Raw genomic sequence first — 121,896 nt, forward strand, 5'->3', positions numbered from 1 at the left:
GTTTCTTTGCCCCCTAGAATTGATTTCTGTCCAAGGTTGGGGAGGGGCAATGCCCATTTCCCCCCTGTGGTTGCGCCACTGCACCCTCTTCCCCCATAGTGCTTTGAACTTTAATCGCTTGAAAATACTTGATTTTCTTTAAGAGTCTAATGTCGTCTAATATCGGTGATAAGATTCCTCTACACTAAATTTCTAAGTGAAAGTATAATAATGTAGGGACATGGAAGGGGGGGCAAGGCCACCCCTCCCCCTTAGAAATCGAATGTCAACCTAAAATAATATATTTAACACGTGTAATTTGAATTTTCATAGTAATTTACATTAATGATTTCAAATGCAAATGGTGTGTTTGAGGGGGCAAAAATGACAAGCAACATGGGTGTGTGATGTGATAAATGTATTTTATAAAGGAAAGGGTAAGTGTTGACTTCCTGTCGGCATGCTATCATTTCCATAGTATTCTATTGCTTTTAGAATATTTAGCGGCAGTAAAAATAAATGCCATTTGCAACCGTGAAGCTAATTGGGATTGCATACATTAAGAATGGCAGATGATGCAATTTTTCGATGGCTTGTATTGTAGCATCGAAACAAGAACTGGACGAACAAATATAAGAAAAGTTGTTCGCCTTGCGTCCTCTACACACTGTGAAAATTGCTCTGCGTATATAGGTTCAAGAAAATGACACTGCGTTGTGAGAGGTCCTGGGTTCGAATCCCGGTTTGGACATGGATGTTTGTGTTTGTCCAAAAATGTAAAAAATGACAACCTGAGAAAAAGTGAATAACGGGGCATACTACAGCTTAGGGGTATTCCTTTAAAAAATAAAAAAAGTCGGTACGGCGTTTGTATGCCACGCGGGAGTCCCGGATTCAGTTCCTGGGGTGGGTGATCTAAGATAGGAATTTTTTCGGTCTTGTCCCGCATAAAACAGCTCCGGGGCTCATCCAGCCTCAAATTAATGGGTACCTGCTGGCAACCGGGGAGCAACGGCAGCCGGAGCATGGTGCTGATCACATCACCTTCAATTTGGCCGAGGTCGATAATGTGTGGGGATTTATCCCCACATCCCCTAAATGTGTCTTCATGGCACGGAAATTTTCCCTTTTTTATAACCTAATTTTTACCAAAACATTCTGTCAACTCTTCTGCTGTGGAGTGGATTTTCATAATTTTACTCATCTTAAGCCATTCTGTTTTTCACAGAAACCAGTATCAGTATAAAAAAAACCCTGATATTTGGGGTTTGTACTCTTTGGTGGTGACAGGCATCCGTGAGATCTCATACATCGAGAATGGAGTAAGGTGAAGGAGGCCCCTTATACACTGTATAGTTGATTTCATATTTTAGTCATTAAGGAACATACTTTTCATAATGTAAAGAGGATACAAAATTCCCCTGTATGTAACTTAGTATGAAATGACACCGTAATCCAAGAAGTCATTGATCAATCAAGGGGTTGCCATTTGTTTATCGGGTGTCAAAGAAATGTGTTTCCAACAATAAAATAATACAATTGACACAATATTTTGCAAATTGGTTAACGTGACCAGTAAGCCAACATCTTCTGTAGTGATGTAAGAGTCTCCCCTTTGAAGCAAAGGATCCGTGGTAGTCCTAAGAGACCCATGTTTTAATGTACAAAAAACGTAACAGACGTTGTACGTTACAAATTTTTACAGTATTCATCAAAGTGTAGATAATATGTTACCATTATTATTCACTTTATTAGATTTTTATTGCTTAACACAACACATTGGTGTTATTGAATTCTTGTTAGATTCGTTTATGCGTAAAAATCTTGCATACTGGAAACTAGAGGAAAACATATGAAGCACGATTTATAAAATTGGTCCGTGTTAATTGACTATTAACATTATCGACCTGCAATCTAGTTGCCTCAGATTCGATTTTCGGTGGCAGCACATTTAAATTTCAAGTAGATACAGTCCGGATTAGCCTATATATCTTAAATTTTATTCATATTTGATGTTCGACTTTTTTTTCTTTTGTTCGTTGGAGTTTCACAATATCATCCCTTTCCGGTTAGTAATTGCTTTGTGTGTGTGGGGGGGGGGGGAAACGCGTCCTCCTGTGACCCCACTATATCTGCCAGTGCGACATAATATATTAAAAATTTGCCCCCTCAAGAATTGACTTTGCCCCCCCCCCCTACTAAGAAATCCTGGCTACGGGCCTGAGTTTGGGGCTCGATACCGATGGAGGTACCGTACGTAGCGGATCGCGGCCCAGTTTAAACTGTAGATCAGTAGATCAAATCACGATTAGCCCATCTGTGCATAAAGTGGACTTAAAACGAAACTCAACGAATGTCTGAACCTGTGTGACAACGATGTTTTACGTATTATTAATAGACTGTATAAAATATTTCTTGCTCTCCCAGTCAGCGTAACGACAGCGGAACGATCTTTCTCAGCTCTCAGTCGCTGAAAATATTGCACAAAGTCGGCGATGAGCCAGGAAAGATTGAGAGAATTGGTTCTTGCTTACTCATTGTGACGTTGCTCTTGATCCCTAGGAAGTAATGACAAAATAAACCACGCCACTTTGACTTCTTAATACCTTTTAAGAAGTCACCTTTTATCCTTCGATAAGTTACGTTGTGAGTGTGGTGTAGCTACTGAAGACACTACACTTCTGATTTCAGTTTTTTTTTAGTTCGTGCGTGCATTTATAAATAACTAGCTGATTGGCCGGCGTTGCCCGGATGGCAACAGTGGCACAAGTGGCACAAAAGCGAAGTAAAATAAAGCTAATGAATCAATTAATCAATCAAATTAATTATCAGTCATCGATTCCCAAGTAATTGGAATATTTCGGTGTTCAAAATGCAACATGTCAATGAAAATCTGTGCTTACTGCATTAATTTAATGATGCTAGCCTGAGGTAACTACAATATTTATATAAATCTAATTTTATATTGTCAAAAACCTTAGACATAATGGAACTACGTATCTATCTTCACGATTATGTCATAATTTATTTACTAATGTTTAATTTTAACAGCGATAATTAATACACATAAAGTTAAAAAAAAAATAGAAAGGTTTTGAGGACTAAAATTGTTGGGATAAGGGCATGGACTTTAAAAAGAAGGATTTACCGGGCCGTGGTCTAATGTAGGTTGAGAACCACTGAGTTACAGACAACACAGCAAATCTTCGAGCTTATTATCTGCCCCTAATTCATCATCAGGTACAGTACCAACATTTGATTGTTGTTCAAATAATTTTAAATCTAAATATGTATGTTTTGATATCCGCAGCATGGAGGAAGTGTGCTTGATATGTACAGTCACCGGCAATAGAAATAGGACACCTAGATCCTGAAATACACGCATATGCAAGGCGTTATGTGTGTTGCCTAACTCTACGGCGCTAAGTGGATTTTAATATCATATTCTCATTTATTTTGATAGCAAATATTTATATCGGTAGGTGTGTCGCGAAGTTGGAATTAATTACGATAATTATGAAAAAAACAAACATGCCTCTGGGATTCGAAATCTGAAACCCTTTTTTCGTAAAGATATACGCTGCCATCTAGACCTCAGAAGTCAACTCGGTTTCTGTTTGAAGCAGTATTGTTAACAAGATGCTATTTCCCCACACAGAATTAACATCTAAACATTATTACATGCATGTCCAGATATTATTAGAATAATTAAATCAAGAAGACTTAGATGGGCAGGCCATGTGGCACGAATGGGGGAGGAAAGATGAGTTTACAGGATTCTTGTTGGGAAACCTGATGGTAAGAGACCTGTAGGAAGGCCAAGACGAAGATGGAGGGATAATGTTGAGATGGACCTAAAGGAAATCCGTAATAATGGAAAAGATTGAATTGATCATAAACCTTCGGGTTTAAGAAAGTTCGAGAGTTAGTTAGTTAGTTTACATTTTTACGTATTTTCTTTAAAAAATACACTTTTTCTTTCTACTGACAAGAAGCCATGTTGAAAGTGGATGAGAAACGGAAATAAATAGCAGGCTGAAGTCTATGGTTGATTGCACATAAACTTGTGCTTTTTAAATATTTTTTTCAATTTATTGACCTCGATGCAAAATGGCAAAGGGAAGGAATAAATATTGGAACATTGCAAGTACAAGAATTCAGTTAAGTTATTGGGCAGTAAGCAATACAGAAAGCACACGTCTACAGTTATATGTTATCCTGAAACGACACACCGAATAGTTATAGTGAATTCTTCCCATGACAAGCTGTGGATTCGTTTGACCTTCAGCGGGATATTTTCCTGGACGTCACCGATGATTTTGTACTGGAACATCAAATGAACATTCATTTTCCTTGCTGAATCTAAACTAGCTTACTGGGCATATTCAGTATTAAAGGGCCGTGCGTCAAATGCATTAGACATTTTCATCTGGGCCAATTATCTTATCTGTTTGCTTGTTATTTCTGACGAAATCTTGTAAAACTAATTTACATGCATGCTATTGCGTGCAGGGAAACACAAACAACCTACACAATTAAGAGATGTGTGTATATATATATATATATATATATATATATATATATATATAAATGACTTCCGCACACAATACAATGGAAGTACAATTTTACATGAACTCTTTGGTCCCAAATGACTACTTCACAACAGCTGCAAGTCTAAATGAATATCCAGTTAAGCATAAAATGTGAAGAAGTTTTAGGTACGAGAAATAATAAGGTAATAATATTTAGTAGGCTGATAACATCAGTCAAATCTTACCAATATCATTTATGAAGAAGATGATGATGAGAGTTAGTACATACGTAGTTAAGTAATAAGACAAATTTTATATTGTCCCACGTGTCAATTCTATCCGTGAAGTAACGTTTTCATAGTATAGTTCGGATCATAATCTACAACCTGTCAGTCGAAATGATTTCATTGTTAGGCTAAATGCCTTCGTTTGGTTAGGCTTGTTAGGTTTAGTTTTGTTCAAGCCCCGAAATATTTCACTGTATCTAAGAGACCTTGAGAACAAAAGTAAAGTAAAGTGTTCCCCTGTGGTTTGCACCACGCCATGAAGACGTATAGGGGGTGTGGAGTTAGGGCCCCACACTTTCTTCATCACGGCCGAAGGTAGGTTTGGTTTGGTTTGATTTTGTGTTTTAAGTCCACTTTGTGCACAGTAAGGCTAATCGGGACTGGACCTACAGTTTAAAGTGGAATCCGAAGCACTATGTGCCTCCACCGGGTATCGAAAAAAAATTATGATCTTATTTTAGGAACATTCCTATTCGGTGGTATCCCTCGCCATTCACACTTTTCTCAACATTCGAACATATCAGTTTTTCTCGGTTTTATCATTTTACGGACAACACAAACATCCAAGTCCTAGCCGGGATTCGAACTTGGGATCCCTGGCTTCGTAGCGCGCTTTGCTAACCACTCCGCCACGGAGGCCTACAAACTGAGCTACCGCAGCTTTAGATCCCTAGAGAACAATATTTAAAAAACACGCGTCTAGAGCAGGGGTTTCCAACTGGCGGCCCGCGGGCCGCATGCGGCCCCCGTTGCCTTTTTCTGCGGCCCGCGAAGCCAGTTTGCAAAATACGTTAATTTTATTTATTTTTATTAAAATACGTTATATTTTTACTGAAGGAACGGAAGCTCTGTGAAGAAAGACCATATCACAGGTAGAATTAATTTTGCAGTCGATAATGATCATCAGAAGAATCTAAAGTGACGTAACTTTCTCTTCACACCATGCATTCCACCCCTTCGCTATGTGGAATGAACTCGCCCGCTTCCGCGAAGGCTTCACTCTTTGTGTTTAGAAACAAACTGCGGCGCTATAGAGATCTGTTTCACTACGCACGAAGTACGAAGAGATTTCCAGTGTTCCAACTCGGATTGTACTGTGACTGATTGTTAAAGCAAATATCGAAATCAGCAATATCTCCAAAAAACGTAAGATTGAAAATTAAAATAGCTTCTCTCGAACCTGAATTGTGTGATTTGCAAGGCGATGTGTTCCTTCAAACTAGGCAAGAAAAGGGGCCAGAGTTTTTCAAATACCTTATAAAGGAACGCTTTCCAAACCTTCGTAGTTTTGGGCAAAGAATGACATCAATGTTCGGTAGCACATACACGTGTGAAAGTGTTTTTTCTTCAATGAAGTTTATCAAGAACCGCTACAGAAGCAGATTGGCAGATTCTTCACTCCTTCACCTTCTGAGACTTTCAAATACAGAAATAATAAATAAAAGAAGCAGATCGGGCTCAATTTTCACATTGAACACTTACTATGAAGTATTCTTATTTGTATGGTGTGTCTTTAATTTCTTTCAATTCATCAATAAGTATTGGGTTTTTGTGAAATAAATTGTAATTATACAATTTTGATTTGTAATTCCATTGTTTTATTGCCTCATTTTCGAAATTTAGGTCATGCGAAAGTACTACATTTTCAGTTCAGTACTTCCAATTTTTGTAATTTTTAATCCCCCCCAAAAAAAAATGCGGCCCGCCTATCAATTGCTGGGTATAATTTTGGCCCTCGGACCTTTTGAAGTTGGAAACCACTGGTCTAGAGCATACAAGTTTTTCTAATAGGACTAGCGAACCCTTCCCCGTGGAACTTATGAGTTGGAGGTATACACTCCAAATTCGAGCACTGCTTTTAGAGCAAATTCGCCAAGAAATGGTAGATACTCTGAACATAGCGCACCTGTCTTGTACAGTCACGGACAATTCTGGGTTGTATTGACTCACTTGAAAGTCATTGAGCTTGGCAGTCCAGAACTGCCCTTGACTGTATCACATGTAAAATCGTAAGGCAATTAGGCCCGCGGTAAGAATAGTCCGTTTGTTTATTCGGGATAACGCCTATATCTATTTCTTTGCTAATAATGATAATAATAATTGTATAGGATGTCAATACTTTCATAAGGAACCGCGACTTTTTTTGTCGAACCTTCTTGTCTTTGTGCTCGTCCGATGTTCTATTTGTCTCAGCATCTGACACGACCCCCCTGCCCCCCTTCCTTTCCGTAGCTACGACCATGTTCTTTTGATATAAGTTTAAAATCTAATCGCTGTCTACAGTGCTACGTTTGATGCCATGCTGTTACTAAAATTAAAGAGAGAGAGAGAGAGAGAGAGAGAGAGAGAAAGAGAGAGAGAGAGAGAGAGAGAAAGAGAGAGAGAGAGAGAGAGAGAGAGAGAGGCACCGGCCTCCGTTGAGGAGTGGTTAGCACATCGCGCTACGACGGCAGGGGTCACGGGTTCGATTCTCGGCCTGGGCATGGGTGTTAGTGCCGTTCATCAATTTCATCATATGATGACTCATCCCCATCTTCGCAATTAGCCAAAAGTGGCAGAAAAGCGAAGTTAAATAAACCAAATCAATCTTCGTTGTTATAACAAGAACTCCCCACCTCCCGCGAAAATGTTATGTGAGAGTTTTTTATGACATTATGACAAGATCAGTGGTGGGAGGGAATCCCCCTTGCCACCCTGTGTTTGTTCCAGAGGGTGAAACTGTAATTGACTGTTACTAATCATCCTATAATTATTTCCTGTTGCTGAAAGTGAAGCTGCTGCTCAAATTAGCTATTTACCTTGATGATACAGGAACATCCTGTGACGTCGAATCTTCAAGTTATACCACATGAAGACTTGCAGAAGTTATTTTAATCGTTGACCAACCGTGCCAATTGCTGTGTCGATGCAGGAGCGAAGTATTTTGATTAATAAGCAGGTAATGTTCAACTATTTTGCTTCCTTTCGTCTCATTACTTAATTGTCGGACTCATTTTGTCACATGTATGTGGTTAGACTGCTGATATTATTATTAAAATGTATATAATAATGGAGACAACATGTATAGTATATACAGTGAAATCATAATTGCAATAAAAGTACAAACAAATCGTAGAGAAGCAATACTATGCATTATATCTTCTCTCTGGAAGTATATGGAAATTACGAGAGAGGTGGCTGTTTATGTCTGCCTACATAGAACTACTACTTCTCCGAAGATTTTTTTTCTTTTCTTGCGACAGCTTCATGACTCTGAACCATTGGAACGCTGGATCTCTAAAACTCGACATAAAATCGGTTGAAAAATATCTAAATAGAAAATTGTTCTGTATATGTGTGCGTGTATATACGTTTTGGAAATTTTCGATACTTTCTTGTGTGGGTGATTCGTGGATACGTGGTCATTACCAGGCAGCTGTTGACCATTGCCTCTCGGATTTTGAACATCTTTGAAGAGCGGGTATGCATCCTATATTTCGTGAACTGAATTTCTTCGCCAATCGACATTACAAATTTGACAGATTAGCTACCTCTCGGATAAAGTTGCCAATTATAGAGATGCACATAATTGAGACATACATTATTGCTTCAAAACGTTAAAGAAGTGCACAATCAGAATGGAACTGCTTAGCGACATTAATTCGATATGAAAATGTGCAAACGCAACTATTGAACTAATAGTTTTAGAACCAATAACTCCAAATCTTTTGTTACCAGCAGATGAAGAATAATTTAACATTATCTGTTGAATCTAATCTAGGATAGGAATAATCGTTAACCGTCTGAACAAATTTGCATATTCCATGAAATTTGCCTGACTCCCACAATCAATTACACAGTTTGTTGTTATTTTACAAATTTGATCTGGCAACACAATAACCCCTCTGTTCGAAACAAGAATTGTTCACCAAAGAGCGCTCTTTGATTGCTTACAACCCATTCTGGTTCGGCTTCAAACCAATCGTGTACGAAGTTTTTGAGTGGCTCGAGTGTTCGAATCCCGGCAGAAAATCGAAGTAAAATAATTCAAATCAAAATTTAATCCTTGGAGCTGCTAATATTTTAGATTAAATCTTCTTATGAGAATTGTATCACAACAACACCTTGTTGTCATAACACTCATAAAGTGCAAGTCAACTAATAGTCCTATCTTCTGATATTCCCACTAGACTAATAAATATTGACATTAACAGATCAATATCGTCTCTGTGATTTTTTTTCTCTATATTCCCCGAACTGTGGGAAAAGATTCAAATCGTTCACTTTTATTATGCGTTGGAACGTTGCGTATCCTCATTAATGCCAGTATCTAAAATGTCTTGTGAATATTTAATGATGACATTAAGGTCTGAAGACACCGCGTCACTGGGTCAAGTGAGTGTAGTTACTTCAGTGTTATCCTAATTGTGCATTAACTGTATCTCTATTTACTGTCACATTATTAGTTCTCGCGTTAGGTACCTTATGTTCATAGGCGTAGCTACGGGGTGTGCCGGGTGTGCCTAGGCACACCCTAATGGGCTGCTTTATCGAAGAGAATTAAAGACAGATATTTCAATAAGAGAGAAAATAAGCGGCAGTTTGTAAAAAGTTGAAAATGTCATTACTTGGTACAAGCGTGTGCATTATCGCTGATGAAACGAGTGTCTATAGTTTTTCGATTTTTTTATGTCATTGGAGAAAGGAGATATTTACTGCATTCTACTCTGTACTGCAGCGCTTTTCTTCTATATATGTCACAAGCTGCACGTGTGAGAGAGCTTTCTCCAATCTTACCCAAGTTAAAACTAAATTAAGAGCAACTCAGGAGGAGGGTAGATTGGAAGCCCCGTTCTTGCTATTTGTGGAACAGGAAAAAGCTTGGTCTATTATATTGATGTAAATGAAGTTATTGATGAGTTTAAGAACATTGTACCTTTTGACAGACGTCTCTTGTTATAGATGACGTGTATTTTGATGTATTTGTTTGTAACATTTATGAACATTTTGAGTGTATGTAATTTCTATGCAATTTGATTTTTTTCTACTACATATATTCAGAAATTTTCAACACTGTCATTTAGTGAATTTATATTTCTTTACAAACATCAGTGCAGTTAAAGAGCCAAGTGATTGTGTTGCAAAATATGCTATTAAAAATGTACAAGACCTCATTTTTTTTCTTTGTGCACATCCAAATATAAAGTTCTAGCTACGCCTATGCTTATGTTATATGTATTCACCATATTATATACTTAACGCATTGCAACATACGCAACGGTATTCTGTACAACCATCTGTGTTGAATCTTCCTCCATATTTGAGTGACTATATACCACGTATTAAGTTTCCGTACTCGAACATAGAACTTTTGGAATTCTCCATCGTTCTTTTACCCCTAAAATATTTCATCCTGGTTCTTAAGGCATTTAGTTGAACAGGACAATCTTCGCTTACGCTATGACCTTCATATTTAACAAACTGACCTACATTTATTATCATATACTCGCTTCATATTGAGGAATGTTGTTTGGACATTGCACAGAATCCAAATGCACTTAGAAATGCTTACTTGGTCAAATTACAACACGCTTGTGTATTTACTTTTCTTGCAGCTATGAGTAAGGAATGCTGACTCTCTTAATCAGGAACTTTACAGTACGAAGATCTAATTCAAAGTGAGACGGTGATGTGCGTTCTGGGTTAAACAAAGGCCCATATCCATTTTTGGGACAAAAAGGACTGCAGACTCACCAAACCAGGTAAACATTTTTGGTTGCATTGAACTATATATGAAGGATATTATTAATATGTTAACTTTTCGTAGAATGGGATGAATAAGATTTACCAAGCAAATTATCCACCACCATGTTTAATATATTAGTTTTACGCCAAGGTTTTGTCCAGAATTTTTCATCTTATGGGTGGTATAAGACCATATTTAGGGGGTGCAAGCCAACAGTAACATAAATTGGACCTTTGCGAAAAAAATTAGGGGGTGTTAAAAATATTTTGTGTATGTGTTGGGGTGTGTGTTTTACGCAATGAGAGCATCAAGAATTAAAATAAAACGCCAAACTAGCGGCTGATAACCTCTGCACCATCATAGTCAACAATCTAATCATTGAAAACACGCAGGATACAAGATAAAATTTAATGAAAATTGTCATGGGCAATTTACCCATCAATACTTGTGCATCCCACAGTACCACGGGCCCTCTTTAAATATATTTTGTCGTTTCGGGCATTAAGGATCTTTGATTGCAATTATAGAATAAAATGTATTACAATATTCATATTTTCATAATAATAATAATGCTAAACAATGGCTTAATATTACGTATGAATGAATATTACTGCCTTTCATTTACCAATCTCACTTTGAGTGTTTTCCCCGTCACATACCATATCTAAAATCAACATGCGTCCAAGGATGATCTATTATGCGTGTCTGAAGACTAAAATCTCTTTACCCAGGTTAAAAGCTGAGGCCGTAACAGCCATCAGAAACATTAAAAAAATTGAGCGATAATAAATAACAGATGCACACAAGTGAAATAGCACGTCTGTGTGTGTCTATGTACTTCTCATTTCACGTTTGTATTCGTCACTCGAGCTAGGTATTTCTTCTGTGGTTGAACAGGGTCATGAAAACTGTTCGATGTCACAATAAGGATAATATACAAATTGTAATTACGTGTGTGCTGCGGGTTCGACGTGCTAACCCCACGTCACCCCATTACCGGTTGAAGAACTCCACACCTCTAGGTAGGATTGTGGGAGGGAGACTGGCAGCCGGGAGATAGGCCCAGGCCGTTTCGAGGGCTGTCGAGCCATGGGTCAGCAACTATTACGCACAGAGTTCTTTGTTTTCGTCAATTTCTTCGCATGTTCTTTTACGAACTGAAACATGCCAACAGTGGCGCATGATTTCCTTGTAATATTGTACATATCCACAGTACATGTTTTTTCTTTCTTTTTTGTTGTTAATAGCTGTACGCTTTCTACCGTCCCTCCTTTCCGACGCCCGTGTGTGTGTACTTTCTTCCCTATTTATTGGTAGCACGTGAAGATTAAAACAAGGTGACTTCCATCTAGACTTGAGCTACAGGCGCTGTACTTGAGCCAAGGTCGAGAACGAGAGCGGAAGTTGCAATTTCCTTCAAAATATCCAAATTTACATGCACGCACATACACTTACTGCGTCAATCTGAACCGATATCTGAAATGACGATCCATATGTATGGCATTGCATAATATTTTAAAATTTAGCTTCCATAATGAGTTTCATTTTCTATTATACAAGCCCTTCCATTGGCAATTTTTATTTTTTCTCATCTTCTGGCCGTAGCTTCTTTTAAAGTACTTCCTCCTTTTCATCATTTGTTACAATTTTTATTTGAAAATGTTTAAAATAAAATTGCTTATACCACTGTACATTCGGAAGTATCAAGGATGTGTTTGATGTCGATTTACAGATGCTTCTTTGAATGTACAAAAACTTACGTTTTTAGTTTGTTTTTGTTTTTTATATTTATTACATTTTTGCACACATTTTGTGTTTTTAAATCTTAATAAACTGCCTTAGTCAGCAACTTAGTGTTTTAAACAAGGCTTAATTAGATATATTATCATTTTGATATGAAATCAAGCCAATAACGAGGCATACTTCGTAATTTACTACTTTTAACTTAACAGTCAACATACAGTACTTAGCAGATATCCCTTTTAGGCAGCCAATCGAAAACGGATATCTAATGGGCAATTAACAGATATAATATATCCACGGATATATTATCCGTGGATATATAGTATCCACGGATCTGCACTGAAAATTGTGGCTATCCAATTGATATATCTTGGAGATTTTTGTAGTACGGATTGAAATCAAGGGTTCCCGTGTTAGATTCCTGGTGGTGGGTTAGTGGTTTAGATTTCACTTTAAATCGTAGGTCCAGTTCCGATTTGCCTCTCTGTTCATGAAGGGAGTTTAAAACAAATCTTTGCTATTTCAACCAGATCTATACTTTCGAGTACAACCCATTCAGAACTTGTGCATATTGGTTAATTAATCTCTCTTTTATATTAGACTCCCAGGTCATGCTCAGCAAAGGAGAGTCAAGCAACTGGAAATGTTTGGAGAAAGTTGAAATATTCTTCAGAGGCATCACAGTAGAACCTGTTGTATTTCTTTTCTCTTTTGGGAGAGGACTATTATCGATCGTTCAAGATGACTTCTACCTAACAAGTGCCTGCTATGCTAACTTCAACTACAACTCAAGCGTCTGCGAGGATCTTTCACAGCACCAGGATGCAGAGGTGCAGGTTCAGAGGCTGGTGCTTCCATACATCGCGGCTCGGAAATACATCGTGGCTGTGACGTCGATAGTTCTGTTTATGTTCTTAGGATTTTGGTGCGACTATTGCGGAAGAAAGTTACCCCTGCTTGTCCCTCTAGCTGCGAATATGATGACTGCACTCGTGTACTTGCTTCTGACATTTTGGGATGGCGTTCCGGTTCAGATAACATTAGTCGCGATCGTACCGATGGCCCTTGGAGGTGGAAGCATAGCGCTGCTGACGATTGCAAGCAGTTACGTTACGGACATCACCTCGGAGCAATCAAGAACTCTCAGGCTGGTTGTTGTGGAGGTAGTATGGGCCGGCGGACCCATATTGGGCGTATTCCTAAGCGGGTACCTTGAAGTGTGCGTGGGCCATCTGGGAGTGTTTGCTATGAGTACAGGTTCCTATTTCTTTGCTTTGGTGTATGGAGTGTTGTTCGTGAAGGACGTTAAATCAAAACGCGACGATGGAGAGCAACCTGTGCATAGTTCCCTTTGTGATCAAATTATGGACTTGAAGAACACGTTTAGAACTATGTTTAGCCAAACGAAGAAAAGTGCTTCTATATTTATTACACTTACTGTCGTATTCACCTACCACCTTGCAGTAAATGGTAAGTCCAGTTAGTTATTTTAACTTGCATATAAAGTAAAACAATATTATTTTGCTACAATTATTGTACACATGTGTACAGTATTTAGAAATGTACTTGGCGAAAGTGTGTATTAAATATGCAACTGATGTTGAGTGTAAGGAATTTCTTGCAACTTACCTATTCCGATGACATCTACTCGACCAATACCTATCCTAGTTTTCATGAAAATATCAGATGTTCATGGCGTAAAAAAAGTGTTCTTTGTTCATATTTTAAATTCTGTTAATTTAAGTAACCAAATCATTACGTTATTTTATGTTACAGTGGAACCTTGGTAACTCGAACCTCAACATCTCGAATTCCTTGATAAGTCGAATTTTTTTGTAATCCCCTTGACTTGTCCATAACATTCAATACTAATTTTACCTCAACAACTCGAATAAAACCTTGATAAGACGAATTTTTGTACAGTTTATGGGATGCCGTTCGAGCTCAATAACTCGAAGGTATAGTATGAAAAACCTCTATGAGTCGAAGTTAAATTCTAATCACCTCTATACTCGAAGGTTTAGTCGCACGGACCTCAATAAGTCGAAGTGTAGGGTGCGTACGTACAATGTCAGGTGATCAACAATCATGTCGGAACTTGAACTCCCCCACCCTGCCGTGTATGTAACCATCATTGTTAATGTGTTTAGACCTCTATAACTCGAAGTCGGCGATTTTGGCCATGAATAACTCGAACCTTGGTAAGTCGAAGTCCTTGATACCTCGAATTTTTTCTTGTTCCCCTCAAGTTCGAGTTATCAAGGTTCCACTGTATTATGTACTACATTTGGTTTGTGTGATTTCGTTCTGAAAATCATCGTACGTACAGTAGGAATAGAAACTGGACTCGGGTATTCTGATCAGTTTTCCTTTTGTGATAGCCTATACATGTAATACATTTACTTAAATTTACAGTATTTTGGGCATTTAAAATATTCAACAATGAAAGAATAATTGAGGCAAACGTACCTGATGTTCTTATGGAGGTTATGACAATTCCAACTTGTGTTTGCTCTCACTGGCGTACGCAGGATTTTTTTCGGAAGGGCTGAAATTGTAAAGTTGGATAGGCCTATTACATAGCTGCGTTCTGGAGGAGAGCATACAGCAGTGGTCCCCAAAGTGTGCGCCGCTGCGCCACGGGGCGCTGTAACTGACTTACAGGGGCGCCGCGAAATGTTCCAATATTTTTACTGAAATGACACAATACTTGCTAGTCTATACGTAGTTTTAGATATGATTTTTCCAAATATGTGCTTATTTAGTACTTTTTACATATAAAATATTTCTGAATTTGAAACATGTTTAGTTTTTAACTTAAGGCAAGCAACCTAACCACACTAACTGAGGGTTGCAAGTGTTAGATAGGCCTACATTCTGACTTGGGCGTCGCGGAAAAATCTTGAAACACTAAGGGCGCCGTGGAACAAAAGGTTTGGGAACCCCTGGCATACAGAATAAAATATTTCGTGATTACCATTTATAACTTTTGTTTTAAAAGTTATTGAAAGACAAAAATGGTAATCGGGTGTCGTTTTAAGGGGGAATTTGCATTTACCACTTTGATTTTTCCTCAGTTCTCTACTGGTTTCATTTGATTTTTTTTATTTTCGCAACATTTCGGGAGGGGCTGAAGCCTCATCAGACGCCCCTGCGTACGCCAGTGGTTACTCTCACAAATTTCCTATTAATTACAGTTAATATTCTTTATATTACTTGTTCTTTTTACAGGTATAAAGGACATCAACTTCCTATATATAAGAAAGCAGCTTCATTGGAACACAAGAGAGTACACGAATTATTTTACATATCATTCGGTAATAACTACATTAGGTGAGATGCATGATTTAATATACTATTTAGTTCACATATTTACTAAATGAATGTAAGGTGTTTAGACTTGTTAAAATCTCCCTTATGTACACCCATGATAATATTGTGTTACAGAATTTGCTCTGGATTGCACATAAATATATTAAAAATACAGTTTTTTTTGTTACTCCCAGTCACTAATGACAATTTTCTTATTCCAGGATCCATGTGGATAACGTATATAACGAAGGGAAAGCTACACGATGCCATTCTATCACTAATTGCCATTGTTGGTTTCATTGTTTACACCTGCATTGTTGTAGTGGCATGGTCATCTTGGATGATTTACTTAGGTACTAAGCTACTGTTTCTTTTAGCATTTCAAACCATTTTGTAAATAGCTTTTGTTAAGAAACGAAAGAAATATAATATGTGTAGGTAAATTGTGTTTCTGAAAACAACACAAATTTTGATTATATCCTTTCGGTAAATTTCCCGTATCCGGAAAACGGATTTCTTAAAATTTACAGGAGGAATTACTTACCGAATGCAGTTTCTTTAGACTTGTGAAAGTTTTATCTCGCATCGTTCATTGAATTTTGCCGGTAAATCATGTATTTTTCGATATAAAAGTGTGACCGATACACGAAAGCTGTTGCATCCATTTCCTTCCAGCCGGATGTTGCCTGTGTGTGATGACTAGAGCCCGGAAGTTTGGCAAAATGCCTCTTTTTATCTACTGCATATACTGATAATTTTTTTCCGGATATACGTTTCTTATGTTGTTTCGAATGTTTTAGAAGCCTTTTCATTTTGCCTATTTTGCCTATTTGGGACCCCACTGCCTATTTTTAATTATAATGCCTTTTTTTTGCCTTTTTCAATGAAATTTGACCATTTTTTTTTTAAAAAAATGTGTATATCAATTATTTTTCTCCGAAAAAACGTTGTTGGCATTTATTTTTCTTCCGTTTAGTATGTGAGTAATTTTCGTCTTATTTAAGTAATATTGAACTCATACATGTTTCAACATTGCTGAGGGAGAAAAGTGTGAGAAAAATGTATTTCATGCTCAATTAGGATATTGCCTCTCGGTTAACATTTCCTTGTGCATGATTGACTGCTGAAGTGGACAGGTTGATTTCGAACACAAATAAGACATTTCTGAAATCTCCCTCTCGAACCCGAAAATTTAAGGAAGTTGCATCTGAGCTTAGTTTACCTCCGCAACCAGTCTTGACCACATGGGGAACCTGGATATCAGCAGCTATATATTATGCTAACAACCTTGAAAAAATCAGTGAGGTGATAGATGCTCTTCCAGAAAATGAAGCGGCTTCAATTCGTGAAGTGAAAAAACTCCTGTGCTATTCAAGTTTATTTTTGCACATTATGGTGCATTCCCAGAGACAATTACAATTATAGCATCCATGAAAATCTTCGAGGAATCTATGCAGCATATGATGGAAGTGCCAGGAGAAAAGGGGTCAGCTGTTGCGGAAAAGTGCAAACGGGTAGTGAGTGCAAATGAGGACTTGAAACAATTGAAAACAATTTGTGATATTCTAAAAGGTGAAAATGCTGTTACCAAAATGAGTCCAGCTACATTAGCTTGTTTTATGTATGCTCCAATAACTTCTGTCGAAGTAGAAAGATCATTTTCTATTATGAAAAACATTCTCTCTGACAGACGACTATCAATGAATGTTGAGAACTTAAAAAAAACACATTGTAGTTATGTGCAATCAAGACGGAGAAAATTGAAATGATCTTCCCAATGTAGATTTTAACATTTTGCCAGAAATTATAGATAAAAGTAAGTGACTTCCAAATGTGTCTTTTTTCGGTTTATTTTGCCTTTTTTTCATTTTTAGTGCCTATTTTCCACATTATAAATGCCTTTTTGCCTGCCTATTTTAACGAAAATAAATTCCTGAACTTCCGGGCTCTAGTGATGACGTAATCCCGGTCAATCCCGGTCAGTGTTTCCAAACACGTGTTTTGTAACTGAAGAAGGTACGTTTCCGCAAGTTGTTTGTGGGGCTATGTGTCAATGGTTCGTAGGGCTATGGGAGAATGGTGTGTGGGGCTACGCATTTTTCTAAACCAATTTTTAACTATTGTAACCTAAACGTGACCCAACCTAACCTAACCTTAACGGAAATGGTTCGTGGAGCTATGTGTGAATGGTTCGTGGGGCTATGCGTCAATGGTTTGTGAGGCTACGTAGGTATTTTTGGGTGGAGTGGGGTGGAAACACTGCATGCCGACTACGGTAGTGAAACTGTGACCGCCATTTAGCGTGTTACAGAAGGGAAAAAGAAACGAACAAAACTTACTTCATACGTCGAAAATATAGATTATTTCCGTTAAAAAAGCGAAATGCCACCTTCAGCAATGTTTCTCAATGCAGAATACGTAAGTAGGAATATGGAAAGTGACATAAATAGCGAGTTTCAGGTGTTTTCGGATACGGGAAATTTACCTATCCTTTCGAAGCTATTTTTTTTATTTATGAAAGAGGATTGTAAACAGAAATCGTACTTGTTAGCGTAGATTACCATCTAATTCAAGATATTTCCCTGTCTCTTGATTTAATTGTTTTATTTTGGTTATGAGGAAACAATTACTTATTGAACAAATATAAATCTTGCACTCAATATAAATTAACCAAAACCAATATAAACCAAATATTTTGCCAGTATACTTTTCTCAACATGTGCAAGAGTTTAAATTACATTAACAAATGATTCTGTTATAAACATTTTCCCATGAAAAGTGTGATATTTTAATAATAGAACATTGCCTATTATTGTATTATTACCATTGACATTGATTCTGATAAATGCGAATTGCTAACTAATACTTTTTCTGTTGAATGATACAGATTGACTCCTCTTCAAGTTAAAACTTACAGTATGAAGTATGCCTCTGGTAAGTTTTGAAGATACCGAAGATACAGTGTATGTCGTTAGCAGGCCAGGGGTTAACAGTATCGTACATACAATTTCAATTGGAATTTTTAGACCAAGTTATGTCAGATGGCTACTTATATTTTTTGTATTTTTATCACGTTACAAATATATCATTTTTTTGTGGCCCTGTACGAAGAAAATTTTCATCGGTGGAGGTCCGTTTTGCAGAGGGAGGCCTGTGGTTGAAACCCCCTCCAAATTCGGGTGTGGTTGTTAAATTTAGACATCTTGGAGGAGACAATCGCCTCCTCTACCCCATCACTCCTCCCATTGTAGTATATTAATTTGGAACCAGAGATGATATAATGACACTTTGTGTGTGTGTCTTTTCGGTACTTTTCATTTGGAAAACATATATGCATTGATGGATATTTCAATGTTGAAATCGAGTCATAAATACACAATGAAAGTAATTAATTCTTTTTCTTTCCAGCCAGCGCTTTTAGCCTGGTGTTGCACGTTCCTTGGGCTTGTTGCAGGTCAATCCTCTCGACTCAAGTTTCTTCATGTCATGTTGGTGAGTGTATCTAAGACATTTCAACTCCACTCTGATAATTGTGAAGCCATGCATAACTGGCATTGTGAATAGTAGAGTAATACACATGTACAATATGGACCTGACTACTTTATACATTCATTTTTGTGTACATAGTTATTGACTTTTCCAAGAAAGTGTATGTGAATTCACAAAAAAACACCTATTGCTTAATTACTATTATTTATTGAGTTTCATAAGTAAATTGTAGTAGTTCTCTCTTTCTACACTTCCTAACAGTGAATAAAGATGTTTTGAGTATTGTGTGATATACCTAAGTATAATAGTATTGCATGTTTGATACTAAATTATACTTACAAGTTCTATTTGTATTTTAAAGGAAAAATTCTGTTCATGGGGGCATTCGTTCAAGGAGTTGCCAACATTGCAGAACCAATGTTATACTCTTCTCTGTATCGCGAAACGCTTACCAATGCACCTGGCTGTGTTTATTATGTGACGATAGGCCTTTGTTCCCTAGCCGGATTGGGTTTCATGTAAGTACAAACAAAAGAATATTAAAGATTGTGTGTAGATAATGACATTCTCTTATTTTGCGATAGAGTTGTTACTTCATACTTGGACTTCTCCGATGACGTAGGGAATGTCGACCACCACCGGCACCACGGCGGAGTGGTTAGCACAGCGCGTTACGACGCCAGGGGGTTGACTTCCAAGTAAGAAATTGACATTTCTGTTTGTCCTCAATGAGAAAGTAGAGAATTGAGTAAAACAGATACAAGAAAGAAGAGAATAACTGGAAAGACAACAGCTCAGGAATTTCCTTATTCAAATATAAGAAAATAATGCCATGTAATTAAAGGATCCGGACTTGTTGCATGTGGAAGCACATACCGGCTTAAACTGTCTGTAGGCCCAGTCCCGAATAACATATCTGTGCATAACAATGGACTTAAAAACAAACAAATGTGGTACTTCTTTAATGCGATTAATAACAGAAACATATGCACACTTCAAGTTAAGACAACAACATTGATTTTTTTAAAAGGTATAAAAGTTTAAATATGGTATTTACGGATAAGTGTCTTCTTGTTGTCTTCAGTTGATTCTTACTTCAACTCTTACACCATTTTGCTGTGATAATTATATTTTTATTTCATCTTATTTTACGTATATTTTTCATATAATTTAAATTTGGTTTCCTTATGAATTAGGTCACTATGAATATAATTGAGAAGCTTAGGATCTGTCAGGAGACTGAAAATTGGTGTTAGAAGAGTAACCGATAATTTGATTGATACTTGTAACAATGATTCTCTTTCTTTTGCATATTTCTCACATTGAAAGAAAATACAGCTTATTTTGTAATGTTTCTCGACAAAAACACTCTGCAAACATTTTTTAAAGAGTTAAATGTATGAAAATGTGTTATGTCTGTCCTGGCCTTATTTTTAAAATATTTACTGTTTGTTTTCTGGAAATATTTACATTTCTTGTGATATTTAACCATTATACAGGGTGTCGCAAAACTCTTTCAACAACGCTTGGGTGCTGGTAGATATCATAAAAACAAGTAACTTTTCCCTATAAACTTTACCTCGAAAGCGCTTAGTTTCTGCGCTATAAGCGCTTAAAACCTATCATGTACGTATGCAACCCAACACAGCAAACGCTTGCTCGGACATATCTACCAGGGGCGCGTGGCAGGGTTGCCACTATCGTTCCTCGTTAAGAGAGACGACTTCAAAGCAACAACTTGGGAGTCTTGCCTGAGCAAAATCCAAAACATTAATGATACTTACGAGGTTGTAAGAAGCAGTGACAGTATTTATAAACTGACCAAGACAAATAATGGGCAGACTGAAATTCAAGATTACTCATTCCAAAATATCTCCATAATTGATTGATTGATTGATTTGGTTTATTTTAATTCACTTTTCTGCCACCTTTGGCTAATCGCGAAGATGAGGATAATATGATGAAATAACAAATGACACGAATGTCTAGGCCAGGATTCAAACCCGAGATACTGTGAGAGAGCTGTGCTAACCACATCACCACGGAGTGTTTCTTCGTGTATCATGCGATATCAACAATTGCAAGGGACATGTGAGATAGGAGAAATCCACGAACGAACAAATGTAAACATGATGTGTTTGCTGCCTCGTTTCGAACACGCAGACTGTAATGTTATTACAATTTATTTGAAAATTATTCCTATCTGTGCCAGTGTTATTGCTAATCATGTTCGTCTCATAAGGAAGTAATTGCAAGGTTCTTTTAATTTAATGTTTGATTGATTGATTTGATTTATCTTATTTCTCTTTTTGTTTCACTTTTGGCTAATTTGCGAATATGGGGATGGGTGATGATATGATGAAATTGATGAATGGACACTCACAAACATCCATGTCCAAGCCGGGATTCAAACCCAAGACCACTGGCATCGTAGTGCGATGTTCTAACCACTCCGCCACGTGGGTCTGCTTTTAATTTAATGAAACACGTCGTTTAGAAATTAATAAATTCACACATTAAAATTAGTGCTTATTAAAAGCCAAAGTCAAGAAATGCATACTTATATCAAGCGCTGCTTTGCAAAGGTCACTCGTATTGCACAAAAACAAAAAACAATTTTGCGAACAACAAAAGTCTATTTAGTCGCCTTGGTGATAGAGTACGTTTAGTGATCGACACATGATCTCTATCGAAGGATCCTGATAAGAGCTCCGGCCTTGAGAAATATGTCATCATTCGTCTTCGTAGTTCCGATTTTTCTGAAAAGGGAGCAGGTACTGCACCACTACACCTATTGGTGCATTGAACTTAACGTGAAAAGAACACTGTAAGAAAACTGAATTTAAAACGTCTGTTAGTTTTCTGCTCTTAACGAATTATTTTGAATCTTGGAATAATAGTAGAGTTAGAAAAATCAAGTACGAATATACTGACAAGGAAAGCTCATTTCTGCTGTAAAGGCATGTTTTGCTGCGAGTGTGATTGCAACCACGATGGTAGAGTCGCCCAACCCTGTGGCCGAGTGGTTAGCACATCGCGTTGCGACGCCAAGGGTCCCGGGTTCGAATCCCGGTCGGGCTTGGTTGTTTGTGAATGTCCATTCATCAATTTCATCATTTCATCACTCATCCCCATCTTCGCAAATTAGCCAAGAGGCACAAAACGCGAAGTAAAATAAACTAAATCAAATCAAAATCAAAATCAAAACGATGGTAGAGTCATATTGTAATGCACTAGCAGCCAGCAGCTTTTGTTCGAATGTCAAATGTTCGAAACCAGGCAGAAAGCACATCATGTTTACATTTGCTCCTTCGTGGATTTCTCCTATCTCACGTGTCCCTTGCAATTGTTGATATCGCATGATACACGAAGAAACACTCCGTGGTGATGTGGTTAGCACAGCTCTCTCACAGTATCTCGGGTTTGAATCCTGGCCAAGACATTGGTGTAATTTGTTATTTCATCATATCATCCTCATCTTCGCGATTAGCCAAAGGTGGCAGAAAAGTGAATTAAAATAAACCAAATCAATCAATCAATCAATTATGGAGATATTTTGGAATGAGTAATCTTGAATTTCAGTCTGCCCATTATTTGTCTTGGTCAGTTTATAAATACTGTCACTGCTTCTTACAACCTCGTAAGTATCATTAATGTTTTGGATTTTGCTCAGGCAAGACTCCCAAGTTGTTGCTTTGAAGTCGTCTCTCTTAACGAGGAACGATAGTGACAACCCTGCCACGCGCCCCTGATAGATATGGCCGAGAAAGCGTTTGCTGTGTTGGGTTGCATACATACATGATAGGTTTTAAGCGCTTATAGCGCAGAAACTAAGCGCTTTCGAGGTAAAGTTTATAGGGAAAAGTTACTTGTTTTTATGATATCTACCAGCACCCAAGCGTTGTTGAGAGAGTTTTGCGACACCCTGTGTACATTATTCATCTACTTATATATATTTTCTGCTTTTATCTTATTTTGGATTTTAGTTATTTCCATACCATATAATTGTAGGTTTTTAAACCATAATCTGATGGGAATAATTTACTATAATTTTCGGATAAGTTAACTTATTTTTTTTTCTAGTCAGGCTGAACAATCATTTTGTATATAAAGTAAAGGGTTCTCCCGGAGCATTCAATGAACACAAATGGTAAAAAACTGCAAAAGGCTGTATTTCGAATAAATAAAATCAACGAACATAAAGAAATGGCATCATGTGGATGCCCTTGACTTTCAGAAGAAACAGTATAATAATAATAATAATAATAATAATAATAATAATAATAATAATAATAATAATAATAATAATAATAATAATAACATCATCATCATCATCATCATGCAATTAATTTTGAAAATGTGCGTTAACCTAGTTGATTTATCATTGGAAAGTCTTTAGCGAAGAGACAATTTGTAAAATGTTTAGTTCCCCTCACGTAAGTTGGAAGAATATTCAGGAACACACAGAAAAATGTCGAACGCTCGCATCCGCGTGTATACACCTTGGCATTCTAATTTGCTGGCGACCAACAAAAACGATCATAATTTACGACTGAGGTTTAAGAAATCTTAGAAATATTCTTGTTAAAAAAATAAATCTCGAATATGCGTAGATGCGTATATTTCGAACCATATTCTACTTAAGAAACGTTCTTGTACATCCAGTACCACTGAAATAATTTCCAACAAGTATTTATATTAATCATAGTTTGACGTTCCGATATATTTCCAATTAAATTTCCATTTATCATATTACAGGGTCGTTTATCATCTGGACAAGAACTATCCTAAAGAACATGAGGAAACTTCAAAAGACCAAGGTCCTTATGTAGATGTCCAGACCAAACAACAACTGCAAGCACGGTGACGATATTCTATCAGTATGTTGAAATAAGCGTGCGTTAGTGTAGATAATGAATTTTTTTTACTTCCGTAAATCCAAAAGAAGCTTTAAATTGCATTATTATATGTCGTACCAACGAAACCAAGTGAAAATGGAACATGAATATAAATTTTTATAGCATAACTTATTTTCATTTTTATATTTTTCAAAAAAATATTAAGTATATAGTAAAGAGTATTAAGAGTTTGTGGAGGAAATGATAGAAAAATTCTCATAAGTAAATATTTTTAAAAAATTAGATACATTATCAATTTACTAACCGTTTTCGATAATAAGACATGCAAATAAAAATATCGACAATGGCCAGTGTAATCATAATCAAATTAGTTCTTTCGAAAAACAATATTGTCCAGAATCACTAATCAGTTTGTATTTGAAACGAAAATTTGGTACTTTTGTTATTGGGCTTGTTGAAAATTTTCGGTTGAAACTTGTCACAGAAATTATTTTGAAATTAATGCATTTTCAAAGCTTAAATTTTAATTTAAACACAACATTAGATGCTAAAATTATTTTCTGTTTCACCACAACAGAAACCTGCATTGCTCATAGTTCAGAAATAAGTGTACAGAATACAATTTTGCAATCAACTAAAATATATGCTATTTTTACTAATTATGCATCAATTTAACTTAGATGGCTTTAGTTGCTATTGACCATGTATCGTAATTAATACCTTAGAGGCGACACCTGCCAAATTTACAATTAGGCTACTGCTAATGCTGTAACCCTGCCGTCATATAAAATACTGTGACCATATTATTACTTACATACATATATTTAAAAAATCATACAAGAAGATCATGACTTCATGTTTTATTTACCTATTGGCACTTATCAATGAGTGAAGGAAACTCTTCGAAGTGACCTGTTGAGTTCCATTTCAGTTTCTTTGATTAGGTCTGACTTGGAGTGGGAGAGTTCATCAACATCAACATCAACATCAAAATCAACATCAACATCAACATCAACATCAACATTTCCATCATCATCGCCATCATCGTTTGTGTTGCTTCTCAAAGGGGAGATTTTTTCCAGATAGTAAACGACACTGAAACGTAAACATCACGTATTATTACAATGGTATTTATGCTTGTATACAGGATCATAAGTATTTAGAAAATCGTGTCCATATCAATGCATTTCAATGGTATACAAATCCGTAGAACATTGTGTTAATAGAGATATGTAGGTAAAATGAATCAAACGGTGATAAAACGAACTGAAATTTATAATTGAGACGTTAAATATTTTATAACAACGTCTATTATTATTATTATTTCGATACTGTTAATATTTTATTATATTAAAGAGTGTTATTAATTCAATTTTTATTTGAAAATATAAATTTAACAGAATTATTATTTTTAATTCTTTCTATTAATTTGGTACGGAAAAAATACATATTGGTCAATCCTCACCCAACCTATCCACCTACCTTGTATAACAAAGAAAATGGTTCTTTTCATGCGATTCAGCTTTCAGTGTTAATTAACCAAAATCAAACAAACTAACACTAAACCAAACTACTTCTACCCTTGCATTGATAAATTATATCCAATCCCTTTCATCGTCACATTGCCAACATCTGTAGCGGTGTGGTTAGAGTCTACTAAACCAAAGACTCTAGGTTCGAATCCTGGCTGAGGCAGGAGTTTGTTCCTTCACCTCTTCCATTAATCCAATATTCATCCTTATCGTCACTATTAAACTCGAATGCTATGAAAGTAACATAAAATAATTACTAACATAACTTCATCGTGAAATTGAAAAAAAAATACTCACCTGAAGAGTACCGCAGCAGACCCAAGCAATCCGATGGATACGAACAAGGGCGCTGAAGGAAGTACGTCCAGGGCCGCCCTGTACCCCAGCAGGTACATAGGAAATATCAAGTTGTTTGCGTTCTGCAACAAGCCTAGCGTGTAGATTATGGCGCCTGAAATGTGAGCGAACACGCTGGAAGTGAAATAGAGATGCATTTTGTGTGATTAGGACTGTTCTTGCATGTCACTCCTTAATACAAGTGCAGAAAAAAATACAGAGCATCAGTTTGTATTGTAAACCGGTATAGAATGTAGGCATGCTATGATAGTGTGATTGTAAGCCTAGACAAATAAAAATCACTAGCGTTTACTAGCATTTATTATAAATGAAGTAGAATTATTGTAACGTTACACACTTTTAGAAAAAGAAATATTTAAAAAAATTTAAAAAACCGTGTTTCTCGTTTATTTTCTGTTCGGTGGCATGATGAAAAATGGGGAGATTTTTACATATGTAGGGTACCCAAGACCGTCTGCATGATTTTTTCAACGAACGAGAAAACAAGTTTTTCCTTCCCCCAACAGTAGCTACCTGATTTTGAAAACCTAATGCAATTGGAAAGAACAGGTACCAGTCTTACTTTAAACCTAATTATTTGCAATTTTTCTGTAATATAATAATAATTAATTCAGAAATCTACACGAACTATCTCTCGCGTCACGTCATCTAGGACTCGTTTCATGTATGTAATACGTACAGTGGGATCCATGAGTATTACGCTGCAAATTGTCCATCACCATGTTCGTGCACTTTATTTGACCCAATAAGAGCTTCAAGAATTAAAAGAAAACTCAAAACAATCTGTTGACAACTTCTGCACAAGCATACATAAAATCCATGGCTTAAAAACACATAGGATGTAAGAGAAAGATTAATGAAAATAGTCATGGACAATTTGCCGAGCAATACTAGTGGATCCCAGTGTACAACATGAACATGGTATCGTGTAGCGTCAAGTTGATTTAATGTTCCATGTTGTGATTTTCAATGTGTTGTTTTGATGTGAGATTACATGCATAGAGTATGGACATTAGACAGACATTCAACTCAAAAGAACCATACCCCATTTCCGAATTCTTGTATTTGTAGTGCGCGGTAGGGATTTATTGAGAATTTTCAATCGGGGGTGTAAGTTCGTAATTAGAGGAATATAAGGATACATTTGGAGCCAAAGTGAGCATAAATTAGACCTTTGTAAAAAATTGCAGGTGTTGTTGAGGAAATCTGGGGAGGGGAATTAGGGATGGGGGGTGTGTGGATAAATCACTTGTGTGTGGCTTCCGAAAGTAATGGTATTGGTGCAACCAATCAATGAACATGAATACCTACTGGCCCTTTGATTGATTGATTTATTTGGGGTTTAAGTCCACTTATTGCACAGTAAGGCTAATCGGGACTGGACCTACAGTTTAAAGTGGAATCCGAACCACTATGTGGTATCGAACCCGGGACGCCTTGATTAGCTACAAGGTGACGACGCTGCTACTGCGCCATCGGGGAGGCCCTACTGGCTCTTTGATTCAAACCCAATGTTACCTCTACAGTCACAAGATAAGTTTTAGCACCATAGTATTTATTAGTTTTTCTTGTATGTACGCATTGCTTGCATTATAGAATTATTTTCCTGTAGTTATTACAAGCATAAGAAAACAGTTTTCTTTGTGACGTTTCAGGAGAACACAAGCTCCTTTCATCAGACATTATTTTCATTTTGACTAAAGATACAGTTATAACAATGGTTAGTAATTTTTAAACGAAAAGAATCTGTTATATAATGGATGTTGTCAATGTTACATTGTTGTAATATAGCAACTTAACTGTGAAAAAAGCAGTCTGTTTTATTTTTATTTCAGATTTTTTTAAAATTATGAATCCCAAATATCATCAGGTAATTCAAATTCATCATTGTTTTCACAAAGTCTCTTGATGTTTTCTGTTACATTAAATTTTAAAGATGGTGGCTTACTCCATTTGTGAAAAAGAAAACTCCATACTGGATCTATGTTACCATTTTCATTATTTAATTTATTCCAGTGTTCTTCTGCAATGAAATAGTATTTATTGACTTATTATTTCATTTCTACATAAAAATATGCAAAGAACATGATGCGATGCATGCCAATAATACCAGTTAAATCCAATACCGTAGGTCTGGTTGATCGGATGTCTTTTATGCTTTTAGTTACGTTACGTGAATGTGTTATAAAGGGGTATGACTTTGTAGGCACCCTGTACTTTAATGCATAAAAAAAGGGAACACATTAATGCGCTTACCTACTTCCTTCGGAGTAACGAGCTTCGAAAGAAGAGCTCGACCATTCACCCAAGGTACGTAGTAGAGAACAGCAAAGGTGACATCTAAAAAATGAACAAGAGTTACCTTAAAATTAATTTGGGTATACATGTATATTAATCATGAAGTCAATTCTTTTAACGTACTAAATTTTATCACGTTTTATCAAGTTTTACGGAGACCATGTAAACTACACTAAAAATTCATTTACAGCACTATTTCGAAAGAAAAGTGATATTGTAAAATCATGGCGGGTCATATCCAAATTAAAACAATCCCATTTGCAACACAACTTCCCGCGTTATTCTTCAAGGCATCGACAGCTGGGAAAAAGGAAAGGTAGACAAGAAAACACGTAGTAATCGTTAACCGAAAGTCTTACATTTTTCAATCACGAGAATCTTTCATATAGAGTCACTCGGGGGAATTCCCCCCAACTTTTTTTGGCGGTTTATAGCTTCGGGAAATGAAGGAGTGTCGCAATGAAAAGGATGTCAAATAAAAGCTGCATGTTTTGTTATTGTTACCAATAAGTTTTATTACTGTAAGTCTTATAGCAAAAGAACCATAGAAAAATAAACAGATGAACGTCAATTTGGGCAATGCCCACCCATTAGGGGTAAAATGCTCAATACAAGAAACAATTGTTGTAATACTTGACATGACATATTTAGAGGAAAATAATACACAGCATTAACTGGAAGATTATTAACGTTTGTTTCGTGAACAGAACATCATTTGTACAGACAAGCATAGCGTTTCTAACAACATTTATTTTGAATTTACCATAGCCTCTTTTACTGTTTACATTTGTGAGAAATTGCATTGCACTTTGGACACATGGACGTGAATTTGATACATATTTCATGCATCCACATACTACAACGAATACACTGGATCCAGTCACATTGTGGTCCTTTCTTATCATTATAATGCCCATGGGCATATTGTACTTAATTTCTGTGACATATCACCCCACAGCTACAAGCAGAAAATTGAATCATTGGGTTGGCAACTCTGAGCACCAAGGGGCAGTTCCAATCTGCAGATATGTTTCCTTGACTCTTGATCTTTACACCAAATATAATTCAGTTACTTTCTCTCTTGGAAATATTATTGCACACTGTCAATACAGCAACGTCCAAAAAATTATTACCTAAAAAATTGTCTTCTTACCTCATGAAATTAACCCTGTATGGCTTCAGATTCTTCTCACAATCTCCAAACCTGCTGCCTCGTCTCACCACGGACGGCGCTTTCACACAAGAGTCACAGAGTTGCCATAACATTAACGTTGCGCGAGATACGAGGGCACAAGCCACCTGTATTTGTTTACATTTCCCTTCGCTATTACAGTGGACAAAGAATAGTAGACAATTGTTTGAAATTGTGAATAAGAGTATACAAGGTACATCTCACACTTCTACAATTAAAACACAGGTTAATTCTAATTCATTCGTTGTTAAACCCACGCTTGTCGCCATGTTGTTTACATATGTATACATTGTTCACTATCACTAGTCTACACTGTCTCAGTGTCTAAACACACATCACGTGATGAAGTAATCCTGCTTGTTATTCTCGTTTTAGAACTACAGGAAGCTTTTTGTGTTCAGTAATCTAAATCGAAAAGCCCTCATTCGCCCCTGCTAATCTACTTACTTGCATACATCATCCATGTTTCCGTGACGAAGGATACCCAGAGGTAGTGGGCCATCATGAACAGAACGGCCACCACACACAACAGGCTGTCATGGACTCTCAAAACACTGTGAAAGATGTACGCAGCTATTGTGGAGCCTGGAACGAAATAAACTTGTATTAGTTTTAGACGCATTGGCGTCACCAAAGAAGGGGTGATGGGTGGGGTGGGAGGTGAAGTTTCAATTGTCATAGCATAGCCCATCCTTCTGCCATAAATATATGAGACTTTTTTCAAACATTAAGATTTTTTTAGTAGAGAGAGAGAGAGAGGGGGGGGGAGGGGGCACAGCTACAGAGAAAATGGGCGATAGGAATTGAAACAAAAAAGTATGAAGTGAGGGATACAAAGACAGAAGGGTAAAGGGAGAAATACAAAGAAAGCGAAGGAAGTGAGAGACAGGAAAAGAGAGGAATAGGAAGGGAAGAAAACTAGAAATAGAAAAAAAGAGAATGTAAAGAGAGAGAGAGAGAGAGAGAGAGAGAGAGAGAGAGAGAGAGAGAGAGAGAGAGAGAGAGAGAGAGAGAGTGTTAGAGATGCGTGTAGCGAAGGGAAAGAAATAGTGATAATGAGGCAGAGATAAATGTATAAGAGAGATAAAAAGAAAAAAGAAATAGTAAAAATAAGATTGAAATAAAAATGAAGAGAGAGAAAATGAGAGAGAGAGAGAGAGAGAGAGAGAGAGAGAGAGAGAGAGAGAGAGAGAGAGAGAGAGAGAGAGAGAGAGAGATGTGGCTACAGAAGCAGAGCCAATCTGAAAAGATTTCCTCTACCCGCGAACCCGCCAAAAGAAAATTCTCTGGACGAGCACTGGCTGGAAAAAGCCAGTTAATGAAAGGAGATTAATTAGTGAGCATTCCCCGAGACGTCTAAAATTAAATGACCACTCCTCGTCTTTGATGCCTGAAATAAGTGATCAACTTCTTGAAGCGTATAAAATTAAATGATCGTCTCCTGAAGTCCAAAATTAATCTATCTCCCACCCCGAAACATCTAAATAATAACAAGGGCTATACACCTCACCACCGAGATAGGTAGTAAATCCGTCATTGATTACTGCAGATATAACTTCTGAAATGACGCAATTAGTGGCATGTAGCACCAACCAATGCATTCTACTAAATATGAAAGTCATTGACTGGAACCTACTTGCCTGATGCTGCTACGAAGTTTTGCACCGTGCTGTAGATGGTGTTGTCGAACGTGTCCCAGTGGAGAACATTCCTTGTATAGAACAAGAGAACAGCATTGTAACCTTCGGTTTAGAAAAGAAAGAAAGAAAAAAACAATTAAAGACCAAAGAAGAACTTGACTAAACAATTTAACATTCCAACCTTGCGACCATGGTAGACAGTTTCGCGTATAACCAACCCAGTTAAGCTGTGGTAATAGTTTTAAACTGAGATTCAAGCTTCGGAAGCATATCGCTGTGTAACTATAAACCCTTAATTAGGTATATAACAAATAAAATGATTCGATTACTAATTCTATATAGCTGTAAATTATGCGATTTTTTTTCCTATGCTGTTTTTAAAGATCTCATCTACATAAAATAAAGACTAAATTAATTTATAATTTTAATATTTATTTTATATATAGCACACACACGAACATTAGGTTTTCAAGATCCACTCTATTGTAACTATTAGACAAGACACATGCAGAAACTTTACGTGTACAACTAAAATTATTAGTACGCCTTTTTCCGTTCTTGGCAATTCAAGGAAAGATGTTATTCAAGTGCATTCAAGTCACCTAAATGTGACAGTCAAGATTTTTGTGGTTTCTGATATATTGTAATATTCCGGTCTTTATCATTAGGGACACTTATTACAAAACCATTTAGTTTAGTTTATTTGCCTCCGAGGGCTCATATTTGCACACACACAATATTAATATTAATAGTTCTTCACTCTGTTTTAAAACAGATACAGCTTTGACGTCGTTGCCGAATTGGCTGCTCTAGTAATCGTCGCATTTTTTGACTGTCCACGCACGACCCGGATCGTCGATTAACGTATGATTATATGGCGAGTGTCCATCTTGATCTATATTTAAGCGTTCACTCTCTCTGCAATGTCTGAAGCTATAACAATCTCTCTTTAATAAACATAACAGTGCGCAATCTACAGTTTAAAAGGCATTCGCCCCCACAAAAAAAAGTCATTCATTGATTATGCACTCACCTCCTTCACCCAAGTCGCACAACGTAACCGCCATCAGAACAGTGACGATTTGTCCTCGCACGTAGCGTTCCCTCTGTCGAAAAGTTGTCCGGAACGTTGAGACTACGAGCCCACTGTTGAAGAAGCTCTTGCAGCACGTGGACGGCGAAAGGACACCGTCGCTGCTACTCTTCGTGTCTTTCACCACACACACCCCATACACGAGAGCCATGGAGTACGCCAGAGCAGAGACTGTGAACACTCCTGAATGACCGGTCGCTTTTAGGAGATAACCGCTACTGAACAACCCCAGAACTCTAGCAAGTATCCAGGCGAACTCGAGAACAGATAGACGAAACGTTCGGTTAGTTGTGGACGAAATGTCGCTGATGTAGCTGTGTGCTGCCGCCAAAGATATAGGCATCCCTCCTCCGACCGATGCCGGCAAACTAGCTATCAGGAGGTACTCGATGGGCACCTCCCAGAAGGTGAACATGATGTATATCGAAAAAGAGACGATCCCTGCAGCAATGGGGAACAACAGCGGCAACTTACGCCCGTGAATATCGCTCCACGGTCCGAAGAAGAGCGAGAAGAAGATGGCGATCATCGCCTGCATGTACTGCTTGGCTGTGACGATTGGTGTCACCACCGACTGCACCTCCATCTCTTGCTCATGATAATCGGGTAGATGCTGGCATATGGAGTCGTTGAAGTGAAGATTCACAAGGCATGCCCTGCTCAGGTACATGTCGCTCTCGATGAGGTAGAAGTTGCACAGCCCGAAGGAAGCCAGGAACAGTATAGGCTCGACTGTCGCGTTCTTTAAAACTTTTGTAATAAAGCCGAATGAACTGCCCCTAAGCTGTAAATGAACAAATATCGTGAGAGCGCTGACAGCATAGCTTGACAGGTTAATGTATGTATTATTATTTGGTTAGGAATAACCATGTTTGTACAATGCTGTGGTGAAGACTTCAAAATAGGTCATAATAATAATAATAATAATAATAATAATAATAATAATAATAATAATAATAATGTGTTTATAGCTGAGCTGATTTACATTAATTTATTTGGAACATAGTGTGCATTATTATAGTCTGTCCCGGGAATATCTTAAGCGAGCGACTTCAGAGGACTCGACTAATGAATGTGTGAGAGGAGACGGGATTGCTTGGAGGGGAAGAGCGACTGCAGTTACCAGCCTTTTCAGCAGCGTGTACTGCTTCGCTCATCCGACTCGCTTTCTCCTCTACTCTGCTTTTATGCTCCATAGATTGCCGGGATAGAGTATAAAATGATTGTCGATATAATTGGAATTGTGCAACTCTCCCTCAACCCCAAGGCTAAAAGACAATGAGAGAAATCACATACTAAAACAGATGTATACATCAGAAATGCAATATGTACTTCATTTTAAATCCTCCCCTTTTAAAGGAGTATTTCGTGTGCATGAATCCCACTCCCTGATAAAAGCTCTGTAATCCAATTACGGTCGTCAACCAATAAATATAAACACATTATCCTTCCTTAGGTTACACATACGAATTTTCAAGTTTCCACACTGTATTTATTTAAATGTTTTAAACCTTCAGAAAAGGAGGGAATAGCCCCTACAGACCTGTTTTGCCATATTGGGTTGCGGCAATTTAATATCACTTGCTGAGTTCAATAGTAGTTAATTGCTAACTTCCTTCTAAGTCACGCTCCACACCATTTTCATCGCAGGTAACATTTCTTTGTTCATTAAACTGTCCAGGCATCACAATTAAATTAGAATGTTGTTGACTCGCAAGAAACCGACCACACGTCTTTCCTACGAGGATGAAAGAAAACTATGGCGTCTTGTAAATTATCACAAGTTAAGGTATTTTCCAGGTTGATAACAAAGCTGGAATGTAGAGGCAATGGCGTGCAGTTCTAGACTTCTACCGAGAATAGGCAGATTCAATTACAATTTCTGAGGATTCTAACAATCACGAAACACTTTCTGGAGAAACCTAAATAGTGGTATTGTTGCTGCGACAACCGCTCTATGTGCAGAAATGTTGATTGGGTAAAAAAAAAAGTATTTGTTGCTGTTTGTTTGCAAGTAACCAATGTTACTGGTTTCAGATTCCTCGCTAACAACCTCGCATTAAAAAATATGAACCAGAAGCAAGCAAATTATATTTCAAAAAGTGTTTGAGAAGTATCGGAGAGTGCTGTACACTTTCCAAAGGAAGTGAACATAGAATTTAAGATAGTGAGAAGTGCACTCCCATCAAGGGGTCCCGGGTTCGATGCCCGGTGGGGTCACATAGTGGTTTGGATCCCACTTTAAACTCTAGGTCCAGCCCCAATTAGCCTTTCTGTGCATAAAATGGACTTGAAAGAAAACTCACAAACTGACATCACAAGTCGAATCCGAAAACTCCTTGCTTACAAGGCGACAGCGACTCAATAATACTAATAATTATGAAAACTTACAACGCACTAAACTTCTAAATATATCTTTCAAACGTAACTTCATGAACATGGATGTTTCGTTACGAGTGTCCCTTAATAAGTTTTCATCTATTCATCATTCATCCTCATCTTCGTGATTTGCCTAAAGAGGTAGATAAGCGAAGTATTTTTTTTTTTAAAAAAAATACAGAAATAAAAATTATTCCCGAAATCATCGCTTCGAAAACGATTCCATTTATAATTTACATTGGATTATTTATGCATTACTTGAGAAGAACATTTCTTAACAGAATCTGATATCACTGCTGTGTTTGGAGCGGCACGAAAAGAGAGGAAAATTTAATGTCCGCCAATCTTAAAATATTATTGACGTTTAATTATATTTTACGGTATGTAATTGCATCTATATATTTTCATGAAATGTGTATTACTATCCTAAGGTCAACGATAAAAAAATTAGTGACAAAGTGATGTGGAAATGTTATTGTTAAGAAGTAAAATGAATGCATGCACACATACGTAGAAACTCTGCCGTGAAAGAAACATTGCTTTACCAGCTAAACACAAAGATTTACAAATTGTGAGAATATTACAGTAGTAGTAATGTCAGTAATATACAGTATTGTTATTAGAAAGGCCAGTGTTTTCGAGGAATTAAAGTGGAATGAGTCCCAAAAATATGATTTGTGCATTCGCAATATATATGTGCTATATATATATATATTCAGCCTTTATAACGTTAGAACTTGTATGATTACTTGTATTCTGATAGATTTATAATTACAGGTAAGAACAAGGGTATGCATATATAATTTCTTAATCATGAATATGATGCACATTTACATATTTTATTTATCATTACTGGTATCCACGGAGTGTTGAGTCCCCTTAGCTACACGTCTTCGTTGCAGTTGACTCGGTTCGATTCGATTGTTTGTGTGTGTACTACAGTGTTCAAGAATTTGACACTAATGTACAATAGATATAAACACCACCTATGACAATATATCCACACACTAACCGTATACAACTGAAAAAGTCTACAAAAGTATTTTTTATTTTGGCAATAGAAGATTTTTATTGAAGTAATTTACATGTAGAAGGGTCATTACAAACAAAACAAAATATTGATATAATGTAAATGTTTATTAATGTATGCAGTTTAAAATGTAGTGCAATACGATTAAACTTTTTAGAAATACAAAAAACATATTTAGAAAGGGTATTTGCTATTAAAGAACTAACGTTGTGTTATCGAATATCTCTCCTTTGTACTTTTGTCTTCACATTGCATAGATTCAACTGTTTCATTTCCAATTGAACAGCGAGCATGGTAGAGTTGTCGTACGTACACCCACCTAATAATGATAAAAAAACAAATATTAGAAGGGATGCCGTTAAGTGAAATGGGAAGATATTAGCCTTTTATACGGTTATGTCCAGTGCATTGTAGGCTGCAATCTGGTTTACAGTTCAGAAAACCGATAATAGATGTCGTTTTACTGTACGTGCTCGCTAGAGTAGGCGTCAACATGTCCGTGCTTGTTCGTCGTTATTGCTGTACGGTGTCTATGTCTTGTTTTCTCTTCTTTTGCTCATTGTTATTTTCTGTATATGTGACATTATATATCGTAGTGCCAATGAAAATGAATGGATTTGAAATGATAAAAACGAGAAAGAATGAAGAAAATAATAAGGAATAAAGGTAAGATTCACGAAAAGGTGAAAAGAAGTCCAAATATTGAACCTACGTTACCGTCATATGCATGTGATGGCATAATTTGTAAAAATGCAACAAAACACAAACTTGAATTATTATTATTTTCATACCACACTTTTCGAAGTGAGATGTGTAGATATGCAAAAAAGCTAACCCCCGCATCTAGGAATATTCTTACAAATCATCCACTACCTGTTTCAATTAACATAAATCATACACTCACCCCTATCCACAGATATTCACCTAACAGTGTTCACTTCACACTGTATAGGACGTGGGAGATGTATTGTAGGCTATATTTAATGTTGTCTACAACTCATTAACTTAGATTAGAAATTTATTGGCATTGTCTTCCTCGTGTAACATGTTCATTGATAGTGTTCTTTTGCAGTCTGCCTTATGTCAGTTAACGGGGCAAGTTTGACTTTGCAAGATACTTTTATTACGAATGTAATTGATGAGACTCCGAGAATGCAGCGTAAATATCACATGGCAATAAAAATGTAAAATTAAGTACAATATTTACAGAACGAAACATTTAACTGTTCTTACTTGGGCTAGGGTGGAGGCATTGTGTGTAGCAAATGGTGTAATGAAACCTCCGAAATTTCACCTGCACTGTTACACTATACAGTTTAAAACAAATTATGAAGCTACAATGTTGTTGACAGTTTCAGATTTACTGAAAGCAACAACAGAGGCATTATACTTCACTATGTACAAAATTTACACACTTTTTATAATCTATCTAGGTAATCGAGTCGTCGACATTCATTGCCGAATTAATATTATGAATTTTGTAAAAACACATTTCTGTGTGCATGACCTGGAAAGTAAAAATTTGCAAGGAATGCACGAAATGTACGTACGTATGTACACCCGGCCGCAAATGTAATGGGGAAAAAAATTTGCACAGCCGAAAATAAGTTGGCAATGCTGCGCACACCGAGACATTCGTGATAAGACGCATGAGGAGCCTCAAGCAAAGTTTTCTCAACGCACAACTTCAGTACCGAAGGTCATGCCACACGTCGATTAACAACTTTCGGAAGCATGTTGTCTGTCTAACCAGTTCTCCCCAAATACCTGATTGAAAATGAATATTTTGTTCACGTTTTCTCTCTCCAAAGTAGATCTGACATTGCAGTAATCTTACAATATTGTTTTTGTTCTTATTTTGCTTTGCTTTTATCATGACACGTTTACAATTTATCCCAACTATGAGGATGGATGCTAATTAGATTAAATTGATAAAAAAACACTACAGAGATAGAACTCCATGCCGAGACCAGGACTCGAACTCGGAAGCTAACAGTAGCGTACACAGGATTTCATCAAGGGGGTTTGTTATTTCTAAAGCTTTCTCCAAATTCACGTTGTTTTATTAAACTGTAATTAAATAATAATAACTGTAATGAATTAATAATACTTATAATTAACTAATTAGTTGAATTATTTCAAATAATACTACTAATACCACTACTACTATTAAGTAGTAGAGGTCTATATATTAAATATAGTATTTATGAAAGCAATAGAACGAAATTACTTTCTAGTCATTCGATTTTTACAAATTCTAGGAGCACGTTTGTTTCTTTGATACGAAATAGTTGTCTAGTAAACGAGGTGTGACATTTTAAGTGTGAAGAAAATCCATAAAAACAAGAAAAAATATTAAAATAAATTGAAATAAACAAAGTATCATCCTAGGAGATGCGATGGTCTGGTTGCTAGGATATCTGACAACAACGCGGGCGATCAGGGTTCGATCCCCGGAATTGGTTTGAATTTTTCAGCTCTTGTCCGCGCATAATGTCTCCGATAATTGCTACCTTCATTTGGTACAAAGGTACATAAACCTTAATCTTGAAACTCAGCTATCTTATCTACAGGGTAGGGTTCTTTGTAGACAACGAAACCAGACAGGATGCCTTCCAATGGAGACGTTTAAACGAATATATTATTTAAACACAGGATACATGGAGTAAGAATTTTACATGATAAGCCTCATTCTTCTATAATTTTCTCGTTTACAGTCAATTTTCATCTCAATATTCTTTTATTTGTACTTCCTTCATAATGGGCAGATCTGGATTGTGACTTCCTTCTCAATGGACGGTCTGGATCGGAACTTCCTTCTCAATGGACGGTCTGTATCTGGACTTACTTCTCAATATGGAGGATCTGGACTTCCCTCTTAATGGACGTTCTGGATCTGGACTTCCTTCTTGTCTTCTTTGTGAACTTCCCTCTGTATTTCAATTTAGGTTTTGACTATTTAATGAATTCCTTTATCCTTTTCCAACTTTTTCCTTTAAGCTTTGGGAATAATACTAATATCCTCCCTCGGGGCTGCAATTGGAACGCGCCACCACTAACTAGGTACAACAGAGTGCATACTTGGTGCTAACGATTTACACGCGCATCCAAGTAGGTGCTACGGTTAAACCGCGCAACCAAAAAGTGCTGTGGGGCGTCGATCAGAACGCGCTCGCCACTGATGTAAACAAAATTTCCCCTATGGGAATGGTAAATCAATCAGACAGATGCAATATCTGTTCAAAGACACAAACTTGTATCAGTGCTTTGACTTCCTTAATTTTCATATTAACTTACATGTGATCACTGATTTGATTTATAAAATATATATATTAATTTACTTCTTTCATATTTATTTTTGTCTTCTTATAATATATTCTATTGTTTTTCATCTTTCCAATTTGCTTTGTTCTTATTTATAAAATTATTCACATATATTATGCCAATTCTTAACCTTGCACGCCTGGTGCTGCCATCTCTATTCGTCTTTGGCAAACTATTCACATTACTTGGTCCTATTGGGTACGTAACATAATTCACATCTGGATTGTCTCGCTGTTCTTACCAACAAAACATTTACAATAGTTAATGTTATTGTCGTTTGAAATCAGAAATTTAAACGTGCCAGTGTAAACAATGGGTAGGTGGACTGGTGGCTGTGTACTCTTGTTCGCCTAACTATACATTACCCACTTAAATGAACGAAGAACTTTTTTAGTTAATGCTCATTGTTCACACACAAACACACACACAAAAATACATGTGCATTGAACATTTGATGCAGTTGAGATACAAAACAACTTTTTTCTCATATAAATGAAAGGTGCCCTCCTCATATTCATTATCGGGAATTCGTGTTTTTTGTTTTTAAGGCATTCACTCTGAATAACGCGTGTGTTTGGAATGCTGTGCTTTTTCAATGCTGCATGGAAATAACAATTCAAATTATTTATTATTATTATTATTATTATTAGTAGTAGTAGTAGTAATAATATTGTCGCAGATCTTTGACTATGATAAATTGAATTGGAAAACCCGCATGCTCCAAGGAGCTTTGATAAGGCATGAATTGCCTCAAGTTGAACCAGGAAATGGGCGATCCTTAATCCTCAAGTCCAGTCTGCAATACGAATGCCGTAATAAGTTGGTGTGTAGATTTGGTCAGGTGAAATTGCTGGTTGATGATAGGTGAATGTTGTTGTTTTTCGTTATCTTCTGATGCTTTTCTACCTCTGGATATTGAATGCCGAATAGATTAATTTGGTGAACTGACAAGCATGAAATGGCCAACCCCGTGGCTAATTGGTTAGCGCACGCGCTTCGAAGTTGGGAGGTAGAACCTGGACCAGAAAATATGGATGTCATTGTCTTCATTCCACTTCCATCTATCACATCTTTAATCTTTATCATCGCAATTAACCGAGAGTGGTAGAACAGTGACTTGAAATGACAGACAAAGAACCTGCGGTGTCTGTTTCCGAGTTTAAAGCATTGTTGTTTCTTCAGTCAGTAGTGACAATGGATGTGACAGGGATATAAAGTGTTTCTTATTTTATAAGCAATAGCAACACGAAAAGGGCGACAGATATTCCTCGTATTTCCGATTTTCCCTGAAACTAATTTCCCGACTGTGGTGATAATTAATTCTATTTAATATGCGAAATATGTTTGAAATCAATTTGTGCTACGCGGGTCACTATTTATATTTTGAGCCTAACAATGAAAAAACAGGAATTTGGCATTGAAAACTGCTTTATTGTTTTTCGAAGTATTCTCCTTTATGGTCAATACACTTTTGCGTTGGTTCGAACCATTTGTCAAAGCAGTTTTTCCAATCTTCTTGAGACACCACCATAATATGATTTTTGAACACATCAACGGCGTCTTCCACCGATGAAAATCGTTGTCCACGCAATTTATTCTTGACATTCGGGAACAAGAAGTCATTGGGTGCCAAATCAGGACTGTACGGCGGATGACCCATCAATTCGATTTTTTGACTGTTCATAAAGTCGGTTGTTAGACGAGATGTGTGACAGCTGGCATTGTCTTGATGAAGAATGATCCGACGGCGTTTGTTTGTTTTCCGTATTTGACCGAAGACCTCTGGCAAACAAATTGTTGTGTACCATTTAGAGTTGACCGTTCTACGTTCCTCTAAAGGCACAGTTGCCACATGACCAGTTTTCCCGAAAAAACAGGCGACCATTTGTTTCGATGTGCTTCGAGCGCGAACAACTTTTGTTGGATTGGGTTCATCTTGAAACACCCATACAGTCGACTGCTGTTTACGTTCCGGCTCATATGCATATATCTATGATTCGTCACCTGTTACAATCTTATATACGTCTTTTGAAGCACCACGATTGTATTTATTGAGCATTTGTTTGCACCAATTGACGCGAGCGTCTTTTTGAGTTTTTGTCAAATTGTGTGGGATCCAACGAGAACATACCTTTCTCACAGCTAAATGATCATGTAATATTTTATATATGCTGGTGGAACTAATGCCTATGGTTGCCTCAATCTCACAGTATGTCACATGACGATCTTGCACAGCATCAATGTTTTCTTGAACAACAACTGATTTTGGACGACCTTCGCGAATCTCGTCGATGAGCGAATGGCGGCCACGATTAAATTCGTTATACCAGCGTTTCACAGTGGCAAAGGATGGGGCTTCATCGCCAAATGTGGAAGTAAGTTGATCGATGCACTCTTGTCTTGATAATCCCCGTCGAAAATCGTAAAAAATCATCGCACGAAAATGTTCACGAGTTAATTCCATTTTATTGTTGTCGCGCAATCTCCAAGGCAACATAAACAACACAAATCAAGCTATTGACAAAACATTTGAAGTACGTTAAGGTCAATAATGCCAGACGATTCAGTACAAACGTCAAATCGCGCCTAACTTCAATCAGTGTTGCCAAGGCTCAAAATATAAATAGTGACCCTCGTAATCTATGTAACTGATTAAAGAGAGCCTCCACGATGGCGCAGTCAGAACGTCGCCTCATTGCAATCAACGAGTTCTCGGTTCGATGCCCAGTGGAGGCACATAATGGTTCGGATTCCACTTTAAACTGTAGTTCTCGTCCCGATTTGCCTATGTATGCACAACATTTGTGGTAGTTAGTTACTGATCGTAAGTTGCATTACTGCAGGATCTCCGGATAATAGACGTGTTGAAAGGAGCTTCTAATTTTAAAATAGATTTTAATTTTTTGTATTTAGTGTAGTTTTTATCCCACTTTTGAGAAATCACGACGATGAAGATGAGTGATGATATGATAGATGGACAAACAAAAATCAATGCCCAGATCGGTATTCGAACCCGGAATATCTGTCGTCGGACTGCGCTGTGCTAAATATACCTCCACGGAGGTCGATAATTTTCACATACAGTAGAAACTTATACATTTTCCTTACATATTTGGTTTAACTACTGCACCTTCTACCACTCTCTCTTATCATGAATATGGATATTACCTCTTCATTTCAAGTTTAGCTTATTTACAACTACCGCTGGGTAGTGAATGAGTATTGTATGTATATTTTCGTTTCCTGTTGAGGCACAAAATCCATCACCCAGATTTAACATTTAAAAGATGTAGGTTTTGTTAGGTTTAATCATTACGAATTCGCGTAAACCAGGAAACATTTTGCGTTGTTTCGAGATTATCAATTAGGATACAATTTAGATATAATGAGAAAATGAAACTTGCATGTCACAATTGCCATATCCAACTGATCTCCGTACGTATAATAAAAATAGTGTTTTGCACGTCACACTTCAATTGTATGCTATGATTGTTTCTCTGTTATGAACGAGATGCGCCTCCCCCTAGCGCCCGTCAAACAGAAAGAGGATTGTCCCCGAAGAACTAATTTTCGATCTAATACCACCCATAAATCAAGTATCCAGAAACAGCTATTACGCATGAATATAAGATAAAATATTCCTTAGCAATTACATATAATTATAAGCTAACTCGTGTCCGAGAGTTAGAACAATGTGACTAAACTTCCCCGATCTTGCTTCCGAGTTCGAGTCCTGGTCTCGGCATGGACTTCTATCTCTGTAGTGTTTTTTATCAATTTAATCTAATTATCATCCAACCTCATAGTTGCGATAAATTATAATCGTGTCATGGTAAAAGCAAAGCAAAATAAGAACAAAAAATAATGTAAGATTACTGCAATGTCAGATCTACTTTGGAGAGAGAAAACGTGAACACAAAATCATTCTCAAACAGGCATTTGGGGAGAACTGTGTAGACAGAAAACATGCTCCCGAAAGTTGCCAAACGACATGTAGACCTTCGGTACTGAAGTTGAGCGTTGAGAAAACTTTGCTTGAGGCTCCTCATGCGTCTTATCACGAATGCCTCTGTGTGCGCAGCATTGCCAACTTATTTTCGGCTGTGCAAATTTTTTTTCTACCATTACAATTGCGGCCGGGATATGTGGAGTAGGATTTTTTGTGCTTGCAACATAATGCATTCTTTGCTTATCTAACATTTCTCATAACTGCGTTTTAAAACTAATTATGATTTTAATTCTACCATGGATACTTCAGCATAACCTCGTTTTCGATTATCTATTCAAGGTAAAATTTGTACATTCGAATTAATTCTTTATTCTTTCCTAAGATTTGTTAGCCGCCCTCCTGTTCACACGAAGAAACCGAGCGATATCGAGTATTATATTTAGAGGGGAAAGCTAGATTAGCACCACAAGAATACATGTCAGTAAACGAACAGAAGTGATCATGCCTAGGACTCGAACCCAGAACCAGGGGCAGAGCACGATCTGAAGTCCAAACTGCTTATGGGGAGCGCAGCTTACTGTGAGGGGTACGATGTGTATTTTATTTTAAAAACACCGTTGCTTATGTAAGTATTTTGTCTCGTTTCTCATAGCCAACTTATTATACTATTAACATTACCATTGTATGGTATATGGCTGTTCTACCATTATAAAATCATCATTAAATTATATGCTTTGCAGTAAGGTTACATGTAAGCTTACATATTTTTACATGTGTTATATAGAGTACAATTTCAAGATTTATCGAAAATTTCATGCAACATATTAAGAAGAAAAGGAAAATATTAGAAATTTACAATGCAGACTAGTTTATAAGAAATCGTTTTTGATTAGTTGTTATATAGACCTTAACAGGGAAGGGATTACTACTACACTCTGTCCCAGCTAACTGTGGAGCAGGCGAACGAAAACAAGTCTCTGGGCAAGTAGTGACGCGGGGCAGCTCCACCAATGAACACGTGAGAGGGAACGGGATTGCGTGGAGTTGGGGAAAGCGACTGCAGTTACCAGCCTTTGCAGCAGCGTGTACTGCTTCGCTCTGCCCATTCGATTCCCCCCTTCCCTGCCACTATGCGCGTCCTTGCTCCAGAGATAGCCGGGACAGAGTATATTACTATTGAGAAAAATCTGGGACAGGGGAGCAGGAACTAGCGCCACTTGGCCCTGACCTTCGGTAGCGACATTGAATATGTTACAGCTTGACTCGCAATTTCTGGCAAACCTGATAAGATTAGGTTGTGAGAGATAATACGATAAAATCAACTTTCAGGTCGACTCACAAACTCGTCCTTACAACGGAAGTGGGTGACATTTATTTCTTTCGCAGCAACGATGGCCGAGCGTGTTAAGTGCTCGATTCGCCACCGCAGGTTTCGGGTTCGACTCCCAGTGTGTGCATTGGTGCACCTTTGTGTTTGTCCCTTCATCAATGTCATCTGATTTTCGTCCATCATCATCTTCGCGTTAACCTAGAAGGGGCAAGAAAGTGAAGCAAAACGAAAGAAATACATATATATCTGCCATTTGTTGTTGAAAATTCCTACCAGAAGCTAATCCAGGAGATTTGTCTCGAGTTTTAATTGGAAACTTTCGGAATTAAATCATGGGAAAATATTTTCAAGTTGGGTTAATATTGCCATATTTTTTGTCAAACCGTACACATTTCTTGGAAATTTATTTTCGTGAATTTCTACACAATTTGAAAAAAAGCCTTTTATTAGCTACCACGAATAATACAAAAGTTTTACAGTAAATATTTTTTTTTCAAATATAAAAAGGAGGAATAATATTTGTTAATTAACATCTCGTGCGTATATAATACAAACGAATAAATTTTCCCAATTCTTTTCTCAGAAATCTTACTAAATAATATCGATTATATGAACCTACCCAAATCCTGCGCAAGTGACAACGAATATCCCAATCGCTATGTAGTAGGACGATGCGGGAACGGTGTCCAGGCTAGCTCGATAGATGAGTGTAAACACTGGCTCCAGCAGACTGTCCGCAGTTTGGCAGAAAGACAATAAGTACAAGATGGCACCTGAAAGACAATTGAGGGTTTTCAATCAGAATTCGTAATAAAATATTCACTCGGTGTGGTTCTGTATGCTCACATAACGTGGAAAATAATTTAAATTTAAAATCTGGTGCTTTCAAAACTAATAATTTCGTTGATCAATTATTTTATATAAAATAGGAATCCAGTCGTCAAGGTGCCCGACTACCCTGTCGGAGACACGAGTTTGATTGCCAGGATTGGTAATTTCAGGTCGCATTTTTCCCCCTTAATGTCTGCATAAGCGGCTCAGGGGCTCACCCAGCCTCTGAGTTACCTGGAACGGGGGGAAGTAAAGATGGGTGTGAGTGTTGATTACGTCAACTCAGGTTCGTACCCATGGGAGCTCACCCCCCCTAAATTCTACAAATGTTTCATTAGAAATAGTGTTAATTTTACTTCCTTAGCAGGATTAAACATCTTGTGTCATGAGTTGTAATATATTTAGAAATTCATCTTCAAGCCTTCTATCCCCCCTTTTTCGCCTTTAGTTGGCGGCTGAAGGGATGAAGCCCCCCTCAATGAAATTCTTGCTAGGGGCTTGCCTTTACTACCCGGGATCGAGAAAGTGTAGCGTCCTGCCACCAAACACCTTACGTGCCATTGTCTGCATCCTACGTTCTTACATTTAGAAAATACGAAAAGCTAGATATTTCAACAAAATTGCACTGACATTCGCTATTATTGTCATTTACAATGCTTCCTGAATTTTTTTTTAGCTATTTCCTACCTGATTTCCTTCGTAACAACACTTTACATCTATTTAATTATGTTAATTATGCATATACTGTTAATTCAGAAACTCTTGTCTTGAAGTATGAAAATACTTTGTTACCTTACCATAATATATTCACTTCAAGTATCGTGGAATTCCCAAAGTACTACAGCTTGTGTTCGCATGAAATTATGAACAGAAAATCAATAATGGTTATCTTGCACATAGTTACGCGTATATGTGTATATTCTTTAATAATAATTAAATTTTGTTATGGACAAGCAATGCTGTGTCCTGTATGTATAAATACTACTTATTGCATACACGATATTTCATTTACCAACAGATTTTAATAAAAATGTTAACAGTTGAAATTTGATTTTAAAGAAATCACTTTTCGAGTGTATAATGTTCTTGTTCAACGCAGGCGACCCGATATTGAGGAGAGCGTGCGAACTTGTGCGAACTTTATGAATATGCATATAGTTTTACTGACATACCGATTTCGTTCTGATCCACCATCTTTGACAGCATAGACCGACCATTTATCCACGGTATGTTGGTTAGAACCCCAAACGCACCACCTGCAAATAACACAATATAATGTTAAGTCTTGGTATAAAATTCAGCCGATGTACAATTTCGGCTTGAAACAATTTGGTGTTATCCCTTTCGCACTTAATCTTGCTGTAGATTTCCCGTTTTACGTAATTTACGAGATAGTTATATAACTCTATTGCCGAGAGTTACACTAACCTCAATTTCTGAATAAGAAAGAGACTACCCTCTCGACCAATGGCGACACTAAAGAGGGGGCCAGTACGGGCCACGCACCCCTGTCCCCACCCCAGTGAACAAACTGCTCTTCAAATCGTGGCCTGAACATGTGTGTTCTTTATAAGTGTCTCTTCATCAATTTCATCCTCCATCGCCATCTTCGCGATTAGACGAAAGTGGCAGAAAAGCAAAGTAAAATAATCCAAATCAATTAATCAATCGATGCTCGTTTGACCATATTTCAGTAAATTTTTGAAACGAGAAATTTGTTTACACCCCTCCCCAGTAACAAAATTTGAATTTGAATTTGAATTGGAATTTTTGGGTGCATCAGCACTTAAAGGTTATTTTGCACCCGTCATGTTATACGGGGTCCAGCCTCTTACCTTACCTAAATTACCTGTAATGTCGTTTAGAGTAAGATTATTTCCATAACATCCCTGACTGTTGTGCATTTGCAGCTTGGGAGCGAGTCACAACTTTCGAAGCAGCCAATCAACAAGCGAGCTACTGAAGTCATTCCAACACGGCACCAATCGCGGACCCTCTTCCTCACGCTCCTCGCTGTTGGTAGGCTCACTAGCTAGACTCGCGTAGTCAGCCAGAGCTGTTCCCAAAAAAAACCGGTATCTACTAAAATATTAAAACATTCTTACTTCGGTTAAAAGCCGAGGCTGTAAAGGGGCACTCAGCACACACACACAAGTACAACAAACAGGACAACACACACAAAATTATACTGCCCACAGTGCCAGTCGCCAGAGCGTCATTCGTCTGCAAAATGCAGTCCAGGGTGTAATACGTGGAAGAGAGGTTGACAATTGGGCATACTATGTGGAAGGATCGCCCCTTACAGCCCTCCCCCCTCCCCAGTAACAAAATATAAACATATTCATTAATATAGCTAAATCGGCGCTCGAATCACAGAATTTTCATGACATGCTTGAAATTGAAGTTATGGGGTTAAATTCTGCGCGAGTCAAGAATACAAACACATATTTATTCCAGCGCAGGGGTAGAAATGTACGAGGTAAAATAAAATACATAGAGACAGTCTATGTGATTCACGAAATTCCAGGAACTCAGAGGTTCTAGGTTCAAGTCGTGGTATGTGTGTGTGTGATTGTTTTTCAAGTTCGTTTTAGGCTCATTTTATACATACATATATAAGCTCAACAGAACTGTTCAAAGTGGATCCAAGCTAACGAACTGTTGTTGCTCCATCAGAAATTGAACCGTGACCCCTTAACCAACCAGTCTACTGTCATGTTGACCTAATCCCTCTACACAGCCAGAGCGTTTCTTTATCTGAAAGGAAGTTCGATGCCACTGGAATGTAAAAACTTTTGAACGTGCAATGCAGAAACAGGCTTCTTGTGGAGTTGAGTGAAGTGCGTCTGGGTGCTGCTTCGAATACTGCAAAGCTGCTGCATCACTGGTGAGTTACGAGAGGTAATTTTAACCACGACACTTTTCTTACTTCTGAGACATTCCACGCCATTTCAACGAGGTCATGACACCCATCAATTCCGATTTCGATGAAATTGGGTATACACCTTTCCTGTATGGTTGAAAGAAACCCCCTAAATTATTTTCACTCTATCTCAAACGGTTTTCATTTTACAGCACTTTGAAATGTCATCAAATCAGTGTTGTCTGTCACTCTTGAGACCCTCGACACAAAATACCCTTGCTTACATTTTATTTCTTTTCTCCTTAACCAATCATCAGATCTGTTTGAAATTTTACACAAAGTTCAATAAAATAAGGAGGATTTCAGAAAAAAATACATCAGCACAAAAATTTTTACAAATGCCTATAAAAACACTAATAATGGATTTGTAGCCTAATTTTTGTGCTGGGAAAACTAGGATACGAAAATCTAAATTTTCATCATGTGGGTATAATGGAACCAACAACTTTTGATGTTGAAAATCATTGCAAATACATGCTCTTTCTCTACAAAAAATAACATTTTTGGTTGTTTTATTTATTTTAACGAAAATTTTACGTTTTTTGGAAATTGCCTAAAATTTCAGGGTCAATCCGTACCTAATGGTTCAGCACCGGTCGCTCGACCATTTTTAAAATTTTTCATTTGTTTGTCGTTGTAACCCCTGTACAAGGGTAGTTCAAAACAGGCATTTTTTTCTAAAACTAGACCTCTTTTCAAAATGGCGGCCATTTTTGTTTCATGACTTGCAACATTTTTGGCCTATGCACATAGTTGCGATAATTATAATAACTCAGCTAAGAAAAAATATAGAAATCTGGGGTAAAAAACATTGTTTTCAGTACATTTCAGACTACATTTTATGTTCCGTATCTTTCTTCACCACATCTAATGCAAATGGCTGAAATTTAGAGTCAAAACTGACTGATATTCAATTTTGAAGGGAAATCAATGTATAGGATATTTTTTTTAGTAGGTAAGCAATGAAATATCAGAGCTATAATTTTTTTAGAGGAAATATGTACATCTAAAGTTTCAGAAGAAAATGTTTGATACGCATCCTTACACACCTTTTCTTTGATAATAGCTACTAACGGGCTTACTATGCCATTCGTATGTTGCAATTAATTAATACGTGCAATAATTGTAATTGCATGATAGTTCATTAAAAGTAAATAATAATAATTGTAACTAATAATATAAATTTGTCTGTTTCTGCCAAACTGCCCCCTGTTGTAACTTTGCTATCTAGTAATATCAATCTAGAAAATTTTTGCAGGTACCTCTTTATGCAGTAAATATCAAATTTTATTAGTTTCTCAACCAGATATTGGTTTGGTTTCAATTTTAAGTCAACTTTATGCACGGAAGGTTAATCGAGACTGAACCTACAGTTTATTAAAGTGGGATCCGAACCAGAATGTGCCTCCACTGGGGATCGAACACGGGACACCTTGATTACAAAACGTCGACGTAACCACTATGCCATTGCGAAGACCTTTCCAACCAGACATATACTTGGGACCTAATTTTGAGAAAAATGAGCATTTTCAAAGAGCTTTAACTTAATGCGGAAACCAGTAACAGAGCTCAAATATTTTCTGCTGAAACTTTAGATGTACATTTTTCCTCTAAAAAAAATTATAGCTCTGATATTTCATTGCTTGCCTACTTAAAAAAATATCCTATACATCGATTTCCCTTCAAAATTGAATATCAGTCAGTTTTGACTCTAAATTTCAGCCATTTGCATTAGATGTGGTGAAAAAAGATACGGAACATAAAATGTAGTCTGAAATGTACTGAAAACAATGTTTTTTACCCCAGATTTCTATAATTTTTCTTAGCTGAGTTATCATAATTATCACAACTATGTGCATAGGCCAAAAATGTTGCAAGTCATGAAACAAAAATGGCCGCCATTTTGAAAAGAGGTCTAGTTTTAGAAAAAAAATGCCTGTTTTGAACTACTCTTGTACAGGGATTACAACGCCAAACAAATGAAAAATTTTAAAAATGGTCGAGCGACCGGTGCTGAACCATAGGTACGGATTGACCTTGAAATTTTAGGCAATTTCCAAAAAACGTAAAATTTTCGTTAGAAGAAATAAAACAACCAAAAATGTTATTTTTTGTAGAGAAAGAGCATGTATTTGCAATGATTTTCAACATCAAAAGTTGTTGGTTCCATCATACCCACATGATGAAAATTTAGATTTTCGTATCCTAGTTTTCCCAGCACAAAAATTAGGCTACAAATCCATTATTAGTGTTTTTATAGACATTGTAAAATTTTTTGTGCTGATATATTTTTTTCTGAAATCCTCCTTATTTTATTGAACTTTGTGTAAAATTTCAAACAAAGTAAAGTAAAGTAAAGTGCTCCCCTGTGCATAGCACCACGCCATGAAGGCGTATAGGGGGGGTGGGGGTAACGCCCAACACTTTCTTGATCCGGTCGTGAGTGGGGGTGATGTGATCAGCATCACGCCCCTGACCGCCTTTACCCCCCAGGGTTTCCCCCAGGTACCCATGTTATTCGACGCTGGGTGGGCGCCGGGGCCGCTTCCATCGTTAGAAAAGTTCCCGGATTTGAACCGGCCGGGGATCGAACCCGGGACCTTTAGCATGGTAGTCAGACGCGTTACCGACTGAGCCACCGCGGCCAACTAAATTTCAAACAGATCTGATGATTGGTTAAGGAGAAAAGAAATAAAATGTAAGCAAGGATATCTTGTGTCGAGGATCTCAAGAGTGACAGACAACACTGATTTGATGACATTTCAAAGTGCTGTAAAATGAAAACCGTTTGAAATAGAGTGAAAATAATTTAGGGGGTTTCTTTCAACCATACAGGAAAGGTGTATACCGAATTTCATCGAAATTGGAGTTGGTGGGTGTCAAAATCTTAGTTTTTTGTGTTGATTAGATGTGGAATGACCCTTCTACTGATCCCTACCCCATGTGTCATTGTTATCTGTATGTAGCTTGAGCTTGTGTTTTGTGTCTTTCTTCCGTACGAAACTTTTGATTTGTGCTCTCTAAGAATTCATTTCGATATTTTCCCAACGCGCTTTCCCCCTTTTTAAAAAGCACTTTTTTCAGTTGCAGATGTTTCAGTGTTTTGTAATGGGTCCTCTTCGTAGCCCCGCCTGTCCGTCTGTCACCAACTACACTTCCCAAACGACGGGACACAAAAATTTTAGTTTATAACAGTGTTTTATATGATCTTAGTAACAGTGGCGTAGCCCCTTACAACATACTATTAGTAACCCGTATTAAGTTTTCCAAATTTTGACTACCCTCCCCCCTCCTTACTCAACGTTGTTTAGGTGTTGTTGTCGCTCTATAATCAAGGGTTCCCGGTATCGATCCTGATGGAGTCGTATTATATAGTGGTTCGTCTACGGTAGACAGTCTACCACTCCTTATAACTTGACACACATGGACGTACTGCTGATTTTGTCAGTAGAATTCTGTACGAAATTTCAAGAAAATCGAACAAATTTTTAACAACTTAACCTGTCTAATTCGTTGCTTTATGTAGAGTGCAATTCAGCTGGTTTTATTCGCTTACTCTTCGATATGCTATTATCTTTCGTGAAATGAATCTAATGTTTCTTCGTGATGGTGTAATATTTTTAAATGGAATTTATAAAAGAAAAAAGTCTTTTCATACATCCATTAGTATAATGACACTTAAAAAACATATCATAATATATACCAGCGGCCAATGGTCATGCACTACCCGTAATTGATTCACCTGTATATATCAATCTTGGTCGGTAGGATTTATAACCTTGGGATTTATGGGTAACGAACTGTAACCGGTGGCAAACTTTTGCAAATCTTGTTTCCGTTATAGTCATTCGCACGTCCAATGCAGATCAAAACCCTTGTGTCCAACTTGTGGACAGGAAAGTCATGGGGAAGGTTGTACCAACGATCCTTTGTGTATAAATTGTAAGGGCCCACATGGGGCACTTGACCGAACCTGTGCCATTTGGCAAAGAGAACTAAACATCCAAACTAGAATGGCGGAGGAGAATATTTCTTATCATGAGGCTAAAGATAAAATTGCTGGAACCTATACCCCCCCCCCTTCACGAGGGACGATATCCTCAATCCTCATTTCAACAAACGGGACTTCCCCACATTGCCTCACCGTAATTCTATACTGGCAAACCAGCTTGGTGTTTCTCATAGTGTTTGGGATAATCCCTTCCATCCATTAAGTTCCTGTAATCAGCCAGAAACTTTGCAATCCGCTCCAGGAAATCGTGCTAATCGAAGACCTGTGGAAACGGTCTGTATTCCAAACAACAATCCCCATAGGCCTGTTCCTCAAACGACCTCGGAACGCCGGGAACATATCTCTCATCGACGACAGAAAAGTAAAATTTCTCAACCACGGGGTGATCAATCTTGTGTATCATCATACAGTAGCCCCACTTCGGAGGATGAAATTTGTCCTTCTTTGCCCGTAGGAAAACGGGCAGTTCCCCCGATAGCCCCAAGGCCGCGGAACCCTCAGCTTCCGCTTAACAACCATATGCCAGAAACAAGTCTCCCGTCCCAAGACAACCATTGAACCCGTTACGACCATAAGACATTATCTAGCGATCACCAAATTCTTTATCATTCTCTCCTGGACCTTATCCCAAACCTCTGGAATTTGGCTATTAAAATTCACGACTTCAAAGAACAAGAACAATTACTTCGCAAAATTCAAGATCTCACGTCACATTTACTTTCTATTATATCGGGTCGCTAGCCTGCCCCGGTATAGACCGCCTTCATGAGTCTTTTCCTTTTTTTCTCTCCTTTTTTTGTTCTCTTTCTTTCCTCCTCCTCCATGTTATTTCCTGTCATTATTCAATGGAACGTCCGCAGTTTTTCGGCCAGAAAATGTGAATTACAGCGACTTGTGGCGGATTATAAACCCCATCTTCTTAGTTTACAAGAGGTGAAAGGCACACGATATGAGAACTACCGATTACCACATTTTATCTCTTATGGTCCTCCTTTCCCCGCAACACAACGAGGTGTTGCTATCTACGTACATGAAAATATTCCACATTCTCTCCTTTCTCTCCCCCCTTCTCTTCCTCTGCTTCAACATTATAACGTAGAAATTGTTGCTGTACGCATTCAATTTCATCACCACTTATTCACACTCCTATCTCTTTATATTCCTCCACACCACTTTTCGCAGACCATCCCTCTATCCACCCTCACTGAACTTCTAACCTTACTCCCAGGACCCTACCTAATAACCGGAGATTTCAACAGCCATCACCAGATGTGGGGCAACGTCCTGACCGATAGATTAGGTTACACCATTGAAAATTGGATCCTTGAGAACGATTTTATTATTATGAATGACGGTACCCCCACCCACTATCCACACAATGGTTCCCGTCCGACCAGTATCGATTTAACATTAGTGTCTCCTAACCTTTTCTCGCATATCAATTGGACCAATGATTTTGACTTACGAGGGAGTGATCACACTCCGATATTTATTTCTTTACCGAATAATTTCTCGAATACAGGCGTGAATGACATTCCTGTCCGTCGATGGACACGTGATTCCATTAACTGGAACACCTTCCGCTCTTATTTTCTTAAATTATATTATACGGATGATATACCCTCCCACCGGACTATGACATATACCAAATTCCTCCACATGATTACGTTAGCTCTTGATCGGAGCGGCACGCGCCAAAAATTCTTTTCCATCGACCGATTTCCCAAGATTCATTGGTGGAACACTCAGTGTGCCGCCATCAAAACCAAAAAAACAGCACTCACGAAACTTTATGCCAAACACCCCACGCCCGAAACCTGGGTGGTACTCCACAATATTCAGACTCTCGCAAAAAATACATATACCAAAGCAAAACGACAGGCATGGAAACTCTTCTGTCAGTCCCTTGATATGAATCTCCCAATCGGAGCAATTTGGCGCAAATTCAACTCTTTACGACACCCCCATGTTCCTCGCCCCCGACTGATTAATAATGCCTGGGAAGTTGAATTTATGGATCTCCTCACACCTCCTACAGTCACCTTACCTCCCCCCTTTATAGACCAGACAAACATCACATTTACAGCAGACTTCCCTCCTATTACAATACCGGAACTCCAACATATTTTAGAAAACAACCCATCTACTGCCCCAGGATATGATGGTATCACTTATGCCATCCTCAAACATTTACCAGAACAAGGACTCAATATTCTCACTGCGATTTTTAACTCTGTTTATCGTAGGGGCAAAATCCCGAGAGGTTGGACCCAACATGTTGTTATCCCGATATTAAAACCGAATAAACCAGCTATACATGCTACATCTTATCGCCTATCGTTCTCATACCGGTTATGGCTAAACTTTTTGAAAGAACTTTACAACACCGAATATCTTGGAATTTAGAAAAACGCAATTTTTTTCCTCCCTCCCAAATGGGTTTTCGCACCGGGCTTGGCAGTCAAGACGCTATATGTACCCTTACAGTGGCACTTCAGAATAGCCAAATATTGCGACAATATTGCTTTAGTTTATTCATAGATGTTGCTCACGCCTACGATTCGGTTCAAATTCCAATATTATACCAAATTCTTGATACTCTTCATATTCATCCGGTGGTAGCACAATTAATATGGCATTTATATCAAGAACGCATATTGGTTTTTTGGTTTCCCCATAATGCCACGGGACCACGATTAATCCGGAGTGGTGTCCCACAAGGCTCCCCACTCAGTCCAATCCTCTTTAATATATATACACAGTACTTACATCAAACACTAAATTCAAATCATCATATCCTTCAAAATGCTGACGATTTTTGTTTCTATAATAATACATCAGATGCCACTCGAGGCATCTTAGACTTACGCAACTTTATCATTCAATTACAAGATCAATTATCGCAACGCGGTTTATCATTTTCCCCGGAGAAATCTCAGATCATTATTTTCAATCAGTATATGCTTACTCGTTATCCTAACAATTTAACTAATTTACATCAAATTCCGGTGGTCCAAACCTGTAAATACTTAGGGATTCATTTTGACCGTAAATTAACTTGGCAACCACATCTTACATACTTGCTCACAAGAGGGAAAAAATTGTTAAACATTTTGAAAGGGCTTGCCACTACCAAATGGGGGGGTCACCCCTCGATTATGTTATTGTTTTATAAGAATTGTTTTCGTTCACTTTTTGATTATTCGGCTCCCGTATTGGGCGGGATGTCTGATCGCTGGCTACAAAAAATGGATATTTTACAACGTCAGGCACTCCGCCTTTGCCTCGGTTTAATGGCATCTAGTCCCAATGTTAGCGTTTATGGAGAGAGTGCTGAACCGCCTCTCTCCTTCAGATACCAATACTCTACCATGAAATACATATTGAAAACATGGGAACGACACCCTCACCCCTTCAATACCGTATTCGCTATTCAACGACAACTGAACGAAACTTTAACCCTCGATCGCTTTCGCCCTCGGCTTTTCTTTTTGTCTTGTTATAATATTGATCGAGACGCCTATCATCTCAGCTTCACATTTACATCTCCTTTGATTTACACTTTACCGATACTCACCGCCCCTCTCCCTAATATTAATTATACCGATTTCGGTCGACACGAATACTACAAAGAATTATGGCCCGACTACACTTTTATTTACACAGACGGTTCCAAAGATGCCGACCGCGTTGGATGTGCCTTTTATGTCCCTCGATACAATGTTGTACGTCAATTTTCCTTATCGTCAGAAGCGTCTATTTACTCGGCAGAGTGCTATGCCATTTATCAGGCTTTGCTCCACGCTCGTGAAGCACACTACCCGCAAACTTTAATTCTCACAGATGCCCTCAGTGTATTATTTACGATCGCTCGTTGTGGTAAGGCAGCTTATCGTTTGCAACTCTTTCCCACCTTAATTTTACAGGAGTACTTTCACCTCCACCACAACGACCAACGCGTACAGTTCACTTATGTCAAAGCGCATAGCAACCTTAATCCTTATCAAGACCTAGTGGATCTTTATGCCAAAACAGCTGTGGACGTTCCTTCCCCCTCTCCTATCCGACTTGCCTATACTGATCTTTTACCTCGGGTCAAAAAAAAAAATCATTCCCAGTGGGAAAATTGGGTTTATGCCGCAGTGGCACAAACCACTACTTATAAATGGTTCATCGATAAATTTCCTATTCGACCCTGGTTTCATCACCTAAAAATGCCTCGTGAAGTGATCACTTGTATCCTGCGCCTTAGAACGGGACACGTGACCACAAACGATCATCTGGCAAGAATTCACCAAACTCCCTCTCCCAATTGTACCTGTGGAGAACATAAACAAACCCCCACCCATTTATTTTTTCAATGCCCGCTATGGAATACACAACGTCAGGCACTCTTTAACAGACTCCTTCGAAAAAAGGTTCCTTTTCCTCTCTCCTTGCCCTCTTTACTTTCATCACCTTCTCCCTCTACTATGTGGATTCTCTATGGATTTGCTCGACAGTGTGAATTCCGCTTTTGATATCATCCCTCATCATTGCAGTGAAGTGAAGTGTAACAGAATATTGTGCTGTTCATACTAGTGCGCGAATTTCCAGCCCTCAATGTTTTCAGATCGTTGCCCAAGACTGCTACCATGCAAGCGGTGAGGGGCATGAAGAAGAAGAAGAAGCAAGTCCAGACATGTTGTGGAGAAATTTTGACAGGAAAAAGATTTGCTCGGACCATTATGTAGGAAGAAATGCCATTATGTTGAAGACGAGTTGAAAAGCAAAGGATAATTAGAAAATAAAGTATGATGATGCGAAGTCTCTCTACGTGCAGTAGGTAGGAAAATGTTGCATTACCAATAACTTAAAAATGAAATTTTGCTATAGGCCTACCTAAATTTTTATTCTGTGTGCGAAGTTGGGAACATGTGATTTTAATATCAAACTAATCGTGAACAGTGACGCATCAATAAGATATTTGTGTCTCGTAACGTTTCTTCATTTAAAAAAATTAATGCAAGTGGCGGTTGTATGGAACCACGTTCAACAAAATTCAATGTTGGAAGCTTTCACTATTTGATAGTATAGTTAAACGTGTCTTTCTGTGGTGTCTTTGTTACATACTGTATTACCTAGTACACTGAAGAAAGGACAAACATCTGTCTGACAGAGAGTAAAAGTTATATTTCCGTTCTACGCAAGATTTGTAATGTTTTTTAGTTTTAAAAACCTCTTTAACAACTAGCCTATATATTAAAATTCACATAGTTTTAAAATAATAAAAGTATTTCTTGCTGGCAGTGATTTCGACCTCGTATATTCTCATGTTTTATGTTTTTCTCCCTCATGACTCCAGCCTGAACCTTCGCTAGTATTACGATCGTGAGTCGATCGCCGAACTCGTTCGATATACGTACCTCTCAGTATTTTACACTGTTTATACCTGTATATAATAAATTGAAGTTTCATTTTCAGTCATGTGTGTTCTTAGAAATATGATGGAGTAGTGGTAATGCTGTCGCTCTATAATCAAGGGTTCCCAGTATCGATCCTGATGGAGTCACATTATATACTAGTGGTTCGTCTATCACTGCATATTAAAAATAAGCAGCGTCTCCTATATTTATTCATTTAGCAGGATAAAGAATTTCACGTGACAAAACTGGCAAAATATGGGCAGAAGTTGTTGCTGTAGACCTACTTTGTTTCCTTGAAATATTTGCCTGTATGTATACAAGCATTAATAAGGGGAAATATTTTAAAATGGCACTGCCTTCCAGAAAATTATTAAAAGTATTCAAAATAACCTAAAAATGCCAAATAATGACCTATCCCAAAAAATAACGAAAAATGAAAAAATAAACAAATTGCCTTTATTTAACTAGTTATTTCCTTTTGTACATTTTATATATTCGAGCAATCTTTCAACCTGTTTTCAAAAAATGCAAAATCATGAAACGGCTTGCCCTAATGATCACCATTTATGTTAAACATTGTATTTTTCTCTTACACTTACCTACATAAGGCATCCAATTTCTCGTAGAAAGTGCATTCCATAGGCATTTGCCCATCACTCCTAAAACGGCCACAATTGCTATAGGTGCATCACGTAACTGGAGCCTGTGATTTAAAATATAATTCCCCAATGTTGAACCTGAAAAATATATAATGCGCGAAATTCAATTGTAATTGTAAAGAAATAAAACAAATTAAAGCACTGATAGTGCATTATCCGGTTTATTCCTCCATTTTATGGACCTATTTATAAATTATTTAACAGAGCAAACCCAGTTTCTTTAAAACAGATCCTAGATCCTACACTCACATAGATTTAAGGAAATGCAGCCCCCACATATGGCAGTTGGCTTGAGAGTTGAGGGTGAAATGTCCATTTTCAACTTTATCCTCTATTATGAGGAAGTATCGTCCGGGATTTACTCGGTTTTTACGAAATGTGAGTCTGCTTTTGATGCGTTTCCATATGAAACATGGCATTTTTCAAAAATAATTTAAATAATACTTTTTACAGTAGAACACTAGTTATCCCAAATGATCGTTTCTGAATATATTAAAACCAGGGCCAGCGCTAGTCATTTTGCCGCCCTGGGCGGTGGCGCCGCTCTCTTTCGACCCCCCCTCCCTTCGTCATTACGCAGCAACGGGAAATTGAAAATCAATATATTCCTAAGTAAAACATCAAACTATAAAATAAATAATGAGACTTTTTACGCCATTTCGATACTATTAAGCACAAAAGTTATCTCGCTCGACCACAGTTAAACTTTAAAAAATGCGACACTAATTTTATATTATTATTATATTTTATGAAAACTCTATCTCTCTCTCTCTCTCTCTCTCTCTCTCACACACACACACACACACACACACTCTCTCTCTCTCACTCTCTTTCTTAAACGTATCTTAAATGTAACAAGTATTAGGAAAGAAATGAAGGCTTGACTTCATATGTTTACCGTTGTAGGTCTGTGATATATGATTGGATTTTTTTTTAAAAATAGTACATGTAATATTCCCAGATCTCCGCGTGGGTGATCTGAGGTCTGAATTCTCTCCTACGTTGTCCCCACATAAAGCGGCTCTGGGGTTCACCCAGACTCAAATTAATGGGTACCTGGAGGCAACCCTCCGTGGTAAAGGCGGCTGGATTGCTGATCACATCACCTTCAAATTTGCCGAGATCGAGAATGTGTGTGGCCCCAACCCCCACATCCTCTAAATGTGCCTTGATGACATGGTGCTATATGCACAGGGAACTTTACCTTTGCATGTAATATTATTTTTCGTATAATGCTATCTTGCATAAAATGGAAACAAGCGTGTTTCAGACATGATTGACCGAAGATAGTATTTTTATCAGCTATAATTTCCAAAAAAAGAACTTTGTTCGCCACTTGCCACGGTTACCGACAAAGTTAATAAACGAAGCTCTACTCTCACATTAGGTGCAAAATCATTACCCTTTATCAGTTTAAGTTCTCCTTTGGTGTAATTGCTTTATTTTAGCAGAAAACACTTTTAGTTCATCTTTTAATTCAGTAGCCTTCATGTGTTAACATTCCGGGAGTTTTCTACACTTTACAAACAAAAGTTCAGGTGGCATGTCTTTATGCTTTCTAATATCATAAAAGAAATTGAAAATTCACTGTGATGTTTAAGCTGCTTAAATAATTCTCTTAGAGCTAAAATAATCGTCTAGAACCTGGTAATAAAAATCAACTTTGTACCATTTTTGTGGATCTTCAACAGTTTCATCATAATGAAACTGCTTCTTCTTTCGATTTCGGCCCTGTACAGTGTTGCCTTTCTCTGGATCATCTATATCTAAATTCGATGCCAATTCTTTCTCATCAACCGGGACTCACGGGTCGCCGCCCCCGTACGCCTCCACGAGTGGAGGTCAGGCCCTCCCAGGCTGCCAAGTGGCGTCTAAGAAACTAAAATTTTTCATCACTCCTGCTTTTTAAAAAGCGCTGATATGTTTGCAAAAAAATCATCTAACAGCATCTAACGCATCGTGGATTAATGTTTTGAAGACATTTGCTCATTACATTACGTGGAGTAAAAAGTCATACCAGATAACTAGTGAGCAAAGGAATGTAAAGCCACACAACTGGTTTGCAATACACTGAGCCTCATGTGCGACCATTTGGACAGTTTTATTGTCGCCACTTATTTGAAGGAGCGCATCATAGACCTCCGAGTTAAGGCATCGAATCTGCTTTCCCACCTTGACACACTCAGTGGTTTTAATGTGAGACTACTGATCTGTTCCTTCAAAACGGTGGGTTGGCTGGCCGTATTAACTTCCAAGTTATATAATTCAAGTTTTCAAAAGGGTTAATTTTCTCTTCTCTTCAAATTTTGCCGCCCTGAAAATTTGCCGCACTGGGCTGTGGCACGGTTCGACCCCTTTTTCGCCGGCCCTGATTAAAACTCACCATTGTGTGTTTTCTGCAGGCCTACATATTAAAATTTACAACTTTCCCTGCATATTTTAAACACCTTTCAAATGGGAAAATATGACTAACTCCCGTTAATACTTGAGAAGTGCACAATAATCACTATAAAATTGTTTATTATATTTTTGTTGTTATGTTTAATAAGTATAATAAGTAGAATCTATTTGTTAAATAATATAAAATATTTCAGTAAAAAGGTGAAAATAAATTTCAGTATTATATTTAATCTTATTTAATTTTGGAAGTATTTGTATCTAACTTAAAGTAATTGCCACTTTTTGAATGCAACTAAAATGTTATTAACTATTACTCCAGCTGGTTCATTCTAATGATCCTTGGGTTCATTCGATAGATGCATGAATTATTATTAGGTCTACTGAAACATGCATTGTCTTAAGGTATGCAACAACCATGCGAAGAACGTGTGACAAAGAGTTACTCCAAAATTGATTTTATCACTAATTATTAAGGTATTATTATCATAAAATTGAGAATATAATTTTAATTGTTTTCTATTATTTGAGCAAACCAACTTTTCCAGAAGTGAACTTTGTAGCTGATAGACCGAACCGAATTTATTTTTTATAACCCTTCTATTGCTTCTGGAGTCTTTGACTTACCTAATGCAGATATGAGAGCAAGATAGGCGAAGTACTGAGTGTAGTCTTCGGTACTCCATTGGAGTGTATTCCTCATGTAAAGCAGCTCAGTCTCATTGTACCCTAAAAGTGTAAACGATCATTTAAGACTAAACAGTTGATAAAATTCAATTATCTATCAGTAGAGAATTATATTTTTATTTTATTTAAGATGACATTAAAGCAAACTTACTGGAGTTGATGTTAAAGATTAGCTTTTTATAACAATTTTGTTTTCGTAACACACACTGAAATTAAATCATTATGCTTCTGAAGAGCAGTAAGAAAACTCCCCTTTCAAATTTAAATGTACACTCGCCTCACTTAGTACTCCGGTAGTTTGTTTCTCTATACAGCGTATTTGCAAAAGATACAATTCAACCTACATGATTGGATTTCGATAAAGTCATAATTTTTATACCTTATGTAATATAATTTACATAATATTCTTATTAATGAGAATGAAAAAGCTCCTAAACATGCGTACAGAGAGTGAAAAACAAGTGTATCAAGATGCACTGTATAGTTCACACCGTATTAGCCTATTACTAAATTCGTTGACACTGTACATACGTACGTTATTAACTTTGGGTCCGGTGTCCAATTCTACACCCTCGATTTTGGAAGTTTTTTATTTTTTTAATTTTTTATGAAGATTATGTGATGCTAATTATGAAGAACAAAAATTTGGAGCGCTGAAACAAGTATTTACCAATGTAAGTAGTACAATCAACCCGGTTCACGGACAGAAAGTGAGGCTCGGTGAGGCTCGCCTTTTTTTTATCAATTGAATATAAGTTTTTGACATATTTTGACAATTTTTTTGTCGATGTTTTAGCGTTCAGCGATGTTTTAGTATAAATTTTCACCGAACTCATTTTTTCCACTCATACTTGGTAGGTATATCAAGATCTTACGTGATACAACTTAACCTATCTTTTTTTTTACGATTTTGACAATTTTTTGTCGATGTTTTAGCGTTCCGCGATGTTTTAGTACAAATTTTCACCGTACTCATTTTTTCCACTCATACTTGGTAGGTATATCACGATCTTACGTGATACAACTTAACCTATTTTTTTTTTTTACGATTTTTTAAATTTTTTTTTACGATCCTAAGTGATATAACTTAACCTATTATTTTTTTTATTTATGTACTGAACTAACCTACAAGCGACTCTGTTTGTTTTAATATTTCAGTATTATATTTTCACAAATTTTATATAACCTAAAATGTGTTGGATGTTGATTTTTAGTATGTGGCAATTTTTTATGAACTTTAAAACTGTTCTGTGACCCTCTCGTTCTTCACGTCGTAGGCGAAGGACTTCTCTGCAATCAGGATGACACTGCATAGGGTATCCTCGGGCAAGGCATCGTGGAACTCGCAGACGACCTTGATGTTGGTTCGATCGTTGACCACAACCTTCTTTCTCTTAGATGTGTTGATGACGGTCATGGGTCTCCGTGCTTTGAACTCGCTGGGCGTGTAGTACATGTCCACGCTTCCCTCGGTCACGCGTTTGTAAGCCGAGAACGCTTCGTAAAGTTTGAGGTAATCGTTTTTGGTCACGTCGAGGTTGTAATTCTCGCGCGGGAACACTTCGTTGCGTCCGTTCTTCAGATAAACGTTCTTGATCTTGCAGTCGTCGAACTTGCTGGAATCTTTTTCCTGATTCTTGTCCCTCCCGGTCTGAAAAAGCACTACGACGAAATCTGGCATGTCGAACTGTATGTTGTTGAACTGCGTCGTCACGTCGAATTCCATGTGACTTCCCGACGCCACCTTCTGCACGCACTGGTAACCGTGAAAGTGAATCAGCACCTGCGGACTTTTCAAGATCTCTGCTTTGTACTTGAGGGCGTAGTTCGTTTCGTATTCCACCACCGGCATTCTCAATTCCATGCTTTGGATGACGCACTTGGCTGCTTCGGGTAAAGTGTTGGCTATCGGCGTGGTGCCGTCCGGACCCAAAGTAGCGTATCGCATCAGTGCGTCGTTGTTGTTGGCCGCTCTTCGAAACGTGACCCTCAGTCCCCCCTTCCACATGATCTCCTTGTAATCGGAGAAGAATCCTGGAAGCAGACGCATGGGAAAGAGCACCGTGTGACTTCTCGTCGATATTTTGGCCCCTGCTTCGAATCCCCCGGCCTGGTAGTACGCTGCGTCTGTTTTGGATAATTTCAAAGTTCCCACTGCCGTCGACGTGATGCCTGGATAATCTATTCTGTCGATGACGGTGTTGTGTTTCCTCACCTCCACCTGCGAGAACAGGTGAGGCACGAAGTTGTCCACGAGTATCAAGTTTGCTGCTGCGGGAAACGCGTCTCCGCTTTCTTTCTTCACCACGTCGAATTGAAGGTAGAGGTCCGCTCTGTGAGGATGAACGAACCCGTCGCCTACGTCCACGTCGTATTCGATCTCCCTGTTCGCCTCGTTCAGATTGGCGAACGTGCGACGGTTGGGAGGGAAAGATTGCAATTCGTAACTTTCGATTTGCTCCATTTCACTATGTGTGTTATTTATTATACGTTGATCTCCACGATGGCCGTCGTAGTGGCACCTGCGAAATCCACCACGTCTCCTTTCTCGTTCGTCACCACCAACTCTATGTCGTCTATGCGGTTGCGACATACTGAAAAATAGATCGGCGAAGAGGGCGTGTAGATGATCGGTTCCATGAACTCGGAACTTGGTTTGAAAGTGGCTATGATTCCCGTCTGCTTGTGACTTCCCAGCAATCCGTCCGAGGATTTCGTGATCATACCTTCCGCCACGTTGCAGTGTACGTTCAGAGTCTCTATGGCCAAGAATTTAGGAATGTTGGTTGCTATGTGCTTGATGCCAGCTTCGAGTTTGGTGTCGTTCTCGAAACCTAAAAGTTCTCCCATGGTGCCCAGGTCCACGGTCTCCGTAGCGGATAGGATTTCCACTCTGTGCGTGACCGAATTTTGAGAAAGGTACGTGCCTTTGGGTAACTGAGCTTGCAAAGTGGAAAGATTGTATTGGCCTGGCGTGACGACGATGTGTTCGCTTCCGACGCTAATTTTGTTGTTGTGCTGCGTGACGTTAGGTATGAGGTACATGCTGTAGAATGCACGCAGAGCCACGGATTTAGGATAGACGATGTCGTCGTGCAGCGTGAGTTTCAAGATTGAAGATTCGCTCGTGAGATGGAACACGCCCATCCTAGTGATGCTGTTTGAGGTTCCACAATGCTTTCTGGAAATCCTCGATCGTAGGGTTATTTATTTTAGAGAGAAACGCGAGCACGGAGAGGCAGAGATGACCGCAGTTCACGTCTCCGAAATTTTGAATGCGTTCGTCGTTGTAGTATATAGAGGTTTTGTTCGTTTTCAGATAATGAATTAAATTTGTAGGTGGAACACCTCCGAAAGAATCGAAAACGAATGCTTTATCATCATTTTTGTGGTAACATATCCAATGCGTGCCTGGATTTTCTTGACCGTCCAAGTTGACTACTCCGCATTCTCTTCTTTTAACGCTTGAAGGTAACGAGTCGGACATGAAAACTCCTCTGAAGTGTTTGATTCGTAACGGTCCGATCAGAGATTCAATGTCTCGGTTGGTGAGTGCTTCTGTTTTTTTTTTTTAAACTTTCTCATCACGCCTTTTCCTCCTTTCTTCTCCATGGCCAGGTTGTGACGTTTCTGTTCTTCCAATTCGGCCTTGTTCTTCTTCGAGTCGATGACGGTTTTCGCGATGGCGGCGCTACCGCCGGCCAAACTTCCCACGGCCCCCAATGCTGCCAGGATGGCCGGGATGCTGAATATGAAACCTCCGACCTTTTGCTGTTTCCGCGAACGCTGCAATCTTTTCAATTGAGGTGTGCTGAGCAGTAATTTCATTCCGTGTCCTTTCGACAAGCAAGAACGTTTCTTCTCGCGTTGTTTCTTGGTGAGTAACCCATCGAGGGCACCTAGATTTTTCAGATTGGAGTATGGTATCTGGTACACGACACCCTTGGGCTTCATGTTGACGCTCTATGTGTTATTTTCACGGTATGTTATTTATATATATATTCTGAGATTTTTTCTTGTGTAGTTTTTTTACGGTATGTTATTTATATACCCCACCCTAATTTTTGTTTCGTGTTCATGGCGATGGTGGTACCCAGTGCGGCGACCCGTTCACCCAACAATGCGTCTCTGCTCACGAACCTTTCGAAAGCTGCGTGTTCCAATTTTTTGTCTGCTTCGTGACGTGCGTCCAGATCCGTCTGCGTGGTGTTGTAGGCGATGTCGTGATCTTTGCATGCGGCATCCAACGGATTCACACCCTTGTCTCCTCTCTCCAATCTTTTCTCGAGTTTGGTACCCGGTCCGCAGTACTGGTAGCCAGGTAGATGCATCTCAAAAGGTAACTTGTTGATGATGTCGTTCACGAGTCCCTTTCCTTCGGCCACGTTCCAAAATTTAGGAGGCAGCGTGTTGATGATTTTGATCAGGTAACCTATGCCCTTGTCGTCGTTCACGATGAAGTTGGAAAGTTTCGTGCTGATCATGTCCACGATGCCAACCTTCTCGTTGTAGAAATTACGGTTGCCTGCATTCTCTTCGCCGGCTATCACCAACAATCGGTCCACGAGCTTCCTCACGTCGTCCACCCAAACGAATTCTTTGGGTAACGTGTTGTAGCGTTTGACGCCGCTGCCTGTTTTGACCTGGTTCCAAATCGGTTTGATGAGATTCCTGTACTTCTCGCCGCTGCTCGATTTCACCCTATTCTGCGAGGCGTCGTTGTTCATGATCAGAATTTCCTTGTAACTCTGGTAATCTTCGTCGGTGTAATCTTTCGGCTGCTTTTTGGCGACGAGTTCCCACAGTCCCACCGTACCCGGATACCTGTTCCAACTATCCTTGTCGCCTAAATTGACTTTAATGTCGTTGCCTTCGAAGGTCACCTTCGATTTCCCAATCTTCCACACCACACCGCCGCCTTCGTTGGTTTCCATGCTGGGATACAATCCGAACACTTCATCCTTGTCGAATTTCCCCGTACTCAGGTAGTCTCGTGCCAAAGGTCCCAACTCGATTTTATCCGAAGACGACGTGCTACCAATGGCTCGACGTCGTGCCGGTGCATCCTTCAGTTCGAACGGTGTCGAAGGAATGCTCGAAATGGGCGTGGGTACGGCGTAACTTTTAGCTGCGAGCGGCACGAGTTCGTTGATCAAATTTTTATTTTGTTCCGTGACATTTTTAATTTCTTTACCTAGACTGCTGATGGCATCGATCACAGGTTGATCCTGACGTTTCTTCTCTTCGTAGAATCCGCGATTCTCGGATTTCCAACCTTTGAAGCGTTTCGCGAGGTATTTTCGCAACTTGAGATTTTCGTCCTCGATTTTTCGTTTCGCCATGACGTTATTTATACACGTCGTTTCTCACAACGTTGCAACGTTTAGAAAGTCGTTGATTTTGTTTCTGTATTTTCCGTCGTTGGGTTTCCTCGTCATGTCGATCGTCGCGAATCCGAAATCGTCACCGTTCCAGCAAGTAGAGCAGCAGCGTTCCGAAAATTGATTGTAGTTCATGTCTCCGCCTACGTAGTCATCGTACGCGTGCTTGAGGTTGGTGTGATCTTGACGAAACAAACATATGAAATTAGCGTTGTCGCGCACTAACTGTTTTGGAATTTTGGAAAACGTTTGAGCTAGGTAAAAACAATCCATTCCTTTGTGACGACCTTGCGTGAAAAAGTTGCGAATTTCATTTTGATTTTCCAGGATGGCGTCGTCGAACACAACGACTGAATTTTCACGACAATCGTCGAGTGGTTTTATTTCCGAGGCAAACGTTGCAATATCCAGACCATCGTACAGTTTCATCAGTTGCTGGTATTTGGATTGCTCCAAACTTTTCGAGAACACGTACAGGTGCCTGTTCTTCCAATCTAACCAATTCGGTGCGAGGAGAAAATTGTCCACGAGCAGTGTCGTTTTCCCACACCCCGAAGGACCTACGATCAGACAGCGGATGCTGTCGGGAAGCAACTCACCGTTCTTTTTCTTCGTTTGACTTTCCGGATCCGGTAGACGCTTCACCACGTTCCACGTACTCACAAGATCACTTCGTTCGCGTCGATCCAACTCTTTTCCGGAAGTCCCAGCCATTTGACAAACAGTTTGTCACCTTTCCTACGCAATACTTTCTCGATGAGGTACGTGTCGGGGTGTTTTGTTTTAGAGAGTTCCTCTTCGTAAAATCTTCCTTTCAAAATCTCGCCGCTACTATCTTTTATTATATACGTGTGTCGGTTTCCGGGTAGAACTCGAACCACCGTAAATAGTTCCGTGCTCCAATTTTTTGTGAATCCCTTCTCGAAGGTACGTTTGAATTTGCTGATCCTCACCTGGTCTCCAATTTTGTATTTAGCTTTTTTTGTCGTGGGTGTGTACTTTGGACAGTAAACTGTAGAAATTAAACGCTGCTCGTCGGACTTGGTAACGTCGGCTGGCTTCATGCCTATCGTTCTGTGTACCGTATCATTATAGGTGTCGACGAGTTCCGGCAGGATGTCGACCCATTTGTAATTTCCCCGAAGCGTGAATCGTTTCCACATGTGTGTTTTCAAGGTTCGATTGAATCTTTCCACGATGCTGGCTTTGATGTGACTGAAAGTCGAATAATGTCGAATCTTGTGTTTTTGAATAAACTTTTGGAATACGGCGTTGTAAAATTCTTTACCCTTGTCTGTTTGCAGAAACCGTGGTCGTCTGCCGCCGCTTTCGCGAAAAATTGTCTTGAATGCTTCCGTGACGCACGTTCCCGTTTTGGCTTTTAAAGGCAGAGCCCATACGAATTTCGAAAACGTGTCTATGACGGTGAGAAGGTACTTGTTGCCCTTGTTCCATTTATGTATGTTTTTCAAATTGCCGCTACTCATCTCCACGAGGTCGCTTTGCCAGAGGTCGTCGATGCCCTTGGTTACCACAGCCAAACGTTCGTAGTTGCGGCGTGCAGGTTTATGCAATTCTTCGACGATGGCTTGCCTAGACATTTTTTTGTTTAGAGATTACGTTTCAAGAGAAGCACAAGCGTGATGGGATTCAAAGAGGGCGGCACTTCGCTCGTGTTTTGAATGATCAGCTTATCGCCGGCACTCAGGTCGAAAACGGTGAGATCTTCGTCTTCGTGTATTTCATATATGTTGCGCGTTTCGTTCCAACGTGCCAGAGGAATGTTCCCTGCTTTCTGGACACCACGATTCGATATCAAAGTCATGGTGGGAACGCTAGCTTTTCTGCCGTGAGACCAGTACGAAAATTCGTTTATCTGAATCGTGCCATCGAGGAGAAACTTGTAGTACGGATGATAAGGATGCAACATGTACAGTTTGTTACCTTCGACGAACGTGGAGATTCTCTGTTGATTGGGTACGCTGTTGATTTCGATGGCTTGCAGAGAATGCAGTTTAGCGAATTTAGTGTCGACGCCGAGCAGATTACTGTGAACTTGTCCGAGTTTATTTTCGATGGGCAGCAGATGCTCGACTATGGTATCCGTTACGGCAGAAAACGACGGTTTGATTTTCACTTCCACGTTCAACTGCTTGTAGTTTTCGTTGAGTTCTTGCAACTTGGCACCGAAAGAGGCCAGCGTCGATTCCTGCGTGGATTCCAGCACTCCAACTTGATCTCTGACGTTGACGACGATGTTCTGAAGGTTCTCGACTTGATTCAATTTCGAGCTCTTCTCGGTAAGATCGTTCACGATGCTTCGCATCTCTGTAAACTGCGTGTGAAGGTCGGCGACGCTCTGCGAAGTGGGCAGCGTCGACACCAGCGAACTAATTTCGTCTCGAATCTGTTCCACGTTCGCCGTTTCCGTTTCCAGTCGTTTCAGCATACGTGATATGTTTCTTTTCAAAGCGTGCAATTCTTTGGAGGTGGGGAGATTGGCCACTTTACTCTCGAGTTCGCTCAACGAACTTTTGATGTCGCTCGAATCGGATAGTGCCGTCACCGCCGTTTTCAATTTTTCCAAATCTTCGCTCGAAGGCACGCTTGTCCGTAACGATTCCAAGTCACCCTGTATGTTGTCGAGTACGTGATGAAAATGAGCGAGATTCGTTTCGACGTTCAAATTTTCTAAATATTCGATCTTCTGCTGAACCGTGCTCAACGTGTCTTGAATGCTCGTCAACGCGCTCGCTTCAGCGTGAATATTTTTAATTTCTTCGTTGATCAATTCCAGAGACGCCTGAAGCGTAGCGATGGTGGTTTGAATGTGTTCGAAATCTTGATAGGCCTCCAATTGAATTTTTATGTTCGCGACGCTTTTACCGATGACCTGCAGTTCGTCCGACGATGGTAGGTTCGTCATTGTATCTTCCAAAGTCTGTAACTTGGATTTAATTTCTTCCAACGTGCTGGTGAATTCTTCTTGTAATTTGGAAACGACGACATGCAAGCGTTCCGCATCAATATCGTTCACGACGGTTTGAAGTTCGGAGAAATTCTTTTCTATTGCGGAAGTTCGTTCTTCGATTTCGAGTTTCAATTTTTCCAAATCTTCATTTTTCGATTGAAATTGCTGTAATTTGGCCAAATCATTTTGAAGCGAATCCACGCTCAACTGTATATTTTGAACGTTGTCGTAAGAAGGTACGTCGACATAATTTTTTATCAGGGTTTTCAGTTCGGAATCGATTTTCAGAATGGGGTCGAGACATTGCGTTTGGAGCGTAGCGATTTCCGACTCTAAACTTTTGTTTAAGGTTTCCTGCAAAGCGATCAAATCGGTCCTCAACTTCTTAACTCGAATGTCCAACATGAGAATCTCTTCTGCATGGTCTACACGCTTGGTGTTGCCGAAAATGTCGTTAGGCATTTTTGGTTAACGGTTATTTATAATAGGATAAACGATTCGTAATTCTACAAAGAGAGGAATGAGTTTGTCGTAGTCTCCGAGGAGTTCCACGTACAGGTAATCTCCGGCAGACACATCGTACGTAATGTTAGAAAGCATCTTGTCGTGCTTGATTCGAAAAATGTTCTTGCCGGTAGAAATTTTGATTTCGCCTGCATTTTCCGGATTCACGGTGATCCGAAGTTTCCCGTCGATCGGAATTTCGTAGAAATGTAAATTGTTATTAAAAACATAAAACATCTTGCCCACATCGTCATTCAGTTTCGTCCAAATGCTGTTGAGGTGAATGATCAACAGACCGTTGAGTTTAGGTAACACGGAAGGTAAGACTTCATGATCTGGTATGGTTTCCATAATGATCTGTTTTTTTGAAACCGAACAAATTCATAGGCATGCTGGTTATTTAAGAATACGGTCAAAGTTTTTTGTAATGACAGTCAAAATGTTTTTTTTGTTGTTTTGTTTTGTTTTTATGAATCTTCTGTTGAAGATGGACATATGTTGCAGGTTTTGCTTTCTGCTAAGCGATACTGCCCCAACGACAATACGTGAATACCACACTCGAGGATGCACTTCTTATTGTCATCAGGATTTAGCGCAATTTTTCTAACTTTGTTTGTGGTCAACACATGGTCGACGCTCTGGATGCGCTGTTCTGCTCTTAGAACCGGCGACCTGGTCTTGAGGCAATCGACGAAGTCCTCGAATGTGAGATGCTCCCGAACCACCTGTTTGCTGACACCCTTGGCCTTCTTGGTAACGCTGCCCTCGGCTTTGATGGCATAGGTTTTGGAGCAAAGACCGGCATTCTCGAGACATAAATCACCTTTCTTCTCGTCTTTGAGTTTGCCGACCACCATCTTGTTGAGAGCCCGGATGCCGAATCGGTTCGGCTGGGGAAAGTTTGAGGTGTCGAAGAGGTCAACCAAAGATGGAACCGTGGCCATATCCTTGTACGCGTCGGCTGTGCGAACGTGGTATATTAAACTGTCCGTGTCTATGTAGAGTAGGCTAATATTGTTGTTATAGTGCTGGCGTAGTATCCCATAATATATATGAAACATGTGCAGCTTGCTCAGGTCTAATACTGAGGCGCCGACATAAATTGGCTTGTTAAGCTTCACCTCGCTCTTCCTCATATGCACCAGAGCAAGCTGTTCGTTATAAATGGTCCTCGATTTGAATAACGGGTTTGCTACGAGCCTGCGGCATTGTGCTTTGTTTGATATTAGCCTCACATCTACACGATTCCGTACATTCTCCATGGTTTTCCCGAACACCGCATTGTTCATAAGCTTGAAGAAATCCTTATCAAGCTCGGACGTGGCTGCGGTGCGGTGTTTCGTGTTGACTTCAATATATGGACGCAACCACGGAGAATGCTCGAACTTGAGGATGCGGTGAACTGCGTGGACCGTAACCCCTTGCTGCATCAACCACCGGAGATTCTGGTAGTGTAGGACGTAATTCTTCTTGGGCTCGAAATCCATGATGAGCTTCTTCTGGTTGGAATCGGGTGGACACTTGAACTCGGGTGCAGGGGAGAGATCGTTGAACAAATCCTGCAGCTTCTCGGAGAACTCAAGGTCCACCTCAGCGAAGAACCCATGTTCTGAATCGTCGAAGCTTTCGATGTTGAAGTTGGAGGGGTCGGCCCACTCGAACCCTCTAAAAGGGAGTGGCTGCATCATGGAGTGTCCGTACAAGTTATTCACGTCCGTGTGCATGATGTAGCTGGACGGTTGTGAGGGGTCGTAGCCAGTAGCCATGTAATGGTTGTTGGCGCGCGCGTACCGTTGCGACACCTGGACCATACCACCCCGGATGCTGCGTTCCACAAACAGCACCATGTCATAATCGGAAAGAAGCTCCAGCTCGATCTTCGTCACCAGAAACATGGCTGACCACGCCAGTCCGGGGAGACTATAGAAGTAGGCGGGGTCCAGCTGGTAGATCTTCATTGCGGTCGCACGGAACGTCTGGAACACGTCGGCGAGGAGCGTCACATCAAGTCTGAGGTAGGCGTCGTGGTAGTCCCCGAGAGTTCGACAGCCCAGCTCGCGCCACATGGACTGGGCATGGTGATATTCTTCGTCGGTGATGTTCGAGCCTCGTAGCTGACTGTAGAACTTCGCCTGGGGAGGTAGCGACGTCTCCGCGAACTTGGAAGGGTCTGTGATGTATTCGTAGGGATAGACCCCCTTACGCTTGAAGAGGCCGGCGTCCAAGTTCGGAAAGTTTGCAGAAGTGATGAGCATTTGCTCGTCGCTAAGCTTCCCCGCGAGAGCATCGAGGCTTGCCGAGAGGAACCTCAGGGAGTCGAGGAAGCGAAGCTCGACGGTAGAGTGTGATCCTGAAATTCGCACCCACTTGCTCAAGCTAATGTAACGCTCCTCGTTCTGCGCCAGGACGTTGATTCGCATGTCGTCGTACCCAAGATGCTTGACGAGGTGGTGGAAGTCGTATCCCGAGCCATTGTGAAAAAACACAGGGATAAATCGCGGGTCCCGGGCCATGAGGTTGCATCCGTTGCACCATGGACCAACATACCTACCGTTAAAGTGATCGTGGTGTTGGACTTTACGGTTGTTGGCGGTGTACTTCTTGACGCAGACAGGGCAAGCGATGGCCTCGTCGTGTCTACGTTGATCGTCGGGGGACAGTGGGAGCATAGACTTGGGTGCCAACAGTATCTTCCCTATCTCGTTGGCCTCGACAACCATCCTCTCGAGGAAGTGTTTGGCTGCGTCGGGACCGCGGTACACGTAGGGCTCGGGGGCGATGTGCTGGTCACGTCGCACCACAACGTATGCGAAACTGGATGCCTCGTGGAGTTGGTAAGGGGTGGTGGAGGAAACTTCGGGATCTGGATCGCAAGTGGACAGGGGTTTGAGGAAGGCCTCGAAATCCGCGATGATGATAGCGGGATTCTCCACCATGGCACCGTGCATGCGGAAACGCTCCACGGTGCCAGGTTTGGGCAAGACTGCCACACCCGGCTCGTTGTTACTACAGTAGAACTTGTGGTTAGCGAGCTTCTCGGCAGCGATGTTGGAGCCTCGAACATGTTGGTAATTGCGTTGATCCTGTCCGTCGAACATTGACAAGCACCTGCAACACACCTCGACGTGGTGACTATCACTGCTCCGTTGGCTCGAAACAAGTCTAGAGAGGGAGCGAATAAGGGTGTAGTGGTGATGAGTTTCGTCCTTGATGAGCAGAAGGTGAATTTCCTGCACACCATCGTCGTCTACGTCGCTCACCCGGATAGGGTACACCACATTTTTGTCAGTGAGGCCATAAACGTTGATAGCCAACCGCATACGAGCCTCGAACTTTTGAATGTCCCGGACCTCTACGGGATAGTCGATCCCAGCCATAGCAACTTCCAGCTCTGACTCGTAGGGTAGGTAGTGGTTAACGCGTTTTGGTTGGTTTTTCCAATGGACAGGGTGCAAAGCTGCAAGCACACACCATACGAAGCACTTGGCGTCACTGTTCTGAATGTTCAGAACGGCCTTCTTTGCCGCGATGGAAGGTGGTAAGGGGACGTAGCTGGAGGCGGAGAGAGGCACGAACTTACAAAGTTTGACGCACAGTTCGTGAGGCCCGCCACACAGCGAACCCCCCGAGCCCTCAGCTTCATGTTCTTCTTGCTTAACCACCAGCTCCTCGGCAAACTGGTTGTAGATGACCTCGAGGTTGTCGACATCCGCCAGATGCAGCGTCTTCGCCTTGGTGTTGTGGCAGAAGCTGTAAATTTCATCGGACGGCTTCTTGTACTGGCAACGTAGCGATGCGTAGAATTTGGTGGAGTGCGTTGCAAGCGCATCACCGAGGATGGAAATTATCTCTGCTCGCTTCTCCTCTAAAAAGCTACGCACGTCGCATAAGCCCTCCGAAGTGAGGACAAAGTCCTCTAACAACCGCTCGAAAGCAGTCCGGTTCGCTTTCGCCACAGGCTTGACACGTTTGGCGGATGGTGCATTGATGGAGGCTGCTTCTGCCTTTCTCTTGGTGGAGGTGGTCGACGGTTGTGGAACAGGTGTTCCGACGCCAATTTTGCATGATGTTATATGCCTTTTTAAATTATTAATGGTAATATGTATACCGCACCTGGGACATGGTTCTGTAGCGGTCACACGCTTACCAGGTATGCAGGTACGACAGTGCTTCTGTTTATTAGATAATTTAATTTGCTTGGAAGTGGAAGCTTCCGTTTCTGAATTATCGATTTTCCTTTTCGGTGCTTGTCCGGTCGATAGTTTGCAAATTTTGAGGTGTTTACTTAAATTTGCAATGCTGATCATTTTGCTGCATCGAGCACAAGGCTTAGAAGGTAACAAACGATTAATTCTCGAACCTGTTTCGTTACATCTTGCCCTGTGTACCGATAAATTGTTCCTTGAGATTAGCTTCCCACAAGTGACACATTCAGTTTTATCATTTTTACGATTGAAACTCGTGGTGGATGCCATTGCTTTTTTTTTTTCGAAAATCGCAGAAATCAAAAAGTCTAGTATATAGCGATACAATTTTCAGCTATGTTATTTTATATAGAATTTCTTGGGGTGAAATAGAAAACGCACGATCACGTCAAAATTCAATCTGGTCGAAATTACTATGAAAAACCATGTGAAACACCTTTGAACTTAAAATAATAGATGGTATGTAGCTGCAAAGAAAATTAAATACCTATTTTTTTACAAAAACGAGGAGCGCTGCGACAGGACGTCCGTACTCTTCGACTGCTCTCACGAGACTGACTGATCTGCCGTGTATGCCGTTTTTTTATAATAAAAGCGCGGACCGTATTGAAAACACCTGTAATAATTAACCAATCAGAAGACGCCACGTTAGATATGACTCATCACATTACGTCATAACTTGTTGCAATATGTTGTGTAATAGTTTACTCTCTTATAGTTAATACAACGAAGAGCATTAGATATGAGTCATCACAATGTTACGTAATAACTTGTCGCGCAATCAGAAGATATGAGTCATCACATTACGTATTTTTTAACTAATCAGAAAACACACAAAAAAAATACTCGAAAACTAGCTAAATTCACTCGAGCTTTTATTTTTCATGATGTCAAGAGCATCTACCTCTAGCGCAGGTTGCTTGTTGCTGACTTACAGACTGATAAGAGCTTATGCAAGAGCACCCTGCTTGGCGAGCTGTAGAAGCCACAATTACCTAACCTATTTTTTTAAAAATATATTTGTAAAATCCATCTAATGTCTGAATATAAAAAAAATATATATAATATTTGTTAACTGTTTAAGAAAAATTTTTGCAAAATACCCCGACAACGTTTCAGCTACTAGGACCTCATTACCATGAGCCTAATCCTAGTAAGCCACATACACACCTGTTCTTCGTATCGCATATGCTAGTAAGTCAGATGACATCATGGAAGAATCACATTTCCCCCAATGATCCCACCACAACAAACGTCGCACATGCTAGAAGAAACAGGATCAGGATATTTTATGCTAAATTTACGGCTGCCTGTATGCAGTTATAGGCAAATCATTAAAAGAGCGCTCTAATATACAATGATTTCTCCTACCATGTACCCTAACATACAATTTAACATAACAAGTAAAATTTCGATTCGTCTATATATACCCAACAAAACTCAGAAACTGTCATACGCGAGAGCTATATTTTGCAACAACTATAATTACCCAACACTAGCAACAAAAACAAAAAAAATATATCAATTACTTGTATAATATTAATTAGTAACTTTAGATAATATTAATTATTAGTTTTCAGTTGTAATTAATTTTAAAAAAAAATTAATAACATGTTAGGTGATGATAACCAAGTGCAAAAAGCATTGCACACACAAACAAAGCACCACTTAGTTCATCGAGTCTCGGTGTCGTCTCCTCTCATACCAAGTCGTCATGGAACTATTTTTTTTTCATCAATCGAAAATTTTCCAAGTCCACAGCGTTAAAAAAATCTTAAATTGCAAATATCTCGAAAATGGTAAGAGTTATCGAAAAAATATATCTCTCGTAACTTTTGAACGCCTAACCTAACCTAACCTAATCTTAAATTGCAAATATCTCGAATTTTTGACAAACGGGGTCATAGAACCCTCCAATTCATGACTTGGGAAAAATCTGTTTGGGGATTCATCATGTACACTTATACGTGAGAAAAAATATGAATAGAACCTATGTTCGGAAATCCAAAATGGCGACCGGAAGTGGGGTTATCTTGGAAACGGTAAGACTTAGCAAAAATCTGTTTGCGGATTCATCACGTACGCCTATATGTGAGAAAAAATATGAATAGAACCTATGTTCGGAAATCCAAAATGGCGACCGGAAATGGGGTTATCTTGGAAACGGTAAGACTTGGGAAAAATCTGTTTGGGGATTCATCATGTACACTTATACGTGAGAAAAAATATGAATAGAACCTATGTTCGGAAATCCAAAATGGCGACCGGAAGTGGGGTTATCTTGGAAACAGTAAAACTTAGCAAAAATCTGTTTGCGGATTCATTACGTACGCCTATATGTGAGTAAAATATAAATAGAACCTATGTTCGGAAATCCAAAATGGCGACCAGAAGTGGGGTTATCTTGGAAACGGTAAGACTGTTTTCGGATTCGACGACTGCAAGATCAAGAACGTTTATCTGAAGAACGGACGCAACGAAGTGTTCCCGCGCGAGAATTACAACCTCGACGTGACCAAAAACGATTACCTCAAACTTTACGAAGCGTTCTCGGCTTACAAACGCGTGACCGAGGGAAGCGTGGACATGTACTACACGCCCAGCGAGTTCAAAGCACGGAGACCCATGACCGTCATCAACACATCTAAGAGAAAGAAGGTTGTGGTCAACGATCGAACCAACATCAAGGTCGTCTGCGAGTTCCACGATGCCTTGCCCGAGGATACCCTATGCAGTGTCATCCTGATTGCAGAGAAGTCCTTCGCCTACGACGTGAAGAACGAGAGGGTCACAGAACAGTTTTAAAGTTCATAAAAAATTGCCACATACTAAAAATCAACATCCAACACATTTTAGGTTATATAAAATTTGTGAAAATATAATACTGAAATATTAAAACAAACAGAGTCGCTTGTAGGTTAGTTCAGTACATAAATAAAAAAAATAATAGGTTAAGTTATATCACTTAGGATCGTAAAAAAAAATTTAAAAAATCGTAAAAAAAAAAAATAGGTTAAGTTGTATCACGTAAGATCGTGATATACCTACCAAGTATGAGTGGAAAAAATGAGTACGGTGAAAATTTGTACTAAAACATCGCGGAACGCTAAAACATCGACAAAAAATTGTCAAAATCGTAAAAAAAAAGATAGGTTAAGTTGTATCACGTAAGATCTTGATATACCTACCAAGTATGAGTGGAAAAAATGAGTTCGGTGAAAATTTATACTAAAACATCGCTGAACGCTAAAACATCGACAAAAAAATTGTCAAAATATGTCAAAAACTTATATTCAATTGATAAAAAAAAGGCGAGCCTCACCGAGCCTCACTTTCTGTCCGTGAACCGGGTTGATTGTACTACTAATGTACAGCCGTTTGAAGTTGAGATATTGTCGTTTGAAATTGTTAAGTCCAAATTTCCCACCGATTCCGGGCTCCGCCCCTGGGGTAATTGACCTGCCGCCCCCTACCGCTACCGCGGGCCCGCCTTTATCTATAGAGTCCCTTTTAAAGGCATGTTAGAAATTGGCAGGAGTCACCTGCCCCCAACACTATTTCTCACTGTTTTCTGCATTGATACATGAAGATACTAAAAATTAAGGCTAAAATTAAACCTAAGAAGGTAACTTACCTCTTTTTACCAAGGCCAGGCACTGAATTGAGGGTCGAAGTTAAATTTCAACGTATGTTGAAAGTTCTTGTTGTCCTTTTCCACAGAATACCACCCTCCACTCCCTTCCCATCATAGAAATAAGAAGTTGCAAATTATCCCATCCCACAAGTCATTTATAAAATACAACCCTCCCCTTTTCGGCCTGCAGTTGCCAAAAAGAAATAATTAATTCCAATTTCTGAAGTCGCATAAATGAAATCCAATGTCTGAAATGTCCAACCCGCCAATATATCACACAAATAACATATCGCAATCGCAAATGTTCCCATTACACAAGGCAATCATAAAAGAAAAAGAAAAAAATCAGACGTGCGCCTGTGACATGAATCCATCATCCGCCATCATAGAAGCCCTGAAAAACCTTTTTGACGTTACGCAAGGAATTTTATTTTTTTTAAAAAAAACCTTCCGCGCTATTTACAAACACTGTTTGTTATGAGGAACTAAATATTTTCACTAAAATATTTTAAATGTGCGGAAAATCGAGGGTGTAGAATGATACCCCGGAGCCATTTCTTAGATCTATGTGCTCCGAAACTTTTTTTAAAAATTAAAATTCCTTGCGTAACGTCAAAAAGGTTTTTCAGGGCTTCTATGATGGCGGATGATGGATTCATGTCACATGCGCAAGTCTGAAGATTTCGGATCATGGATTCATGTCACAGGCGCACGTCGGATGTTTTTCTTTTTCTTCTTATGATTGACTTGCGCAATGGGAACGATTGCGATATGTTATTTGTGTGATATATTGGCGGGTTGGACATTTCAGACATTGGATTTCATTTATGCGACTTCAGAAATTGGAATTAATTATTTCTTTTTGGCAACTGCAGGCCGAAAAGGGGAGGGTTGTATTTTCTAAATGACTTGTGGGATGGGATAATTTGCGACTTCTTATTTCTATGATGGGAAGGGAGTGGAGGGTGGTATTCTGTGGAAAAGAACAACAAGGAATTTCAACATAGGTTGAAATATAACTTCGACCCGCAATTCGCGATTAAAATTACCACCTGAGCGCTAGTGTCGCTTCCAATATGGCCGCTCTAAGTAGGATAGATCTTTGTTTACATTCAGCAGTAGTACAAAACAGCAGCGTGTTGTCATGACTGGTATGGTAGAAAACGTTTAAATTACACATTATTTTTAAATATTGCGAATGCGATGTGAATTCCAGGTACTCTAACAAACGTGAAGCTGTACTGAGAACGAAGCATTTAATTATGATAGGCAAAAATAACACGGAAAATGCAGACGAAACTATGTATATGCACTGGTTGTCCAAAGCAGTGCTGTATCATCTGCACGTCATGTAACTGGAGTTCTCGGAAATTATTTGAAAATAAAGGAATTGAAATTGACCTGTACTTGAAAAGCTGGGACAGGAGAAAATTGCGAACATATCGTTGCAGTTCTTTCTCGAAAGAGAAAGGCTGGTTTAATAATAATATTCACGATTTCATGACCAGGCTATACTCACTGAAAAAGGACATCGTACTGAATGAAACAGTAACATTAGCATATCCACTTTTTTTTCTGGTTACATTTGACATTAATTCATTCTCAAACTATTTTCATCTTCCCTCTTAACCGACTTGCACCTGTTCCAAATTTCACACATACGTAACACCGGTAATACATGGACGCATTGGTTAAGACGCTTCATGATTTTTCGGAAAAAAAAAGCTTTATTTATAAAGTACAATTTAAAACTTTACTTTCATGGAAATATATATTTATCTCGCGATAAATAAAGTAAGCAGACTCGTGCATTCTTCGTAATTTCCTTGCCGAATTACAGTGTTATATCCCCCATACCAATCTTCTGTCAATTACGTTTTCCCTGATTTATTAACAAATTTCATTTTGTTGATTCCACGGGGTGGAAACACATGAAAACTTTTAATTTGTTCTGACCCATAAAACTATTTAGAGCAACAAAAAAAAAAAAAAAAAAAAAAAAAAAAAAAAAAAAAACCTGAACAGTAGACCTTACTTTCTCGCATACTATTCACCATGCTTTAAACGACTTCAACACAACGTATCCTACTTAGAGTACTTCCTGAAAATCCCGGCAGATGGCATATCGGTTAATTTTAATCGCGAATTAGCATCACATAATCTTCATAAAAAATCGAGGATGTAGAATGGGACACCGGACCCTAAAAAAATTACCTTTCGCGCAATTTACAAACACAGTTTGTTATGAGGAACTAAATATTTCCACGAAAATATTTGAAATGTGCGGAAAATCGAGGGTGTAGAATGATACCCCGGAGCCTTAACTTTATTCATGTGATCTTGTTCGTGTCAAAAATCCATTATTCAGACAATATTATTATTCTTACCACTAAGGTCCAGCTTGGATGTGTAACATGATTCTGCCGCAAGTTATTTTTTATATTAGAAATAATTTGATTATTGTTCCCAAGCACTCCATCAAGCTCAAAAGTATGTATCAGAATATGCTTAATACTGTATAACTGGTATTAAACTCTAAATAATCTTACATAATCTTCTCAACCTTTCTTAATGTTTTAGCCGAATCAACAAGAAAACCAATTATGATCTTAGATCTGCGCCACCAGCATACATTTAATCGACCGAAGATATGCGACTATTTTATTAATTTTATTTACTGCTTGACCATGCTCACGGAAGGGATTTCATTGGTTTCCACATAGACGTAATGTATTTCGTATTTGCGTCGTGAATAACTCTTTCATTTGAATCTGAGGGTCGAACACTACTTCGGCATGACCATCGGTTAATTGAATTTCCAGAGTTTTATCATCTCTGGCGATGATGTACATTATTAATAGTTTCTTAGAGCTAAAATGTGTTCTATTGTGTTGCATCCTTTCGTAAATATCTGCAACTTAATGTAAAACGCGGTATGAGAGAGATTTTAAAATTGTTTGTCACTAGGTAAATCCATTTAATGTATGTCTCATGCACGCACAGGTTGAACCTGGAAAGGTTGCGTTCATTCCTTGTATAATTTGTGCAGTGAATGGATGGATCCCTTTTTGGTTTATACTGAACATCGCTATTCACATTAAATAATAGCATTCTCATTAAGTATCCTAATAACCAACGTAACAAGCAAGGAATAGTAATTTTCTTGATCATTTGTTCTTTAATAAAGAAATATGAGATTAAGATCGTGCAGAATATGAACAAGATGAAAAATGTGATGGTGGATGGTGGATTTGGTTTATTTTACTTAGCTTTTAGCTAATCACGAAGATCTGAAAAATCTGAAAGATCACCTTCCATATGCATAATTACAACTTTTGTCGTGGGTTATTAATGTGTGTGAAAACTTTCTACACTTATCGTGATAGGTTTATGTATAGTTAGGAGAAAATTGACATTGTTATGTAATCATTAAAACACATCCCAAAAAATATTTATATTCCTCTTGGCAGACAAGTCAAATAATGGTAAAATCAAGAGGCAATACAAGTTACAAGTTTATGTTTCAGGATAGGGTATACGTTTAGTAATTTCAGCATATTTTTCAGTAAACCAATATTTCAGTAAACTAATATTGTCCTGACTTTACCATACTGTTTACTTATCTTCTAAGTTTCCTCACCATGCTTCAGATAGGTATTTCAGCTACTTATCAAACATGCATAGAGCATCTCATCTAAAGTAAAATAAAGTTATAATTAATTTGAATAAACTGAAAGTATAATGTCAAATCATCAAAATAGGGGACAATTTACCAGTATCTCCTAGATCATACAACATGACTGTCATGACAATAACAATGATAATCTCTCTGCGCAAATCCTCGCGTTTTCTAAAAGCTGTTCTGAACATCGACTTTATAAGACTAAAATCGAAGAAACTTGGGATGCAACTCCTAGCGGTGATTTTTTCTTGAGGTGCAACAGTTTCTTGCACAAAAATAGTTCCATAGAGAAACGCCACGAAGAATGCAACGGACGATGTTATAAACACAACAACGTGTCCTTGCGATTGAAGTAATTTACCACTCCCGTAAGTACCAACCAGTTTGCCGATCAGCCAGAGGAATTGAACTAAACTAATCCGCAACGTTCTGCTGTTTTCTGTTGACACATCACTGACGTAACTGTGTCCTGCTACTAACGACACTTGCACACCTCCGCCAACCGCAGAGAAGAATGTGGCAACCAAGAGGACCTCTACTGGCAATTGCTCCAAGTAACTGAAAATAATAAGCAGTATACACGTTGTGAGGTAAGCCAATAACGGCATTACAAGAGGAACTTTCCTGCTAAATGTATCACTCCAAGAGCCAAAGAATAACGAAAACACCAGAGATGTCACTGTAAAGATGTATGACCTTGCAGCAAAGATGGGTGATGTTATCTTCTGCACCTCAACTTCTATGTCATGGTACTTGGAGAGTGAAGAACAAATGGTATCGTTGTAGCCAAGGTTTCTTCTGCAGGCTCTTTCCAGAAAGAAATCCGCATGGATAAGATGATAATTTGAATATCCGAATGCTAATAGAAATATCACTGGCTCTACGGTTATACTCTTCCGGAAGACCGTCAACGTTTGAGTAATCGTCATTGCAACAATCTTCCTCCTAAGGAATAAGAAAGGATAATTATAAGCAACAGTAAATTTAAAAACTCATGATTAAAGTAATATATTTGCGTTTCTCATACTATTCTATTTTGTACCTCCACGTACCTTATACAGGCATGGTATGATCTCCACTGATAAACATGCTTTACATTTATCCAGCCATTATTGCTATTTTACTACCAGCCGTCTCTGTGTCCTAGCGAATTGAGTGCTTGACTCACAATGTCGACACAGACGGCCCGAGGTTCGAGTCTTAACGTGATCGTAGATGTTCGTTTCTGAGTGTCCATTAATCATTTTTTCTTATCTAATCTTCATTCATCCTCATCGTCGTGATCAGCCTAAAAGCAAAGAAAAGAGATGTAAAGTAAGAAAACAAATAAGAGTTTATACCCAGGCGTCTTCAATTTAATTAGTACTACTTGTATTCTATAATTAATAATTTTGAGTTTTCTCTTTTAAGCTTATATTATCTTATTCACATTATTTCCACTACTTCGAAGGAAGTATTAATAATATAGATAAAAATGGCATAATACGTAAAATAATTTATTAGGTGTTTATTTTGGGGTCATCGCGATACTCTTAAAGACTTAATTAATTTGCGAAAATATGTAGATCCTCAAGATGATGAGGTTATTTCACGCCGCTTTTCTGTCACCTTAGGTTAAATACAGCGATGAGGATGAAATTGATGGACGAACAAGCACAAACATAATACGGGCACAACAGACACGCGCCTCACAAAGGATTATACTGGCCGTCGGTCCAGGAGCCAGAGCCTCGTTAGTCTGCAAGAAATCGGTCCAGGATGTACAAGTAGGCCTATTTTTCGGCAAATTGTCCATGAACATTTTCATAGATTTTCTCTTGCATCCTACGTGTTTTTAAGGAATGGATTTTTACGTATGCCGGTTCAGAGGCTGTCAGTAGGTTGTTTGGCGTTTAGCTTCAATTCTTCAATCTCTCATTGCCTAAAACACACAGAATAAATGGCGATGGACGATTTGATTCGTAATACGTATGCATCTCAGTCTACTACGTGGAAGTGAGGTTTTTTTTTTTTTTTTTTTTTTACATTTTACTTGGGATTACCGCTAAGCAGTTTTTCCCATATCTATATACATATGTACTGTACATAAACTTACATTTTTTAGTACATTATTATTAAAAGATACTATGAACATTTTTTTTCTATTAAATAGTTAAGCCACATTTTCTAAAAAAAGATAACAATATATATCCAACTGTAAGGTTAGGTTCACAAATCAAAGATTCCAAACACTGAGGAAAAGGAATTTCACAGTTTATAAGAGTTTTATAGAATGTCTCTCTTTCTTGTGTGTATCTATTACACTCAAATAGGATATGGTGTATATCTTCCTTGTTGCCACATGTACAGTTCGGGTTTTGTAGAATCCGGATCTTTTGTAAATGACTTTTAGTAGTTGTATGTCCTGACCTAATACGATTTAGTAATACTATCACATTCCGTGAACCTTGAACTTTTGTAAACCAAGGTCTCATTCTATTGAAATTAGCTATCCTCTGATAAAAGCTGCCTGCATTTTGAAATTCACCATTGCACCATTCCGTCCAGTTTTCCTTCAACTTTTTCTTCACCCTCGGTAGAAGGTCTGTGTACCAGGTTTTCAGCTCCAGTACAGGTTGAATTACCCTAGCTTGTTTTGCATACAAATCTGCCATATCATTTCCTAAATGTTGACAATGTGCTTTAACCCAGGTTAAATGAATTATCTTTCCCCTGCTCCTTAAATTTTGTAAAGTTTTTACACAGTTTATAATGTATGGGGAGCATTTAAATAATAAATCATAATTGGACTGAATTGAATATAATACACTTTTGGAATCCGTTAATATTAATATATTTTTTTCTTGCAATTTATATGTATAAATTAGTGCTTGGTAAATTGCATAAGCTTCAGCTGTAAAAATGGAAAAATCTTCCGGTAAATGTATCATAATTGATTCCTTCTTCTGTAGATCATAAACAGCACATCCTACATTTTGACTACTTTTTGAACCGTCTGTATATATAAAGTAATAATCTTTCCATCTTTCCATGTAATCATATTTTGTATATTGTTCAGGGAAATAAATATCTCTATACTCACAAACAGGAAAATCTAGAGTATATATGGGCTTACTCCTTACTTTCAATAATTTTTGATGATCCTCATAGTACTCATTATATAATTGCACCCATCCTATATCTTCGCAGTTATTAATTTTGCCTGTATCATATAATTCAACCAAGTCGAATAGAATGTCATTAAACGGATGATTAACTTCTGACATTGTTTTCAACAGATATTTAATAGACATTTCTCTTTTCCTATAACTTAAGTTCCATTCGCATGCTTCCATGTATACAGCAACATTGGGAGTACTCTTCATCAGTCCTAGACACTTTCGTAGAACTTTCCTCTGCATTACTTCCAAAGGTCGAAATACACGTTCCGAAATTGTATTAAAGACTATAATCCCGTATTCTATTGTTGGTTTGTAATAGTTTTTGTAAAAATTCATCATGGTACTAGGATGACTTCCCCATTTTGTTGTAGCCATAGAACGAAATACATTGTAAATTACTTCTGCCTTTTTCACTAACATTTTTACATGAGGTTTCCATGTTAATTTACTATCAAATATAACGCCTAAATATTTCACTGAATTTTCTATAGGAATGTGTAACTTTTTTGTATATTGAATCACATTTTTCGGAGCTCCTTTTTTACTAAATATAATCAACTTTGATTTTTCTGACGATATATTCATAGACCTATTCTCAAGAAATTTCTTTATCTCTATTATTTTCGCTTCCATGTTGGTGACTCCTTTATCTACTTGCTTGACACTCTCATATATACATAAATCATCTGCATATTGTATAAATCCAAATGGCTCAGGACATATTCTTTGAACATCCATTAAATATATATTAAAAAGTAAAGGACTTAAAGGGCTTCCCTGTGGAAGTCCTCTTGTTATCCATCTAGGACCCTCAACTTTATTGTGAAAGTAAAAATATAAACAACGATTTTTTAATAGATTCCAAATTATTTTTAGATGCATATAAGGTATTTTCAGATTTTGTAGAATGTTTAATAATTTATTTATATTTACATTATCATATGCCCCTTTAATATCTAAGAAAGCAGCAATAAGACTACTTTTCCTTTTCATTGTATCATAAATTTTTGATGATAACATTGCCAAGGCATCTGTACACCCCATTCCCTTCCTAAATCCAACTTGAAGCCTTGAAAATAATTCCTGTCCCTCTATATGCCAACTTATTCTCTTTAGAATTAATTTTTCAAAAATTTTCCCCAGTACTGAAGACAAAGCTATCGGTCTATAAGATTCTCCTTTATGTGGACTTTTGCCAGGTTTCAATATTGGTAAAATCATTTGAGTGTACCACGATTGCGGTACATTTCCTGAATTCATTATATAGTTGTAGATGTTACAAAGATATATTATACCACATTCCGGCAAGTTTTGAATCATCGAGTATGTTATTCCATCTTTTCCTGGAGTTGTGTCCTTGGCTCTTATTATTATGTCTCTTATTTCATCGATCATGATATTGGTATATAATCCTTGTGAATGTCTATCTTTAGGACTGAAAGAGAACATTTCATCAGGGGCATCTGCAGGTTCTTGTTTATTATTACATGTTACCTTCATAATAAATTCATCTTTCCAGGTGTCTTTGAGTGGTATTAATCGAGGGGTATGTGGTTTGCGGATTGATTTAAATTTAGCCCACACGGTACTGATACTCTCTTTGTTATTTATGTCTTCACAATACTTTGCCCACGATTGTCTCTTTGCGCTGATATAACATTTCTTGGCCTGCGCTATTGCTTTCTTATAATTAATCCAAGTTTCCTGATTTGGTATTGTTTTATAAACTTTAGTAGCTTCAATTCTCTGTATTTTAAAATTTTGGCAATCTTTATTCCACCAGTGTACTATTGGATACTTTTTTACAACTTCCTCTTTTGCCCTTGTACATGATCTGTCCATAACAATACTAACAGAATCTACAAAATAATCATATGTACTCATATCAATATTATTTAAATCTGTATTTTTAAATAAGATTGTAAGTAATTTAGAATATTTATTCCAATCAGCTTCGTTAACTTTCCATTTTCTGAGCGGAATAGTGAAAGATCTCACTGAATTAGTATCAGTATAAAAGAAACATGGATAATGGTCACTGGTTCTTTGATCACTGTCTGTTTCCCACTGAAATTGACCACATATATCATCTGACATTAACGTTAAATCTATAGCTGTTGGCCGAGTACCTAATCTTCCTATATACGTAGCAGACCCGTCATTAATTACAGTAAAGTTGTACAAATCCATACATTCTACTAACACTTTCCCCAACTTATCTTCATCCTGATCTCCCCATATTGTGTGATGGCAATTGAAATCCCCTGCTATAATAAAAGGCTTTTCTATGCATTGAAACATTTGCGATAATGTATTTGTCGTTAATTTCTGTGACTCTGCACCTGTAGGAATATATATAGATATAATACTAACTTTTTGATTCATAAAAGCGATTTTAATTCCTACGACTTCAATTTTGTATGTGTCGTATATAGACAATGTATAATCAAAAGATATAGGTTCAAATTAAATTCTTTCATGAATCATAATTGCAACTCCTTTACTATCATCTTTAATCTTTTCATAAATTATGTGATAATGATTTACTTTAAAATAATTTATGTTTGATGGGTTCACAGAGATTTCCGATAAACATAAAAGTTCAGGTCTATATTCATCTATTAATTTCACCAGATTTTGCTTTCTTGCTTTCAATGATCTTACATTCCAGTGTACCCCCACGAATGTTTTTCATTATTTTTCCTTCCACACCCTAAGATGTCTCTCCAAAAATTTCCAAATCCTCAATAATTTTCTGCACCTGGCCATTTATTTGTGAGCATTCTGTTAGTATTTCTTTTATGCTTAATAAGTCAGAATTTTTAGTTAATGTCGCCATAAGTTTCGCCATTAATTGTAACAAATTATACATAAGATCCTTCTGAGATGTAATGTGAGGAAAGTACACGATTTTTTTCTGTTCTTCATTGTTGTAGATTCCGGTGCTCACCTCCTGCATGCTTCTGTTTGTACTATCCACATCTTCCTCATTTTTCCTTGTCTTAATTACAGTTCCTGTAGACTTTCCATTTAATTGTTTTTGATTACTTTGTAATTTCTTTAGAGAACCTTTACTTGATTCTCCTTCAGAATTTCCATTATAATTCTTTGTTTGTGAATAGGAATTTAGTCTGAAATTTTTTCCATATTTATTTTCAAATTTGGAATAGTCTCTATGATGTTCTGGAGGAACTCTTTTCCATGAAACATTTTCCAAGTATGTATCTGCTTTTCTTTCACCCCAATCACTTAAGGCTTCAAATCTGTTTTGTATTGTTATGCTATTTCCTACATCACCAGTCTTTCTTGTGTTAATTTCACTTATTTGACTTTTATTTATATGGTTTTTTATTTGATCAGCATATGAGTTGCCTTGAACAACATAATTGCTTGGAACATTACCTGTTATTACTTTCTCTCTTGCATCTTGCCGGGATAAATTATCATATGCCATAACTCTCATGATTTCTCTTTCCATTTCCCATTTTACACATGACTTATCAGTAGCAACATGTTCTCCTCCGCAATTTAAACACTTCGGAGTTTCATTACAATTTTCATGTTCCTCTCTTCCACATCTAGCACACTTAGCTTTATCCTTGCATATGGCTGCTGAATGTGCGAACCTGTAACATTTCTTACATTGCATCACATTTCTAACTTTAGGAGTAACATCGAAAATGTGACTAACCACTATAATCTGTTTAGGCATTTCTTGAGATCTAAACGTGATTGATATTAGCTTAGTAGGAACAAAATAATATGAACCATCATCTTTTCGAATTCTCTTTTTCATTCTTTCCACTGATATTACTGTCGGATCTTCAATGCTTTCCTTAATTTCCTCCTCTTCAAATTCAGTGGGTACACCATATATCAATCCTTCCTTCACCAATAAGGATTCCGGGATGAACACATCAATATTATTTTCTTTATGAAAATGCATATTTTTCATGAAATTGTTAGCTTCATTCCTGGTGTAAAAATAAATCTTTGCTCTATATAAACCACTTGGTTGGATATATCTGACCCTTATATCTTTCTTTCGCAATTCATTGCCTATTTTCATAGAGTTAAATTTCTTTTCTGCACCTTTAGTACTAGTCATTATTACTAAATATGGCCCATTATGTGTATCATAATACATTTTACACTTGTCTACATTATTTTCTCTTCGACCTTCTCCAAACGTGTTTACTTTATCTCTATTATCTAACCTGTCTATCCTTACCGCTTTTGCTGGAACTTGATCATCTTCAGAAGATCTGACTCTTTTAGCTTGTTTTCTAGATGTTTCTTCTATAACGTTATCTTCTATAACAATTTCATTGTCTTCTACCAAGTTCGTTATAATTTCTACTTGATTATTAAGTTCCATATAACCTATGGCATCCGCCATGACGTTAACAAGAACTGCCTTACGAAAATCACATTAATGAGTATAATTCCTTTTACCGTAGTTTTAAACTTCAAATTAAATAAGTATATGGGTTTAACTCAATTCCAGTCACAAAATTCTCTCTTTATAAACAGTACTCACTTAATTAACAACTATTAATATTACCACAATATTACACAAACAGCTCAGTTTCCATCAACCACAGGCTATCCTCCGGAAGTGAGGTTGACACTTCGTGCCTTCTGATATTCTTCTTCTTCTTTATCATGACCCTGTTAACAAAATACTGTCGACTTTAGACATCGTTTCTGCTATTGAATTTGTTTTAATGTTTTTCTTCTGAAGTTAGTAGTAACTCTAGTTCACCAGTATCATAACGATTATATGAATAAATCACTTTTATCCTTTTGCGGTTTTTTTTCTTAATAAAAATCATAAATCAAGCCTACATTTTCGAGCATATGAATACAGAAGCCATATTAGTGGAGGAGATAATTCTGATAGAAGGGAAGAGAGTGATATTGGAAATGAAATTTTTAAAAGTTGTATACATTTATAGAGTGTGATTTGTTGATTTGAGAAAATAGGACATTCTAGAAATAAATGTTGCGCATCAGGATTTTCATTACCACATTTGCAATTTTCTTGAGTTTTGATGATATGTATTTTTGCTAGGTGTGCTCGTGTACGCACGTGTCCCGTCCTTAACCTATTTATACAAACTATGACCTCCCGTGGGAGTGTGTATGAAAAGAGCCATGGGTCCTTGGTTGTAAAGTCTGCTATCCATCTAGTATATGTTACGTACTATTACCCACAACCTTAAAATGTTCCTTGCACCATTTGTTCCATTGATCCATGAGTTTGATTTTCACTCGTGGTAATAAATCGATATACATTAGTCTATTGACACTTATGTGTTGTAAATCTCTGGTTTGTTTAGCATGTAAGTTCACTCGTTCATTTCTTACGTTAATATTATGTGCTTTTACATAACTGAATTTTATGTCAATGTTTCTTTTGCGAGCAAATTAAACTTGTTGAATAATTAAAATAATTAAATATTCTGAAAAGGTCACCCCTTATACCCCCAGATCCACAAGAAAGAAATAACTAATGATATTATGCTTCATATGTTATGGGCAAACACTGCCAGAGTGTCCAATTTGCGTTCAGTGTTCTAAATTTTGTCTTTTATTTCTAACTTTTTAAATATATATTTTTGAAGGCGTATAATATTGAAAAGTTTGTTAAATGAAATCTAAAGAACTATGTGTTTTGTGAATGAAGATTGTGTCTTTGATATATGTAATATATTTCGGTTAAATAACATTTGTTTAACCTACATGATTTTGACAATTTTGGAGGGAGAAAGTACATTGAGGTAGTCCAATCCACTTAATTCAAGTAGATGTCAGGAAGTGAGAATAAAATATGTAATAATAGTTAAATTGTTCATAGTCTTGTTGGTCTATGCCATACCATGCTATGATATCACTAGAGCTCAATGAAGAATTATGGGAAAAGATCTGAATGAAGGACATGAACAGCAAAGTGATCGTGATAAAAGCTTACTAAATTCTGTGACTGTGGAACCGGTAGTGATGTTTTCCTTGTTCGCCTTCAGTATCTACGAATCAGTGAGAGACGACCTGTATTTGTCACGTGGCTGCACCGTGAATCTAAAATATAATAGTACAGTATGCAACAACCTAACTTATCAACATGACATTGAGGTTGAGGTTCAGACATTCGTGGCACCATTCATTACTATCAGGCAGTACATACACGCTGCTCTTGCTGTAATATTTAGCCTTTTCGTCGGTCCGTGGAGTGACAAGTATGGCCGAAAGGTTCCACTATTGCTACCGGTAGCTACTTGCACGCTGACTGCTATTCTTTACCTAGTTTTCAGCTTGTGGATGGTACCTGTCGAACTGTTACTTTTCGCATGTATTCCCGCATCCCTTGGTGGTGGGATTGGGATAACCCTAGTCGCTGGCCACAGCTACGTGAGTGACATAACGAGCAAAGAAAGCAGGACTTTCAGGATAAGCTTGATAGAGGCAGCTGCTACTTTTGGAAGAACATTAGGTACTTTGTTAAGTGGTTTTCTGTTGCGCAGTGTAGGACACCCTGCAGTGTTTACAGTTTCGTCGGCTTCATTTGTTTTTGCATTGATATACGGACTCCTGTTCGTGGAAGAAACCATCACAAATACTCTTGACTCAGAAGACTGCTGTATTAGTTTCTTTGATTGCCAGCATGTGAAATGTATTATTCAGACTCCATTCAAGAAACGTGAAGGTTACAAACGAGCCCAGATTATCATAGTTATTTTGTCAGTCACCACGTGCGGTTTTGCCACAGCAGGTAAGCAAACGATTATGAAATAACAGAATTCACAATTTTAAAATAATAGTCACACAACTAGATACAAAATGAAAATCATATTTTTATGTATTCTTCCTCTTTGTCGTTACTGTAGTTATTATTGTATAATCAAAAGTTTTCTCGTTCACGGAAACCCATGACCTACAAGTCGACCTCCGTGACAGAGTGGTTAGCACAGAGCTCTACGACGACAGGGCCGAGGGTTCGAATCCCGGCCTGATTATGGGCGTTCTTTCTCCGTGTCCCTTGATCAATTCCATCATTTCGTCATCACTCATCCTCATGTTCGAGATTAGCCAAAAGTGGCAGAAAAGTTAAGTAAAATTAACCAAATCAATCAAACCAAGATCTAAAACCTTTTGGATATTGGGGTTTTTGAATGCAAGTAATATTGCTTTGGTTTTCACACACATACTTAATTGCCTACTGTTCAAGCAAATACATAAATAAATAAATAAATTTTCAAAACATTAGTATTGCATTATTATCCAACATGAATTTCGAAAAGTGGCATAGCTATAGCTATAACATGACTTATTGATATATTCCTTCTGTTTTTTTTCAAATATCGAAGGGCTGCACTGATTCAATCGGTAAGGCGTCTGACTTCCACATGTAAGACTCAGGTTCGATTCCGGAGTGGATTATCACAGGTGGGATTTCTCGACCATGACCCAAGAAAAAGACTCATCCAGCCTCTAACCAGTGAGTACCTGGGAAGGGTTCTTTCTACCTTCACACCTCATATGTGCCTTCATAGCACGCTCCAATTCATAGATGACACTCTATGGGTCATTCCAACGTTACGTGTGTGACATTTCACACATAAAATGTAAAAGTATGACATGAGATTCGTTTAAAACATTCATAATGAACTGATTTTACAGAACTATGAAATACTTTGTGGTGTCTGCTAATAAATGAAAAAACAACAACTTTAGTATGATGATACGGCCTGATGCATGAAATGCATTAACGAAAATGTGTTACCTACGCATGTGATGTTTTAAAAATATAGCAAAGTTTGACTTCATTGTTTGTAAAGCACATAGGCTATACATGCTAATGATTTTTGTTGGTGAAATATGTAAATTATATGATGCATTCCAAACATTTAAACCTTAATGCATTTAAAATATTGATACTTTTCATATTAATTTATTTTGTTATTTACATGAAGTTGAACCACTTTTTGCGGAATGCCTCCTTTATTTTTCTTCTAAATATCCAAATCATTCTGTTTTCTAATAGGTCATTGGGTGAAAAATAAATCTTAACCACCCTCCTCACTTGCGCCACTTAGGCGTTGCCACTAACCTTGGGAGGAAATATAGGGTGTCCCAATAAAAGCGACGGATTTAATATGCTTTAGAAAATACTGTATGTTTACAAATTGGCAAAACGTTTTACATCATTACAACGGGTAAACGTTCCGATTTAAGAATGAAAGATGACATCTGGCATATGTCCCCCGGCTAGATCCAGAGTGTGGTGTTTTAATATCTGCTGTCGAACCTGTTTCCTCAAACTTCTTGATCAACTTACGAACTGTACTCTCACTAGGTGCACTTTTACTTCCAAGGATTCCATGAAGCTTCCTAACAGTATCTGCATAACACTCGTCATTCTTGTAATGAGTTTTCACTATCAAAACTCGTAATTCCTTTGTGGAACGATCCATCTCACCTAATCATTGATAAAGGAACTTGTAAGAACAGTGTTACCAACTCAACCACAAGACATGTTGCGTAAATTAAAGTTGGCATTCTTAAATCGGAACATTTTCCCGTTGTAATTATGTAAACATATTTGTCATTCTTTTTTTTTTTAAAAAAAAAAGTATTCTATTAAGCATATTAAATCCGTGGATATTGTTGGGACAGGAATGGAGTCCCATCCATAACATGTGAAATGGTCTCTAAATACCTTGAGATACCTGCTTCAGATTCTACTTCAATGCACTCAACGCCGGTTCATAATTCAAATAATTGTACCCCGACCCTTTCTGCTCCTTTCCTGAGTGAAGTTAAACGGTATAAGGCGACTTCACTTATCATCAAATTTAGAACTGTATACGTAACAAAAGTATATTAAAATTCCGGGAGACGTAAGTGGTTACCACGGCATTAGTGGGCCCAGGTTGGGAGTTGTGAGGGATAGAACAAGTCCTTGGAAAGTTACTTTCTTTTTTAAAAAAGTAAGCAAGCATAACGTGCAGTTTTTCTGCAAGTTACATAATACGGCTTTGGCTCAGGGATGTGCCAACTGAGAAATTTTGACGAAGTTACTAATTCAGGAACTGATTTTTTCAGGTGGAATGTTACAAGTGGGATGTTTCCAACTCAGAAAGCGCTTCTAATTGCCTCGAGAAAAGGGGGGGGGGGGTAAGGACCGGTTTTTCAGAGGTTTACATCGTTACTGCCATTATTTTGAAACATTGCATGCATGCCACATCTTTTGATATGTATATGTGATTCATGAATGTGCTGTGCCTTACGAAGAGTCTCCTTGAGGCCATCTTTCCACTGTAACTGCACTAAATATGGACATATTAACCTAATATTGATATCTGGATGAATAGAAGAACAAAAATAATTTTTATCATTATTTCCGCTAATATATTTTGAGATTCTTCTAGCTCTTTTCTTTTTCTTGTAGAAAGACATGTACTCGGCGAAAACGGCTTTACATTGAGATCGGCGACAACAGTTTCTGAAGGGTGGGGTGCTACAATTGGTCAACATGGTAATTTCAACGACGTTCTCTCCGGTAAATTCCTTGGTCCAATGAATGAAGTGCTATGGGCAGTATGTTTCTATTGGTTTTGTTTAATATCAGAGCACTATAGGAAGGCTTTAATTATTGTTGGTGTGGGAAGAGAATACAAGTGATAGGAGTAGTTTTCAAGATAAGAGTAATACTCAAAAAGTGTCTCTTCATCCTCTCTCTCGTTAAAAATTACGTTCATGTGCGTATACTTTCACTTATCCGCATAACGATGCTGAGGAATTTTTTATTGCTTTTTTTATCAAGATAAGGGAGTGAAATGGGATTAGTTAGAACTGAGAGAAACATGTGTGGCTCAAAGGAGAAAAGAACACCCCCAATATTCTAGGCTTCTGTACCATAAAGACGAAAAAGTCTTATGCAAGAAATATGTCCGTGTGTCGTATTTTCCATGCTGTTGAAACGTACAGAAAAATAACAATTAATGTTCTTACTCGTTTTCTGAAAAAATAATAGTTACAATTATTTATCTGCTTCTTATTTCAAGAAATAACTAATTACAGTTATCGTTACTCAAAAATAGTAATTGTTGCTATATCAAGCAACGGTTAGTTGTATCATAGTACTTATGAACCTGTTTCTCTTCTAGGTTCATCTTCTATCGAACTGTTCTACACGAGGAACGTTCTGCATTGGACAACCTTCCAGACTATTATGTACCAGACTTACACTTCCTTTGTTGCTACAGCTGGTAAGTATCAATATCTCGAAACTTGATTTTACAGATTTAGAATTCTCTAGCTGTGGAACTCTGTGAGTAAAAATGGCACTAATCTAGAAGGGGATACAGAAAGTACACACGAAATTGTGCTTCAAGCACGGGTATAGTTACCGGAAGGACAGGGGTGACGCGTCTCCTCAACGATCCTGAAAAATGTAATGTGTATATGAAAGATATTGGTGTATTATACATGTTGCCTCCCCTTGTAATTCCAAGATAAAGATGCTTATGGCTTCAAGGTTAGTAACAGTGAATTTTACTTAATTGTTGTCTAAAAATATAAGACCAGTGAATTAGTTATTATAGAATTTATACCTTTTAAGTCACAATTCAGAAAGCAATAGACATTTCCACTCTGACATAAAAAACGTTTTGAATCCATTCATGTTACAGAAAATGACACAAACATGAGATGTGCAAAATATCTCGGCGATATTTGTTTTGGTTCTCGAGAAACACGCCTTCAAACACCGCTGAAATTCACCTCCTACGTCACGGATTTGAAAACGTCCTCTCCACAGACACGAGGTCCTCTGACGTCATCACTTAGAAATGCGTGCAGGCAGGGCTTTTGCTCGTCCCGTCAACTTAGCATGAGCCGCGGAAGCGACAGCAAAGTCACTTGTTACTGTGTAAAACAAGTATCTTGTAACTTCCGGTGCAAAAATCTGTGCTCCATTTCTTGGAGATAAATTATGCCCTAGCAGTATAGCAGTATTTACTATAATTCAGCCACTCGGTAGAGGGTTTTCCCATTAGGGTGACAAGCAAAACTTGCAACAGTTAATGGCTGAATACGTGAACAGCCTTGTTCATTGCGAATACATAGGTTGGTTCTGACTGGCAAGAACTTAATGTTATAGGAATGCCTTTTCTGGAATTACAATTATTTTCGTCATAATATTTTCTTCGCAAATTTTAAGATAATACGTTTAGAACACTCTGGTTTACACGCCAATTTCTGCAATATAAGAGGTGATACGGTATAAAAAGGTACGGTGAGTTTTTAAATTTTCTACAGTTAATGACAGTGGAGTTCCGACATTTCCGACACTAAGGCAAAAACTGGTTTTCTTCCGTCATAAGCGACACTGCTTGGATTTTTCCCCTACGATTTCTAATTTGTTTACCAGAATTAGCGATATTTGCGTACGTGCAGCAGCAATAGCGTCTCTGAAGAAAGTATTTCCCGAGGCTCAGATCAGTTTGTAGTGAAAGGTGCAAGAGTTGGGACTGACAAACTATTACAAAACAGATCCAGACGTCCGGCTGTATATAAGAATGTGTTCAGCTCTGACTTACCTCCCTGTTACTGACGTCGATGATGGATGGCTGTGTGTGATGGAAGATGCGCCAAACCACGACATATTGAGAAATGTTTTGGATTATTTCGTTGATCAGTGAATGAACAACTGTGTTTTCGACATTTCCATGTGGAACTGCTCCCAACAGCGGCACAGGACTAACAATGCAGTCGAGGGATGGAACCATACAGTTAGTGTATTGACGGAATAGTCAAGTCCTAACTTATACAAATTAGTGAAGACTTTAAGATTAGAAGCTGTGTACAACGACTACTTATGTGAGAGGAAGGCCTTGAATCTTAAAGGGAAACGTAGACGACGTCAGTACATTACATTAGATGAGAGAATACAAAGAGCGTTTGCAGACTATGAAATGCATAGAGATCTTAAGCGCTTTTTGAGGAGAATGGCGTACGTTCAGAAATTAGAATGAAAATAGTAAGATGTTGGTTCAATTACAAGAGAAACGACGCATTCTACGTTTCTACATTGACAAGGGATTGCAGTCTGCTCTTATACTGACAAGGGATCTAAACAATCAGTCATTGACAAAGGATAAATACATCCAGCTTTTAAACACTAGCTTCCATGATGGCAGTGTGAAGGAAAACTATTAAAGGTTTTAAAAAAACACACCAGCTTCCATGATGCTGCCAGTCCTAAGCCTGGATAAAGTGTGACGGGACGCTATTCATACTTTGTGTCGCAGATGACGGTGTCGCAACTGTCATGGAATATATTTTCCATACAGTGTCGCATATGACGGCAGAAATGCTAGTGTCGCATACGACGGTGTCGCAAAAGTCGTGGATTCAATGACAGTTTCTTCAGTTAATATATATATTTGCAAAGTTTTGTATTTAGCCTACTTTTACGTCGCTTTTCCGTCACTTTGTTTAACCGCAACGATGAGAACGCATGGTTAATTTAGTATGTATCTTCTCTAACATCACATTTCTTCCCACTTTTGACTAAACGCTACAATGAAGATGAATGACTACAAGCAGTATTCGAAGTCGGGGTGCAGGAGGACACCCCTCCCCCCACACACACTACCACCACCACCACCAATAAGCACAATCTAAATATCACCCAACCTGCCACGATACGAGACGAACTTTTTCTTCTGTCGCATCTCATTTCGAAAGCATTCACTTGTCCAGTTCTAATTTCCAGTTCAATGAAATGTCACTCACAAGGAAACAGTCATGCCCAGGTCGAGAGTCAAACCTGGAATATGCAACTTCCTCAGATAAATCATGAATTTTGTGTATAATAATTACAACGCCAGTTCATTCCTGGTAATTCTGAATCTGCGGTTTGGTTTGCATATATAAGCAGGATAATATTCAATTTTCGAGGATTCGTACCGTCGAAACGAGGAGTCAACAAAAAAATATTAAGAAAGAAAGTTTTTTTTTTATTTATAATGATAAGCCTTTGCATACGTTGTTAATTATATATTTTTCGAGACTTGAGACGAGAACGAGAATTGCCCTCCCAAACCGAGACAGATGTTTATAAATCGAGACGAGACTGTCAATGAGACATTTACAAATAAACACGACACAGACATTTACAACTCTCAACGAGAACAAGACCAAGGCTGCCATGTCTCGTCTCGATAGGATCCTTAGTGGTGAAGTTGTGAACCAACCAATTAATGCGTTCGGGGTAGAGCCCGGAAGTTCAGGCATTTATTTTCGTTAAAATAGGCAGGCAAAAAGGCATTTATAATGTGGAAAATAGGCACTAAAAATGAAAAAAGTCAAAATAAACAAAACAAGGCACATTTGGAAGTCGCTTACTTTTATCTATAATTTCTGGCAAAATGTTAAAATCTACATTGGGAAGAGCATTTCAATTTTCACCAAATTCACGCACGTAACCATGTAACTTACCACTTAATGGCACACTAAATTTCGGCATGATGACAAATACACGATCGTTTCCCTCCAAAGTGCAGAACTAAACTAAAGATAGAGAACTTGATATTGGAATCCATGCAAAGGCCCTTGGGCATTAGTGCTGTTTCTTGTCAATAACGTCCTGACACGGACGCTGGACATGATGACGTAATTGTGCAGATGTTCTGCAACAGGTTTTCAGCAGTCAATCATGACAAGGAAATGTTAACGGAAAGGCAATATCCTAACTCAGCATGAAATACTTTTTTCTCACTTTTCTCCTTCAGCAATGTTGCAACATGCGTGAGTTCAATATTACTTAAATAAAGCGAAAATTATTCACATAATAAACGGAAGGAAAATAAATGCCAACAACGTTTTTTGGGAGAAAAATAATTTATATACACACTTTTTTTTTAAAAAAAAATGGTCCAATTTCATTGAAAAAGGCAAAATAAGGCATTATAATTAAAAATAGGCAGTGGGGTCCCAAATAGGCAAAATAGGCAAAATGAAAAGGCTTCTAAAACATTCGAAACAACATAAAAAACGTATATCCGGAAATTTTTTATCAATATATCCAGTAGATAAAAAGAGGCATTTTGCCAAACTTCCGGGCTCTAGTTCGGGGTAACGAGATGAGGCGGCTAATTTCGCAGTACAAAATTCAAAATATATCCTATACACATGGGCGTATATATAGTTCACGTGGGGGGGATGGATGAACTTTTGGCATGATAAGATTTTCCTTTATTTCGTAAGTGAAAAATCCAGGACACTGCTGGCCGGATGCTTGTTGGGGAGCAGGGGGGTGCTGGACCCGACAAAGTTGTCTCTATGTAGTCACTGCGTTTTTTAAAAACCAAATATCTTTAAGATGACTCGAGGGGGAAAAATAACTGATTTGACAGTCTCAATGCAGTTTCTTATCGCAGAAATTCCGAAACTATCAGGAAATTGCAGCATTTGGTCTGCAGTTTCATCTGGTGTGTGGAATTACGTAATTTCCTTCCCATCCGTATCCCATCCTACGTCTCTAATTTAAGAGAATAAAGTAAGTCCGAAGAAATTTTTATGAACAAGCGGATAGAACAGGTAACTGGTAATTTTACTGAACCAAAGAGGGGTGGACCCGTTGAACCCCCCCTTAAATGCGCCCTTGGTTATACACATTATTTCCTTGTAATAATACATAAACTAAGTATTAATATGTACTGTGCAACTGATGTAATCTTCTCAGTGTATTTTCTCTTAATTGCCCAAAAATATTTGATCATTACTTGGTCAACAGAAATGAAACACAAACTGAAATTGCTTTATGGAAAATAAAGTAAAATAGGCTTTATAAATAAAGTGAAGAATGTGAAAATTTTTATTTTGCACTACATGGGTTACGGTAAATTTCGATAAATATAAGTTTTAAATATATATTTTTTTGAAAGTTTGGTCAGCAACCAATTTTACAAGCAATATTTTCGCATGGCCTGAGAACACGCACGCAACAGAACCCATTCATTTATCTTGCACGTGAGCAGCAGGGGTATTTCATGGAAGAATGATCATTACAAAGCATAGCTTTCCTTTCTCCTATCGCTCCTTCTTCCATTATTTAAATCTGTACAGATTTGTAAAACTGCTGCACATGTTCGCTCACCGTGGGCTACCCGCAGTAAACTGGACGCTCGAAGCAGACGACAAACGAGCTCTCTCTAAATCGTGACCAGGGTGTAGTTTTTAAAATTGTTGTAAAAAAATTGAGTGGAAATGTCCATTGATAAACTCATTTTTGGAGAAGAGAATAGTTGGCACACTGGCCATTCCTTGCGAAATGTCCAACAATTTTCATCTTTTTTTAGTATTCTCAGATAGATTTTGTAATTATTAACTACTCATTTGTTACATCCGAAACAATGAAATGTTTATAAGTATATATATATATATTAAATGATTAAGCCAGAAATAAATCGACAATGATTTACCTGCTTCTCTAAAACACTGGCTTCCCTGCGTGTGAAAATGTATCGACCTTCTTAGAACCGGAAGAAACAGATGTTCAGGCACAAAACGAAGTGATTTGAAAGAAGTGGTAAATAGCATCTGACATTGTCCGATATCTCGCTACCTTGAAGAAAACCGGTGCACGTTGCACTGGGAGAAAGCGTGATAATATGAGATTTTACGGACCCTGTGTTAACACGCTTACACCATTTTCTATCTGCTGCGACGTTTGTAACGTGTCCAAAAGCTAAAACTTGTTCATGTGGACACTAAGTGCTTGCACGGCATTGTAAGTAATTGTGTTTGAGGAACAATGAATTCAAGACGCTACTATTGTGTAAAATAATGTTTTGTTGTTATTGAAATATACATGAAATAATAATCTCTTCCTTACATCAATCGTGCAAGATGTGTTTTCCAAAGTTTGGTTATGATAGGTTTAAATAATATCTTACCGAAACGCGTCTATGGAAATGTAAATCTGAAGCAGGTAGCTACTCCAAATATATATATATATATATATATATATATATATATATATATATATATATATATATACTAAAAATTAGAGACTCTGTCTACAAATCTCCTCTTGGTTCAACACTCCACCCACACAACCCACTATATTGCAATGTTTTAATTACCAAATTATAGCCTAAATATTCCTCCGAATAGTTGCGATTTTAGTTCAACTCGCTGTGCTTTAACAGATTTCACTGACATGCACTGCTGGTATCTAGCTACTGTATTAAGAGTTTCATCTCAAATGCTTTAATCCCTGGCACCCTAAATAACATACACAACGTAAAATTAATATTTTTGTCTACCTCCGTGGTGGAGTGGTTAGCACAGAGCTTTAGGACAGGAGGAGTACTGGTTTCGAATTCCGACCTGAGCGTGGGTGTTCTTTGTGAGTGCCCCTTCATCAATTTCTATTAGCGCCTTTCCTCATCGTCGCGATGAGCCAAAAGTGGAAGGAAAGCGACGATAAAAAAATCAAATCGAATGAAAATTGTTTTATTTGTCATATTGATATTCTACTACTCCTGTGGGAGTCTCGTAATAAACTCCGAAAATGCAGTATAGACAGAAGTTTCAAAATGGTTCAAATGGACAAATGATACTAAAGTGAACTGGATTCCGGGACGCAACGTTTGAGGGCCAAGGCCTCGCAAGCGGTTTTTATCTTGGTGAGCGTGGTCACCGCATCAAGTCCCATCGTTACTTTTCCTGTTTCATAGACAGAAGTTCGCTAGGATTGCTTTCAAGTAGCTCCCCGATTGTCCTCACGATGCTGGGTCAGCACAGAAATTTCGGTGGGGATCGAACTCGGGACCGCTTGCACCAAACGTAAGAAGGGTAACTGGTTGGCTATGCACGAGTCACTTCTATCAAGCAGCGCGTTACGTTAATAATGTTCCGTACACTAAAATATTATTTTTAAGTTTGGAGCGGGATACCTTTAATGTGTGGCCGCAGTTTTCAGAAGAAACTGGAATGACTTACCTCTGGCCTCTGGGTCAAGAGGACAAGTTGAAGGATAGCGACAAAGAAGAGCAAAGCATCTGTAACTTCCACAGCTTGGTCGCGACTCGCAATAAAGTGTCAACACAACTTCAGCTGACAGATGTACGCTCTTATCTCACCACCTACGTGAGATTGCAAGTCCATGCACAATCCTTGAGGTTCCATGTGACCTTTATAAATTGAAAACTGATAACAAGATGCCTGACATTATCTAATGATGCTATTCTTTAGAGAAAAGAGAGTGCATCTTTTTATTTTGCTTCCGAAGGCTTTTAAAATGACACGTGGATGAGTTTTAGATGTGGTTCTCCCTGGCCACGACTGTTTTAGGAAGGTGTTACGAAGCCAGGATTCTTAGGGTTTTTTTTTCCGCAGTTGAGGGTTTAATATTCTTTCCGTTTGTTCTGTGACCTGTTTCATCATTCTACGAACCAGACAGAGGTTTTCAGTGGGATCCTTCGTGGGGAATGGTTAGCACGATGCCAGGGGTACCGGATTCGAATCTTGGCCTGGGCATGGGCGTCCTTTGTTTCCCTTCATTCATATCATCAATCATCCTCATATTCGCGATTAACCAAAAGTGCAGAAAAGTAAAGTGAAATAAACCAAATCAATCTAATTCTGTTTGATTGTCTTTCTACTGTTTGTTTACGATTGATGCTGATAATGTTCATAATATTTCATGAATATTTCACTTATCAATCTAACATGTGTAGACAGTTCGTCCTTGGTCTTTCCGCCCATTTAAACGAAGGCTGCGTATCCATATTCAAGATACAGGCTGAACAAAACATGTACAACACCTACACGAACTCATGTCGCAAAGAAAATTTAACTGACATCCACGCGCCTGCTTTGCAATACATTGTGCAATGCATATATGCAGGATCATGTAGCCTGTGTGTACGTAAATGCCCAACCTCACTTGGTAGAAAAAATGCTCTTGTTCTTCACACTGTAAAACAAAAATAAACTGCGACACGTGCACGTGATCCCTATTCACCCACTGCACTGAAATGTTAACTTGTGGTATTGTTTTTTTATTAGGTACCTTGATAATTTATATATTTAGAAAATTCTTTTTGAGGATTGAATAACTTAAATTATTATCATTGCTATATTTTCCTTTCAATATTGTGCAATACTAAGAATTTTAGTGGCCGCGGTGGCTCAGTCGGTAACGCGTCTGACTACCATGCTCAAGGTCCCGGGTTCGATCCCCGGCCGGTTCAAATCCGGGAACTTTTCTAACGGTGAAAGCGGCCCCGGCGCCCACCCAGCGTCGAATAACATGGGTACCTGGGGGAAACCCTGGGGGGGTAAAGGCGGTTAGGGGCGTGATGCTGATCACATCACCCCCACTCACGACCGGATCAAGAAAGTGTGGGGCGTTACCCCCACACCCCCTATACGCCTTCATGGCGTGGTGCTATGCACAGGGGAACACTTTACCTTTTTTTAAGAATTTTATTTTATAGCTTCATTTTAATTCTACTACATTTCTTGTACGATTTATCATACCTCCATATATAAAATTCTATTTTCATTATTTAACGTCGCATTTGTGTTAATCGCGACGATGAGGATGGATGAGGCAAAGATTATTTTCTCGTAACAAATATATATATATATATAAAATCTTTCCAGATGGCATAGTGGTAACGCCGTCGCCTTGTAATCAAGGAGACCCGGGTTCGATACCCGATCGGTGCCATCGATGGAAGCACTTTAATCTGTGGATTCAGTTCCAATTAGCCTATCTGTGCATAAAGGGGACTTGAAAAGAAAATTCGAAACAAACGAATCGCTCACACGGACAACGTTGTAACCAACAGTTTTGCCGACAGAGACATTAAATTGGAGAAAGATTGTTCTTTGCTTCTAGAATACAGCAGTGAAACGTTTTATGAACAGATGAAAGAGTATTGTGCATCGTTGAACTTCCTGTTTGAGGAAAAACGTATAAGAGAAAGCGACGTGACTTGTTGTTTTGCTGTTTTCTGTGGCATTTGTTTTTTTGTTGGATACAACGTTGTTCGTATGACAGATATTTGTATGAATGTACTTGAAAAACATAACTGAGTTACAGTTACTTATTAAAGAAAGTAACATAGTTGCAGCTGCTGTTACTTGAAAAATATCTGTTACTGTAACCACCTTACAAGCAACGCGTTTAAATTCACTTATGGTCTTCTTCCCCCCTTTCTTCTAGGAACAACCATCGCCAACTACACCTTAAATTTCCGCCTGGACGTGAACGATGCCGTCGTGTGCGTTCTGGGAACGATATCACTGTTCGTGTACTACCTGATGTTCGCTTCGTCCACGAAGACATGGATGCTGTATGCGGGTAAGCACACTGCATTTCAAAATTACATGCATCTGGTTATTCTTTACTTACTTTAAAAGGATCCTGTGTAGACATTCATACATTGTGACGTGGTTACGAACTAATTTTCATTTGAAGACCTCATTTTACAGGCATGAGAAGGATTGTAACTTTCACTTTCATGCATATCTTAACATATTATATCACATTTTTGGCGAGTAAACAATGCTTGCGCTAAGGAATATGGAAAAGTTCCATGTTATTTTGGATCTTTTCGATACGAGATCTAGGAATATGTATTAATATCAATTAATTGAATATTTAGCATTTACATTTATATGTCTTTGTCCAGGCAACTTGCATTACAATTCACTATTTTCGTAACTTTGTGTTGCCTGTCTAACGACTGACAATTAGTTTAAATACATGAAAAAACCACGAAGGATGCCTTATACTGGATTTCAACCCAGAACACTTCGCTTAAATCAGAACCAATCATTGTCAAAAATGTGAAACATTGAGAATGACGTACCAGTAGACTTTTTAATAATTGCACAGAGCAGAATGTTTCACCTTTCAGTGCAAGAACGAAAGATTATTATTCATAAATTGAGATTACTTTGCATTAGGCACATTCTCTTTGCTGTGTAGTTCTTAAAAACAGCAGAAATATGCTTTGGGGACTCTTGAGATCGAAGTCTAGTTTGTATCCTATACCTCAATTCTCCACAGTGAATGTATATGGCGCGCGCGTATGCAGAATGCGTAATTTGACACTGAAACACTAGTAATACGAAATATTCCTTCTGCAGCTGGAACCTGTGCCTTAATAGCTGCTGTTCCATGGGTGAATGGGCGATCCATGTTGTCCAAATACGTCAGCCCAAAAGAAGTTGGTGAGTAACTTGAGGACAGTGTACGAGCCAGATTATAAGTATTGGCTAATATTAGTATCTGCATCAGCTGTACTTTAACAGTTCATTGGTGGTATTTTCCATCCGCATAGAAAATGTAGATTGTTTCGTAGAGTTACATACATGTTGGTCTCTCCTATCTTTCTGTCCTCAGAGTTTCCAACTCCTCTTCCAAATCGTACACCCATCTTCCTGCCTATCTCATTCTTTCCCTTCTCATTCTTTAAATACCTGTTTTAGCTCTTCGTTTGCTGTGTATCCCATTTCCTTCATCGGCTTACAAATCCTGCTTATCATTTTCTACATATTTTTAATTTGTCCTTTCCTAGGTAGAAAACTTAGTTTTAGCAAGTTTATTATTGGCAAAGTATGCTCTGTTTAATGTCTTCGTCTGTACAAACCTGCGCAGTGCTATGTGACGTCATTATAGGCAGGCGAAACATGACACGAATAACTAGCGATATGCGGGATTCCGAAACCTATAGCGATCAGGATCAAGAAAATAATTTCCGACTCGACCCTAGCTTCAGGAAAAAAATAATGATTTTTGTTAACATCATTGCGGCAATAGGATGTAACAAATTATTGATTAAATGGTTCATTTGGACACGATTATGTTATAAAATGAATTTATTGCTATAGCCACGAAGATTGGTACGTGACAGTGAAAACGTTATAAATAATTCACCTGTATTGCCCTTGCACAAATTTAATCGTTAACGAAATGTAAGGTATTTTACCAGGTTAGGTTCAACCCTACCTAGAGCTACGAAAATGTTTATCCTCTGTCTTTTTTTCTAGTTTATTCACATAATTTAAGTTCAAGGCGCAACTTGTGGCTGTTTTCCTGTGCATTTTTTTCTTATAGTATGTGCAATACTACGAACTGTTAATTCTACATTGTATTCCAGTGCACTGTTAACATTCTGTAACTATAAATGCACATAAGATATAACTAATTAACTCTCTAGCCTTCTTAAACCCGAAGGTTCATGGTTGCAGCAACACAGGCCTTCCATCTGTCCCTATCTTGAGCAAGATCTATATACTCTTTTCCATCCCTACCGATTTCCTTTAGGTCCATCTCAACGTTGTCCCTCCATCTTCGTCTTGGCCTTCCTACAGGTCTCTTACCATCAGGTTTCCCAACAAGAATCCTGTAAACTCCTCTTTCCTCTCCCATTCGTGCCACATGGCCTGCCCACCTAAGTCTTCTTGATTTAATTATTCTAATAATATCTGGACATGAATACAAATTATGTAGTTCTAAATTATGTAACCTTCTCCACTCACCTGTCTCCTCATCCCTTTTAGGTCCAAAGATTTTCCTAAGGATCCTATTTTCAAATACTCTCAATTTATGTTCCTCTTTTAATGTAAGGGACCAAGTTGCACACCCATATAATACTACAGGCAAAATTACTGTTTTGTATATTTTAACTTTTAGTTTCTTAGATATTAAACGAGAAGACAAAAGTTTATGAAGAGAGAAGTAACATGCATTTCCTGAATTAAGCCTACTTTTTATTTCCTCTTTAATATAATTTTCATTTGTTAATATTACTCCTAAGTATTTGAATTTGGAAACTGGTTCAAACGAGTTGTTATCAATAATTAGATTTTGATTATTACCTAACACTTGGTTTCGGCCTGTAAGCATATATTTAGTTTTCTCTTTGTTAACTTCCAAACCTATCTCTTTAGCAGTTTTGAAAAATATTTTAGCATTATTCTTAATCGTATTTATAAGATATTTATGAGGTAATATTTTTGGAGCACATGGTAAGTACTGTTGACTAGCAAATAGTATTTTCATAAGAAAATTCAGCAGTGTTTACTTACTCGTCCTTTTTTCACGAATAAAACAAAATTCAGCCCGTTTATCCAAGTAAATTATACCTCATTTCAGCACAAACTTAACCGCTTATCAAATACTGTTCAAGCAAGCTTAGTGGTCGAGCGTGTTGAGGTCGACTTTCAATCTCGTCACCGAAGTTCCCGGGTTTGAGTCCCAGCCTGGGAATGGGTGTTCTTTGTTGGTGTCCTTTAAAAATTTCATCGTATTATCACTCAACCTCATTGTCGCGATTAGCCAAAAGTGGCAGAGAAGCGACGCTAAGTAACAGAAATACAAATATTTTTCCATGTGCTGTGCTGCACTCCATTGTCTATAGATCCGTTAATGTGACATGTTAGAAAGCTACTGCCTGCTCAGGAGTGTATAATCAGGTGAAGCTCGGCTGCTTACCATTTTCCTTTAATTTCGTTGTTGTCAGGCTTAAATGTATTTAAACATATTTCCGAAACTTCCAGCATCTGTGAAAGGTTCATTTTACTTTCAAATCCCCTTTTTTTTCGGTGGAGTTTTCACTTAACGTGTAGTTGTGCACAAACACAGCAGGTATTTAAAGGTCGAATTACCAAAAATATCTAGACAACACGTTCTTCTAAATACATACAGGAAGAATCAAACAAACTAATTTATAGGAAATTATTAGCAGGCCGGTTCCTCATAACGAAATATATTTTTCCAAAAGTCGTTCATGAGGTAGGTTGAAAGTTCAGCGAAACGCAATGGGATCGAGTCCAGGTTTTGATGTCCCATTTACGTTTGACCTTTCATTAATTTAATCTAATCAGCATACATCTTCGTCACGATTAAACCAAGCAGATCGAAAATGAGAAATAATAACAAGGCTAAAACGTGGTTGTTCTCTTACAAGAAAGCCTCTGTAATCTAGATGTGTTAGGTTGAATCCCAGTGTTCGTACGTCTCTATGCCCCTCTTTTCTTCAAATTGCCAGAACTTGATGTTACTTACTGTCTTCTACACCAGTCCTTACGTTTTGAGAATAGAGACTTCTTGTAGACGAAGCATTATTGAATTTTGTACTGTAGTTCTTTGTAGTACGTTTCTTGCTAAAGTAAACAGTAAAGACTGTAGATTCATAGAGAATCTCATTGTTGCAAGCTTCGTGTAAAAGCTGAAGTGAAGGCCAAGACTTACTTCACACTATTGTAGTAAAACATCGCCATATATTTTCGAATTCTCATTAAAAGTACAACCGGAAGTATGTGAACATGCTTAGATAGGCTATATTATCCTATCATTTTAGGCTCGATCCTGTACAGTCTGGCTTTCTGCCAATCGTTGAACCAGTTGCTGCAGCCCTTGTATGTGCTACTGTACAGAGACACCTTGGACTATCTCCCGGAGGCAGCCTATTACGTCGCCACGATATTCGTGTCCATAGCAGGATTGGGTTTTGGGTAAGTGTAGCGTAATTTATTTATTTATTTCGCTTTGTTTTATATGGAAAAGTTAAGGGTGTGGAGACTTTTCTTTCACTTTGAATATGGAATTTAGCAGATTCATTACATAGAAAAAAATATGTAAAAATTACTAGAATAAAAGTATAACCTATATGCACGGGCACACAGCAATAAAGAAAACACACACACACACATATTCCTGACAATAATTTGGATGTTGAAATAGTAAGTTGATTCATGGATTTCAGCACTTTTCTGTAATTAAAATAATTAAATTTTCGTCCAGCGTACGCTTGCGCCAATGAACTAAGTATTTGTGCCTAGTAAAACGGGTTTTGCTTGTGACTTTTAAAATAAATACTAAAGTTGCGTTCTGGATTTCGATGGAAAATGAGTTCCAAGGACGGGAATTGGAAATGGTGAGCAGAAATTCGAATTATGAAGAGGAATGAGTAGTTGTTTTAGTTCTCTTCTCTTGCGCGATCTGGTGTCGCAGTTGTGGGAGTCCGAAAGCACTGAGAAACTGTTCGAGAGATAAGCAGGTTCTTTTGAAGTGATTGCCTTGCAGAGAAGACTAAGGTTGTGTAAGTTTCGCCGATCAATTAATTTGAGCTAGTTTTGTTTTGTGCAGTACGCATAGTAGTACAGAGGCATCCAAGGAATCCAGATAAGATAATTAAATACTGAATTATCCATTCCATACGGATTTTCCCATCCTTCGTAAATGCTGTTCCAATCAACAATCGAAACTAATCGATACATATCGCCTTCTCGCAAACTAAAGATGAAATCATAAAATTTTGGTGGAAATAAACAACCGCTTAATACTAACATAACGAAATGTAAAGAATTTCAGTCCGAGTATTGGCAGTGGCAAGGACTCTCGAAAATCAACAATCATTACTTGTTTTAAGCTTCTATATCTCAGAAGTACGTAAGTCAAATTAGAAACGTAATTTGGCGTACTGAAAGATTGTATATAAAATATCAGCTTAACGAATATTTAACTTGACATCATCACGCAGTGCACTTTGGGAAGAAGCAGTTGAATACGCATGATGAAGTCCGGCAAACAGAAGAACAAAAACAGTTCTGCATAAGAAAGTACATAGTAAAACTACACAAGGAGTCACCCTTTACCTTTATACTAAATCGATAGGTATACTCGTATATTCGGGGCAACAATAATGCGTAATCATCAGAATAGGCAGAAATCACTTAACGTAATTTCAACATTAGCTGCTAACCATTGTTAACTGCTGCTGAATGTTAAAATATTATAACAGTAAAATGAAACATTACCTAAATCATTCACTTGAATACCAAATTGGTACAGTATCTGCATTTTCAGGTGTAGGTCCGTTGCCACTTACAAAATGCTTGCTGCACACACAATTATGTTTGGTAATTGTAGTATCTATATGCAAATCTCTCCTTCCACACGCATTTAACCACTATTCACGATTTCTGTAGGGCTTCGGAAAAGGTAAAAAGTACACATTCCTCATACGTTGTCATACCTTGAATCACTTCGGTAAAGAGCATACACGTAATGCTTACCCGGCAAATTTTCAACGCAGGATATGAACTGCTTGTCGGAAATAGGCGACGGGTGTAATTTCGCTTAATGAACTGTGGGGGAAGTTGTTTCGCTATTGGTTCATCTATTTGTTTGTTCCTGTTAACAATTGAACCGTTGAATATCAGTTGACTGCACAGTTCGTTGGCTGAAAGAAATATCGGGTGTTCAAATAATGGGATATTAAATATCTCATTCCAACAATGCCTGTCAATGTTAATTTAAAAAATTAAAACAGCTTCATAGCGACCTATCCTTAATAAATAAAAAACGAAGTAAAATTTGATAGTAAAATATAATTAAAACAATTAGGAAAATAGTCACCCAATTTTGACTATTGATCAAACTAGGAATGTTACACATATAAAATTTTGTGATTTGAAATTCGACTTGCGTGTTAATTAATTATGATCTAAATAATATGATGTAAATAAAATATAGAAATGGCGAAGCATGCTCAAATTCTAGTTCTTACCGATTCCTAGTAGACCATCAAATTAGTCCTTGATATCGTGTCATCGACAAATATGTTAAGAAGAGTAGAGTCTGATGTACGTTGCACGACTTCCATATCACAGAAAGCCACATTTTCCAGAAATTGCAGTATTCTTTATTTTCTAGGTTCGTTTATTTCTTGGATTTATTGCCCACAGACGAGAATCAGAGGATAAAACAAGATGAAGGAGTGAAAATAAAAAGGTACTCAGCAACACCAGCTAAAACGAACGATTCACGTTGATGTACTGTTGCACGACAGATAGAAATGAAATATTTGAAAGCACGCTTCTTGCCTTTCCTTCTAAAATAAGTTGTTTTTCTATAATGGTAGATGTTCCGATGGTTTCTCCCTTGACTATCCAGTTGTTGTGCGTTTCGATCATCGTTCATAGTTCGTCCGTGATTTGGACATGTTCAACCTGGTTCTCGTGCAGTTGTCGTCGCAGGGGTGGTGGTCTCTGCAGGGGCATCCAGCGTACGGGCAGCTGGTAACAAGTTTTGGACAGAACTGTTCCAGATGAAGTTCAGCATCGTCGAGGATTCGAGGATCGTTTCCTGCCTTTGCATTGGCTATTCGGGGCACTCTTCGGATTCGCGAAGAGCAGGTCGGCTCGGTTCCACGTTTGCAAGTGCTTGCACAACTTCGCATGATTTTGAAGCTCGTTGGCGTCACACTCGCACCAACAGTATTATCATGGGTCTTCACAAATACTCCCATGATCTTACCGCAACTTGGTTTTGTGACATACTGGAGGTCTCGAGATGACTGTTTAGCTTCTCGCCGAGCGCTTTTGCATTGCAATATCGGAAGGCTAGTCTGCCATTTTCATCATCTAGGAGTGTGCCAGGATCCATGTGCAAATGAATTACGCAAATAGTTACTTGGTTATAAACAAATCTCCGAATACAAATTTTCTGTATACAACAATCAGGAGGATCCAGAAAACAAAATGGATGTTTAAAATATCGTTGTTGTTGATTCTCACGGACAGATATGAGCTTGAGATATGATGCAAGTTGTTTCTAAGGCTTGCCCTTCTAGTAGTAATATTCGATTCGTGAATTTATTATTAAGTAAGGAACATTCCAGCTGGTTTGTGGGTGATATATTTTTAGTTCCACTTTATACACAAATGATCTATGAAACTATAATTTGAGGTACACCCGAAGCACTAAAAATGTTTAAACTTGCTTTAAATCCAAGTTTGTCTCTTAAATTCTCAATAAATAATTACAATTGCTTTAGAATTTTAACATTTGTTTTATTAATGTTAATTAAGCCAAAAATAATTTTAGAATAGCCCGTGGCTCTACAGCCCTGGAAGGACCTTCGCCTATCTCCCGACTGCCAGTCTCCCTCCCACAATCCTACCTAGAGGTGTGGAGATCGTCAACTGGTAATGGGGTGACGTGGGGCCAGCACGTCGAACCCCTAGCTGTTATAGGAGATATCCGTGCAGGGTTAAACTACTCACTCGTAGCTCCCCAATTTCCTCACGATGGTGGGTTGCCGCTGGTTCTATACACAGGCCGAAAATCCAGAGACTGGACCTAGGCGGACTCGAACCCATGACGTCCCACACTCGGAGTCCAAAGCACAGTGCCTTAGACCGCACGGCCACGGAGTAAACCTAAACTTAATATTTTTTGGTAGTGTTAACTATTTTTAGTAATTGATAAGGTACGTTTAATTAATTATTTTATCGCTAAATATAAAGACAATAATAACAACACAATTGATAGGCCTTACTATTAATACAATATAATAAGCTTAAGTAATTTTCAAACCTATTAGTTATTCGACTTCTACAGTTGGCTTTTATTATTGTTGTATTTCCAGGATAATAAAAGTGAAAGTGGTTATTAACTATACACCGGAAAATTCACTTTTGCCCTTTTTCACAAATTACCCATGTTTAATATGAGGACAAGCAAGTTCAACTTGTGTTCCATGAAAGAAGCTGATAAAGTCACCAGTGCTTTCTATTCCCTGCATTTGAGCTGTTAGAAATTTAAACTTCACTCAGATAACTGTAACCAAAATACTGAAAACGTAATATTTCAGTTTTCCTTTTATTGGGACACCCAGCATGTAAGTGCATAGTGAGGTTGTGCATGTGTGGGTATGTAGTTATGCCTATGTATGGTAATTTTTTTTCATTTTTGTTCCGTCTCTATTTTTATAAGAAAATGTACATTTTATGAAGAACAGGAGCTTTACTACTTCACGGAAATAGTAGTTTTAGCCTGATAACACATAAATAAATCTTTAAAAAGAATAATATGACAGCTGTAATCACTGTACCATTGCTTAAATATTAAGTCACTTGTTAATTTTCATGGCTTTGTTATACGCTCTAAGAAAAACTCAATATGCTGACCAAGGCAGAAATTTTATTATAAAACATAAACTAAATTTCTGCCTTGCTCAGCATATTGAGTTTTTCATATTATGGAAACAAAGCTTAATGGTGTTATAATACGCTCTAAGACACATTTCGAAAGAATTGAATTTATGAATATATTTTGACATTGAACGTCCACAGTTGCAATTGTGTCGCATATAAAGTTCACTTTCTAATGTTAAGCTTAATAGTTGTTTTGGTCAAGGACATTACGATTCAAGTTCGATAAGCCACCCTCCTAAATACATCTTTGAAGCTAATTATCACTATTTTGAAAATAATTGTGAAAATAATTTAATTTTAAAATAATTCCTAATGGCGCGTGTCGTTCACGCTAGGCTTGCCTCGAAGCAGGTAAAATAGAAGTGACAGCATAAAAAAATTAAAACATTGAAACCAAGTATTAAACCAGGGCCATTATTAGGGAAACCAACAGGTAAGATTTCTGCTCCGTCTTCTATTATACTTGTTTCATGGTAAGTCAAGCATGAAAATATATTTAGCAATTTACCAATAAAGGGTTAAGAAGTGTTGCAATGTCATAAGTTACTCTTTTGTGAATTCAAATCAGTTTTGACTCGAATATACTTCCAGGTGCTACATTTACTTTGAAAGTCAATATCACAAATAGCTTGTAAAGTTCCCTATTGTATAACTAATGTTTTCTTCAATAAAGAAATATAATTGCTGCTTGTTCATTGAGGCTGGGAATGCCCGAGGTTCTTAGATATATTATGAGGAAACAACAGGTAATGTATTACTTTGGTCTCTCTTGATTAGTTAATTCATTTGAAATTGAGAAGAATCGTCATGCTCGAAGTGGAAATTGATAGGTATTGGGATGTGTGCTAGAGGTTTGGCTTTGGGGTTAGCTGGAGGATGCTGGTATGCTTTAAAATCGGAGGGGGGGGGGTTGCAAGATTTCATGGTTGGTGGTCCCTCCACCTCGAGCAGTGCCGTATCAGGTAAGAACGATTAGATTATCGATTAAGGTTTTCGATAACAAATGGTGTTAACAGTTGCAGGTTGTGTGTGTTCAGTTTATTATTAACAGATAGCGATTGTAAAGAATGTTATTTAGGTCAACATTTCAAAATATGACGACAGATGATTACTAGCCAGTGGCGCAGGACGCTTTTCATTTGGGGTAACAAAGTTCAACCTCCATACATATATGTAAGTAGCATAATACTATGTCCACGCTGTCTTTTTAATAAGGTGATAATGTAGACAAAAGCAACCTTTTGTATTTAGTAATGTACTATAAACGAGATTCTTTGAACGGCAGCATCTTCGATCTGTCATGTTACTCGAGGGGGCTACAAGAGGTACATTTCTGATAAAAGAAATTAGGGAGTATAATATACCCATGTACCCTCCTTCACTACGCCACTGGTACCTGAGTCAACTTCGTTCAAGTACATTTAGTGGTAAGAGTTAGGCCGCTCCAGTGGCGAAGCGTCCTATGAGGCCAGGAGGCCGGGCCTACCCACGCCATTACTCTTTTAAAGTTGTATTTACTTATTTCGTCAAAACATATGTAATGCAATGGAAAAGTTTGGAATTTTCATTTATGATAATTACAAAAAAAAACAAAAAAACTAACCCTGTCCATTATACGAACTTTCCACGGAGTGAGGCACATTTGCTGAGGCCTCTTCTCTTCCCATTCCGTCGTATGGTCGTATATGCGGGAAGCCTAATCTTACGAGTACTGTACGTATGCTTATAACGTGCTCGTGAAGCCGGCCTCGCGGTATTACCCACTAGGACGAACAGAATATCAGCAACACTGCATTTCCGCCAGGGTTGGAAATTTATGGTGTACCCGCATTTTTTATAAACATTAGCCTGTGTTCGTGCAGAGAGATTTCCATTTCATTGTACATTCTCCATATTTTGTACGAAACTTAGGATTTCCTTTCTTTCATCGACAAGTGTAAGTGAAATTGAAAATTACGGAGTACTGTAGTACTTCGTTTTCTGGTCAGAGTGCTGATGGTCTTGTCGATTCACCCAACACCGTAGCGTAAACACAAAGTCTAAAGAACTTATATTTGTAAAGTAAGTCTTCATACCAAATTATGTAAATTAAAATGCTAGTTACGCCTTATATTTACAAACTAGTTTTACTTTCACTGGGAATAGAATAATTTATTTTTATCGTGAACGGGGATTCCCTCGCTTGTTCTCTCTCTGTGAAAACTTGTTTTCTGCTCAGGACGCTACAAGGGAGCGTGGCTCGGAGCGCGAGTTTCGTGACGGTAGAGCTTTGTTTGTGATTCGTGTTGTGACTCGTGTGCAGCGATCAGATTTATGCAAGAAGTGCTGGACTGAAATGCAAGAACAACAAGAACAATCGAGTTCTTAATTGAGTGAAGATGTAATCATCGGTAAGGTAGGACCCACTTTTGCTCTTTCATGTTTCCTTCTTATAACAATCATTTCTAACATGTTTTCAACTCTATTTTCCTTTGCAGCAAAATTTTTAAAAAATAAAAGTTGTTGAAACATTATTTAATGCGTTAACACTGTCGTCGAATCGTCGAATAGATATTACAAGCAGACATTTTTTTATGCAGCCGACACAAGCGAAGAGGTAGGCAGTTTCGTTTACCCTGAAGGGATAACAAGAGAAGAGGGAGGTCAATGAGAGTACAATGCAAGGGAAGACAAAGAGTGTTATGGGGTTATTGCGCGGGCCATGTCTGTTTCAGGTCTGGCGGAACAGGCCAGTGTTGTCACATTGGATTGGCAGAAAAAGGTCAAGGTCACTGTCCGCAGACTGGCGAATCATGTGGCCAATCATGAGTCGCCAAATTTTCTTGCTGCCTGCCTGGAAGGTAGATGCATTCAGTGCATGTAAGATTATTCATTGGTTGTTGGATGGTTAGACGGTAACGAGAAATATATATGCGTATAAAGCTAAATGTACGTAATTATTAGCCCATATAAAGCAAATAACTATTTTTAGGAATAGGTCTTACAGGTGTGAATGCATTTTTATAAGTAGGATGACGTTCAACTCTAAAGAACTGTCAAGTTTTATTTCTGTTTGTTAGTTCCTCATTCGGGTATCGACAATTAAATGATTCATTGATTTGGTTTATCGCTTTTCTGCCCCTTTTGGCTAATCGCGAAGATGAGGATGAGTGATGATGCGATAAAATTTGTTACGTACCCGCACATGTAAGGAATCATGGATGGCAGCACGCGGAAGAAATATTAGGATCGTAGATTATAGTAACAATGCGCACGCGAATTGAATGAAAGTGCTTGGAAGAACTGAAATTAATTGTGCTTACATAAATTTATGAACTGAGATAAACAATGGAGATGGATAAAGGCGAGATAAAGAAATGATCGACACGTGCAGCATATGTGTTTATACGTAAAGATTAATGAAGTTAAAAAGCGATTACAATTGTTTATATCGCCTTGGTAGGAACGAGCTTTTTTACTAGACATTTTTTTGTTGTTTTCCCCTGTGTGGCGCCAACTCAGTGGCGGCTCCCAAGCACTTCCGTTGCGGCGCATTTATTGCTGACCCGGATCGAGGTCGAGCGCGGGACAGGCGGCACCCTTCGATTAACCCCTTTTTTCTGTTTGTATGAAGCTATAGTGCATCAAAATATTGATTTGAATTATTGTTGAAGCCCAAAAAAGAAGGGAAATATAGCAGGGAAGATACGGGAATCAATCCAATGTTTAATAGATGAAGGAATTTGGATATTGGTGCCTTGGTAAATAAGATATATTTACTAGAAGAATAAATATATGAAAGGCATATGATTTCATCAATAGAAGAAGAAGTATATTAAATAATAGAAGAAGTATATTGATTAATAGAAGAAGTTTATAGAAGAATAAGTATATTGATTAGTAGAAGAAGAAGTCTACTAACGAATAGAAGAATAAGATATTGATTAGTAGAAAAAGAAGACTATCGACTAGTAGAAGAAGAAGCCTATTAATTAATTGATAGAAGAAGAAGTCTATTAACCAATTGATAGAAGAAGAAGCCTCTTAACTATAACTTGACATGTTTAAAAACAAGACGCTGCAATCCATTGTTTGCGCACCTCGCATCACATTTCCCCACCCCATTGTCTGCGGCGACGTTCGTTCGCAGTGTTGCAAACCTGGAGGGAGAGGAATCGTCTGAGAATTTTCAACGAAATTTGAATGTGAAAGACACGAATTAAGTTATATTAGGGATATTTCTTACCAGCATAAGAAATGTATGAAATAAAACGATAGAAAAATGAAAAATATATAAACGATAGAACTGAGCTCACCTTCTAAATGTTTTCCTGTTCTCCTTCTTCAGTTTCACTCTCCCACTCATCCGAGTCTGTGTCTACAGATGAATCTGTGTCCGTGTCTGAATCGGCTTCACCAAGTCTAATTATCAGTTCATCTACACGCTCGTCCATAAGTCCAGCTCTTTCAAAGTAAGAATCTTCAATTTTTTTCACGTGTTCACAACATTTAATCCATTTCTGTACAGAATATTCACTAATAATTTTCCCAGCAAATCTTTCTTTGCGTCCAGTGAATCCGAAATGAATTCCCTTGCCTTACCCTTGATTTCCCTCCCACACAAGTTCAATGGGATTTAAGTCTGCGTGGTAAAGCGGAAGTCGTATTATGGTGTGCCCCGCGTTTCTAAATTTCGTGTCAATCGCATACTGTTTCACATAAGGTACACTTTGAATTTTTAAGTACAATTTCCTTTTGTTTATTGTTCACAATGCTTTCACTCTATTCTCCGCATCGATTTTAGTTTCGTTTGCAGGTTTGTCTGTCGCTGAGAGCCACTGTACCATGAAAATCGTCATATTTGTTTTAGCTTAATTTTGCTGAGTTGGCACCACTGGTACTCTCAACGCCAGACCAGTGAGTAGAAGAGTGGTGGGGAGGATGACGTAATAGGAAGTGCTCCGCAGCGATCTGCGCATATCGGGACTTAACTTGTCAGGCTATAATAGATGAATCAGCCGATTAATTGATAGAAGAAGAGGAAGTCTTTCACATATCCATAAAGAAGCAGACGGAAGAAGAAGCTTGTTAGCCAAATAGAAGAAGAAGTCCATCACGTATCCAGAAAGAAGAAGTAGAAGAAGCAGCCTTCCAGTAGATGAAATATGTTTTATAAAGATACATGTGACCAACAAATGAAGAGACAGCTTTAAATATAATCCTGTATATAAATTTAATGTAATATGAAAATTAAGAATATACGGTGCATTGTACCTTCCGTAGTAGGTTATACAAGTTGTTTCCTTTGTTCCTTTTCTTATTCTAAAATAAGTTATCGATCAGTTTTAGTTTCCCTGAGAATCTCACGTTTTACCCTGGCCTAAGCCGGACTGGTGTCACCCTCTCCGGGACGTGGCAAATTGATGAAGGAATACTCACGAAGAACACACATGCCCAGTCCGGGATTCGAACTCGGGACAGTGGTATGACTGTTACTAATTTTCTCTCATTCGTTCCATTATATACATCCTTATCATCGGAATTATCCGAGAGGGAGATATACGACGGTAAGGAATCATGTAGACGAACTACCTACTTAAATGCTAAGAATTAGAAAGATTAAATTCCCTCCCCCCTCGGGAGTCTATACTATACTCTGTCCCAGCTAACTGTGGAGCAGGGCTGCGCATAGCAGCAGAGGAGGGGGGAAATCGAGTGGGCAAAGCCAGGTAACTCCAGTCGCCTCTCCCCCTCCATTACGCAATCCCATTCCTCTCACTGTTCATTGGTGGAGTCGTTTCGCGTTACTACTTGCAGAGAGACTTGTTCTTGTTCGCCTGCTCCACAGATAGGTGGAACAGGGTATAGCTGTAAGACTGCTGCCTTGAAACCAAGTTGTCCTGTGTTTCCGGTCCCCGGTGGAGGCACAGTTCATTAAGTTGCTCGGATTCCACTATAAGCTGTAGGTCTCACCTCAATTAGTTTCTGTGCATGTAGTGGACGTTAATACAAATCCAACCAACTAAACACTTCAATAGAGTGCAAAACCCAACATGCTTGGGCAATTTTATTGGTCGTAGACCTAGGCCTATGCATTAATTAATTATCATTTGTGAGGTTAGACAATCGTTTCTGCAGTACCGTCACAGTAGCTTATTTCGATTCCAGCATGTGAAAGCAAGAGAGCTACATGTGAAGAGGATATTATAGTTAGGATTTATTTTCCTGTTCCTGAACACCTAATTTCTAAATTAAAATAAAGGTTTACTAAGGACAGTGATGAGTTATTGGAAGTTAACTGTTGAAATTCAGAAATTGATGCTTTTCTGAAGTACGAAAAGCTGTTGGAAATTGATGCCAATACTTATGGCATACTATTGCGTTTACGAGCCAAACAGGAAACTTTTGCAATTGGTGAAACATTCAAAATCGCATTTTACGAACTTTATAAGTTTTGTGCTATTGCAATGTGCATATCCCTCAACAGCTGGATGTGAAGGAACATTTTCAAGATTGCGGTAAATCAAGTGTTACCTTCATAATAGGATTGGTAACAAGAGGCTGAGTATTCTATTCTGCGTGATATCATTCCACTACATAATGGCTTCAGAAAAGAAACGAATATAATTATGGTATTTTAAAGCAGATGGAACAGAATGCAACAATTTACATTCTTTCGGGCTGACTATAAAATATGTCATTGGTAAAATTATATTGTAGTAAAATGTTAAGTAAACACCTTTTAGCTGGTATTACTTATCATAGGCGTAACTTGAGGGGGCAAGGGGAGCATTTGATACCCAAAATTTTGAAATGTTAAAATTTACAAGGGCATTTTTGTTACGGTTAAACTCCTTTGAACCGAGGAACAAAGAAATAAGAAGTAATTTTTATGATTTCGGAATTGTAATAGTTATTTATCAAAATAGTTCCGGACACTTTCTTGGGGAGAGGATTTTTCTAATCTCCTCCCCTCCAAAAGTTAGGCCCTAAATTCCGCCCATGTTTGTTAGTCCCCCGAAATTTTGAAACAGAAAACTGTAGCTCCCCCCACTGATATCAGGCTGGCGCAGTCACTATGGAGCAGGTCTCTGCACAAGAATCAGTTCGCCCCTAACCAACACTCACAGCGACGGGCAAATGCCAGGAGCAGGAAGCAAAGCTTGAAGTAAATGCCAGAGTGGTGGAGTGGTTTGGGTGAATGATTGGTATTCCGATGATCCAATGATCGTCAACCTTCCACAACGGCATAAAATACGAGTACTACGCTTTCCAGACTGTTGTGAAGGTCAAGATTCCGTGGATGACAGGTCCCATTTAAATGGCCTCGTGGGGCGGAGGTTAGTGCAAGTGGTCAGTATTCTAGAGGTCCAAGGATCGATCTCAGCAGGGAGTGGAAGAAATTTTCAAGGGCTTGGTGGAATTCTTTTGTTTTCATTTCCATGCTGACGGTTGGGAGCGAAAAAATCGACATCGTGGTGCAGCAGTTGCGTACTTGCTCCATGTTCGAGAGGTCCAAAGATCGATCCCCGTCGCAACCGCAATAAATTTTTCCAACCCATTCTCAACTTCTTATTTCAATTTCTAGAATGCTGCAGTACTTGTTTCTTTATTTTTTCTTCTTTCATTGGCTTATCCGGGGACTTGAATCATCAGACTACTGTGATCGACAAGCAGTCGAATCTCGAGGATGATGGCAGGTTACTGAAAAAGTTCTCGCCGAGTGGTGGATTCGATTCTTGGACCTCTGGAATGTGGAGTACGTTCGTTAACCACTGCGACACGCTGCCTTTTACTTTCAATTTGCTTTTTCTTGTTCCTTGAGGAAGATAGTAGTCAGCATGTAGCAATAATAGAGTTCGGCGGCTTCATTTAGAGTACATGGAAGGACAAATCAATGGTAATCGCTGCAATAATTCTTGTATTACTGCGCGTGAAAGTAATAACGTAGGTTTCGTGTGCGTTGATGTTTTTTAACATCCACTTTTTCTCTGAACTCGTGCAATTTTGTTTTAGAAAATTTTAAATAGACAGAGCACACGTCCCTCAGTCACGAGAATATTTCGTATATTGTTTGGTATTCAACGAAAGATGCGTCGCCGCCTTGTAATCAAGGGGTCCCGGGTTCGATACCCGGTGGAGGCACAAGTGGTTCGGATCCCACTTTAAACTGTAGGTCCAGTCCCGATTAGCCTTACTGTGCATAAAGTGGACTTAAAACACCAACTCAACTCAACTCAACGAAAGATGTTCCTAATTCTCCATAAACTGAAGCAGTTAATTTGATTTCGCTTCTACAGAACCGGTTGTGAATCCCAGGCTCGTCACCATGTAGTACCCGTAGACTGCATCGTGCACGTGTAGTATTACATTGTGTACTAACATGTAATTATTCTTCAAGCATAGACAGGCACCGATCGCTATTCCCATGTTAATGTATAGAGACCAATTGCAGGGCAGAAGGAATAGCAGATTTTCTGTTCTGTTCTTTCGAAAGATTACAACATGGAGACAGACGCAGCATACAGTCATTCCGCCCAAGGTGTCTACTGTCGTCATAAGTAAAAATGTCCGATTCCTAGCCAAATGGCCACAGTCGTCAAACATTAAGGCATCGCTAGACATGTCTAAGATTTGACCAACTAAAAATATTGCACGTTTCTAAAAGATCTTTCCTCCCTCAAAGGCTGGAGCAGGTCACTGCACAAGAATAAGTTCGCCCCTAACCAACACTCACAACGACGGGCAAATGCCTCGAGCAGGAAGCAAAGCTTGAATTAAATGCCAGAGTGGTGGGATTGGTATTCCGACGGTCCAAGGATCGTCAAGCCTCCACAACTAGAGAATATTTTCCCAACAACTTGGAGCATTCTGTTATTACTCTTTCAAGACTGTTGTGAAGGTCAAGATTCCGTGGATGACAGGTCTCATGTAAACGGTCTTGTGGCGTGGTGGTCAGTATTCTAGAGGTCCAAGGATCGATCCCAGTAGCGGGGGCATGGTGGAATTCTTTTGTTTTCATTTCCATGCTGACGGTTGGAAGCGAAAAAATAGACATCGTGGTGCAGTGGTTGCGCACTTGCTCCATGTTCGAGAGGTCCAAAGATCGATCTCCGTCGCAACCACAATAAATTTTTCCAAACCATTCTCAACTTCTTATTTCAATTTCTAGAATGCTGCAGTACTTGTTTCTTTATTTTTTTTCTTCTTTCATTGGCTTCTCGGGGTACTCGACGATCACAGTAGTCTGATGATTCAAGCAGTCGAATCTCGAGGATGATGGCAGGTTACTGAAAAAAGTTCTCGCCGCTTGGTGGATTCGATCCTTGGACACCTGGAATATGGAGTACGTGGGCTAACCACAGTGGCGTGCCCAG

The 121,896-nt window shown here is 38.3% G+C and overlaps 4 protein-coding genes across 10 annotated transcripts; 2 read left to right on the forward strand and 2 right to left on the reverse strand.

Moving 5' to 3' along the window:
* The first annotated feature begins 12,852 nt into the window (after window positions 1-12,852).
* Window positions 12,853-24,901, forward strand: LOC145987312 (putative peptidoglycan muropeptide transporter SLC46). Of its 2 annotated transcripts, XM_083121832.1 has the most exons (7): window positions 12,853-13,736; window positions 15,498-15,599; window positions 15,800-15,931; window positions 18,987-19,070; window positions 19,429-19,585; window positions 23,826-23,947; window positions 24,858-24,901. In XM_083121832.1, the coding sequence occupies exons 1-6, from the start codon at window positions 12,878-12,880 to the stop codon at window positions 23,932-23,934; spliced, it is 1,443 nt and encodes a 480-aa protein (XP_082977958.1). In that variant the 5' UTR covers window positions 12,853-12,877; the 3' UTR covers window positions 23,935-23,947; window positions 24,858-24,901. The 2 variants fall into 2 exon arrangements, with proteins under 2 accessions (XP_082977958.1, XP_082977957.1); XM_083121831.1 differs by lacking the exon at window positions 24,858-24,901 and having other exon boundaries at window positions 23,826-24,238.
* On the reverse strand, window positions 24,457-33,929 carry LOC145987311 (putative peptidoglycan muropeptide transporter SLC46). Of its 2 annotated transcripts, XM_083121829.1 has the most exons (7): window positions 33,582-33,929; window positions 31,979-32,822; window positions 30,946-31,047; window positions 29,753-29,890; window positions 28,072-28,155; window positions 25,756-25,909; window positions 24,457-25,021 (listed from the first exon to the last, which is right to left on the reverse strand). In XM_083121829.1, the coding sequence occupies exons 1-7, from the start codon at window positions 33,591-33,593 to the stop codon at window positions 24,808-24,810; spliced, it is 1,548 nt and encodes a 515-aa protein (XP_082977955.1). In that variant the 5' UTR covers window positions 33,594-33,929; the 3' UTR covers window positions 24,457-24,807. The 2 variants fall into 2 exon arrangements, with proteins under 2 accessions (XP_082977955.1, XP_082977956.1); XM_083121830.1 differs by lacking the exon at window positions 24,457-25,021 and having other exon boundaries at window positions 25,768-25,929.
* Window positions 33,930-35,541: 1,612 nt separating this feature from the next.
* Window positions 35,542-109,452, reverse strand: LOC145986727 (putative peptidoglycan muropeptide transporter SLC46). 5 transcript variants are annotated; one of them, XM_083121060.1, is made up of 7 exons: window positions 101,519-101,647; window positions 81,433-82,286; window positions 60,905-61,006; window positions 57,821-57,958; window positions 46,054-46,137; window positions 44,670-44,823; window positions 35,542-35,766 (listed from the first exon to the last, which is right to left on the reverse strand). In XM_083121060.1, exons 2-7 carry the CDS (start codon window positions 82,268-82,270, stop codon window positions 35,649-35,651), a joined length of 1,434 nt encoding a protein of 477 aa, XP_082977186.1. In that variant the 5' UTR covers window positions 82,271-82,286; window positions 101,519-101,647; the 3' UTR covers window positions 35,542-35,648. The 5 variants fall into 5 exon arrangements, with proteins under 5 accessions (XP_082977186.1, XP_082977187.1, XP_082977188.1 ...); XM_083121061.1 differs by lacking the exon at window positions 101,519-101,647 and adding an exon at window positions 99,994-100,043; XM_083121062.1 differs by lacking the exons at window positions 81,433-82,286; window positions 101,519-101,647 and adding an exon at window positions 109,358-109,452.
* LOC145986726 (putative peptidoglycan muropeptide transporter SLC46) lies at window positions 90,067-110,415 on the forward strand. The gene is made up of 6 exons (XM_083121059.1): window positions 90,067-91,274; window positions 94,672-94,773; window positions 103,752-103,889; window positions 104,681-104,764; window positions 107,899-108,052; window positions 110,256-110,415. Exons 1-6 carry the CDS (start codon window positions 90,419-90,421, stop codon window positions 110,371-110,373), a joined length of 1,452 nt encoding a protein of 483 aa, XP_082977185.1. The 5' UTR covers window positions 90,067-90,418; the 3' UTR covers window positions 110,374-110,415.
* Window positions 110,416-121,896: the final 11,481 nt, after the last annotated feature.

This window comes from Lepisma saccharinum, chromosome 4 (assembly GCF_977018435.1).
Source record: "Lepisma saccharinum chromosome 4, izLepSacc3.1, whole genome shotgun sequence".
Classification (NCBI taxonomy): Eukaryota; Metazoa; Arthropoda; class Insecta; order Zygentoma; family Lepismatidae; genus Lepisma; species Lepisma saccharinum.

Bases quoted from the DNA above. Each gene is read 5' to 3' on its own strand.
- LOC145986726 (XM_083121059.1), top strand. From the start codon at position 90,419: ATGGGAAAAGATCTGAATGAAGGACATGAACAGCAAAGTGATCGTGAT. The intron at 104,765-107,898 runs GTGAGTAACTTG...CTATCATTTTAG, and splicing joins CGTCAGCCCAAAAGAAGTTG to GCTCGATCCTGTACAGTCTG. The intron at 108,053-110,255 runs GTAAGTGTAGCG...TTTATTTTCTAG, and splicing joins ATAGCAGGATTGGGTTTTGG to GTTCGTTTATTTCTTGGATT.
- LOC145987312 (XM_083121832.1), top strand. From the start codon at position 12,878: ATGCTCAGCAAAGGAGAGTCAAGCAACTGGAAATGTTTGGAGAAAGTT. The intron at 15,600-15,799 runs GTGAGATGCATG...TTCTTATTCCAG, and splicing joins TTCGGTAATAACTACATTAG to GATCCATGTGGATAACGTAT. The intron at 19,071-19,428 runs GTGAGTGTATCT...TGTATTTTAAAG, and splicing joins AGTTTCTTCATGTCATGTTG to GAAAAATTCTGTTCATGGGG.
- LOC145987311 (XM_083121829.1), bottom strand. The intron at 28,156-29,752 runs GTAAGTAGATTA...TTCATTTTTTAG, and splicing joins AACATGGATGATGTATGCAA to ATGTCACCTTTGCTGTTCTC. The intron at 25,022-25,755 runs GTGAGTATTTTT...TTTACGTTTCAG, and splicing joins TCTGCTGCGGTACTCTTCAG to TGTCGTTTACTATCTGGAAA.
- LOC145986727 (XM_083121060.1), bottom strand. From the start codon at position 82,270: ATGACGATTACTCAAACGTTGACGGTCTTCCGGAAGAGTATAACCGTA. The intron at 46,138-57,820 runs GTAAGTGTAAGA...TGTTATTTGCAG, and splicing joins AAATTGGATGCCTTATGTAG to GTGGTGCGTTTGGGGTTCTA. The intron at 35,767-44,669 runs GTAGGTTCATAT...TATCATTATTAG, and splicing joins GTCACTTGCGCAGGATTTGG to GTGGGTGTACGTACGACAAC.